We start from the raw sequence: 144,179 nt of genomic DNA, 5'->3' as shown, positions 1-144,179 counted from the left end.
TCTATGACGAAAAGTAAAAAAAAAACAAACTACCATTAAATTAAAATATAAAATTAAAAAAAAAAAATTATGACCGCTCGGACTTCATCCTACAAAAGGAAATTAAGGAAATTAAAATTGTTTAAATAAGTACATAACTCATACATTTCAAATGCTCAAGTTAATAACTAAAAAGATATAAAGATTGTTTCCTAATTAGGTCAATTTTTGAGTTTTGTGAGGGAATCTTGCAAAACAATAGAGTTTCTGCTGAAAAACTTGCGAAATGTTTGAGTTTGAACACGAATTAATTCCCAGAATCAATCTTTATCAAAAACAAATCGATCCACAATTTATCCACGATTTTTCAACCCACGTTCCACGTGTAATAGAAAACAGAAAATTTTCTTAGAAAAACACCAAAATTCCGAATGGATTGGCCGACATTTACAAAACAATCAAAAAACAATTTTTTTTATCAGTTTTAATAGCCTTATGATTGGTCTGTTTTACAGCTGGGAGTGCAATGTCGCTCCAATATCTTTTGATAATGGCTTTAATCATCTTGCAATTTTTTGTGCACCAGATGAACACGTAGGAGGTGATTTTTAAATTTTTATTGGGCAATTTACTCATTCCTAGGACAAATGAGACACCAGTGAACCGGTTCTAGGGCTGTCTGTCTCACATAACGGGATTTTGCTTTAGGTGCGAATAAAATGTTCGATTCTACTTTTTTACACACTTTCCTTTAAATTTATTACAGAAAAACTGAGAATCCTAAAAAAGCTGAACTTTTACACAACTAATTAAAATCAACACTGTCGGTTTAGAAACATTAGTAATTGCAATTATAATAATTAAAATAAATAAATTTTTAAAACCAAAGTTAATAACACTGCAATTTTAACACTTCTATGTAAACTGATTATTTTTTATTCCAAAATCAAAGCTGATACAAAAATTATTTAAAATTAAAAAAATATTTAATATAGAATTCGAGTATGCATATTTTATATTTTGATTTGTTAAATTTTTGCACTTTTACTAGACAAACACTTGTAAAAAACACAAAGACAAGGCAAAGATATTTTCACTGAATTTAGTTATTTTTCAGCCGCATATTTTCACTAATTTGTATGCAAAAGCGGTCGACACTTTTGACCTAGAAATTTCATATTCCATGCAAACAATCGTAGGTTTAAGTATTACCACAATGCTTTATTTTATTAAAAATTGTACACAATCAAGTCTTTACAGTTTACACCTCTTGCACGATTTGTTTTTGTTGCTTCTGAACCTTTAGAGCAATTCTCTAAGTGGAAAGTGACATTCTGAATAAAAAACTAATACACCAAGAGATTGAAAAGTTAAAAAAAATAAAAACTGGAATACAAAAAAAAACACGAAAAAACGGTGAGATTAAAATTCTGTAGACTGAAAGACTGATAAATTAAAAAACTATAGAACCGCCAAGTAAGAACGATGTAAGAACGTTAAGAAATTGAAAAACTAAAATTATAAGACAGTAAAACAAGGAAAAACTGAAAAATATAGGAAATGGATAAAAAATACACTGCCGTTCAAAAAATTCCGGATACCTACAAAATTTCTGTTGTAGTGCATGAAACATTAGGAAAACTTTTCTATTGTGTTTTACCAAGAAACAGCATCTTCACCGTGAGAAAACAAAATGAAACAACAAGAAGTTACCAAAACAAGAAAACATTTAAGAAATTAACATTAAAAAGAAACGTAAAAAAATACTAATTTAAAATTATTAACTGTGTTACGACCAAAAGTTCTTATTACGTCTATTAAACAACATGGCCTGCTTTGGGTGGGTGTGATAATCTATTCTTGAGCAATTTGAACATTCTTCCTCCAAGGCCACTCTTAAGTTATTTAACGTCTTCAGCAGGGGTTAGCTACGTACCACTCTTTTGCCAAGAAATTCCCAAACCAGCTCTACTGGATTCAAGTCGGAACTATTGACTGAGCACGAAAAACGTCGTGTATTAACGTGTTCCAATATCAGACAACAATGTATTTAGCCCAGTCAAATTAGACAAATCGGTAGAAAAAATTCCTAGAGAGTTTCTAAAAGCTTTCTTTACACTTATATCAAAAGTCCCCGAGGTTGGGGGCGAGCTCGAGGAGGGGGAAGGGGTTAAAGCAGTCTTTTTTTGCTTTTTTGCTTATATCTCGGAAACTGTTACGCCTATCAATTTTTATCTTCTTACCAAAATTAAAGCTAATAAAATATCGTACAAAAAGTTATATGCATTTTTCTTTTGGGACTAACCATAAGAGAGTTATAGAGCTGGAAAGAAGTAATCGTTTAAAAAAATGTGCTTTAAAAGAGAATGTCTTGTGATTTGAAAAACTGACAATAAACTAAATTTATTGGTTCCAACACTTTATTAGAGGAGAACGGAGGAGACCTAGAAGTCGCTAAAGTCTTCAGAGCTGTCTTAAGATGCTGCATTTTCGTCTTCGTCTTAAACATTGAAAACTGAATTACAGTCTTGTTCAGTAAAATATTAATAAATAGATGATTTAATATAGATGTTTTAAACAAATCTTATAATAAACTGTATGCATTCAGTCCAACAGTTCATTCTATCATATCTTCTGGGTCTTCTTCAGATGCTGAATTGTGGTCTTCAACTGGAGAGCCCGAGGGAAAAAAGTATTTTTTCCCTTATTTCCCACTATTAGCTTAGTTGGGAGACCCTTTACACACACTATTTCCTTATAAATACTTACAATACAGCGTGCTCAAAAACTGGCGCACCAACTCAAAGGAGTGTGGTAGAGAACTGGTTACATATAAAGGTAAAAATAGTAAAAAAATTCTTTGTAAAGTTATTGATAAATAACTAATTTTAGGTAAATGATATGTGGCAACGTTGTCTAACAGTCATGATCGCAATAGAATGTGAGCAACAATAAAAATAAATTATTATTGAAACGGTTTCCTAGGAAATAATTCCCAGTGTTGGCACATCTACACATTGTGATTTTTTGGATGAATTTTAATGTTTTTAAATTAAAAAAACTAAAATCTGATAGTAAATTTAAAAATAATTATTCATCGTTTTGTTACGGAACGATTACCTGCTATGAAACATAAAATCATAAAAAAATAATGAAAACTAAAGAAGTTAACACAATAAGTTTGTAGCTCTAGATTTTTTAAAATATAACTTTAGGAATTTTTTCAACATTTTTCTCGTAATCTGCACTTGCTTCACAATAGCGTACCACTGAGTTGGTGTGCCAGTTTTTGAGCACCCTGTATACTAAGGTTTAATTATACAGTGTTATGTAGACACCATACTTCAAAAGCTAGTAGTTCACTTACGGTTAGTCCTACAACAAAGAGGCTAAGACCATTTTGTAGGAAATTTTATCAACCTTAATTTTGGTTAGAACATAAAAATTGCTAGGAGTGACTGTTTCCGAGATACAAGCAAAAAAAACAAAAAAAGACAGCTTTAGGCTCCTCCCCCTCCTCGAGCTCGCCCCCCCTTCGGAGAAGGGGGAGATATATGTCTACCCAAGTGTAAAGAAAGCTTTTAAAAAAAATTTCATCTCTCTAGGAATTTTTTCCACCGATCGCCATATTTTTGTCTAATTTGACTGGGCTAGTTGGCGAGCATTATAATTCACAAAAAAATTATTTTCGACAGTGAATGGCGCCTAGGCAACCATATGTGATTCTACACATTCGAGGAAGTACCTACCTGCTGTTATTGTCAAGTCGGTGTGGGCTTCTAAAGATGTACCAGTCTAGATCTTTAAACTGCCACCTTACTGCTTTGGTAAATTCCTCTCTGGGTGATATGCAGCATTGACTGAATCTCTTACTTGGTCTTTGCCACACTTTTTCACGACGGTCTGATGTTGGACTAAATCTAGACTCTTCTGTGAAGAATACGTTCTTACATTGTTGTTGCCTCAACTCAAATAGGGTTGTGCAAATTTATACCCTAATCTTTGATAAGCTGCCGTTAATTTAGGATCTCCAGCTGGTCTTTTATTAAACGGACCTGTTTCCTTGAGTCTCCTTTAGACTATTGGAGGTGAAATTTTTACTTTACGAACGTCTGCTAATCGTCTAGCAAGGATAGTTGATGACGATCCACAATCTCAGAATACTGAAAAATCCAGAAAGCGGTCATCTGGAGTAGTTGTTGAGCTCCCACGACCAGATCCGGCTTTTTTGTGAATCCCTATGTTTTACAAAACTGTAGATGTATGTCCTGCACATTTCTTCACAGTATTATGGTGTTGTGCAATATATCCAACACTTCGGCCATCATTGTTTAAAGCAACAATTTTTACAGAAATTTCTGCTAGCATCCTACACAAATGAGTCAACTTGTTATCTGATAAGCAGTTTTGAATAACAAAACACAATTTAAACCAAAAATACGTGATAATTCAAATTATGTACCTTATCCCTAAGACAGGAAAACGATTTAATGCTGGTGTAGCCCCAAAAAGTATAATCATGAAAATTTTTTCTAAACCCCGTTAAGACACTCGTTAATTGACTGAGTAAAATTTACACAAAAAATAAATTAAGTACTTCAAATTTTAGAAAATTTAAGTGTACGGATTTTTTGGAGCGGCAGTGTATATATGAGGAAATTAAGAAACTAAAAAACTGAAATACTGAGAATAAACTTAAAAATGGTAATTAAAACACTAAAAAACCATGAGACTAAAAAACTGAAAGTCTGAAAACGTAAAAAGTAAGAAGTATTTTTGTTTTTGTTTGTTAAAGATCGTTAAATTGTATATAGTATATAAAAACATAACTCATACATAAGTTTCAAATGCCAGAGTTAATAACTAAAAGGATGTAGTTTTTGACCTAGTTTGGCACATTTTTCAATTTTTAGAGGAGTTCTAGCCAAACAATTGAGTTTTTGCTGAAAAACTTGCGAAATGTTTGAATTTGAACACAAACTAATTGCGTAATTCAATTTTTATCAAAATTAAATCAATCCACAATTTATTCACGATTTTTTATCCCAAGTGTAATACAAAACCTGAAATTTTTTAAGAAAAAAAGAAATTCCTGATGGTTTGGTCGACATTTATAAAATAATCAAGCAACAGTTTTTTGCTCAGTTTCAATCGCCTTATGATTCGTCCGTTTTACAGTTGGGAGTACAATCTCCCACCCGATATCCAATGACAAACACTTCAATCGTCTTGCAATTTTTTGTGCACCAGATAAACAAGAAAGAGGTGATTTTTATATTTTTATTGGTCAAATTACTCACTTCAGGAACAAATAAAACACTATCAAACAGGTTTTAGGGCCGGTCTTTCTCACAGAACGGGATTTCGCCTTAGGTGCGAGTTATAAGGTCGATTCTACTTATTTTTTGAAATAACTTCATTTTTTTTTGACAAAAAACACTATTTTTTAACATACTACACAAAAACTAAAAATCCTAGAATAGTAGGACTTTCACACAACTAATTAAAATATGTACAATAAGTGACTGAAAGAGTGATAATTAAAAAACAATGGAAGTCCAAAGTAGGAACATTAATATGACAAGATAGTAAAACCATGAAAAACTGAAAAGTTTACGAAATATGAAATATGGGAAAATTAAAATCAAAAAGCTGAAATACTGGAAACTTGAAAACAAAAAATCGTTAGAAGGAAAATAAAGTAACAATGAAATTGAAAATTTTGATGTAATGATTTTAAACTAAATACCACTAATAATTTTTTTTTTAAATATCTACCTAATTTTAAATTAGGAATTTATGAAAAATTAAAAGGGTGTCAAATATTTCTATTTTTACTAAAATAAATTTATTTCGAGTTTTAAGAAAAGCCCTTAAAAATTGCGTGTTAGAAAAGCTTCTTAAAATCCGGTCTGTATAAATAAATTAGGAAATGTTGCACTTTTCGACACTCATATAAATCCCTCAACAAATTTTACAAAATTTTGTGTTCATTAGCTCGCCAGGAAAACATATTTTTTCCTATCTTTTCTTAGCATAACTAGTCATTTCATCTCAAAAAATTCACTAGGTAAATTGAACATATTTTTAGCCTAATTTGCTAAATTATTAAAAAACACAAAAACAAAGCAAAGATAATGCCATTCTGAATTTAATAATTTTTAGTCCACATCTAATTTAACAAATTGGAAGTTTAGTTTTTTTGGATTATTCTTAAGAAAATTTTTCGTATGGTGATTGAAAAACGTGTAAATGCAAAAATTAAATAAATTTCAAGCCCACTTGGTTTGTTTTTGGCAATGATTGTCAAACTTGTTTGAAAAACCCAACTTTTGAGTGCCCTAATTCATTTATTCGATTTCCAACTGCAATTGCAGAATGAGTTTTCTGATTTTTTTTCTTTAAATTAAAAACAAAATTCGAATTGTGTCAAAGACACAAGCTTTGATCCGTTGTTTGACCTTTCGCAATTTTTCTTGTCCAAATTGCGTAAGAAATATTTACACTAATTTGTATGCAAAAGCGATCGACACTTTTGACCCAGAAATTTCATATTCCATGCAAACAATCGTAGGTTTAAGTGTTATCACAATGCTTTATTTTATTAAAAATTGCACACAATAGAGTCTTTACATTTTATACCTCTTGCACGATTTGTTTTTGTTGCTTTTCACCCTTTGGAGGTTTGTTGAAATAGTCCTCAATTTCGGACAACTTTTTTTGGTGGGTTTCGGGCAAAAACACATAGACGTAAACCGCGGCTATTAAAGTGACCCCTGCGAAGAAATACTGAACTCCATGAATACCCCCAAAGCCTTGATACATCACTGGATACAGCTGTAGAGACGCAAAGGTGAAAATACTGGCAAGACACGTGGAAATACTGTGCGCTACCCCTCTTATCTCCAGGGGGAACAATTCCGCGGTCATTGTGTAGGGAATTGGGACCAAACCGATCATTGAAGTGAACACGAAAAGTAGGAGGAAGAGGACAGGAAGCCACGTGAGTGTAGTGACACCGGTTTTGACCCAATGGGTGAAAAACCCGGAGAGGAAAATGCTGACAGACATCCCGAAACAACTCAAAATGACCAACGGTCTCCTGCCGTACGTTCGCAGGACGTAGGTGTTGACCATGCACATGACAAAGCGTACGATTCCGATGAAAATCGACGTGAGATAGGGATTCATCGTTGAACCCACCTCTTGAAAGAACGTGATCGAGTAAAACAGGAAGGTGAAAATCCCGGAAAATTGCTGGAACAGGAAGAGTCCAGTCAGGATCAAGAGCGGCTTATACCCTGTTGGTTTGCCCAACTGTTTGATCACTGGATATAATAGTAAAATAAAATAAATCAAACTACAATTTTTTGTTCAGTTATGAACGCCTTAATCGCTTAAACGCTTGCAATTCTTTGTGCACCAGATGAACAAGTGGATCTTTATTGGTTAAAGTACTCACTTCAGTAACACTATCAAACAGGTTTTAGGGCTGGTCTTTCTCGTAGAATGGGATTTCGCCTTAGGTGGGAATTATATGGTCGATTCTACGTAGTTTTTGAAATAATTTGATTTTTTTTAATTTATTACACATTAACTAAATATCCTAGAATAGAAGGACTTTCACACAACTAATTAAAATCTACACATTACAATAAATGAGAGAAAGTGTGATAATTAAACGACAATGGAAGTGCAAAGTAAGAACATTAATATGATAAAGCCATAAAAAACTGAAAAAATTAAGAATTAAATATGAAATATAGGAAAATTTAAAAACTAAAAAGCTGAAATACTGAACACCTGAGAAACAAAAAATCCTTAGGTGAAAAATAAAATAACTATGAAATGGAAAATTTTGATAAACCAAATACTACTAATAAAAAAATGAAAATAATATCAACCTAATTTCAAATAAGGAAGGTTAAACACAACTGTAGAATGTTTAAAACTCAACAATTCAATTAAAAAATTTCAGACAAATTGAAAGAGTGTCAGATATTTGCAATTTTAACAAAACAAAACAAAACAAAAATGATATTCAAAGGCAAATAATTCAATTGTCTTGCAATTTTTTGTGCAGCGGATAAACAAGTAGGAGGTGATTTTTATATTTTTATTGGTCAATTTACTCTTTCCTGGTACAAATGAGACACCAACGAACAGGTTTTAGGGCCGATCTTTCTTACAGAACGGGATTTCACTTAGATGCGAATAAAATGGTCGATTCTGCTTAGTTTTTGTTTTTTTTTGACAAAAACACACTTTTTTTAAATTTATCACACAAAAACTTAGAATCCTCGAAAAATAGAACTTTCACACAACTAATTAAATCTAAACTGTCGGAGTGGAAAAACTGATAATTACAATTATGATAATTAAAATAAATTTTTAAGATCAAAATTAACAATTGGCGAACACTGCAATTTTCACACTTCTACGTAAACAATTTTTTTATTCCAAAATGAAGGTTGATCCAAAAATTGTGCAAGATACAAAAATTGTTGAAAATTCAAAATAATTTAATATTTCGTTACTCTAATTAAGTATGTATATTTTTGAAAGTTAAAAGTTGAAAACTGACAAAGTAATTTTAACGCTGAGAAATTAAACATACAAAAAAACTAAAAAATACTAACACTGAAATTTTGAAAAACTTATCGACTGAGAAACTGAGTAACTGAAAAAACTATAGAACTGGAAAAGAAAAACACTAATAAATATACACTGATATAGGTAATAAGAGACTAAAAATCTAAAAAACTTAAAAACAACAATACAAAAAAAACTAAAAAATAGTAAGATTAAAATTCTGTGGATCTTTAAGTAACTGAAACAGTGATAATTAAAATCTATGAAACTCTAAAGTCAGAACATTAATAAGATAAGTTAGTAAAATCAAGAAAAACTGAAAAATTGAAGAATGGTGGAGAAATTATGAAACTAAAACGTTGAAATACTGGAAGCCTGAGAAACAAAAAATCTTTAGATGTAAAATAAAATAACTATAAAATTGAAAAACTTGTTGTAATGATTTTAAACTAAATACTAGTAAAAAAATTGAAAACAATATTTTAAATTAGGAAGGTTAAGCACAACTACAGGATATTTAAAACTCCATTAGAATACAAGAATTCAATTTAAGAGTTTAGGGAAAATAAAAAGGGTGTCAAATATTTCTATTTTTAACAAAATACATTTATTTCGAGTTTTAAGAAAAGTCCTTAAAAATTGCGTGTTGGAAAAGTTTTCTTAAGATCCGGTCTCTATGAATAAATTAGGAAATGTTGCACTTTTCGACACTCATATAAATCCCTCAACAAATTTTACAAAATTTTGTGTTCATTATCTCGTCAGAAAAACATATTTTTTCCTATCTTTTCCTAGCATAATTAGCTACTTCACCTCAAAAAAGTCACGGGGTAAATTGAAGATGTTTTTAGCCTAATTACTAAAAAACATAAGCAAAGATAATGCCATTTTGAATTTAATTATTTTTTGTCCACATCTAATTTAACAAATTTCAAGTTTGGTTTTTTCGGATTATTCTTAAGAAAATTTTTCGTCTAGTGATTGAAAAGCGTGTAAATGCAAAAAATTAAATAATTTTCAAGCCCAATTAATATCTTTTGGCAAGGATTATCAAACTTGTTTGAAAAAACTCGACTTTTGAGTGCGCTAATTCATTTATTGGATTTCCAACTGCAATTGCAGAATGAGGTTTTTTTTAACTAAATTCGAATTGTGTCAAAGACACAAGCTTTGATTCGTTGTTTGACCTTTTGCAAATTTTGCCCAAATTGCGTAATATATATTTACACTAATTCGTATGCAAAAGCGAACACCTTTGACCCAGAAATTGCATATTTCATGCAAACAATTGTAGGTTCAAATATTATCACAATGCTTTATTTTAATAAAAATTGTACACATTCAAGAGTTTACATTTTACACCTCTTGCACGATTTGTTTCTGTTGCTTTTCAGCCTTTGGAGGTTTGTTGAAATAGTCCTCAATTTCGGACAACTTCTTTTGGTGAGTTTCGGGCAAAAACACATAGACGTAAACCGCGGCTAATAAAGTGACCCCTGCGAAGAAATACTGGACTCCATGAATACCCCCAAAGCCTTGATACATCACTGGATACAGTTGTAGAGACGCAAAGGTGAAAATACTGGCAAGACACGTGGAAATACTGTGCGCTACCCCTCTTATCTCCAGGGGGAACAATTCCGCGGTCATTGTGTAGGGAATTGGGACCAAACCGATCATTGAAGTGAACACGAAAAGTAGGAGGAAAAGGACAGGAAGCCACGTGAGTGTAGTGACACCGGTTTTGACCCAATGGGTGAAAAACCCGGAGAGGAAAATGCTGACAGACATCCCGAAACAACTCAAAATGACCAACGGTCTCCTGCCGTACGTTCGCAGGACATAGGTGTTGACCATGCACATGACAAAGCGTACGATTCCGATGAAAATCGACGTGAGATAGGGATTCATCGTGGAACCCACCTCTTGAAAGAACGTGATCGAGTAAAACAGGAAGGTGAAAATCCCGGAAAATTGCTGGAACAGGAAAAGTCCAGTCAGGATCAAGAGCGGCTTATACCCTGTTGGTTTGCCCAACTCCTTAATCGTGTCCATTTTGCTCGTCTCGCTCTCCTTCAACTCGTGTTCCCTTTGGAGAAGCGAGAGCTGAACGAGTGATAACTGCACCGTTTGGTATTTGTTGATCCAAAGCAGTGATTTTTTCGCTTCTTCTATCCGGTTTTTCGACACGAGCCAGGCGGGACTTTCCGGGATGAAGAACACGAGGATGCACGGGATTACGATGAAGATGTTTGTGAAGCAGGCGACTTGTTTCCAGTCCAGGAAATAGCCCATGATGAAGGCTAGCACCATCCCGAGGGATGTTAAAGCTTGGGCAAAAAAAATTACATCGATTCCGGTCAAATAAACTGCCGCAGCAAGATTTGAATCAATGCCTGAGACAAAACCAACCAACGCACGGGAAAAAATACATCATTTTCTTCTGCATGTTATTGACAGAATTTATCTCGAAAACAAGCTAAATCGAGTGAAACAATGAATTACGGGCTTATTTGTTAAATTTTGTGTTAATTTTATCAAAATTTGTCGAAATACATCTAATGCTTAACTATTAAGAAATAGAAAAATAATAAACTGTCCTCCTAATGTGGTGATCTGTTGCTTGTTTTTAACAACTGATACGTTTACTTAAAAACCTTACGAACATCTCAAAATAATGCTGTTTTCAACGAAGTTAACTAAGTGAAACAAACAAAATGAATCTCTGATTAAAAACCAAACTAAATCGAGCGACACAAGATCAAATACAAAAATTAGATTTAATTTGGCGATTTTTCGGCCAGTTTTGGAGAAAGTTTACGTAAAAACTTAAAGAACAAAAAGAACTTATTTTGGCGAAATTGTAAGATTTTTTGGTTTGTTTTTAACAAAATCTTTCTTACCAACTTCGAAAAAACTTGCGAGTATTTGTTAAATTTGGCAAGGAATTCTCTAACTTTTCAACATTTATTTGAATGGGGAAAGTAACATTCTGAATAAAAAACCGATACACTAAGGGCCGGTTTACAGAACATTTTTATCGCTATTAAAATTTAATTCGAAATTAATTTGACATTTGTCAATGCATTTCATATGGCAACTTAATTCGAATTAATTTAATCTTGAATTAATTTTTAATTTTACTTTCTGTAAACCGGCTCTAAGAGACTGAGAAGCTAAAAAAAATAATAAAAACTGGAAAACGAAAAGAACAAAAAAAACGTTAAGATTAAAATTCTCTAGATGTAAGTGGCTGCTGAAAGAGTGATAAATTAAAAATCTATAGAACTGCAAAGTAGGATCGTTAAGAAATTGGAAAACTGAAGTTATAAGACAGTGAAACAACGAAAAAGCAATAAAATTTAGGAAATGAATATGAAATATGAGAAAATTTAGAAAGTAAGGAGCTGAAAAAATATGCTTGAAAACTGTGTGATTAAAACACTAAGAGCCGGTTTATAGAAATATAGTGTTAAAATTTAATAATTTAACAACGCGAATGGACCAATCAAATTTGGTCACGTGATTAGTTAATCACGCAGTTAATTGCAGATTAACTTAATGACACTGACCCTAAGAGTTTCTATGAAAAATGAAAAACTGGAAGTCTGAGAACGTAAAAAAATAAGAAGTTTGTTAAAAGTTGAATAACTTGAAAAATTTAAATGAAATACACTATTTTTTGTTTTTGCTTGTTAAAGATCGTTAAATTGAATATGGAATATAAAAACACAACTCATACATAAGTTTCAAACGCCCAAGTTAATAATTAAAAGGATGTAATTTTTGACATTGGTACATTTTTCAATTTTGAGAAGAATTCTTGCCAAACAATTGAGTTTTTGCTGAAAAACTTGCGAAATGTTTGAATTTGAACACAAACTAATTGCGTAAATCAATCTTTATCAAAATTAAATCAATCCACAATTTATTCACGATTTTTTATCCCAAGTGTAATAAAAAACCTGAATTTTTTTAAGAAAAAAAAGAAATTCCTGATGGTTTGGTCGACATTTATAAAATAATCAAAACACAATTTTTTGTCCTGTTATGAACGCCTTTTGATTGGTCTGTTTTACAGTTGGGAGTACAATAATCCCTGCGATATCCAATGACAAACGCTTCAATCGTCCTGCAATTTTTTGTGCACGAGATAAACGAGGAGGAGCGATTTTTAAATCTATTCGTAAAATTACTCACTCCAGGAACAAATAAAATACTATCAAATAGGTTTTAGGGCCGGTGTTACTCACAGAACGGGATTTCGTCTAAAGTGCGAATTATATGGTTGATTCTCCATAGTTTTTAAAAAAAATTGTTTTTTTTTTGACAAAAACATACTATTTTTTAACGTATTGCACAAAACTAAAAATCTTAGAATAGTAGGACTTTCACATAGCTAACTAAAATCTACATATTACAATAAGTGATGATAAAAAACAGTGGAACAGCAAAGTAAGAACATTAATTTGATAAGACAGTAAAACTGAAAAATTTACGGAATAAATATGTGATATGGGAAAATTAAAAAACTACAAAGCTGAAATACCGGAAACCTGAGAAACAAAAAATTTTTAGCTGGAGAACAAAATAATTATGAAATTGAAAATTTCATAAAAAAAGAAATATATTTACCTATATTTTACATTAGGAAGGTTAAACACAACTGTAGAATGTTTAAAAATCATTTAGAATACAACAAATTAATTTAGGAATTTAGGAAATTAAAATATTTCCATTTTTAACAAAACAAATTTAGGTATTTTGAGTTTTAAGAACAGCCCTTAAATTGCGTGTTAGAAAAGTTTCTTAAAATCAAATCTCTATGAATAAATTAGGAAATGTTGCACTTTTCGACATTTATTTAAATCCCTCAACGAATTTTACAAAACTTTGTGGTCATTAGCTTGTCAGGAAAACATCATTTTTCCTATCTTTTCCTAGCATAACTTATTTCATCTCAAAAAAGTCGCTCGAAAATAAGTAAATTGAACACATTTTTAGCTAAATTACCAAAAAACACAAAGACAAAGCAAAGATAATGCCATTTTTAATTCAGTTATTTGTTTCCACATCTATTTAACAAATTAGAATTTTGGGTTTTTCGGATTATTGTAACGAAAATTTTTCGTAGTGACTGGGTTTCGGATTGAAAAACATGTAAATGCAAAAATTAAATAATTTTCAAACCCTCTTGGTTTGTTTCTTGTAGTGATTACCAAACTTGTCTGAAAAAACCCAACTTTTGAGGGCGCTAATTCTTCGTTTATTCGATCTCCAAGTGCAATAGCAGAATGAGTTTTCCGATTTCGTGTCTAACTAAATTTTTCATCAAATCAATTTAATTTAAAAATTAATCTTTGATCCGTTGTTTAACCTTTTGCAATTTTTCTTGCCCAAATTGCGTAAGAAATATTTACACTAATTTGTATGCAAAAGCGAACACATTTGACCCAGAAATTTCATATTCCATGCAAACAATCGTAGGTTTAAGTGTTATCACAATGCTTTATTTTATTAAAAATTGTACACAATCGAGTCTTTTTACACCTCTTGCACGATTTGTTTTTGTTGCTTTTCACCCTTTGTAGGTTTGTTGAAATAGTCCTCAATTTCGGACAACTTCTTTTGGTGAGTTTCGGGCAAAAACACATAGACGTAAACCGCGGCTAATAAAGTGACCCCTGCGAAGAAATACTGGACTCCATGAATACCCCCAAAGCCTTGATACATCACTGGATACAGTTGTAGAGACGCAAAGGTGAAAATACTGGCAAGACACGTGGAAATACTGTGCGCTACCCCTCTTATCTCCAGGGGGAACAATTCCGCGGTCATTGTGTAGGGAATTGGGACCAAACCGATCATTGAAGTGAACACGAAAAGTAGGAGGAAGAGGACAGGAAGCCACGTGAGTGTAGTGACACCGGTTTTGACCCAATGGGTGAAAAACCCGGAGAGGAAAATGCTGACAGACATCCCGAAACAACTCAAAATGACCAACGGTCTCCTGCCGTACGTTCGCAGGACGTAGGTGTTGACCATGCACATGACAAAGCGTACGATTCCGATGAAAATCGACGTGAGATAGGGATTCATCGTTGAACCCACCTCTTGAAAGAACGTGATCGAGTAAAACAGGAAGGTGAAAATCCCGGAAAATTGCTGGAACAGGAAAAGTCCAGTCAGGATCAAGAGCGGCTTATAACCTGTTGGTTTGCCCAACTCCTTGATCGTGTCCATTTTGCTCGTCTCATTTCTGGATACAAATCAAACAAATCAAACTGCAATTTTTTGTTCAGTTATGAACGCCTTTAAATCGCTTAAACGCTTCAATCGTCTTGCAATTTTTTGTGCACCAGATGAACAAGTAGTAGGTGATTTTTTTTTCTTTATTGGTTAAAGTACTCACTTCAGTAACACTATCAAACAGGTTTTAGGGCTGGTCTTTCTCACAGAACGGGATTTCACTTAGATGCGAATAAAATGGTCGATTCTCCTTAGTTTTTGAAATAATTTGATTTTTTTTGACAAAATCACACAATTTTTTAATGTACTACACATAAATTAAAAATCCTAGAAAACTAGGACTAATTAAAATCTATACATTACAATAAGTGATTGAAAGAGTGATAAATGGAAGTGTAAAGTAAGAACATTAATGTGATAAAGTCACAAAAACTGAAAAATTTACTAAATAAATATGAAATATGGGGAAATTAAAAAACTAAAAAGCTGAAATACTGGAAACTTTAGAAACAAAAAATCTTTAGACGGAAAATAAAATAACTATGAAATTGAACATTTCGATAAACTAAATACTATTAATAAAAAAATTGAAAAAAGTATCTACCTAATTTTAAATAAGGGAGGTTAAACACAACTGTAGAATGTTTAAAACTCAACAATTAAATTTTGGAATTTATCAAAAATTAAGAGACTATCAAATATTTCTATTTTTAACAAAACAAATTTTTTCCGAAATTCAAAGGCAAACGCTTCAATCGTCTTGCAATTTTTTGTGCACCAGACAAACAAGTATAAGGTGAGTTTTATATTTTTGTTGGTCAATTTACTCATTTCTGGGACAAATGAGACACCAGTGAACCGGTTCTAGGCCCGGTCTTTCTCACAGAATGGGATTTCACTAGATGTCAATAAAATGGCCGATTCTGTTTAGTTTTTGTTTTTTTTTTACGAAAACAAACTTTTTTTTAAATTCATTACACAAAAACTTAGAATCCTCGAAAAATAGAACTTTCACACAACTAATTAAATCTAAATTGTCGGAGTGGAAAAATTAATAATTACAATTATGATAATTAAAATAAATTTTTAAGATCAAAATTAACAATTGGCGAACAGTGCAATTTTCACACTTCTACGTAAACAATTTTTTTATTCCAGAATGAAGGTTAATCCAAAAATTGTGTAAGATACAAAAATAGTTGAAAATACTCTAAGTAAGTATGTATATTTTCAAAAGTTAAAAGTTGAAAACTGACAAAGGAATTTTAACGCTGGGAAACTAAACATACAAAAAAACTGAAAACTGAAAACAAAGACTGAAATTTTGAAAAACTTATCGACTGAAAAACTGAGTAATTGAAAAAACTGTAGAACTGGAGAAGAAAAACACTAATAAATATACACTAAGAGACTGAGACTAAAAATCTAATATACTTAAAAACAACAATACAAAAGAAAACTAAAAAACAGTGAGATTAAAATTCTGTGGATCTTTAAGTAACTGAAACAGTGATAATAAAAATCTATGAAACTCTAAAGTCAGAATATTAATAAGATAAGATAGTAAAATCAGGAAAAACTGAAAAATTGAAGAACGGTGGAGAAATTAAGAAACTAAAAAGCTGAAATACTGGAAGCCTGAGAAACAAAAAATCTTTAGATGTAAAATAAAATAACTATGAAATTGAAAAACTTGTAATGATTTTAAACTAAATACTAATAAAAAAAAATTGAAACAAATATTTCAAATTAGGAAGGTTAAACACAACTACAAGATATTTAAAAAGAATTCAGTTTAAGAGTTTAGGAAAAATAAAAAGGGTGTCAAATATTTCCATTTTTACCAAAACAAATTTATTTATTATATTTTATTTTTATTTATTTGGAGTTTTAGAAAAGCCCTTAAAAATTGCGTGTTGGAAAACTTTCTTAAGATCCGGTCTCTGTGAATAAATTAGGAAATGTAGCAGTTTTCTACACTCACATAAATCCCTCAACAAATTTTACAAATTTTGTGTTCATTATCTCGTCAGGAAAACATATTTTTCCTATCTTTTCTTAGCATAACTAGCAATTTCATCTTAAAAAAGTCACTAGGTAAATTGAACATATTTTTAGCTTAATTTGCTATTACTCAAAAACACAAAAACAAAGCAAATAATAATGCCATTTTGTATTTTAATATTTTTTGTCCACCTCTACTTTAACAAATTGGAATTTTAAGTTTTTCGGATTATCCTTAAGAAAATGTTTTGTATTGATTGTAAATGCAAAAATTAAGTAATTTTCAAACCCACTTGATTTGTTTTTGCCAGTGATTACCAAACTTGTCTGAAAAAACCCAACTTTTGAGGGCGCTAATTCTCCATTAATTCGATTTCAAAGTGCAATAGCAGAATGAGTTTTCCGATTTCGTGTCTAACTAAATTTTTCATCAAATCAATTTAATTTAAAAAATATCCTTTGATCCGTTGTTTAACCTTTTGCAATTTTTCTTGCCCAAATTGCGTAAGAAATATTTACACTAATTTGTATGCAAAAGCGGTCGACACATTTGACCCAGAAATTTCATATTCCATGCAAACAATCGTAGGTTTAAGTGTTATCACAATGCTTTATTTTATTAAAAATTGTACACAATCGAGTCTTTTTACACCTCTTGCACGATTTGTTTTTGTTGCTTTTCAGCCTTTGGAGGTTTGTTGAAATAGTCCTCAATTTCGGACAACTTCTTTTGGTGAGTTTCGGGCAAAAACACATAGACGTAGAACGCGGCTATTAAAGTGACCCCTGCGAAGAAATACTGGACTCCATGAATACCCCCAAAGCCTTGATACATCACTGGATACAGCTGTAGAGACGCAAAGGTGAAAATACTGGCAAGACACGTGGAAATACTGTGCGCTACCCCTCTTATCTCCAGGGGGAACAATTCCGCGGTCATTGTGTAGGGAATTGGGACCAAACCGATCATTGAAGTGAACACGAAAAGTAGGAGGAAGAGGACAGGAAGCCACGTGAGTGTAGTGACACCGGTTTTGACCCAATGGGTGAAAAACCCGGAGAGGAAAATGCTGACAGACATCCCGAAACAACTCAAGATGACCAACGGTCTCCTGCCGTACGTTCGCAGGACGTAGGTGTTGACCATGCACATGACAAAGCGTACGATTCCGATGAAAATCGACGTGAGATAGGGATTCATCGTTGAACCCACCTCTTGAAAAAACGTGATCGAGTAAAACAGGAAGGTGAAAATCCCGGAAAATTGCTGGAACAGGAAAAGTCCAGTCAGGATCAGAAGCGGCTTATACCCTGTTGGTTTGCCCAACTCCTTGATCGTGTCCATTTTGCTCGTCTCGCTCTCCTTCAACTCGTGTTCCCTTTGGAGAAGCGAGAGCTGAACGAGTGACAACTGCACCGTTTGGTATTTGTTGATCCAAAGCAGTGATTTTTTCGCTTCTTCTATCCGGTTTTTCGACACGAGCCAGGCGGGACTTTCCGGGATGAAGAACACGAGGATGCACGGGATTACGATGAAGATGTTCGTGAACCAGGCGACTTGTTTCCAGTCCAGGAAATAGCCCATGATGAAGGCTAGCACCATCCCGAGGGAGGTTAAAGCTTGGGCGAAACAAATCAACGATCCTCGCATGTCCTTTCGGGCGATTTCGGTCAAATAAACCACCGCAGGACTCGAGCCGATGCTTGAGGCGAAACCAACCAACGCGCGTCCTGTTATCAGTAAAAGGACGTTGTCAGAAAGAGCGATCAGGACCCAGCCACTGATCGCAGGAATGGAGGCCATGGCGAGGGTCTTGAGGCGGCCGTATTGGTCCATGAGGAAGCCCACGATGAGGCTTCCCAGGGGGGTGCTCAAGGCGACAATGCTTGCTAAAAATTAATATTATTTTACAATAAAAAAAAATCTAATGGGTTGGTAATACCAATCCATGACGCCTCGCATTCGCTGACTTTAAATTCGGGGTGAGATTTGAGCTGGGGGAGGACTATGGCGGAGAATGCCAACGAGATTCCAATCGAGACATGGTAGGAAGTGACTAAAACAGCGGCTAGTAACTGCAAAAATCGGATTAAGGGTTGTTTGGAATTTTTTGGACGTACTTGTGGTGTGAGATTCTTGAAGTTGCGTTGTTCATATTTGCTGAGTGTGATAACGCTGCCTGAAATTTGTGAGTATTTTTGGTCGATTTTTTGTTGGGCGAGGATCTGGCTTGAGAGTCTTCGTGAGCTGGTGATGGATGAAAAATATTAGAACAACTCTCGGAAAAACTTAAAATTTCTGTTTCTCAGTTCGTACAATTAAAATAATAAATAGAAAATCTAAGCATTTTTTAAACTGGCAATTGTACAGGGTGCTGCATTTTGGATGTCCGAAACTAAGAGGTTGAGGGAAAAACGAGTGACACATTTTTGGATCCGGTTTTTGCGAAAATAATTTTGGAAAAAACCGCATCGACTTATAAACAAAAGTTGTTACTTTAGCGAAATCTTAAAAAAATCATATTTTTCTTATTATAAAACATACACATTTGAAACAAAGACACTTTTTTACAGAAAATAATGTTATCAACGATTTTTTTAGCTGTAACAACATAAAGTTTTATTTTTTTGAATAGAAATCATTGAAAACCTTATTTTTTCTTATTTGATATGTCTATTTGTGTAATATATTATTTTTAAATATTAAAAAAAACAACATTTCGCTTTTTCTTTGTACCGGGTTCGTCAAGTTTTACACTCAGGCACTTTACACCTCTTAGAAGAGAGAAAAAAATATGAAATAAATATTTTCCACTGCACTGATATCCAATCTCGCTAGGGGGAAAAACTATTTTTCTATTAATTTATTTGTTCAATAAAAAAGAAAAAAACCATTTGACCAAAAAATCACATTGGTTGTTTTTTACATCAATGGATCGGAAATGCGAAATAAAATTGTTCTGCAAAAATTTGACTTGAAAAAAATCGTTAGAATTTGATTAAAAGCTATTTTTATATTATTAATTGGCAATTTCAAACTAATTTATGAAGGACAAGATTGAGTAGTAATAAATCTTCGCTACAAAAGGACCCACTACCTACCTCAATAACAGTAATGACTGCAGAAATTTTACAACTAGCGGCACGGTCCCATCGGGCGGTTTTAAAGCCAGGACCGGAATAAGCACACTAACGTGTTAAAAATGTTTTTATAAAAATATTACCTCAGATGTTTAAATTGATGACTATTTTGGTCTAAGCACAAACGAATTCTTCGTTTACAATTCGCATGAACCCTTACCGCAAGATTTAAAGATTAACATTTGCAATAAACAGATAAAATAAATGGGAATCCGGGCCTGAAAAATTCTTACCAGCTGCCTCAACCTTCAGATTCAACAATGATCACGTGCCAATTTTACGACAAATGCAATAAATTTTTGAAAACCACCATCCTGATAGTGACCTTTTGTGGAAGTGATTTACAATTCTACCAAAATTCATGGGAAAAAAGCTGTTCCAATATCAAAACCCAAATTAAAAATCAACGACATATTTTTTCGCAAATTTAATTAGGCACTTTGATGCACTACCTCAAAATACAACTATAGACAAAAAATCGTTGACATTAGACTATAGTTAACTAAGCGAAAGTGAAAAAACACACCATACAAGTAAACATTTTAAAAATTGGTCAAAACGTTCTTCTATACAATAAAATTATATAGGTTTTTTCTAGAATTTTAGATACAGAATAAAGAGGTATAAAGTGCCTGAGTGTAAAACTTGACTAACCCATGAAAAAATTTAGTATTTTCAATTAAAACTATGAAAAATATATTACCCAACAAGTATTTATAATTTAATGGTTTTTTAAACACTAATGAATTCAAAAACAGCATAATAAATTATAGTAGTTAGATCAAATTTTTGCATTTAATAAAAATTGTTTGTTTTTAGTTTTAAAATGGCAAGCTTACATTGTCATTTTATTTTCTAATTAAACATGAAATGTTGGAAAAAGAAAAATCTTTTATTTTATTTTACAAAAAAATGTGAATCCAAACACCAAAATCAAACCTCATCTGTATTTCTAGTAATTTCTGTAATTTCTAGATTATTCACACTTTTTATGTGAAATAATTTTTCCATAGCCAACTTCTTTCAAATATTTTAACTATATTTTTTATCAAACATATATAAACATATGAAATTGTATTTATATTGTTTATAGTTCAGAAAAAATAAGCTTTTCGAAAATGTCATAGCCAACTATGATTAACATTTAGAAAAATACAACTTTATGTTACTACAGCTAAACGAATGATTAAAAATAATCGCTGATAACATTACTAAATTCTCTGTAAAAAAAGTGTCTGAATAATGCCTGTGTTTCAAATATGTACCTTTTATAATAAGGAAGATATGAATTTTTGCAAGAAAGATTTCGCAAAAATGCCTACTTTTGTTTATAATTCAAAAACAAAAGACTATAGTGAGATGCGGTTTTGAGCTACATTATTTTCTAAAAAAACGGTTCCAAGAATGTGTCACTCGTTTTTCTCTAAACTTCTAGTTGCTGAGATCCCCTATTCGGACATCTAAAATGCAACACCCTGTACACTTTTCGACATTTAGCGAACTTTTGTAAAGATAAAACGAAACAATACAAACTGTAATTTTGCACAAAAATGTAAACTGGCTCGTTTGGTAAACTTTTAAATTAATATTAATAAATTGTAATTAAGTTAACATTAATAAATACATACCTATAAATTTATTGCCATGAAAAATAATAAAATACTGTGTTCTTTACGCCGTATTTTTAACTCTGTTACCATAGAAAAAAAAATTCGCAAAATAACAGAGTTTTTACCTTGAAATAACGTAATTTTAACTTAATGATAGGTGATTTTTTTATCGCAGTGTTTCACAGAATAAGTTTCTCTTGTAAAACTAGATAAGCCACTCTAAACCAGTCAAAAGATCATTTATTTCTATCTACTTTACTGATTTTTTGATTAAAATTACTATCTCCTTAATAATATGAAAAATAAAAATACAGATATGACACATAAAATTAAAAAATGAAAAATAAAAATGTGAAAAACTGATCAAAAAAGCTAGAATAATATATAATATATATAATAATATAATATATATAATAATATTTCGACCTTCGATTTTTGTTTTAATAATTTTTTCTTAGTCGTTTATTTTTTCTATCTTACCTGTATCTTGCGTCTTTCCGTCATCCATACTTTTTGTACATTTTTCTCAAATACAGGGTGTATCAGAAATACGTGTGTTAATTTTAACAACAGAACTCGACAAATCAAATATCTTTTTTATTTTAAATTTTTCAATGAAAGTTTCGCAAATTTAATTAAAATTTGGAGACGATAACATAATGATACGTGTAAATTGACTTTGTTTCAATTGTGTATGTTTTATAATAAAGAAGATATATTAGCTGTTTCAAAACTATAAAAACGCCAACGTCGCATTTTCTCTCAAAATTAGCTGTTATAAATTATTCACGCACTTCAAGGAAATAATAGCTAAGGTAATTTATACTTTCAATGAGACATCTAATCATTAATAACTATTTTACAATTTTTACAATCTTATAAAAAAAATAATTTGGTAAAATGCGACGTTGGCGTTTTTGTAGTTTTGAAACAGCAAATACGCGCATGAATTTTGTTCTCTCAAAAATTCGGAGTTCTTAGGTTCGATCCCTTTCCCCATTAACTTTTTTTCATATTATTGGAGATTCTTGGCATTATTTCGTGTACAGGCTAGATTAGAAAAGATTGTGTTTTATGTATTAATTTTTTAAATATAATTGAAAATAAAATCAACTCAAGAGTTTAAATTTTCCAAATTAATTTCTTATTAAGTTAGATTAAGCATTATTGCAAGTAGCAACAATACGTCAAGTGAGAATTTGGAATGGACCTTCATTTTTTACGATAACGATTTGTTTATTTTTTTAATCCGGGTTTTTTATTTTTGTGGCCTCATTATTCGAGTCAAATTATTCGTAAATAGGAAATACGTACAAGACCCCAGATTCACCTGTTTTGCAACAATATTACGATTTCTTTATCTTTATAAACTTTAACCCGATAGCACCACAAAAATGTGTGTTTTTAATTCCCACACAAAGGATTTAATAAATTCAAATAAATTCCGATTTAATGTTAATTTCATAATTTTTCAAACTAGACAGGTTAATGTAGAAATTTTGACCTTAATGTTTGACCAGGCTTTGAGTCGGTTAAAACTAGATAAAAATGAGATTTTTGACTTTGTTATCTAAAGTGTCAGCCACTCAAATTAATCAGATGGAGACAATTCAAGAAAATCGAAAAACGGCATTGTTCAATACTTACTTGAGATTGTAGCAACTTCCACTGGAAAACAAAGTGGCGAATTAGGACAACACACGTGCGGTTCAAAATACATACCTAAGAGGGTCCATTTTACTAAATAACAATAAAAATCGGAGAGTTACTTATACTTACTTAAACTAACAACAACACTCGACCATAGACATTTTAACAAAATACGATAATTTGCAATAAGCACTTAGGTAATCGCAGATAAAGATTAAAGACCCACACTTTCTTCACTCCAACTCCAATCAGTCGAAAAATTCCGCTCAAAAACACAAATAAGATAAATCAAACATGCTTTATTAAATTATCAATCTCATTCTTGTCGCTAACAGGCGTCTCCTTTGTCTTCTGTCCGAGGTAAATGGTATTGTGTTTGAAGTAGTCTTCGATTTCGGACAACTTCTTCCGATGCGTCTCGGGCAGGAACACGAACGTGAAGAGCACAGCCCCCAGGGAGAGCCCAGCGAAGAACCACTGGACCCCAGCAGAGCCACCAAGCGCAACTTCCATACTTACGTAGTTTTGGACGGCAAAAAACATGATTAGGTTCACGATACTGGTGGAGATACTATGAGCCATACTCCGGATTTTCAGAGGGAACAGTTCGGCCGTCATGGTCCATGGTATGGTCAGCAGCCCCACCATGGAGGCCACCACGTAAAACAGCAGGAACACCACTGGGACCCAAGTCAAATCAGTGGTGCCTTCCTTGATCCAGGAAGTGAACAGGCCGGAAATTAGCATGGCCAGGGCCATCCCGGACCCGCTTATCATTATCAGGACTCGCCGGCTGAAACGCTTGAGCATCCAAGTGTTCAAGAGCGACATTATCAGCCTTATCACTCCGATCAAAATCGACGCTATGTAGGGGTTTACGTTGGTGCCGACGTTTTCGAAAAAACTGACCGAGTAGAAGAGGAAAATGTAAATCCCCGAGTATTGTTGGAAGAAGAAAAGTCCCGAAAGTATGAGGAGGGGTTTGTAACCCGTTGGTTTGAGGAACTCCCTAATGGTGCTGTCGCCCCCTTGAGCCTCACTCTTCTTCGTTTCATCTTCTTTGACCAAAAGATTGAGCGTCATTTCGGCGAAACTTTTCTGGTTATTGGGGCGTGGTTGGTACTTGTGGAGCCAATCTAGGGCTTTTTGGGCCTCTTGGACCCGCCCTTTGGACACGAGCCAAATGGGGCTCTCGGGTATTAAGAACAGGAGGAAAAAGGGAACGACTAGATAGATGTTACAAAGCCACGCTATCAGTCTCCAACTGATCAACCATCCCTTGAAATAGGCAATAACCATCCCTAGAGACACATAAGAGGGGCCCAAGGCAATCAAGGAGCCCCTCATGTCTTTACGCGCGATTTCGGTGATGTAAACCACGGCTGGACTTGTTGACAGGGCTGTAATTACAATTAATTTAAATAGTTGGTTTTTTTTGTAACTTACTGGAGGCAAGCCCGGAAAAAACCCTCCCAATTATAATCATGGGGACGCTCCGTGACGTGGCAATGAGCACCCAGCCGAGGAGCCCTGGCACCACTGATAGTTTCAAGACTGTAATGCGCCCCCATTTGTCCATCAAATAGCCGCTTAGAATCGAGCCAAAGGGGGCCACAAGTGCCAGAACACTTGCAATCCAAGACGTTTGTGTTTTGGTGACGGGAATATCATCACTGTTTTCCAATTGGGGGATTAAAACGGCCGAATATGCAAGAGCTATGCCCACAACGATGTGGTTTGACGTTGCAATGACTGCTGCAATAATCTACTAGAGTTAGTAATAGTTTGTCAAAAAACTCACTTGAGGTGAGAGGTTTTTTAAGTTGCGTTGCTCGTAATGACTCAGGGATTTTGTGCTAGCGGTTGAGTCGAGTCGGGTGTCCCGTTGGGCACTGCAAGCTCGTTTTTGAATGGGTTTAACTGGGGATAATTACCTTAAGTTGTAACTGCTGGCGCTGCAAAAAATTGTTATTTGTGTAAGTGATTGGTGGAATTTACCTTAAAGGGTCCATCACGGGTACTAGATTGAGGTATTTAATCACTTAAAGCATTGTTGATGTCAAGATTGTGTTATCAATTTGATTGTGATCAATTTGTATTCGAAATTGCCGCGCGAATGCAGGCAACACATTATACATGTCAATGACATAACCTCACTATTGCCAAACAATTTTTTTTTATGGATTCTGAGTCGATTAAGAAGGAAGTTCCCGCCGAGGATTACATCCTGATTGAGGATGAGGTCAAAGTTGAGGAAACGTGTGTCCAGGAGCCCCCGATAAGTGTCATAATTGAGGAGAGGCTCCCAGTGTGTTCTATGTGTAAATGTGGTTTTCAGAGGGGCACAAGTGTTAAGTTTTGGCACGAGTCTGATTTGTACAAGTGTAATAAATGTATTCTCCACTCGAGACTGAGTCAGGTTTTCAAATCGAAATTTTTCGCACCGAAGCGAAAACGGGGGAACTACCCGGGCACCAAACGTATTTTCAAAACGAATTATGATATTCGATTGATGTTAATTTTCAGGTAAAAAACAACCCATGTTAGAGGACGACAGTAGTAGGGACAGTGATGTTGTAATTGTTGAATCAGAGGAAGAAACAGTTAACAGGTTTTTTCAGTTTGAGTCATTTTATCTTTTTTTACTGCCTTTTTTTTTCAGTATTTTTGTTACCAAAGTTTTGTATGTTTGTTCAGTTTGTAAGGTTAAGTTTGAGAGGAGTGGCAAAGTGGGCTTGAAGGAGGCGTCTGATTGGTCCAAGTGTAACAAATGTATATTGCATGGCCGTCTCAATTCGATTATCACACCAGCAAGAAAACGAAAAAATCAAGTTAAATAATTTTATTGTAATATTTGTTATACAAAATCATAAAGTTGGACTTTAAATAAATCAAACAACATTAATTGTCTTAAAGCACGTATATACGTTCGTATATATCTTTACAAAAATATCAGCTTTGCCTTACAACTAATAATACTCAAGATTCAAACCTTCATTAACTTCTCTGATTGTTCGTTGTCCCTACCCTTATTCTTCACCGTTTCTGGGGCTTCTGTCCTAAATTAATCATATTGTGGTTGAAATACTCCTTAATTTCTGTCAACTTTTTCAAATCAGAGCGAAGAAAAACTGCACTCCGGCAGCCCCTTTAAACGAGGTCATTAGCATTTCATAGCATTAGACGGCCCCAAACATAAGAATGTTGGCACTACTGTACGCGATACTGTGAGCCACGCCCCTTATCTCAATCGGGAACAGTTCGGCTATCATCGTACATGGAATGGGTAAAAACCCCAACATTAACGCTATGACGTAAAGTAAAAGGAATGCCAGGGGGACCCATGTGGCGTCATCCACTTGGTGGAAAGCCCCGAAAAAACATGCACGTGGCCATTGTGAAGCCACTCAATAACGCAGTTTTAATTGAAAATCCAAAATTTTTTCATGGCCTACTATAAAGAAAAAGCGAAATGTTATATTTATTAAATATTACACAAATAGACATCAAATCAGAAAAAATAAGCTCTTTAAAAATATCATAGCCGCCTATAATTTCTATTTAAAAAAATACAACTTTATTTTATTAGTTTATTAGTTATTACTGCTAAACGATGGGTTAAAAAAATCGCTGATAACATTATTAAATTCTCTGGAAAAAGTGCTTGTATAATGCCTTTAATCCAAATGTGTATTTTTTATAATAAGAAAGATATTATTTTTTTAAGATTTCACTAAAATGTTAATTTTTGTTTATACGTCGAAAACAATGACGATAGAGAGATGCGGTTTTGACTAAAATTATTTTCTCAAAAAACGGACCTGAAAATGTGTCACTCGTTTTTCTCTAAACCTCTTAGTTTCGGAGATTCCCTATTCGGACATCCAAAATGCAGCACCCCGTACAGTCACTCAAAATGAAAATAACGCGTAAGTTTTGATTGAAGTTGGACATTTCATTTATCATCCTTTGAACTGATTGAGCATTTTTTTGAAAATGGTTGGTTGGGGCAAATGAGAAATAAAACAATTATTTTCAAATTCGGTGCGACGTGTCGACACGTTGAGATAAGACCAAAAAAATATATGTAATGTTTGCAAATTTAATTAATTATCAGTTTGTTGTCCAACAAACAAATATAGTAAAAGACGGATTCTTATTTTATTTTGTAACGTTATAAGAGTAAAAAATTTAAAAATCTTACTGTGGAGTTTGACCCAATTAGATGATTTTTCAGTTCGGTTAAGTGAAAAACCCCAAAAACGTGTTAAAAAACGTAGAACTAACACGTCTGTTTCATTCTTCATAAAGTTTATTGAATGGTCGTAGAAAAAGTATAGTACACAACTCGAAGTGTAAGTCACTTTGTCACTTACGTACTCGTGGAAATACTGCATTCGCCTAACGGCTCGTGCGCAACTTCTTCCACTCGTACGTAGATATATGTTACTTACAACTCTCGTTATGTAATATATATTACATACATTGCTTTCTAGGCGATAACATAAAATACTAACGTACTACAACTGTTGAATATTTTTTGAGGAGTATTTTTCTAGTCTCTGATCGTTTAGAAAATGGAAATCAGTAAGTAAATGGATTGCTGATATTACTTTTTTAATGTCTACAATTTTTGCTGTCCCGTGCGTTATCGCAAACATAACGCATGATATTCTTATTTCTTACGTTGTTAAACATAACAAAGAATTTTAAATTTCTACTGTCTAATTTTAATATTCTTATATTATTTAACAAACTAATTTGTTAATTGTTATGTTGGTTGGATAATACGAGAAAAACCAGTGGAGTGACATGTTAATTACGATATGTGTTTTGAGAATGTAATCATTTGATTTAATAAATTCATGTGTTATGTGTTATGCTGTACTACTACGCATAAACCCCCTTACATACATAACAAGTGGCGACGAGTCGGAAAAGAACAAAGTCGGGAGAGTCAAGGAAAAAAAAAGTGAGGTTAGGGTTTCCACGTGTTACAGGAAAATTCAAGGTATTTACACTAGAATCTGTACCAGCATTACGTACAAATTGTTTTACCGTCCACCCTACTTTTGGAAACACCTTCCGATCAGGGGTCTCCTGTCCTTTAGCTTTGATAGCCCTCTAAGCGCCTCCTTGTCCTGTCTAATTCCTTCTACAAATTGTTACGACTACGGCTTACGGAGATAATTTACATTCATAATTTACATTAAATAAAATGGCGGAATTACAACCAGTGCTAACGGCAATGACAGAAATTTTAAATCGAATTCACGACACACAAAGACAGTTACTTAATCAAACTCAAAATACGGCTTCTGTAAAAGAAAATTTACACCCTTACGACGAAAATTACGAAACGTTTGACTGTTACTTACAACGACTGGACAATCATTTAAAGTTAAAGAAAATGGATGACTCCACTGACGAGAGGGACAAAATGTGCGTACAAATTTTGATAAGCTGTTTAAGTCCGAAAATTTACCAAACCCTTACAAAATTAACAGCCCCGGATTTACCGAATACAAAAACTTACAGAGAACTGATAAAAGCATTAAAAGAACACTTAGCGCCTCAAGCTAGTGTGATTTCAGAACAACACAAGTTTTCCTTACGAGTTCAACATGAAGGGGAAACTATTGCGAATTACGTCGCGGAGTTGCGGAAAATGACTATAAATTGCGAATTCAAGTGCAGCCATTGCAATACGTCTACTATTAATACCCATTTACGCACGCAGTTCATAAGAGGAATTCGTGATACAGAAATAAGAGAACGACTGTTACAAGAAACATCAACTGTTACATTCGAAGATATAGTGCAAATTGCCCAATCAGTAGAAACTGCGAAAAAAGAATCAATGCAAATGCAACGGTCAGAATTGGAGGTAAATGCGGTCAGGAAAGACAAAAGTTTACGTACAAACGAACAGCGGAAGAAGAAACCGGAAAAATTACAAGAGATGTGGGGAAAATGTTTCCGTTGTGGAAAAACAAACCATAAGGCTGATTCGTGTTCAGCAAAAAAGCTCACTTGCAAACATTGTGGCAAACTGGGTCATTTGCAAGCGGTGTGTTTTAAAGCCAAGTCTCAAAATCAGAAACAAGTTACGAAAATTGAAGAGGAAGAAGGCGAATTTACAAATTTGTACAATATTGTTACAATAAATTCAGTAAGCGCACAGAAAATATTGTTGCCGATCAAATTAAATAATTCGAAATGCAAGATGGAACTTGATACAGGAGCAGCAGTCTCTACAATCTCTGAAAAGAAATTCAAATCGCTATGTCCAGGAGCAAAAATCAAATCTACAGAAGTCAAACTGAGGACATATTCCGGAGAAATTTTAAAACCGATAGGGTCGTGCAACGTTAATATTGAATATCAAGGCCAGCAAGCCCGAGGGGACATTTACATTTTGTCACAAGATGTGGATACAATTTTTGGTCGCGATTGGTTGAAAAATATTAAATTGGATTGGAATACTATACACCAAATAGACACGTTAAATTACAAAGATGAACTAAACCGCACTCTGGAGGAATTTAAGGATGTCGTATCAACAAAACTAGGAAGAATTCCCAATTACGAATACTCTTTTAAACTGGTTGAAGCAAATACACAACCAATTTTTCTGAAACCAAGAGCAGTTCCATATGCTCTAAGAGGAAAGGTGGAGAGCGAACTGGATAGGCTAGAGCAATTACAAATTATAGAAAAAGTGACTCATTCCACATGGGGTACTCCGATTGTCCCAGTAGTTAAGAAAGACGGTACTATTCGTCTTTGTGCGGATTACAAAACAACTTTAAATCGTGTAATCGAAGAGGACCGATATCCGATACCGAAAATAGAAGACATATTCAATAAAATGAGAGGTGGGAAATATTTTTGTACCTTGGATATTCAAAAGGCGTATTTACACATGCCAGTAGACGAAGAGTCAGCAATCATGCAAGCTATCAGTACACACAAAGGAGTGTACAAAGTAAAACGTTTAATGTTTGGGGTAAAAACGGCTCCAAATGCGTGGCAACGTTTTATGGACCAGATGTTACAAGACCTGGAAGGAGTGGTGTGTTTCTTCGATGACATTGCGGTACAAGGGAAGACACCCGACGAGCTTTTAGTTAGGCTGCGATGTGTATTACAAAGACTACGAGATTTCGATTTACATGTAAACAAGGATAAATGTCAATTCTTTAAAACAAATATTTCATTTTTGGGTCACAAAATCGATAAGAATGGATTACATACAACAAAGGAGAAAGTAGAAGCTGTTGTTAATAGTAAAAGACCCGAAAAGCTGTCAGAGTTACGAACTTTTCTTGGATTGGTCAATTACTACCAAAAATTTCTCCCGAACCTTTCGTCCAAATTACATCCACTATATCAACTTCTAAAGAAAAACGTTCCTTTCACTTGGAGTAAGGAATGTGAAAGGGCATTTCAAGAAATTAAAAATGATATTACAAGTACGAAAATACTGATACCCTTTAATGAAGACCTTCCGTTAATCCTAGCGACGGACGCATCTCCAACCGGATTAGGTGCAGTTTTATCACATCGAACTAGTGATGGAGCCGAAAGACCAATTGCTTTCGCATTAAGATCATTGAACAAATCGGAGAAAAATTACAGTCAAATTGATCGAGAGGCTTTAGCAATATATTGGGGCATAAGAAAATTTTTTCACTATTGTTACGGAAGGAAATTTACATTGGTAACCGATAATAAACCCTTAACGTCAATTTTACACCCACATAAGGATCTTCCGTCTACATCGGCAACGAGATTAATACACTATGCTACATATCTATCAGGATTTGACTACGACATTAAATTTAGGAAAACTGAAGAACACAGTAATGTCGATTATTTTTCAAGATCATCTTTACCAAGTACGACGGATAAAAGGGATGATGCAGCAATATTTCAAATAAGTCAGTTAGAATTCTTACCCATTACAAGGAAGCAGATAAAAAAAGAATCATTAAAATGTCCAGAAATTCGGAACATAATTCTAGCATTACAGACAGGGAAACCACTTCCGAAGAATTATCCGCAATCTGAGTTTTCGATTCAAGACGGATGTCTGTTTAAAGGTATTCGTGTGGCAATTCCAAAGTCATTACGCAAGTATATACTGGAAGAAATACATGCAGCTCACATAGGAATTGTTAAGATGAAAGCCCTAGCACGCAGTCACGTGTGGTAGCCGTTGATTGATCTCGATATTGAAAGAATAGCAAAAGAATGTTTGAGCTGCAGCCGATTTCGAAACAACCCACCGAAGACAAATTATCATCCATGGGATTACGCCATAGTTCCATGGCAGAGGATACATATCGACTACGCAGGACCATTTCTAAATACGTATTTTTTTATTATCGTTGATTCTTACACCAAATGGATTGAGGTATTTCCAACGTCGAATATGACCGCAAATACGACAATTAACATTCTTCGTGAAACATTTGCTCGTTTTGGATTACCATACACTGTAGTGTCAGACAATGGCAGTAACTTCATATCAAAAGAATGCGAAGACTTTCTTAAAATGAACGGAATCAAGCATAAACTGATTGCACCATATCATCCAGCCACTAACGGACAAGCAGAGAGATACGTTCAAACTGTAAAGAAAAGCTTACGTTCTATGCAGTGGGAAAGGGGAAATCTTCACCTTAAATTATCAAGATTTTTGATGCAAAACCGGAAGACACCAAACATAACTACAGGGGTTAGTCCGGCAGAACTCATATTTAAAAGAAACATTCGTACAAGAATTGATTTAGTCAAGCTGGAGTTATCGCCGGAGATGCAAGAAGCTAAATTGCCAGGGGACAAGAAAGATAGGTCGTTCGAAGAGAACGATACGGTTTTATGCAGACATTACGGAGACAAAAACCAAAAATGGAAATACGGGACGATTGTGACGAGGAACGGGAATTTGAATTACGAGGTGTGTGTGGATGGACGTATTCAACGGAGACACGTCGATCAATTGTTACCTTACAATGGACCAATTCCCTTTCAAGGAATTCCCGTGGATTCGGAAATTGACAATAAAGAACCGAACCAAGAACTTCCCACCGTTGAAACGGAAGAATTGCCCCGACCCATTTCGGAATCAACACCAGTTTTAGTTCCTGAACCGGAACAGCCGGTTATCGTCAAAAACCAGTGGAGTGACATGTTAATTACGATATGTGTTTTGAGAATGTAATCATTTGATTTAATAAATTCATGTGTTATGTGTTATGCTGTACTACTACGCATAAACCCCCTTACATACATAACATTAATGAAGACGAATCCGTTTAAAGCACGAACGAGCGATAGCAAGTGAGTGCCTTTAATAGTTGAGTTTATTAATCGCCCATTAACAAACGAGTTTATTACAATATTTTTTCGTTGACCGGAAACTCTTTTTTTGTGATAAAATTAGAAATTAATCACAAATCAAAACCATCGTTACGATAAAGATGAGACTTTATAAAATTTTTTCATCTTTAGTTTGTTCTCGAGGTAGACCATTTTAAATGGTCGCTTTTCATTCACCTTTCCACAAAGACTATCAGAAGAGAATAAGATTTTCACGTAAAAATCACGTTTGCTACAAAAACATAGTTACCATTGATGTATGATGTTAGTCCTCAGTGTTTTTTATGTGCATGAATACAACTGTCATACAAACGTCAAAATCCCCAAAACCGTTACTTAAAGAAAAAAAACGTCTTTTTTAAATAATGTAATTTATTAATATCGAAATTAATAAACGGTCAACAAAAAAGTCTTTAATAATTACAATCTGTCTAAATAAAATTTTTAGAGTTATTTTCACACACAAGATTTTTGTCCCACCCGTCATGGGTAAACAAATAGTTAATTAATCAGAAGTCGTTCCAAATTGCCTTGATCTTTAGTTTCGTGGTTTCAAAAGTTTCAACAACTGTTAGAATTAGTGTCTTTTAAATTAGCAGAATTTTAAACGATTGTTCAACATTAAAAATGTCAAGTCTTTTTTGTGTCCCGTCCGTTATCAATTTGTATTTTTTCCTGCTTGTATTTCAAATTTTACAACAAAAGTGGCTTTAAAAAAATTATGCAAAGTGTCCGATCCGTTAAAATGGAACAGCTGATTGAAAATAATTCACATTAAGATTTCACCCTTCATTTTTTATTAAAAATAAATTTTGTTACTAAGTAGAGGATGTGTGAAAAGTTTGCTATTTTTTTCTCCTAATTATTGAACGGTTCACTTTAAAAATATTGTAATATACAGTGATTGTTTATACCGGCGCACCGACAAAACAGCCCACCACTGAAATACAGGGTGATAAAAGATATTTATAAAGGTAATAGTATGGACTAAAATAAAAAATAAGTCTAAATGTTTGCAAAGTATTTAACAAACAATTAGGCCTGGTAGTGTTTCTTAGTATTGTTCACAAAAACATTATAGTCAACATTTACAGCCGGCTGTGAAAATGTACTTATAGTCTGCCCTAGTCTTTTGTTTATCATTTGTAACCACCATTAAATAATGAAGACATTTAATAAATGTTATTTTTAAATGTTTCAAACTTTTCAAACATTGTGAATAAGAACAAGTTATAAACGTCATTATCAAAATTATAAATTTTAGTCTTTATTTGATAACGTAATAGAATTGAATTTTCATTCAAGTAATTTTTTATCCGTTTGAAATTTTGCCTTACTTTTTGCTGTTTCAAAACTATGTAAATGCCAACGTACAAATTATTTTTTTAAATAAGATTAATAAAAATGTAAAATAGTTATTAATGATTAAAACTATAAATTAGGTAATTAGCTATTAATTTTTTGAAGTGCATAAATAATTTGTAACAAATAATTTTGAGAGGAACTGCGACGTTGACGTTTACATAGTTTAGAAACAGCTAATAGGAACAACTACAAATTTTTGTCTTTTTTTTAATTTATTTGTTTCCACCATTTAAAATTTAGAACAATTTTTTAGTCGGTTTATTGGTCGTATAATTTTTTATGCGACTAACGTCCCAACTGTGATTGGAATAAGCTGTTTTGTCGGGGGCTATTGTGTCGTGTCACCACGGTTTATACTACATAGATTATATTTTATGATAAAAATTTCAGGCAAAATATGATAATACTCTGTACAGGGTGCTGCATTTTCGATGTCTGAATAGGGGATCTCCGAAACTAAGAGTGACACATTTTCGGAACAGTTTTTTGAGGAAATAATTTTGTTCAAAACCGCATCCTGCTATCGTCTTTTGTTTTCGACTTATAAACAAAAGTTGACATTTTAATAATTTCCTTATTATAAAAGTTAAACATTTGAAACAAAGACATTACAAGACACTTTTTTACGTAGAATTTAATAATGTTATCAGCAATTTTTTTAATCAATCGTTTAGCTGTAATAACAAAGATGTATTTTTTAAATAGGAATCATAGTTGGCTATGACATTTACGAAAAGCTTATTTTTTCTGAACTGAAAACAATATAAATACCGTTTGATATTTTTATATACTTTTGATAAAAATTATACTTAAAATATTTGAAAGTAGTTGGCCATGGAAACATTTTTTCAGATAAAAGGTGTGAATAATTTACAGATTTTGTCAAAGGCTTTTAAAGTAAAAATATGAAATTATCAAAATAAGCTAAGTTAAAGTTATTTTCAATTAAACAAATTTACGAAAGTCGCAGATTTTAATTACATAAAAAAGGTGCAAAAAATTGAAAACGTTGTGTCACTACCATTTGATGACACTTTTTTATGATTTAGTGAAGTGCAATGGAGGTGACGTTGATAATGTTATGTAGTTTTTTTGGAATTTGGTTTTTTGGTGTTTGGATTGACATTTTTTTGTAAAATAAAATTTTATTGGCAAGTACAATTAATGAGATTATTCTTTTCTAACATTTCATGTTTAATTAGAAAATAGAATGACAATGTAAGCTTGCCATTTTAAATCTAAAAACAAATAATATTTATTAATTGCAAAAATTTTATCTAATAATTTATTTATTATACTGACTTTGAATTAATTAGTGCTAAAAAATCATTGAATTATAAATATTTGTTGGGTAATATATTTTTCATAGTTTTAATTGAATATCCAAAATTTTTTCTTGGTCCACTATAAAGAAAAATTAAGTTTTTTTAATATTTAAAAATAATGTATTACACAAATAGACATATCAAATCAGAAAAAAATAGGCTTCTAAAAAATATCACAGCCGCCTAAGGTTCCTATTAAAAAAATAAACTTTTTGTTATTACAGGTAAACGAATGATTAAAAAAATGCTAATAACATTATTAAATTCTCTGTAAAAAATGTCTTATAATGTCTTTGTTTCAAATGTTTAACTTTTATAATAAGGAAGATATGAATTTTTTAAGATTCCGCTAAAATGTCAACTTTTGTTTATAAGTCGAAAACAAAAGACGATAGCAGGACGCGGTTTTGATACTCGTTTTGTCTCTAAACCTCTTAGTTTCGAAGATCTCCTATTCGGACATCGAAAATGCATCACCCTGTACAATTGCAAAAAAGTCAGTTAGAACCTTACGGTTCCCAGGTCTCGGTTTATTATTGTCTTATTCGTTATCACAAACCTCAACCGCATCCTTCCCTTGTTTGTTATTCCCAAACTGGGATATAAACGCGCCACGGCTCGCAAACAATCAAACACTTCCACCATGTCCAAGAAGAACCTCCTCCTGCTGTTCGACCGCCCCCAGGAGCCCGTCTTCATCGGCAAAGGCTCGAAAAAAACCGTCTTCGACATCCCCAACGACTACCTCAACGACAAATACAAGCCGTTGGGCGTCTCCCTCAGCAACCGCTTCAAGCAGGACGCCGAGGAGACCGTCCCTGTGAAGAAGATCTCCGTTCCGCCACTTGGTGAAATCCTCGAACTGGAACGCGATGCCAACTTCTCGCTGTTTATTCCCAAACACCGGCGCATCGCCGGCCGCCTCATCGACATCTTCCTGGGGATGCGCAACGTGGACGACCTCCTCTCCGTGGCTGTGTACGCCCGCGACCGCGTCAACCCCTACCTCTTCAACTACGCCCTCTCCGTGGCCATCCTCCACCGGCAAGACACCCAGGACATCGACCTGCCCTCCTTCATCGAATCGTTCCCTGATAAGTACGTCGACTCCAAGGTGTTTGCCAAAGCGCGTGAAGAAGCCACGGTGGTGCCCGAAGGTTCGCGTACTCCCATCGAAATCCCGAGGGATTACACAGCGTCGGATTTGGAGGAAGAGCACCGACTGGCCTACTTCCGGGAAGATCTGGGGATCAACCTCCACCACTGGCATTGGCACCTGGTGTACCCTTTCGAAGCGGCGAGGGAAGTCGTGGCGAAGAATCGAAGAGGGGAGTTGTTTTATTACATGCACCAGCAGATCATCGCCAGGTACAACTTTGAACGGTTGTGTAATAAACTGAAGAGGGCAACGAGGTTTAATGATTTCAATGAGGCGATTAAAGAGGCGTATTTTCCCAAATTGGACAGTTTGGTGTCAAGTCGGGCTTGGCCCTCGCGTGTCGCTAACCAAAAACTGAGGGATTTGAACCGGGAGGTTGACCAGATTAAGCAAGACGTGGAAGACTTGAAGAGGTGGAGTGACCGGATTTATGCAGCAATTCATCAAGGGAGTGTCACTGATGTGAGTAAATACTATTATTAGTTAATTTTATTATCGTGAATTAAAACAAAAATGTTGGTCTAGTCTTAGCAAAAAAATCAGTTTTTGTGACACTGCATGATTATGACAAACAATAAAGCTCGGGGAACTGTTTCCAGGATAATTAAAAAAATTACCAGAAGGACACTTTGCACAAATTATTAAATGTTATTTTCAGTTTTTATGAACAGTAACAGTGAAGTAAATTTTTTTAGTAGAAACTTTGTACCAGTAAAACTATTTGCAACCTAAAATTAGAGCCACATATTTGTAAAATTGAAATACGAGCAGGAAAAAATACGGACGGGACACAGAAGAGACTTGACATTTTTATTGTTGAACAATCGTTGCTAATTTAAAAGGCATTTATTCTACCAATTATTTTTGAAGTAAAAGGTGGAACTTGCTGAAACTTTTGAAACCACCAAACTAAAGAACAAGGCAATATGTAACGACTTCTGATTAATTTACTTATTGTTTAACAGACGGGACAAAAAATATTGTGTTTAAAAATAGCTTTAAAAAATAACTTCAGACAGGTTTTACTTGTTAAAGACTTTAACAATATTAAAATTAGATAGTGCAAATCAAAAATTGTTGGTCTTGTTTAACGACATATACAGCTTTAGACAAAAGCATGGAACCAAGCGTTTTGTGCTTAAACTTTGTACCTTACAAAAAAACTAATTAGTACATTATCAACTATTTAAATTTGTGATCACTGATCATTCTTCAAAACCTTTTTTAACCTAAAAAATTTCGTATCTGCAGACAAATCTTTAACTATTTACTTGAGTTTCTGCTGCCTGGTAGTCAATAAACCTTAGGTTCGTTTTGGATTATTAAATTGTCTATATGAAAACATTCCTCATGTTTCGAATGCCCAAAGTAATAAAACTAATTTACTAAAAAAAATTAAAAAGATATAAAGATTTTTGACCTAATTTGGTACATTTTTAAGCTTTGTAAAGGGAATCTTGCGAAACAATTGAGTTTTTGCAGAAAAACTTGCGAAATGTTTGAGACGGAACACGAACTAATTGCGAGAGTCAATGTTTATCAAAAACAAATCTATCCACAATTTATCCACGATTTTTTAATTCAAATTAGTAAAAAAACGTGAAAGTTATAAATTAATGTAATAACAATTTTTTGCTCAGTTTTAATGGCCTTAAGATTAGTCTGTTTTATAGTTGGGAGTGCAATATCTCTCTGATGTCCAAAGACAAACTCTTCAATCGTCTTGCAATTTTTTGTGCACCAGATAAACGAGTTTGAAGTGATTTTTATATTTTTATTGGTTAATTTACTCATTCCTAGGACAAATGAGACACCAGTGAACCGGTTCTAGGGCCGGTCTTGCTCACAAAACGGGATTTTACTTATATGCGAATAAAAGGGTCGTTTCTGCTTATTTTTTGATTTTTTGACGAAAACACTTTTTTTAAATTTATTACACAAAAACTTAGAATCCTACAAAAATAGAACTTTCAAGATACAAATTTTGAAAGATACAAAAAATGTATAAAATCCAAATAGTTTAACATTTTTTTACTCTAATAGAGTACTGTCAGTTCACTTTCATAAAAACCATTGTGGTGGAATTGAACCTGTTACCATGACTACTCGAAAAATTCTCGAAACTAATTGAATCTAAACTGTCGCATTGGAAAAATTATTAACTACAGTTATGATAATTAAAATAAATTTAAAAATCAAAATTAACAATTGTCGAACACTGCAATTTTCACACTTCTACGTAAATATTTTTTTTATTCCAAAATAAAGGCTGATCCAAAAATTTTGCAAGATACAAAAATTGTTTAAAATTCACAATAATTTTATATTTTTTTCTTCTAATGTATGTTTTCAAAAATTAAAAGCTCGAAAACTGACAAAGGAAGTTCAACGCTGAGAAACTAACAATACAAAAAAATATTAAGACTGAAATTCTGAAAAACTTATCAAATGAAAAACTGAAAAACCATAGAACTGGAAAAGAAAAACTCTAATAAAAATATACTAAGAGACTAAAAAACTAAAGATCTTAGAAACTGCAATACAAAAAAACTAAAAAACAGTAAAATTAAAAATCTGTAGATCTTTAAGTGACTGAAAGAGTGATAATTAAAATCTATGAAACTGTAAAGTCAGAACATTAATAAGATAAGAAAGTAAAATCACGAAAAACTGAAAAATTGAGGAAATGAATAATATGAAATACTATGGTAGAGAAATTAAGAAACTAAAAAGCTGAAACACTGGAAGTCTGAGAAACAAAAAATCTTTAGATGTAAAATAAAATAACTATGAAATTGAAAAACTTGATGTAACGATTTTTAACTAAATACCAGTAAAAAAATTGAAAAAACACTCCTTTAGGATGCAAGAATTCAATTTAAGTGTTTAGGAAAAATAAAAAGGATGATAAATATTTCTGTTTTTAACAAAATATTTTTTTTAAGTTTAAGAAAATCCTTTAAAAATTGCGTGTTAAGAGAGTTTCCTAAAATACAGTCCCTTGCAAGCATTATACTTAAAAAAATTATAGTATAAGCATGATCTATTTTTTTATAAAAATCACCCACCATCTAGTCTTAGCAAAAACTCAGTTTTTGCAAAAAACGAGAAACATTGCATAATAAAATTATGATAAACAAAGCTCCATAAACTGTTTCAAGTTTCAAGAGTAATAAAAACAATTACTTCCCAAATTTCAAACAAGGGAATTTTACGGATAGAGCGTGGTAGTCCTGTTGGACAATACACCGTCGCCATTTTGATTGAAAAATGGCGCAATTTTCAAAATGAAAAATCGGCAGGAACGCGGCCGCAGCATCACCCTCACCGAAAACGAAGGCATCGACATCCTCGGCAACATGATCGAGTCCAGCATCCTCTCCCCCAACCGCACGTACTACGGCGACTTGCACAACATGGGCCACGTCTTCATCTCGTACATCCACGACCCCGACCATCGCCACTTGGAGTCCTTCGGGGTCATGGGCGACTCCGCCACGGCCATGCGGGACCCCATCTTCTACCGCTGGCACTCCTACATCGACGACATCTTCCAGGAGTACAAAGCCACCTTGCCTCGCTACACCGAAAACCAGCTCAATTACCCCGGAATTACCGTCAGTAACATCGAAGTCCAGTCACAGGGAAGCTCCAAAAATACGTTCAACACCTTCTGGCAACAGTCCGACGTTGATTTATCGCGCGGGATGGACTTCCAACCCCGAGGTTCCGTCTTTGTCCGCTTCACACACTTGCAACACCAACCTTTCACTTACAAAATCACTGTTAATAACCAGAGTAACGGAAATAGGAAAGGCACGTGTCGGATTTTCCTGGCACCCAAGACTGATGAAAGGGGGAATCCCTGGCTGTTCCGTGACCAGAAAATCATGTTCATTGAGTTGGATAAATTTACAGTTAACTGTAATACCGACACGGTCATGGCGTTTATTTTGAATGATTTTTTGTTGTTTTAGTGAAACAAGGCCAAAACACTATCACCAGGGCCTCAAGTCAGTCCTCAGTGACGATTCCGTTTGAGCGTACGTTCCGTAACCTGGATTTGAATCGTCCACAAGGCGGGGAAGAACTGGCGCAGTTTAATTTCTGTGGTTGCGGGTGGCCGCAACATATGCTTATTCCTAAGGGAACCCCCGAAGGAATGAAGTCGCAACTTTTCGTAATGATTTCGAATTATGACGACGATAAGATCGACCAAAGCACGGAAGGGGTTTGTAACGACGCTGGGAGTTATTGCGGGATTAAGGATAAGTTGTATCCGGATCGGAGGTCCATGGGTTATCCCTTTGACAGGATGCCCAGGAATGGAGTTGACACCCTTCAACAGTTCCTCACCCCGAATATGCGTGTCCAGGATGTCACTATCAAGTTTAGTGATAGGACCGTCAGGCCGAAACAACGCAATTAATTTACTGGATTATTGGATTTGAATAAATATTTTAAGCATTTCTATTTGTTTTTTATTAATTAGTTATCACACTTAAGTAACAATTTAGATTTGATGATGGTTGGGAAGAAAGCAATAGTTCTGCTAAACTATTTAATATTTTTGACATAACAACAGCTACAAGAGGGTCTTAAAAGCAAAAAACGCTGCTATTTTTTTTTTAATAGTATATATAATATACAAGTTTTATTTCTAATTCTTTTTCCAATAGAATGAGTTCCACAACTAAATCTCATAAAACGAGTGTAATACACTATTTTTTCTACTTTCTATTTTTGTTGTTTGGTTTTATTTAGTTTAACTTATCAAAATCTTATCAACTTAATTGTATGGCTACAGGGGCGTCATAGATTAGAAACCTAACGAAACCCCAGAGGAAAAACTGCAACGGGGTTAAATCTGGGCTTTATGCAGGCCAACTGCGATAAGTCGTCCCTTTTTAGGAAATTGTTTATTGATGAAAATGTGCTTCAACAAGAATGTCGGCGATTTCGAAAGTGCTCAGTATAAAGGACCTTCGGGTTCTTTTTTGCTCTGCTATAAAACTATAAACAAATGCATGTCTGCATACTCTTCAATGTAAATGATGGCTTCAAAGGCAAAACATAGAAGTTCTGTACAGAGAACGAAATTACAAAAATATAAACAACGCAGCTCTAATTCGGAAATAAAATTACCGTTGGGGGCGCCACTGAGCTAGGTCGAAAACAGTAACCATAAATGGCGGGAAAATGTTTATTCGGATATTTTAAGCGTTGTACGAATTTTGAGGCTTCACAATTATTGCATTGCCTATGCGGAATAATTATTGTATATTTGATGCAAGAAACTTATGTTGACAAGTGAGAGATGACGAGGAAAACACGAATAACGAATGACTGTTTGGTTCACTTTCTTTATTGGAAAATTATTACAAAGACATTGAAAAGCCTACCTTTTGGCATAATTTACGTTTAAATGTATCAGCAGTTGTTAATCTTTATTGTAGTTTTGTAGATTTACCGCAGCATTTCATGATTTTTTCAGTATAAAATTCTAACCTAAAATTCACACACTTCACTAATTTATTGGTTTCTTGAGCCAAACTTTGTGTTTGCTGTGATCCATTACTTATAATCTTTAATTAGACAACTGTTTGATAACACTTTGTAATCAAAATTTAAATATTTTTCACTTTTTATCCACTTTCAAGTTCCAACAATAAACACTTTATACCACGAAAAACTACAGAACCAAAGTCAACGCTAGTATTTACCACCACGTACTTTTAAAGGGATTCTTTCTATTGTAAGTAATTAACACTATACACGCAAAATTGTTGAACAATTCATTAAATGTCAGTTAAATGTGGAATTACGAAAATTTCTTTTCTGTTTTCGTCATAGTTCAAAAGTCATCACCAGAGGGCGTCTAGTTAATTTTATTTCTGAATAGCACAATGTATTTTCTTACAATAAATAAGTTTAATTCTTCGACACTGTCAAAATTTCGGATTTTTCTCCTGTGTAAGACAGTTTTGACAACTGTTTGGCATTTTTCAATACGAAACGTCAGATTATTTTTAATAGATTTTAAGCAATTTTAAGTCTTGTTGAGTCTAATTCGAAGAATAAAATGTTGTATTCAACTTGTTTTCGTGTAAATCGGTTCATTTATTTCACCTCGTGGATGTTAAACCTCTCGTTATCACTCGAGGTATAAAAAACCACTCGTGAAATAAAACGTCCGATTTACACTCAAACTCATTAAATAAATAACTATTATTAGAAACTTGTGGTTCAATTTCAGCTTGAACTTGATTAATTCTGATAAAAACCTGCGGAAATTATACAAATCGGTGAAAATATGCCACAAAAAATACAAATAATGATTTTGTCCTCACAAAAAGGATTTGTGAAGACAAACAACGCAATTAATTTTATAATGGATAAAATTAATGGACTTGACGCATTTTTATTATTTATTTAGTTATTTATTATTGTCACACGTGGTTTTTTGAAAATTTTACGTAATGTTGGTGGCCCGGCCAATTTCTAATGTGTTTCAGAAGTACCAACTGAGAAAACGTGGCGAAATCACAGTTGGCACACTTGTATTCAACCTCACTAGGAGAACCACCTTTAGAAAAATGAACACTACCAACATGACGCAACAAATCAGTCATAAAAAACGTCGCAAATTCACAATACTTGCACCTGTAGTCACTTTTAAGCACACTAGAACACGAAAATGGTACAATTTCAGGTTGCACTTGCACATTACTTGGAATAATAAGAAGCTGCGGAATTATACAAATAGGTTGCACATAACCTACAAGCACGCAGTTAATGATTATTGATTAAAAAAGGTTTGTGCGTACTAAGTGGTACACCTCCGTGATCTTCAAGTTTGGCGGTTGTTCCCTCATGTCTGGGGGTTGGAAATGCGGGTAGATACCCCGATATTACGTCTGCCGCCTCTTTAAATACTCTGTGATAGGTGGGTTCGGATATTCGGGTGGCTGCCAACACTCTTTGCCTGTAATTTGTCAACGGTATTAACGGTAGTCCAGTCTTTTGGTACACTGCCGCTTCATTTTTCATAAATTCGGTCACTCTTGCGATTATTTCACGCGCTTGAGAGTGGATTATTTTGCCCTTTTGGCCGTAGGTTTTCGGTTGACTGTCGGACATCTTGAAGCCACGCCCCGTTATGTTCTCGTCTCCGACGTGTCTCCGTGTACGAGGTTAGGCAACACAATAAACTGGTGACTCTTAGGAACCTCCAAAATAGCTAAGGACTTTAAAATTTTGTATACGATCTAAATCGACCATTTTGAGATCAATTATAAGTATTTTTTTATCCACAGCCAGTCAATTATCTATAGCATACAACGTGTCTCAGCTAAGACTTTCGAGCTTAATATCTCCGTTATTTGCCAACGGGTTGTGATGAAATTTTGAATGCACATATTTTAGGAGGTGGTCTTTCAATTAGGGGCAAAAAATGACCTCAAGTTAAAAAATGGAATTTTTAAACACATTTCTTTTATTTAAAAATAAGCCAAATTACTGTTGGATCATTAAACTCCGAAAAATAAATGGCCACACAAAAAATTAACCAGACCGCTCGGCTGATCCAAGAAAAAAATTAAATTTTGTTGCTAAGAACTTAATCCAAATTTTGATAGTAATTTTTTTCAAAATTTTTCCAGTGACCTACACATGTTTCTCAACAACGTACCACTGAGTTGGTGCGCAAGGTTCTGAGCAGCCTGTGTTTTCTGGCTGTGGATAAAACGTTGTATTGGATACATGTGTTTTATCCGCTTAATTAAACGCTCGAACTTCTTTTCCGCGTTTAAACCTTTGCGCGGATAAAACACATTGTAAGATCCTTATACGGGGTGTCTCAGCCAAGACTTTTGAGCTTAATATCTCAGTTATTTGTGTTATTTAGTTATTTTAGGAGGTGGCCTTTTAAAGGGGCAAAAAATAACCTCAAGTAAAAAAATGTAATTTTACAACACTTTTTTTATTTAAAATTAAGCCAAATTACCATTGGATCATTAAACCCCGAAAAATAGATGGCCACACAAAAAATTAACCAAATCGCTTGGCTGATGTACGTAAAAAATTAGATTTTGCGAGTTTAAGAAGCGTAAGTCCATTTTTTACGAAAATGAGATAATGTCTTCAAAAATATTAATATGTTAATAGTATTATGAAGGACTACCTTCATTAAGATGTTCGCAAGATGTTCTGTTTTAATATTCTTCCAAATAGTTGCAAATTATTATCTTTATATTTAAGTGATCGACAACAAAGTGTCAACTTTAAAAATACTGTGTCTGAGAGTCTCTCTGTTGAGTTGGTGTCCCTCAAGGATCTGTCTTGGATCCTTTACTTTTCTTAATATACGTTAATATTTTTCCGTATTGCTTAAAAAAAACAAAGTGACATTATTTGCGGATGATACGTTATTACTTAACAGTGGTGAGACCTTGGACACAGCTACAGAAAACAGTGATGAAGAGAAATTGTTGGCCGGCAAATGGTTTTCTTTGAATCAACTGGGCTTGAATACAACAAAAACAGTTGTTATGTTGTTTACCTTAAAAAACTGCAGTAAACTTGATGAAAGTTTCAAAAAGTCAACTAATATTTTAGGTATCACTATACAGGGTGTTAACGGTCTAGGAGTCGAAACTTTACCTTGTATTAAAAGAGTGTAGAAATAGGGTAACTCCGAGAAAGAACTCAGAGAATTGTTATTTTTAAGAATGTTATTCAACTCCGAAGTATTGGTACAAGTTTTGAGGGTCACTGGAATAATTTCTCTGTTAGAATAAAATGTAAATGAATGTTGTAACCACGACAGTGAAAAACGTCAGTTCATAGTTTTGACACTGTCATCAATTCATTTGGCTTTACTTTAGTTTTGATCAAAATCCGATGGTCCTTTGTTTTGACACTGTCATCATTTCATTTGGCTTTACTTTAGTTTTGATCAAAATCCGATAGTCCTTTGTTTGATCACTTCAGCCTAAATCATTTAAAGCCAGTTTGGTTTGTGTTTGTGGAGGTTAAAAAAATTTTAAGCTCTAGCAATATTAGAAGTTGAAAAGTTTCCAAAAGAATCACCCTGTACACATCACTTAGAAAATCCCGAATTAAGGTAATAACAGCCAAGGAAACGTTGTAAATGATTATTTATTATCATCATCAGTTTATTTGGTACAGTGTATGATACATGAAAGATAGATAACAATCAAGCCGCGAAATATATACCAACCAGTGGCCTTGATATGTGCCCAGTTCACAACCTGTCAACGCACTCTTGAACCAAATCCAGTTGACAAGATATCATAAAGCTGCATAAAGAGAATTATATACAATAGGGAACCAGAGGCGACCCGAGCCGAGCCATAGCGACCCGAACCGAACCGAAAAATACAAAATAATACTACCGATCGGGTCACGTGACACGTCCCGAGCCAAAGAGGGTGTCAACATCGATATTTATATCTATTTTTTATATCTTACACAATAGAATTTTTATTGTTTGTACAAAACGAAAAAACGCGTAATAAGTGCCAATACCGGAACGTGCCGGAGCGTCGCGACGCCGCCGAGACGTCGCCGGTTGTGCGTGTAAAGAAGAAGGCACAACAAACGATGATTTGTTGTCAAATGTGAGAAGACACTCAAAACTTTATTAGGAACAACAATTCGGTGGTGGACACGAAATCTGACATTTGAGAAACAAATCATGACGACATCAAGGGGAGAAATGACAGTTGTGCCAATTTGTTTTTTTTTTCTTAAAGAGCTGTTTTTGAAACCAACGTGGAAGAAATAATTAACAATTCTAAGCTAAATCACAACAGTCTTACTTGTACGAACGAAAACGAAACAATCACCGCACTGACAGACTTGGCTGCTGGTTGTGTTGAAACTACGGAGGGCTATAACTTAGGAGACGAAACGAGATACAAAATCGCACTAAAGTTTTCATAAAAAACACAACAAATGTGAAAATTTGTGCTTCGTCCTGTATTTTTCATGACGCTGGGAATACGGTTAAGGCTAAAGGGGACGACAGGGTATACAGGATACAATTAAATATTAGAAAAACTATTCATCAAAACTTATTGAAATTTGGTGTATGCTTAAGAGTATATAAATTGTATCGTTTCAGATGTTTATTAAATTTCTATCTCCATTTGTTCTTCGGATACAAGGCTAACTTGATTTAAAAATTGAATATATTTGAGAAGAGCATTTTTTTTCTGAGTTCTATGGTGTAACACATGCGTACCTTAATCAAAACTTAAACAAAATTTCGAAAATTTTTAAAAATGTAAAATTTTGTTAGCCTTAGAAATGTTGGTTTTATCTATCGTTAGCTCATTAACCAAAAAATAAGTAAAAGTTAAAAATAAATGTTAAAATAACACTTTTAACTGAAAAAGAACACGTTTTAATTAAGAAATTTTAAACACGAAATACTTGATTTTTATGCTACAAAAGATGTCTCCATGATAAACCAACATGACAATTTTTTTTCGCTCAGATTTATTTAAATGTACCATTATTAAAGTAATTATTGCACCAAAGCTTAATTTTTGGCTAATATACAAGTGACAGATGTCTCTAATAACAGTATTTTCAAAGCTAAGTTAGTTTCACTATCCTAAAAAATTTTTGAATTTTTATTTTTTTACCTTTTAATAAAAGCAAAGAGTATTATTAAAAAAATGCTCTTTTAAAAATGATTAAATTTGACCCTTGGTGCCATTTAAAAAAAAACAAATTGGCCTTGTATTTTAAAAATAAATGACGATAAAAATTTGAAAAAGCTCTCAGATGATAGAATTTAAACACTTTTAACTGTTTCCCGTATTTCAAGGTTTTCTGTTTAACCGTTCTGAAAATGGAGATTTGTCGCCCTACCGTCGTTTAAAAAAAATATAAAATATATATTTTTTTTCAAAAATAATTCAAAAAAGAAAAAAGGTTACGTTGCCTCAAATTTAATGAAGATTCTATGATTAAACGTTTTTTAGCTTCCGAAAGAAGTAAATGGTTAAAAAGATAATAGAAAAATAAATTCCGCGCCATATTGCGGCTTAGAAACACACTAAAATATTCTTTACCCTTAAAGAAAGTTAAATTATATCTGAACTGTAGAAGATAAAAACATGGTGTTGCGAACTTTTTGATAGGAAATTTAATTCTTTACATAATATTCCTTACGCTTTTATTGTATCTTCAACTGTATTCCTAGCGTTTTGATAAATATGCGACGATGCGCAAAAAATTATCGCTTAGAATTATGAATTTGCGTTCCAACTTATATTTTTGCAAACGTTGCGAATACTGTTGAGAATACAAAAAAAGTATAAGGAACAAAGTTGTAGAGAATTAAATTTTGTACAAAAAAGTCCGCACGCGATATTTCTATCTGCGATGGTTTAGGTATGACTTTACTTTGCAATACTTGACCACCGGTAAAATGAAGCAAATCCGTCGCTTGAGCGTTTTTGAACGACTTTGGGGCCTAAGTAGTTGAAGATAAAGATATGGTCCCTCGGACTTTTTTGTAGAAAATTTAATTCTCTACAACTTTCTTCCTAACATTTTTCTTGCATCTGTAACCGTATTCGCAGCGTTTTTTAAAATATGGGGCAAAGTGCAAATTTTTAAAAATTGAAATTTTTTTAAATTATAATTTAATACTCTAACTGCCTGTGTCTTTTTTTGTTTGCCGTTATACTAATGCAACCATTTTTTCAATTCATTGCTCTGAAAACTTAGACGGTATTGGAACAACAGCGCTCTCTAGGCGACATTGACGGGACTATCAATCACGGGAACGTTTTATTTGTGCATCGTTTCGTATCCTAGCTTTTAGATATCCGTAGTGGCTACCAAGTCGCGAATAATAAGTCGAGTATTTGTCAACAATAGCAAGCAAATTCAACAATCGAATGATAATACAGTAACAACTAGTAATGATATTGGTCACTTTTGTACTTCGTACGTTAAATATATGATAATACTGAATGATTATTTGCAGCTTACATAGATTTGTATCTTAAGATATGAATAAATGAGTGTAAAATCGAAACGACATCACATAAGCTGCTCCGCAATTTGAACACTTTAGCGATATTATAACATTTGAGCGTCGACGTGACGCAACCCGGTTCCAAAAACAGCCAAAAAATCAAACCAAAACAATAAAGAACCAAACGATATTATTTGCCACCGAGTCCGAACTTCATAAAAATGAGTTCTTTCCCTTTGGAGAGAATATCACCACCGGGCGCCGTGATCTCGTTCAATTTTTGCATAAGATTGGGCCCTTGTTGTTGTTGTTGCTGCTGTTGTTGTTGCTGTTGTTGTTGGCCCATCATCACGTTGGGCACCACCTGGGGCACGCCTTTATGCTGAAGTCGCGATTGATTTTGCGCAGAGAAGGGCTGTTGTTGGCCGCTGAACGCTTGCGGTTGCTGTTGTTGTTGCTGTTGACCGAAAATGCCGCCAAGTGGGCCTGAGGACGTGGTGTTGGGTTGGGTGAGAGGTTGTTGTTGCTGTTGCTGGTTACCACCTAGCCTCATGCCTCTCCCCCTCCCCTAGAAAGGCACAAAAGCGGCACTTATTCATTGGTCAAAAACTGAATGACGCGTGCTAGGGCACTACTGCACACTAAAACTACGATTTGATTTTTTTAGGAAAGACGATGATTGTTAAGGGGGAGAATTCTTGTGTTTCAAATTGTAACTGTCCACAAGTCATTTGCTATCACATACAGGGTGTCCTAGCGAGTAGGTAAAGTCCATTATTCACTTCTAAAGTTTGGTAAAGTAATAATTTTATTTTCCTTAGCCGTAGATACTAACCCTCTGCCTCACGTAAAATAATTTTCAAATATAAAGGTGTTTCTAAAATGAGCTATAATACAAACTTATGTTTTTTTAAATGGAACAGCCTATCTTTTTTGCATTTTTTGATGTAGTTTTTAAAACTAACGATTTACGCTTATTTTAAAAATGTATTACTCAAAAACTGAGACTTCTAAAAAAGTGGGACTTTCACCACTTTAAATTAAAATGTTCAAATTTTAAGAATGTATTTTTTCTTAGCTCACTTTGATTAAGAAAATAAAAATTAAGAAAATTAAGAAGTTTGTTAAAAGGTAAATTACTTAAAAATGTTAAACGGAACACCCTATATTTTATTTTTGCACCTAAGACTTTTAAATTTTCTATCTAATAACAATAACAGTTAAGTGTCTCTTGCTAAATACTTAAAAGATATTTAACTTTAAACATTAAAAATATCATTAAAAATTATTAAGTATTGTTTCAGTGGTCGAAAAGTGAAATTTTCAGCTAATAATAACTTTAAGATTACACTTAGGCCATTATCCGTCACTTTTTACAGTAAAATAATTAAAATTTTAATATTTATGGCAAATTTTTAAATCCCCGTATAAACTCCATAAATGATGGAGTTGCTATGGTTATGGATTGGTTTACTATGGTAACGACAATGCTCATGAATTATCTGCATTGTTGCTGAAATTAAATTTTAAACTCAAATATCTTTTTAATTATTAACTTTAGGCATTTGAAACTTTATGTTTTTAGATAGACAATTTAATAATCTTTGAGAAGCAAAAACAAAAAATAGAGCGTTCGATTTAACTTTTTCAAGTTATTCAACTTTTAACAATCGTCTCAAATTATTTACGTTCCTCATTGCATTGCACCAATCAATTGATACAGAACTTAAGTTTGAATTCTGCTCTTTAAAGTGGTGAAAGTCCGACTTTCCTAGGAGTCTGAGTTTCTGAGTTACACATTTTTAAAAAGAGCTTGTTTTTGTTAAAAAAGTTAAAACATTTCAGAAACTAAGAAAAATCAACCAAATCAAAAATCAAAATCATTAGTTTTAAAAGCTACGTCTAAAAATGTTAAAAATTAAAATTTAAAAAAACCTAAGTTTGTATTGTAGCTGATTTCCGAAACCCTGTATATTTAAAAATAATTTTAGGTGAGGCTTGGGATTAGTATTCATGGGTTAGGAAGAAAAAGTTATTACTTTTTTAACATTTAATGAACTTTACCAACTCGTTGGGACACTTTGTATAACATGAGATTGAAATTATACCAAATTAGAGCAAGCCTTGGAAGTCAAGTGTAACTTTAGCCACGTCTGATGCTGTATAAGACAACATTATCTCAAAAGTGCGGCCGTAAATAAATGGCTAAAATGGCTAAAAGTGTAAATAAATGGCTAAAATGTGGCTAAAGTGTAAATAAACGGCTAAAATATGAATAAAATTACGCAGGCACAGCTTGCTCTAATACAGAATATTTTTGATCTCATGGTGTATTTGATGTACTCTATTAGCTATACATATTTTCTATTAGCTCTATTTAAATCTATAAAAACGTCAACGTCGCATTTTTTCTCAAAATTATCTTTTATAAATTATTCATGCACTTTAAAAAAAATAATACTAATGTAATTTATAGTTTCAATGAGAGATGAATGATTTATGATTTCAAAGTGTATCAAAAAAAAAAATAAATAACGTAAAGTATTCGTGGATAACTGGTCTCTAAAGACCTCAATATCCACTTATTCTTTAATCCTTTTAGATTTTTACCGGTTTTTATTGTAATTTAAAATTTTCGGTAAACAACTGATACGAGAGGGGCAGATTGTAGTTTTTCTGCTCCGTATATTTTTTTGCGGGCATTTAAATTTTTTTAAGATAAATGTAAAACTTTCAAGCAAATTATACGTATTTAAAAAAAATATTGGCATACCATTTTGTTTCTATACGCCTTCTAGAATCATAGGCTTCTTGAATTTAAATTTTTGCCCATAAATATTGATTGTTTATAGGTACAGTAACTACAATGTGAGTCTGTCAAAAATAGGTATGTTTTATAGTATCCTCAAAAATTGTTTCAGAATTTTTCTACATTTTCTTCTAATTAAAATTAACTAAATGGTAAAAAAATATTATTTCTTACATCAAGTAATTAAAAAAAAAACTTGCTTACATGTTGGTTTATGAAAAAAGTATGTTACGAGTAAAAAAGTGTCGCTAACCCCAACATTTAATTAATTAAACAAAACTAATTTTGAGACTAGCAACAAGTTTCTTACGAATTTTTTGCTCAATACACCATTTAATATGCATCGATTTAGAATAACACTAGAAATTACAAAAGTCCAGTTTGTGAATGTTAATATTTATTATTAATATTTTTAATTACGTAATTAATTTTAATTATGAGGAATTGTAAAATAAAAGTAAAATGTATAGCAAAAAAATAAGTAAGAATTTAATACCATTAATTGATTTCTGTGTGAATACTAGTTTTTAAAATATAGTAAAAATATTTTTAGGAGGCTCACCTTGTATATTACACAGAATGAGAAACCAATTTCACTTTGCTTTTTTTTCCGAACGAGCTCACAAGTTCATTATTATCCAAATTTCGGTTTAGTGTTGATTTTGAATATGTTTCTATTAATTTTAACTCAAAAACGATCGTAGACGACCGATACACAATCGAATTTAATTCATTATGTTTCATTTTGAGACTTATAGCAAAAAAATGCATTTCAAGTGATCAAGAAAATAAGCAAAGCATGTTTAGGGTATTTGTGTAAATTAGCTGTTCCAAAATTATAAAAACGCCAACGTCGCATTTTCTCTCAAAATTAACTGTTATAAAATATTCATGCACTTTAAAATCTTAATAGCTAACGTAATTTATACAATGTGTTCAAAAATGGTCGTTTATCAAGTCACCTGTGAAATTTGAACGTAATGTGCCGCTTAGTTTAAATTGTAAATGCCGTCAGAGTGACAGTTCCGTCAAAATAGTGTAAAAAGGCTTCGAAACTAAAATAAGAGAACACACAAAAACAAAAATTACGTAAATATAAAACACAAATCAAAACAAACATTACATTTAAAACAACTAAAAATGCAAAAAATGTGTAAGAGTTTATTCAATGATTTGACAGAGATGACAGTACTGAAACTAAATAATCATTTGAAGAAAGCGGCACACTGAATTTAAATTCCATAGTCGACTTGATGAACAACCGATTTTGAACTAACATTGTCAAAAATGACTGAATTTTGGCATTAAAGATATGTAAGATGAAGAATATTGAACAAATTATTAATAATAATAATATTTCTATGAATCTTCGTCCTCAAAGTTTATTAATGTTAAAGTGACAACTATGTAAATTTTAGAGAAAAAAATGTACGCTCATGTATTTCATTATCTTAACCAAGTGGGTGCATTTCAAGAGTCTTTTATGTCACTGTCAGTTCGCCACCAGATATGGAACAACCTCTACTTTCAATGAGAGATTTAACCATTGATAACAATTTCACAATTTTGTCAACTTTATTTAAAAAAATAATTTGGTAAAATGCGACGTTGGCGTTTTTATAGTTTTGAAACAGCTAATAGTTGTTATTTCGGGTATGTCAAAAGTCGCAGACAGGCTCTTAAGACTAGCTAGATAGAGCTATACAGAACACTATTGTCGATAAAAAAATCACGAAACCTTTTATTTGACTGAAATCAAAAACAAAAAATGGCAACGTCGAACAAGTACACCTATATTTAAACGTTTAGAAAAATATTAACCAAATGTATTACCATGGTAACATTACTAAAAATGTTGCCAAATGTCGCTGCAGTTTTTCCTACGGTTCTTTTTGATAAATTACATAATAAATCAAGTAAACAGGCTTTAAATCATTAAAGACAAAGTTAGCAGGTCTGATTTTCCTACAGTTCCACATTAAAATTGAGCTCAAAAATATTAACCAAACTAAATTTCATCAAATTTAATTTACAAATTACAATGTGTTCAAAAATGGTCGTTCATCAAGTCACGTGTGAAATTTGAACGTAATGTGCCGCTTAGTTTAAAGTATAAATGCCGTCAGAGTGACAGATCCGTCAAAATAATGCAAAAAGGCTTCGATTCTAAAATAAGAAAATACACAACAAAAATCACGGAAATATAAAACACAAATCAAAACAAACCCCACATTTGAAACAACTTTGCAATGCAACAACAATGCAAAAAAATGAGTAAAAAGTTAATTCAATGATTTGACAGAGATGACAGTACTGAAACTACAATAATCATCTGAACAAAGCGGGACATTGAATTTAGATTCTATAGTTGACTTGACGAACAACCATTTTTGAACACATTGTAGGTATTTCTTGCAACCTTTACTAGGTGCTGTATCTTAAATAAGGAGAAATGATTTTTTTTATTTTTTTAGCGGTCAATAAGGCCACTAGTATCCGCAGCTTTAGACACACCCAATACATACGTATCATATGATATTTAATTTTTAATCAAAAATTGACAACGACCAAGTCTCAACATTTGAAGGTTTCTTTATTTTATTTTAAAGTTTTATTTTATTTTAAGTAGTTAGGATTTTTCTTGAACTTGTTTTTGCTAGCACCCCTTTTTAGTTGGTGCCAATAGGCTACAGCCTAGGTCGTCTAATGAGTAATACGGTCCTGTCCCCAGGGAATATGAATGTGCGACACTGAATTGAAGCGAGCGAGCAACAGAAGGATCGCTGATATCATAGTAGGCCGGTACCGCAAGTTCGTTTTAAGAGTTTTGCTAGTTAACGATTATCAATTTAACAAGTTAAAACAAAAGCCACTTTTTCTCTAAGAGCCCACTACAGGGCCAAAAGTATTTCATTGATGAAGAGAAATAGTGTTCAAAAAACACCTTTCTTTTCAGTTTTTTTTCTGGATTAAATAAAGCACTGATACCATTTTAAAACACTTTGTGCCTTACAGCCCGAGTAGAAGAATGTACCCTGTAAATAACTTTCAAAAACTTTACTTACAACGGCTGTGAAACAACAAGGAAAACGGCTAAAATTTAGCGTGGGTATTCTCCCCCTTAATGGGCGATTAAGTCTCGCATACAAACCGTCTATTTTACTCTGATTCTCCTTCATGCACCTATCCCTGCCTGACACATGTAAAGCGTATCAACAACATTAATCGAACACCGTGTATGTATGTTTTGTTTTCATGCAACGCCGCGTTTCTAGCCTCTAACAACACCGAAAAATGGAAGAAAAAACTGAACAGTCAGCAACACAACACTCGTTTTTTTTCACGAAACAGAGACAGCTGTATACTATTTAATGAAAGATGGAGAGAGACAGAGAGAGAGCGAGTATTGGCGTAAATACCTGATTGTGCTCGGTGAAGACTTGTGTATTCGGTGTCGCAGTGTTGATAGCATTGTCTAACTGAGAGGGTAACACAGGGCAGGCATCTAGCAACAGACAACACACAGTACAGTCAGACGCTGCCTCACAACACAAAAAGACTCGTCATTTGATCGCTTTGATTCATTGGAACATGTTTGACAATAAGTCACCTCAATCCCTCTCTGGTTTGGGTACAGTTATCACCAATTGAAAGTGACAAGTGTACGATATATTATTATCAAACATGCGCACTGATACGATCATCATCATGCATTTTGATTGGATGAGGACGAGTCTTGTTGTGTCAAAAACCAGCTGAGAGAGAAAGAGATAGAGCTAGCGATTGGCATACATCGTTAGTGCAAACCGAACATTGAAAAACAGTTAAAGCTTCCGGTTTATTTCTTGCGACCACAAAAAAAAAACAACACGAAGAAATAAACCGAGGTTACATCACACGCTTGCGGACACCGAAAAGACAATTTGAAGGGAGATACACGGTGAGTCGGTTTGAGCCACTCACCCTGTATGTTAAATGGGTGATTCTTTTAGGGCCTACATTAGAAAATTTTTAACTTCTAATGTAGCTAGAGCTTTAAAATTTTATATACAATCCAAATCGATGATTCAACTAAATTATTTTTAAAATGTAAAACTTCCGGATCAATGAGAAATTGGCGCCAACATTGAAATTTTAAATAGCAACCATATTTTTATTGTATTTTCTAATTTGTCTTTTCACAAATGTTACTATTTGCAGGGGTTTATATAAAATATCACAGCTTTTAACCCTTTAACATAAGTGAATAATTTTTTTGCATTTGATAACCTAAGGTTTGAAGGGTCTTCTGAAATCTTCAGTATTGTCAAATGTCAAATTGCAAGGTTACTATGATTTTTTGAAAATGTTTAAAAAATGATTATAACACAGGTTATTCAAATAGAATGAACCTGTTTTTTCAATGGCAATCAAAAGAACATCGACTATTATGGAGACTTTTATCTACATCGATATCTTTCTTTTACAATTTTTGAAATAATCTCAAAAAACAGAATTTTAGCTCATTACTTTCATTTTTAATCTAGTAAACTTTCCAAAATACGATAAAACTGTACTATTAATTCGGTTTCTCGACCATTTTCATTCAGGACTGACTAAGTTATGTAACTTTACATAATTCACTAAGTTACAATAAATAGTTCACGAATGGGTTATTAAACCACGAGTGAAAACGAGTGATTTATCATCCGTGAGGTAAGATGAATGAACTGATTTACACGAAAACGAGTTGAATACAACATTTTATTCTTCGAATTAGACTCAACAAGGCTTAAAATTGCTTTAAATCTGTTAAAACAATTTTTGAGATTTTTTCAAAAAATTAGAAATTTTTTTTATCTTTATGATATATTTTTTTATATATACTAATGTGACTCATTACATTACTAATTTAATTATTACGTGACACTAAATAAATTTTACTCATCAAGAATTAATAAAATAAATAAAAAAAGAAAGAGTAAAAAACTCCTTTTACTATTTTATAACATGAAATTGAAAATGAACTAAATTAAAGCAGGCTGTGCCTGCGGAATTATAGCCGAATGACAAAAATTGACGTACAGATAAGAATTAAAAAATTATTTTTCAAAAATTGAATCCTTGCTTAATCAAAAAGCCTACATTGTAGAATGCCATGTTCGAACATTTAAAAAAATAAATGGGCAGTAAAAATACTCATTTGGTAAATGCTTGGCTGAATTTCGGGAGAAATTTCTCAAAGAATTTTTTTTCGAGACACTTGTTTCCTCGACTATTTTTTGCAACACAAGGTTTTGAAAAAAAAATGTGGCTAAAGTTACACTTCACTTTCAAGGCTTCCTCTAATTCAGTTTAGTACATTTGCGATGTCATGGTAGTTACCTACCGTACATTTACCGATAAGTTTTTCAAAAATTAAAATAAACTTTTGCACTATTCAAGTGAACAAAAATCGTGTGGACATACAAAAATGTAAGAATTAAAGTTAGCTAAATGTCACATTTTAGGGGGTATTGTAAAAATGTAGTTATTTATCAAAAAAAAATATTTTTTTTGGATAAGCTTAATTTTTTTGAATAGCGAACTACCATGAAACAATTTTTTTTTGGTCAAGACTGTAAACTAGGGGTTACAACTACCTCATTTAAATTTAGTTTTTGTGGAAAGACATTTTCATACTGGGTTTTCGTTTGAGAAGAAAAAGTGCACAACATAAAATCAAAATAAAATTTGATTTTTAAGATATGTTTATATTATTTGTAGCCTTATATCTTTCACTAATTATTATTTTTTGACGGCAAGTTTTTACCTTAAACAGTTTAAACAATAAGAAAAATAAATGTTTCCATATCTTTTGTTCCGTCGGTATACACAGGTTGTACCTAAGTGAAAAAATGAAGCTTGGCCTCACTTGCTAAGAATCTTTGAATGCTCTAAATAATTGTTCCAAACGAACGAAAACTGACTTTGATTAATTTTACATTTTGCTTTATTTAGTTCAATATACGCCGTGCCTTGTAAGTTTTATTTTTTAAGCTAAATTTAAATAAACATAAGTGTTCAGGTGGCCAATATGTAGAAAGATACTATGAAATTGTAAGAATAACATAATAGGGTTAGGTATGACAAATTTTTCGGCATCTATCAATAAATTCATGTCAAACCGCCGAAACCAACGATTTAATTTAGAATTTCAGCGGCTTTTTTATACGTTTAGCGATAATGCCGCCGGATGACGGTCTTTTTAGTATAAATTATGAGTCCCGCCGACGGTTGTTTAGCCAGTGCCTTTAAAAAACAGAGTTATAACAGTTTTTTATAACCAATTTTAAAAAAATCATAGTAGCCTTAAACTTTTGAAAATTCTCGAAGGCTCTTTGAACCTTCGGTTATCGAATGCAAAAAAATATTCACTTATTGCAAAGGGTTCCAAGGCTGTGATATTTTAAATAAAAAATTGACCTATGTCCAAAACTATAAGTATCAACAACTTTTAAAAATTGTACTCAGTGTGAGAAGGTGAATTCAAAAAAGCAATAAAAATTTATGGTTACTATTTAAAATTTCAAAATTGGCGCTAATTTGTCGTAGTTTCCGAAGTTCGGCCATTTTGAAAGTAAATTTGTTGAACTCAGAATAGTCGATTTAACTCGTATACAAAATTTTAAACCTCTTGCTGTATTAGAAGTTAAAAAGTTTGTAATGTAGACTTTAAAAAAATCACCCTGTATATATAAAAAGGGGGAGTGTTGCTTGGTTTGTGTTCTCTGTTCTGTCCACCTGAAAACATGTAAGGGGGGGCACAAGTGTGTGATGATCAAAATCCGGGGCCCGAACGCCATCCCTTCGCACTTTTACCTTTATTCCTTTGCCGCAATTGGTTCTCTCGTGGTGGTGGGGGCGGTCCTCTCGCTCCCGGTCCAATCCCACGTCCGCGTTGGCCACGCCCCATTGAGCCACTCCCCGCTTGCGACGTCTGCCCAACTCCGTATTGTTCAGGCGCTTCGGTGAGAAAATTCGACGGGACTAGACCTCTGACCCCATCAATCTCACCCATATAGAACCCATCGTCGTCCATCTCCCCATACACGTTGATGATTTGGCCCGTGGTGAAGCTCAATTCCACCTGCAGTTGGGACAAACTTTGGGGTAGAGCTTTTGGTTGCGTTAGCCCCTCCCAAAACCCCGCCCCTTTCATTTATAAGCGTCTCACCTCGGCATCCACATTCGGACTCAACTCCTGGGGGTCGTAGTCATACAACGCCACCATTCTCTTGACCGGCATGTTGGCGTAGATGTCGCCCCAGCGGTCACGGTTCTGGTTACCCTCCACTTCCATGACCATATTATGGGGCACATAACCTTTCCGCCCCTTGCATTCGCCCCAATAGAACCCATCAGCGTCCTTGTCCCCGAACACTTTAATCGTATCACCTTCGGAAAAGGGAAGTTCTTCGTCACAAGCGTCCGGATTGGGTGACATTGTGGCGGGGTCGTAATCAAAGAGGGCGACGAAATAACGCGCCCGTTTCTGGGGATTGGGCGGGTTTGGGTTGTTAGGACCCGCCCTTGCCCCGCCTTGCATCACGCCCGAACGCATGTTCTGCATTCCGCCACGAGGATTCGACTGGCCTGGAAACAAAGGCGGGATTAAGGGCGGAGCTTGATTAGAAACGCAAATTATTGGGCATGCGCGACTACAACTTACCTATCGGCGTGTGGGGGTGTGTCCTGTGTTAAGTGTTTGGGTAAACCGCATAAAAAATCGGTGTACAAAATTGAAGAAATCAGGGAAAATCCGGGGAAATCAGAAATTTTAATTAAGCCAGGCAAAAAAACGATAAAGAGCATAATCAGTATAACTATTTTTAGGATACAAAACATAAGTAATTTTTTTAACTGCATTTTTGAAATATTCATAAAAAATTAGGGTACCCTTGTTTTTTTGTTTTAATAGGTTTTCAGTACGTAGTAGGCCGAGCTACTCCCATTTCAACTGATTTAGGTTAATTTTTGTATTTTTCATATTGTTTATGCTGTGTTTGCATATTGTCATCACATAATTGCTTAAACACGCCACTAAAAACACGTGAACGTGAACGTTGTACAATGTGTTCAAAAATGGCTGTTCACCAAGTCACCTATGAAATTTGAAAAAAGTGTGCCGCTTAGTTTAAATTGTGAATGCCGTCTATGTGGCAAATCCGTCAAAATGGTACAAAAATCTTTGCCAAAAAATGCAAAAAAGTGAGCAAAAAGTTAAATCAATAATTTGACAGGGATGACTCAGAAAGTACAGTTAGTATTATTTCTATTTGGACAAAGCGGCACATTGAAATTGAATTCCATAGTCGACTTGATGAACAACCATTTTTGAACATTTTGTTTGAACATGAACATAACCTGACTTTTAATTTGTGCTTGCATCTAGGATACGCGTTATTTTGTCACGTCAGGTTAGTGAACCAGTCAAAAAGCCAGTGGGCGGTTCTCAGCCAGTGACGTCATGATGACTTAAAATTTATGTTTTAGGAACTCTTGCAAATTTTTGGGTATAGATCTCGTAGAAATTGTGTTATTTTTCTCAGAGGTTTAATTAGGTATAAAATAAACAAAATCTACGATTTGCTGGACGAGCTTTTATTAAAATATGTATACAGGGTAATTTTTTTAGAGTCTACATTAAAATCTTTTCAACTTCTAATATAGCTAGAGCTTTAAAATTTTATATACGATCCAAATCTGAGTTTCTGAGTTTAAATAAATTATTTTCAAAATGTATGAACTTCCGGGACGATGAGAAATTAGCGCCAACCTTCAAATTTTAAATAGTAATCTCACATTTTTATTCATTTTTTAATTCGTCGTCTCAAACGGAGTAAAACTTACTGTCATAGTTTTAGACATATACCAATATTTTTGTTAAATTTTTTATTTGCAGGGGTTGATTCAAAATAACACAGCCTTTGGACCCTTTGCGATAAGTTTTTTGCATTTGATAACCGAAGGTTCGAAAAGCGTTTTAGAATTTCAAAATTATCAGTTGTCAAAACTCAAAGCTCGTATGATTTTTTTCAAAATGGTTATCAAAAAACGGCTATAACCCCGTTTATTTCAAATGAAACGACCTTATTTTCTTAACAGCAATCGATATTTATGGTGACTTTTATCAACACATCCTATACCTATCTCTTAAAATTTTTCTAAATGTCATAAAACATTTTGGACAGTATTCAACTTTCTTATTTCAAACTGCGACCCATTTTTTTGGAAAATATTAGTTTTTTTGGTATTTGTAATAAACAGACTGTTCCGTCTAAACCCCACACAAGAAGTATTGGGAACTCTAATAATGATAGTCATTTGAAAATTTATGTACAACCACAATTCGTTAGATCCTGTACAATGAAAATATTTTCAACGAGGGACACTTCCGGTTGTACTGGAAGTCCTTATTAACATTCTTATTTTAAATGTTTTTTACTGCATTTTTGAACTACTCGAGTAGAAGTAGATTAGAAGCCTTCAAGCTTTTTCTGCGTCTAATTTTTTCTAATCTAAAATCCAAAAATATTGGCAATATTTTCTTTTATTTTAAATAATTTGGAGATATTTTAAGGAAATTAAAGAAAATCCTGGAAAACTCAAAGGAAATCTGGTGTACAGTTTGGGTTGCGGTTTACCCCTTCGTTTTGTTTTATAGTTTTTACCTTGTTGGTAATACTGTTGCTGTTGCTGTTGTTGTTGCTGTTGTGTCGGTTGTTGTTGCTGTTGTTCTCTTTGTTGTTGTCCTTGTCTAAACTGTCTTTGTTGATGGTATTGTCTTTGGTTTCTTCGATCCAACATTTCGTCTTCCGATAAATTAACTTCGTATGATTCTTTTGTAATTTCTGCAATGGAGCGTTGTGCTATTGTTTAGAAATAAGCGCGTCTAAGCGAATTAGTTTTTTTGGATTTGACACCAAATTCTACCGTAGCCAACTCTATATCAAAGCTTCTAATACAACATGCCAATCAATAATAATTATATTAAAATGAAAAAAATTTCCTCAATCACTACTCTAACCTTAAAAAATGAACAAAAATCGTTACCAATTGACGGAATACCCGACTGCTGTCGATGGGAGTTGCTACTGGGGAAGATCTCCTTGTCACTCAGATTCTCATCGGGTTCTATGATCTGTCCTTGTTGTTGCTGGCGGGGCATTTGTTGTCGAATGTGGGCGGGCATTACGGCCGAATGCGGTTGTTGGCGCGCCTTAACCCCGCCCCGTAGCACGCTCATTGGTATGGGCGTGGGCACGGAATCCGCCGATTGGCTATCTCGAGCTTTGGTCCGTACAGTCACGTGTTTCGGATTCAAGCCTAGCAATTTGCTGATATCGATGAGGGCGTGGTCACCGGTCGGACTATCAACATCTGTCACTTTTTTCCCATCGGCATAAACCGCATATCCGGTTATTGTGGACCCCGGGTGGTGGGGGGTGAGAATGGGGTGCCACGTGACAAGCAAAGTACCATCCTGGGGCCCCGGTTCGACCATGATGTCGCTCGGGGGGTCCGGCAGCCCCTTCGGTAGCGTTCGGAAGTCGGTGTGTGCGGCTGCCGGCATCGGCAAATCCTCGGCTAAGTTCGCCACGTTTTGGGCGGAGCGATGGTGCTTCGCCCGCACGGTGACGCGATATTGCGTGTTGGGGGCCAGGCCTGTGATGGTGTGTCGGTAAACCCCCGGCTTGACAGTTCGTACTTCCACATTGTTGACACATACGACGTGTTGGTGGTTCGAGTTGGCTGGTAGCCAACTGATGACAGCCGATGTTGAGGTTATGTTAGAGGCTCGGACTGCGCTGGGGCCCAATTGGTGGGTGTCTCGACCAATTATCATGGTACACGCGGCGTCACGTGACGTGCGCCGATTGGTTGTCACGGAGCGGACGCTGATACGATGCGGCTACAAACGAAATAATTGTTTTACATTTTATACAGAGTGTCTCATTTAAGACTATAGAGCTTAATATCTCAGTTACTTGTCAACGGATTGTTATGAAATTTCGAATGCACATATTTTAGGAGGTGGTCTTTCAATTAGGAGCTCAAGTTAAAGAATGTAATTTTAAAATGTATCTTTTATTAAATTTAAGCCAAACTACCATTGGATTATTATTATTACTATTATTATTATGAATTAATTGTATAACAGCTAAAAGTCAGTTACTATACAATATACGTCAATTAGCAGCAGATTAACTACAGAACAGAAAAGTAGCATCCCTAATTTGCTCAACATTAGTTGTATGAATATCTATTTATGGTGAAATGTCATTGAATAGTGATGTCATTACATAAACTGGAGATTTTTTAATAAGTTTGAATTAACCTTTGGAACAGCAAATGTTGATTTAAGTCTAGTATTAGATGGTACACGAAAATTTATTTTGGATAACATAGCGCTGTCATTAATAAAACATTTACGAATTTAACTAAATAAATTAATGCTGAAGAAATTCTTCTTGTATCTAAGTTATCCACTAGAAAACTCTCTTCCAGCTCTTTAAAAAAAAATCTCCCCTGTTTGGGTATCTACCACAAGATTTAAAATATAAATATTAAAAAAAAATTTTTGCACCGTAACTAAAAAAAATTTTTAATAATTATAAATAGGTACCAGATCAAAATCGTTACAAGTACGAATGATAAATTCCACTGTTCGAAGACTTTTATTGCATATATTATTAACATGCGTTTCAAAGGTTAATCGCTGGTCAAAAGTAACTCCAAGATCTTTTACACACTGCGTTCTCTCAATAATATAATCATTATTATAATAATCAAATATTATTGGTTGACTCTTTCTTGTAATTGTAATTGTAAGTGACAGACAGCCATCAATGTTGGTAATAGAACTAAAAATTTTTGCATCATCAGCAAACAAAAGTTTGGTACAGTTTGGTCTAGGCGAAAATAAACAACGTGAAAAGCAGAGGGCTGTGATTGGAACCCTGCGGAACAACAGAGGATGGAACATACGAATGAGAGTGCACATGATTGATCACTCCTTTGAAGTTCTATTGCTTAAGTACGATTCAAAAAACTTAACAAGATGAAAAGATAATCTTATATTATTTAACTTGTAAAGCAATAATTGATGATCAAGCTATCGAATGCCTTTTCAAAATTTGTGTATATTACATCAACTTGACCAGACTTATCTAAGATGTTGTTGAAAATTACAAGAACTGAAACTGTTGATCTGCCTGTAAAGAAACCATACTAATGAAAATTAATACAATTATTTACAATAGTTTTATGAATAATTTGATATATTACCATATCAAAAACTTTAGCAAAATTCCATAATGCAGCAAGAGATCGATAGTTTTTAACATCAGTCAAGTCTCCTTTCTTTGGAATAGGTATTACTTTCTTTGGTTTCTTTCCACTTTTCGGGAAAAACTGAAGATTGTAAAGATAAATTAAAAAGATTGCACAATGGAGTAGCAAATACGGTAGAACAATCTTTTACAAAAAACGAGGAAATACCGTCCACTCCTGGTTGTCCAATTATTTTGTAAATTTTTTGTTGCCTCTAGAATTTCATTTTCAGAAATTTTAAAAGTAGAAATTGAGCTGCTAATTTCCGTTTCCATTGTTATGTACTCCGCTCCTCGATGTTGCTTGAAAGGATACCACTAAAGTGATTTCTAAAATTCAAAAATTTACGATTCGTATTTAAAACGGTGTAATACTACAATTTTTCTTTGATTTAAAAAATGACCAAAATTCTTTACTGTTCTTAGAGAGAGCAACCTGAATGTAATCAATAAAGGATTTATAATCTTTATTTAATGGTGTTTTTACTTCTTTTCTGTACTGAACAAACACTTTAAAATAATACTCATTTTTGTAATTTTTATACTTTCTCCTAGACATCTCTTCTAACTTAATTAAATGTTTAAGATCTTGTAAAAACCATTTAAGATATTTGTGTGCCTTATTACCTGTTAGGTAATAAACGGGAACCCACTTTTCAAAAATATTGTATAATTTATTATAGTATGCCCCAAAAGCCTGAATAGTTATACAAAAAATTTCTATTTGGATTTAAAAGATTGTTATATAAATTTACAAAATCAACTTTTTTGAAGTTAAAGCATTTACAGGTTTGTCACGTTTTATCTTGCAGAAACGATTAGATTTTAAATTAATATTTATATTTAAATCTTAAAAAATAGATGGCCACACAAAAAAAAATAACCAAATCGCTTGGCTAATCCAAGGAAAAAATTAGATTTTGTTGTTAAAAAGTATTTGAGCAGTCATTTTTTGAAACAATTGATAAAGCATTGCTAAGCAGCTTTTTGGACACCACTGAAAAAACTGTCAAAAGTGTGCGCGCTGTTAGAAAAGTAAAATAGTATTAATTTTCAAGTTCAAAGGTCTAGAATTTTTTAGTTGTTATTCAGTCTTTTAGTCCTTTTTGAAGGAATTAAAGCATCCAGTACAAGTACGTTTGTGCGAGTAGGTGTGACCAAAATTCAGTGGTTGTGCGCATTTGTTTCATAGCAAACTACCCCTAGAAGTAATCTTTTAGTTATATAACGTTATATAACCGCAATACACAAATCTAACCATTAGTTATGTTAGACTCAGTTTATATAACGGTTATCTGACTGTGGTTATGTTTAGTGTCTATAACCATGATTATATTACGATTAGATAACCGTTATGTTTCTTAAGCAATATGGCCCAAGCTAGATTTAGGTTATATATCAGTGTTTTAATCATGGTTATGTCTAACGTATATAGCAAAGGTTATGTGATGGTTATATAACTGCTGTGTATGTAATGCAATATAGCGTATGCTAGATTCAATTTATATATCGGTGATCTAAGCATGGTTATGTTACAGTTATATTTAATATTCGCCGGCATTTTATAATAATAATTACAAAGCAAAATAAGTGACCTAAGAAATTTTTGGTTACATGGTTAAAAATTATCTACTTTGTTGGTCGTAAAATGCATTCAACAGTGATTTTTGTTTTTTCTTTACTTCTACGTATTGCAACTACGTGAACAGTCATCTATATTTATTGTTTATCATGTAAGTAGAGTACAATTTGAATTTATACTTAATTGAAAGCTGAAAAAGCTTTCCTAAATGTATTTTAGATTTGACCACAAAAAAATGAATTTGTCAAAACCAAAGCAAATTATTCTAAGAATGAATGTTTTCTCACTTTCTACCTGCCGATCCTTTAATCCTACAATGTTAAGCTGGGTTCGGAAAATTTGTCCAAAGCTGAGAAAACAGTGAACAATACCTTTTTGAAAATAGTGATACTTTAATTCCTGATCACTGAAATTTGTTAACAGTTTGAGAAACTCTTGTTCTTTGGAGGAAAATGATAACACAAAAACACTGACTACGTTAGAAGCTTTGCCGTAAGATGGCATTTCATCTTTCCTATTACTTCTACAGCATCTTCGGTCTTAACATAAGTAGTTTTATGTTAGAGTTCTGGTCATTGAACTCATCCGCTCCCGCCTCCTCCAGCTCACCCAGGAGCGGCACATCGTCCCCGACGAACAATTCGGCTTTCGGTCGAATCACTCAACAACTGATCAGTTACTACGAGTCGTAGAGCACTCTTCCCTCAGTATCGAGCGCAAGCAAGTTACTGGTGTAGTGTTTCTCGACGTGGCAAAAGCATTCGATGCGGTTTGGCATGATGGGCTTATTTATAAGCTCCATCAGACTGGCATTCCGCTCGCAATGGTTCAAATGATCAGATCGTTTCTCGATGGACGCCGTTTCCAGGTGAGAATCAATAACTCTGTTTCAGATCCCCAGGACCTGGAAGCCGGAGACTCAGGGCTCCGTTCTTTCACCCCTTCTTTACTCCATTTTCACCCACGACATCCCAAAAACTGACCGTACGACACTGGCAATATACGCAGATGTCACAGCGATTCTCACCAGATCGAAGCAACCCTACATGGCTACCCGCTACTTGCAGGAGGAACGCATCGAAAACTGGTGTCGCAGGTGCTCATAAACGTCAACCCTGACAAAAGCCGAGCGCTTTTGTTGGCACGACGTAGAGTCAGCCCTGATGAGTTTGTTCGAATGTTCAACGCGGATATTCCCTGGTCTGACCAGGTCAAATATCTCGGGGTCATTCTGGACAAAAAACTCTCCTTCGGCCCACATCTTGACTACGCACTCGCGAAGGGCAAGATGGCCACGGGAATGCTGAGATCTCTCGTATGTCGGCGGAGCGCGTTGTCAATTGACAATAAGCTCTTGTTGTACAAATCAGTTATCCGACCTACCATGACTTATGCTTCTGTGGCTTGGGCGTTCGCGCCCTGTAAGACTCGAATGCATAAGTTACAAACCTTCCAAAACAAATTTCTCCGTCAAGGATTCAACGCCCCGTGGTTTGTTCGCAACAACCAATTGCACCGAGAGGCGAAGATGCCGACGATGGAGGAATTCTTCCGTGAGACCGCCGAGCGAGCCTTTTCGAAGGCGGAAGCCCACCCGAACCCCCTGGTCCGAGAGGCCGTTGACTACGACGAAAACGGTCCGTCCAGATGCAAGAGGCCAAGGATGGCTCTCTTGTGATCGAAAATGCCTTCTCACTCAGATCTTCCGAATCTAGTAAGCATCAAATGTCATTGCCACATTTATCTGTCGCAGCTCTTTTCAGATTCCATCAAATGGATCACTTCGGGGGAATCCCCGGAGCGCCCTCTTCTTTCTTCTGGCGCCATGCAAACCGGCATGGCTGCCCAGCGTGCGTTCAGGGATGAAGGACCAATGGTTCCGATTCCTAAGGTGACGCGAGGGGTTTTAGTGGGTATTGTCGGCTTGCACATTTACCGACCGAGTCCCACATAACCAGACTTAGTCTGGTATGCGTAAAAGCATTTCCCCTCTCCAAAAAAAAAATGGTCATTTTTTTTTCTTGCAGAAGTCGTTCATAAAAATTCTTTTGGAATTTTTCAACAAGGAATCAACAAAACACTGAACCACAGATTAGAGGTGACTGAACAATTTTTATGTGCACTAGTGATGCTGTGCACTCCAGAGGCTGGATAGAAGCACCAATTTATTTGTCCTAAATATTTAAAATTTTAATTTGTATTAAAATCTACTGAGTGTGTTTAAATAAACTTTAGGCAAAAGTTATATAAGGGCAATATAATGGTTAGATCACTAAGCATAACCGAAATATAACCACGCGTAGATAAAGGTTAAATAAAGACATATCCGCAATATAACCGAGATATAAGAGGAGTTATATAACCGCAACATAACCTCGCGTAGATAACGGTTAGCTAACTAACAGTTAGCTTATAAAAGCGTCACATTTGGGAATTGGCGGTTATATTGGAAGGTTTCATCTCGGTTATACAAGTGTGCTACTAGAGACGCTTTTGCATTTGTATCCACATTTAATAGTCTTTTAAGGATGACTTTTTTCTTACGGCTTTTTTTATTACCGACGAATTTTTAATTTAAGTCTTAAATGATTTAGCATTTTAAAAAGGTATGTAAAAGTTATGACTTAAGTTGTTGCATGAATTGGATTTTAATCTTTACTTTCTAAAATATCTGCATTTTAAATTTCATAAAAATCCGTTGACAATAATATCTGAGATATGAAGCTCGAAAGTTTTAGTATTTTTTGTGTTTTTCTTTACCCGGTTGCTTTCGACGCCCTCGACGAGGGCGCGCGTCCGCTCCGTGGCCTTGATGGTGGTCTTGAGGACGCCGTCGACGTAAACATGGTAGCTTTCGATGTGGTTGCCGGGACCGACGTCCGGCGCCGTCCAACTGATCAAGACGCTCTTGTTGAGTTGGCGTTCGAGGGTGAGTTGGCGTGGTGCCGGCACTAACACGGAGAAGAATAGGTCAGCTGTAGATCATTCTGTGTCAGTTCTAAAAGCTAAATTGTGCAAGGGTTACCCAGTCCTCAAGGTAATTAGCCAGCTCGTGACGGAGATGACGACGATGAAGACAAACATCGAGAGAAGAAGAGGAGCAAAGTTGAAGAAGTTGGAGAGATAAGGAGCAAGAGAGAGAGGAGAAGTGCGATTTTTAGCTGTTAAAACATGCACCTAAAACTACGAATTTTGGACTAATTTTACTAATTCGCAACAACTTTTTTTAACTACGACTAAGGTCTATTCTGTTCATTCCAGTTAAAGAATAGATTAAAGAATTATATCATCAATGGCAACTCGTGAAGGATTAATTGTTCGTTGTTTGAGCAATATCACAGTTTTCTAATTTTTTTTTGTACATTTATGTGCGACAAAACGTACTTTTCAATCTGTTTAAACTCGTATTTTCTTGAACTAGCAAATTTATAAATTGGAAAAACTAAAGAAAAATACAAGTATTTCAGCAAATTTTCATTCATCGTTGTCTGAAAATAATGAGGAAAATTTAAGAGAGAAATACCTTCTATTTTTTAAAAAATAGAGTTTTAGCGGACGAATCGCATAATTTGTGATGAGTCCGCTAAAATATTTTGTGAAAGTGTTGCATACAAACTTTTTTTTTGTTTTCATTCTATAGTGACCATCTGTATAAACTCAAAAGAAACGTACTCAACAAGAATACGGGCAATTTTTTCTAACCAATCGAGTGTTTAACGATTGGAACGCTTTACCAAGTACTGTAGTCAATTTAAATGCTTTTTTAAATGATTCTCATCTAGTTCACTTTGAAATTGGTTTACATGTAAATAAATGTGCCGCTCTACTCAAATCTGTCAGTTGTGAAATTCAATTAATTTCTTTAAAAAATTTCCTTAAAATGCAATTAAATTGTTACAGTGTGCAAGAAAACACTTTTATTATCGAAGCTTATTTCCGAATTCGAGACTTAATAAGTGGAGAATCATAATATTTGATGTCTAAATGCCTATCATTAATTCTATGAAGCGGCATTTTCTGATTTTACATGAGAAATTCATAGACGACTAGATGAGAATCATTTAAAAACACATTGTATATCTATAATATCTCTATATACAGGATGTCCCAGCGTGTTGGTAAAGTCCATTATTCACATTTAAATGTTAGAAAATCAAAAATTTTTTCCTCAGACGTAGATACTAACCCCTTCTGACTCGCCTAAAATTATTTTCAAATATTCAGGGTTTTTCGAAATCAGTGTTATACTCGAAAGTAAAAGTTTTTGGAAATTGCAGATTCTGAAAGTAGACACAAAATGATGTCTAGTAATATCGGTCTGAGTTATTTTAAATCGGTACTTTTTTAGTAATAATAGAAAATTTGCGCTGTGACGTAAGCAGTGTCTCGACTGATGATTCGTCAGTCTATGGCTGCATACAATTAACGCTACGACCTACGTTTAGGCTGGTAAACGTCCAATACAAACGTCAAAACCGTGCGTTGTCGATTGTGTGCTAATATTTTGCAGGAGTTTGTGTTTTGGTAAAATGACTGCTCCTGCAGCACATCTGAAGTCGTATGTAAAGCAACAGAGGCAGAAATAAAGAAAAAACGTACGTCTTTCAAGCTATCTTTGTTGGCAAGTTTTCTATCTCTGTGACTGGCTGATTCAAAAAGGAACAATGCTGACGTCGGGCCAGGAATTTTCATCTTTTCAATTATTTTTCTCAAAAACGGTAGAGCTTCGATTATAAAATAAAAAAATATGAGTCGCCTATTTTGTTGTTGGCTATCCTTATAAAAACTTTCATTTTATAGTATAACACTCCATACAAACCTATGTTTTATAAATGGAACACCCTATATTTTTTGCATTTTTGGATGCAGCTTTTATTACTAATAATTTTGACATAAATTTTTATTGATCGATTTTGTTTTAGAAATATTTTAATTTTTCTAACAAAAACACGCTTTTTTTAAAGTTTATTACTCAAAAACTAAGATACCTGGAAAAGTGGAACTTTTACCACTTTAAAGATTTTTTTAGCTCACTACAATCAAGAAAATAAAAAAATTAAAAGGTTTGTTAAAAGTTGAAAAACTTGAAAATTATAAATGAACCACCCTCTTTTTGATTTTCGCATCCTAAAGACTTTTAAATTGTCTATCTAAAAACAATAATAGTTCAGTATCTGTTGCTGATTACTCAAAAGATATTTAACTTTAAACAATAAAAAAATCATTAAAAACTATTAGCTAACATTTCAGTAGTCAAACATTGATATTTTAAGCTAATAATAACTTTAATGTTACCCTTAGGCCATTATTAGTCATTTTTCACAGTGAAATAATTGAAATTTTGTTTACTTCATAATTTTATCCCAATGGCGTGCCGTAGAATTTTTATTAAAATTCAAACACGTTTAATTCATAAATAAAAATAAAATGGAAATTTTCCAAATCAGCTTTATAGTCCTTCAATTCCAAGGAGTTACGCCTTGTAATATGTGAAGTGAATTCAATTTCACCCTGTATTAGAGAAAGAAAACTTTTGTTATGTACAGGGTGACCCAGGGGTGTGTAATGATTTTATGGTCCACCAACTTTTTTTTATTAAACATAGGGTGCTGTATACAGTGTGGTGAACCAAAACTATATTTTTTTAAATGTAACACCCTATATATTTTGGCACAATTAGATTCCACACAAAAAATAATGTTACTTTGTATAAATTATTATAGATTTATCTCTTTTCGTTTCGGAATTATTCAACTTTTGTTATAAAAAGACCAATTTTTGAAGAATTACTACAAAGTAGTCAATGAATATTTTCCGACAAATTTGCCACAGAAAAACTCAGAATACCTTGCAGTTTTAGAAAATAGTCGCCTTTTCCTTGAAACACGCAGATAATGTACAGGTGTGCCAAAACGCAAACAGTTGAATAACTCATTTTTTTCAAATGGAACACGCATCGATAACATTTTGTGTAAGCTTTCTAATGGTATAGGGTTTGCATAGTAAATTTAAAAAATTTTTGGAGATTTAAAAAAAAATATTTTATTACAAGAAAATTTGTTTATCCTTAAATTTGTTAAGTCAAATGGTAAATTATTTTTTGATATGTACTTATGTGACTAATTACATTAATAGTTTAATTATTTCTTGATACATAAATGAATTTTACTCATCAAGAATTAATAACAAAATAAATCAAAGAAAGAAAAAATTTTTTTGAAGACTTTAAGAAACATACCTAATTTGCTATACAAACCGCATATCGTTAGAAAACTTATGTAAAATGCTATCGATACGTTTAAAAAAATACATAGTATTCCATTTGAAAAAAATTAGTAATTCAACTTTTTGCGTTTTGGCATACCCTGTACCTCCGTGTTTCAAGTAAAAGTCGACTATTTACTAAAACTGCAGAATATTTTAAATTTTTCTGTTGCAAATTTATCGGAAAATAATTATGGGTGACTTCGCAGTGATTAAAAAAAAGCTCTTTTTTATAACAAAAAGTTGAAGTGTATGTACCACCCTGTATACAACACCCTGTGTATAATAAAAATATTTTTAATTTGTAGACATTAAGTCGATCTATCGGATAATTTAAACGGGGAATGGCAATATTTCAAGTAACAAACAAGTTATAGATCTTGGGTGACCCTGTATGTTCCGTTATGTTACCCCCATTTGATAATATGATAAAGAAAAATGAATAATTTAACAAATGTTTGCCCATTTTTATGAGACAAGACGAGGTTTTTAATCTATTATTTTATTCTTTCTTGAAATAGGAATTTTGTAAAAAAAATTAAAGACAACAACTATATTAATAGATTTTTGCTTATTTTTAAAAAATCTGAGGGAAAAGGGCAGTCTTAATAAACACTTTTAACCACTTTTCGGTTATTTTATGAAGCAATAACAAGGAAAATATTAAGTGTGAAAAATCAGCGCAAAAATGTGTATTTTTTCACCCTTCACAAGCCGCCTCAAAACTAGCAAAACACTAAAATTAATTTCCAAGGCCATCAAATTTTTGACTTCACTTTTGATGCCTCGGACGCACCCATCGAGACACCCAAGTCACGTGATTCAGTTGTCTCGACGCTAAATTAAATGCAATCACTAATAATAACTTTATACCTAGACTCTACCCTAAGCAAAAAATTTAAAAAAATTGCATTTAACTTCGAGCTGACTAGGTTTACCTCTGGCTCTATGGGCCCAACCAACGCCTAAACCAACACCATGCCAAGCCTACCTTGCTCACCTTCAGGCCCCCCATCGTCTTCTTGCGTCTCGGACATTTCGGCCATTTCGTTCAGACGTTGCACATCAGCTGCGAAATTCTCCTGATTGATTTCCTCCTCTCGCAAAGTGCTCAACACGGCCTGGTGGAACTCCAACAGGTCGTCACCGATGAGCCGCTGAACGAAGTTCGAAGGGACTAGACCACGACGTCCGTCGAGGAGCTCCGCGTCCAGGTAGCCCCCAGGTCCCACAGGCTCCCCCCACACTAGGAGGTAATCGCCAGCTTGGATATTGAGCTCCTCTTCGGCGTCGGGCTCCGGCTCGTAGGAAAATCTAGCACAAAAGTATCACTTTGATCGTACATTTGATTGTAATCAAGTATCGGATTTTAATTTGAGTGACCAACTAGAAAAATGTGCCTTTGAAAGTTGTTGTCTAGTCTCCTTCATTAATTTGCGTTATAAATAGAATTTAATCAGTGGTGGGTGATGTGTAGGTGGTGCTAATAGCAGTTGGAAGGGTTTCTGAGCGAGATAATTTGACTTACAGTGGAGTTCGGTTATAACGAACTCCGAAAATGCAACAAAATCAGTTGGAGATATTCGAAGTTCGCTATAAGCGGTAAATTAGAAAAAAAAATTTTAGCAGTTATTTTTACTTTACATATGAAATAAGATGAAATAAAGAAGTATGTATTGCATATACAGGCTGTTCCGTCTCAACCCCACATTAAAAGTATTGGGAGTTCTAATAATGATAGTCCTCTGAAATATTGTGCACAACCATAATCTTTTAGGTCCTGCTCAATGAAAATATTTTCAAGATGGTTAGAAGGAAAGCTATATTTTTTAATGCGTTTTTGAATTACTAGAGTTATTATTTTAAGGTAGTTTTCATAAGCTTGCACTATACCTAAATTTAGCCGTTTTTGAAATGTTTATGATTTTTAAATTTGAAAAAATGTGAGAAATTAAAGTTTTTTAAACCAACATTCAATGAATTTATTTTGTCTTTAGGGGATGGATAAAACAAATTTGAACAGAGTTTATTGTTTAAGTTTAATCAGAAATATTTTTATCACAAACTATGTAAAATAGCTGTGGTTAGTATGAAATTTCCTACAATCACAAAAAAAACAACATAACTTGAAAATTAGCACAGGTAGGTATAGGGAATACTAATAGAGATCGACACAGAACAAAATTCTCCTCCATCTAGTAAAATAAAAATTGGCACATCCTATTTGAAAAAATTATGTTATGGGTACTTGAAATTGTCCACACTTAACCTTAAAATTTTTGGGTTTATTAACTTCATTTTCAGTTTTGAACACACTGAAGGACAGATATAGGACTTCATTTTTAAAATATGATTTCGAAATCTCTAAAACTAAGCGAGTTACCGTTTTTTTAAGCGACAGGTGCAAATCTAAAAATTTTCAAAAAAATCCTAAATATCTCAAAAACGGTTAAACTTAGGTATAGGGAAAGCTGATAAAAACTCGCTTAAAGTAACTCAACTAATCCAAAAACGCAGTGAAAAACATAGCTCTCCCTTTAAAATACGAGAGTTGATAGCGACTTCCGGTATAACTGGAAATGCTGCCATCTAGAAAATAAATTCATTGAGCAGAACACAATGGATTATGACTAATTACTAAAATTCATATGAATATCTTTACTTTCAATACTTCTAATGTGGGGTTCAGACGGAACATTCTGTATATATACATTGTATAAAAGAAATCTTTTGGGAAACACTAATATGTACAGAGTGTCCGTTTTTTGAGCTGAACAATTATCTGCAAGAAAATTTGATGTGTAATTTTTAGTTTTTGAAAAAAACGAAAATTTGTAGTTTCCTTTTTTATTTTTTTAGCGAAAACCAAAAGAACTAGACGTTTTCAATTAAGACGTTCTTCAAGCATTTTTTTAAAGGAATCTCCTATTGTATTTTTCAAGACGTTCTTGATGTCAGAGTTACAACACTCAACTTTGGTTTTTATAATGAGAGTCATATTCGCTTTCTGTATTTTTGAAAAATGTTTTTATTCCTGATTCCAATGATGTATCACATTCTTACATCCTGATCAGAATGGAGAAAAAAAGCATTTTTGCAAAGAGTGCTTTGGAAAAAACGTCAACAATTTTGCTTCTAAGCAAACTTTTTAGATTTTGGAGATTTAACTGAATTTAAATTTTAAATTTTTGCCAAGCTTATTTATTTAAAAACTAAACGACATGATAAGCTAAAATTTTATTTTTGCAAAACAAAAGAAGACAAAGTTATAAAAATTCTGCTCGCATATTTAATATAACTGTCAAAATTTAGTTTGTTAAACAACATCTTTGACGTTTTTGCCAAAGCAATCTTGGCAAAAACGCCTTTTTTAAATTTTATTCAGCATGTAAGATTCGATCATATCATGTGATACATCACTGTAATCAGGAACAAAAATACTTTTCAAAAATACAAATGTCAAATGTTATATTTTACAAAATATTCGTTTTTATTAATGTTTATTTTTTTAACAAAACAAACGAAATTTTCGTCAATAAGATGCAAAAAACACTAAAGCAGTTTGTTTCTAATAACATGACTCAGTTTTTTTGATAATAATTTACTTCTATCGATTTCATAGCAATCATCGTTTGAAAATTATTTCTTTACTTTTTTACGAGATGTCGCTTTGAAATATGGCAATGGCACGTATGACTTTTTCACTAGCTGTAATAATTGCGGTTTTCTCTTTTGATTCATTTATTTATTTTTTCAATTTGATTTCTCATGTTTCTAGGGCCTAGTCACCCTAATGCGTTTGGTATCGATGGAAAGCCCTTTTGATTATGTATCTTTTAGAGAAAAAAACAATGTTCTACGGCTTATACCTTCCGAGGAAATTGCTGCTTGATACACGGGGTGTCCGATTTTCGAGCTACACCATAGGGATCTCAGTTATTATAAGAGATACAAGTTCGGTTAAATTTAGGTAAAATTGTGCTTTTTTATGCTGAACAATTATCTAACAGAACATTTGAAGAGTCATTTCTAGTTTTTGAATTATTAAGAAAAATCTATATTTTGAAATTTTCGTTTTTGAAATCAAAAGAACTAGACGTTTTTTAATGGACATTCTTTAGGCAACTTCTTGTTGGATTTTATTTTTTTATTTTTATTTTTATATAAACTTTATATTCTCACCTGAGGATGACCACTTTGTGGTTGAAACGCGTAGTGTTTCAAATAAAGGTTCGGTGTGTCGGGTTTTTTAAACTTTGTTTTATTTATTCTTTAGGTACTTTTTTACAGAAAATCTAAATCTCGCATTGCCTTTTTCAATGCGTTCTTGATGTCAAAGTTACGACACTCAACTTTGGTTTGTTTTATGGACGCCATATTTGACATTTGTATTTTTGAACAGTCTTTTTGTTCCTATGTATCGCATGATATGATCGAATCTTTCCTGCTGTTTAAAATTAAGAAACAAGCGTTTTTGCAAAGTGTGCTTTGGAAAAAACGTCAAAAATATTGTCTAAGAAACTAGGTTTTTACAGTTCTATTAAATATGCGAGCAGAATTTTTTATAACTTTGTCCTGTCTTGTCTTGTTTTGCAAAGAATAAACTTCTAACTTGTCACGTCGATTAGTTTTTGAATAAGTATCTTGTCAAAACTGTAAATCTTCTAGATGCAAATTCAATCAAACTTTTAAAATCTAGTTTGTCTAGTCAAAATCTAGTCAACAAAAATGTTGACGTTTTTTTCAAAGCACTCTTTGCAAAAATGCTTTTTCTCTCTATTTTGATCAGCATGTAAGATTCGATCATATCATGTGATACATCACTGTAAACAGGAACAAAAACACTTTTCAAAAATACACTGCGCACAAAAATTATCGCAACACGGGTGATTTTCTTGAATAATTTAGAAACAAAAAAATATTTTATTGATTTTTGAAGTACAATACGAGTAGAAATAAAACGCAAAAAATGTTTGCAAAAAAAATTGTTTTTAAGGACAAAAATTAATTTTTATCAAAAATTGTAATTTTTATAGGAACTACACCTTAACATTAATACCGTGTATTATCACCTCTAGTTCGAATAACAGCTTCCAATGTTCTAGAAATGCTTGCTATGAGGTCAACAACATAATTTTGAACTAATTTTTACCAAGACAGACATGCAGAGAGGCATTTTACAGTTCTTGTAGAGACCAAAATTCATTTCCCTGCTTTAGCATGCCTCGCTGAGGGTGATTCCAAAGATAATCAATAAGATTAAGATCAGGACTTTTTTCAGACCACTACAATGTTCTTAAATTGACCTCTTACAGGTACTGTTGTATAATTCTAGCTACGTGAGGTCAGTTACTATCGGGCATTTTCGTGAATAAACAAGAAATTATGCCCGACAAAAGAGCCATAGGGTACCACATAAGGTTCAAAAATGTCCTCAATATATCGGGCAAGTGTTAGACAAGCACCACGTAGAGACACCAACCCTGTGTGATCTCAGACAGACATTCCCTCAAAATCATAATTTTTTACCTCCACCAAAAAGAGTGTGATGGCGAAAGTTACAATGAGAATAATGTTTCTCGGAGCGTCTGTAGACTCTGGTAATGATCTATCAGATGTGTTGATCAAAACTGAAAGTATTACGTTACTCCAATAATTCAAATTCCAGTGAATATGATCACGAAAAAATTCATGTGTTGCGATAATTTTTGTGCGCAGTGTACAAAAAGCGAATATAGCTTCCATTATAAAAACTAAACTTAGTGTTGTAACTCTGATACCAAGAGCGCCTTGGAAAAGGTAATGACAGGTCTAAATTTTTTGTAAAAAAGTGCCTGAAGAATATCGTACTTAAAAATGTATAGTTCTTTTATAACTCATCAAATTTTCTTTCAGTTAATTGTTTAGCATGAAAATGCACAATCTTGCCCTAATTTAAACGACCTCGTATCTCTTAGAATAACGGAGATCCCCGTGATGGGGATTATAAAAAATGTAAAAATTTTGCAGATTTTTCTTGACGAAGATATTACAGAATTTCATTTGCTCAAATGACACCACCTATTAGTCATGTAAACTTTGAAAAAAGTAGTCAAAAGACGCAAACCTAGTTGATATTACGTTTTTTGACGAAATTTTTGAAGTGAAGATTGCACCCCCTATATCTCAAAAAGTAGTAAAAGCTCAGACAAAGCAAGTTGATTTATTTTGGCTTCCCTTAAGCTCTATTATCAAAAAATATTTGCACATCTAGCAAATTCACTCTGTAATTATGTTTAAAAACACACGTTCTTAATGTTTTTAGTTAATAATCTGTTCATCAGTTCATCTGTTCAATAATCTGTTCATCAGTTAACGCTTCTCTGGCCGTTTTCTCCTTAAAAACATCAATATATTCCTTAAAATTCGGTGAAAAGTTTGTTATAAACAGAATATTGCGTCACATTTTAAGTTGAATTTAGTTCGTTATAACCGGACTCCACTGTATTTTTAATCAAATCGGCGAAAATTGGTGGATGCGCCGGGCTAGTGGCTTACCTGGCGATGTAGACGGAACACCTGCCCTTGCCAGGTATGTCCAACATGTCAACTTGTCCTTCGCTTTGGTTATGTCCATTTAAGTAGTTCCTCTCCGTCGTGTGCAATCCGCTCCAATCGGAATCGATTCCATCCGTCAACATTCTCGACCTCGTGTCGGTGATTCCGCTTAGTGTTGTTGTACCTAAACCCCACGTGGGTGGATGTGGGGTGACAGGGGTTGCGACACGTCGTGTTCCTACAAGAAGATGATTTCCATGCTAATTGTGCCAGAAAAAAACTCAACATCATCAGGGAGAATTTGTGATAAGGACTTCCCCATGTTATCGGCTTCTCGAGGCCGAATCGATAACTACTAGACGTGATGCGTGAATGTTTAAAGGGAGACGTCTAGACGGAAAATTTTCAAGGATGGTTTTTAGAAAAATTACTACACATATTTTTTATTATGAACTTGAAAATCACATTGCAAAATTATTACCTCTAACTTTTCAAAGAAGGACTTGAAATTTTAAGTAAAAATAAAGAAAGGACTTATGTATTTGTTTCAATAAAACTTTTGGAATAATAGAAAGAAAATCTCACAAGTTTAACGTCCTCCAAAAATTTAAATTTATAGAGTTGGAAAAAGAGAGTTATGCAACGTTTCGTTTTATTACATAAGACATCATCAGGCTGAAGAACAATTAATAAATAACATAGATAATTAAAAAAAAATCTTATTAGTAACATTAAATTAAACATGTGGTCGATGCCATTTACATTTTAATTATGTCATCTGTAAAAATTTATTGTATTTAATGTTACTTATATGATTTTTTTGAAATTGTCGATGTTTTTTATTAATTTGTTCTTCAGCCTGATGATGTCTTATGTAATAAGACGAAACGTTGCATAACTCTCTTTTGGTTTCATTTAAGGTCCTTCCCTAGTAATTTTCCAACTTTACCGGGTGCTCAAAAACCGACCCACCAACTCAATGGTGTATGGTAGAGAATTGCTTACATAAAGGTAAAAATAGTAAAAAAATTCCTTGTTAAAGTTATTGTTATTGATAACTAACGAATTTTAAATAAATGATATGTGGCAACGTTGTCTAACAGTTGTGATCACAATAGAATTTGATCAACAATTAAAATAAATTATTTTTTAAATTGGAAATAATTGCCAGTGTTGGCACATCTACAAACTGTGATTCTTTAATGATTTTTAATTTTTTTTTAATTTAAAAAATTGTTACAGTCAGAAAGTAAATTTAGAAACAATTATTTACCATTAAGTTAGGGAACGATTACTTGGTGTGAAACATAAAAACCTTAAAAAATAATGAAAACTGGAAATTAACAAAATAAGTTTGTAGCTCCAGATTTTTTTAAATATGAATGCTTTTCAACAACTTTTTGTTTTTGAGTAGCCTTTATAGATACAAAGAAAATTTGTGTTGGAAAAATTGAAACTCAAAAGAAGTATGTAAGTACTTTATTTAGTAAAACGATGGATGTTGTAAGTTAAGTTTAAGTAAAAGAAATCACCTTAAGGTTGAACTACACTTAGAACGTCCGAAAAGGAGCAGCTGATCAAGCAAGCGCGTGAACGCAAAATTTGGAATTCAATTTTTATGCAGAGTAATAAACAAAATGCTTTCTTTACAAGTGGATGTTGTTTCTAAATTGGGTCATTATCTCACAAGTCATTTTAAGTATTTGTAACCGGGTTTAAACTGATTAAAAAGTTGATTAATTTATTTTTTTATTAAATACAATGGGTTTTTAAATGATTCTCATCTAGTCGTCTGCGAGTTGCTTATGTAAAATCAAAAAATGCCGCTTCGTAGAACTAATGATAGGCATTTAGACACCGAATATTACCGTTCTCCATTTATTAAGTCTCAAATTCGGAAATTAGCTTTGATAATAAAAATGCTTTCTTGCACATTAACAATTTAGTTGTATTTTAACGCAATTTTTTAAAGGAATTAATTGAATGTCACAACTGACAGATATGACATTTATTGACAGAGGATTCAAGTGAGTAGAGCGGCACAAATGTTTTTACATGTAAACCAGTTTCAAAGTTAACTAGATGAGAATGATTTAAAAACACATTGTAGTATATTATACAGCGTTTGGCAAAAGTATGGAACCAAGCATTTTGTGCCTTAACTATGTGCCTTAAAAAAACAATTAGTGATAATATTTCTAGAATAAAATTTTTCGAAATTCCTTTTAGTTTTCGAGTTATTAATTTTTTTTTTCAAAAGGCACACCACCGCGGCGATTTTTTTTTTTGTAAAAGAAGACCATGCTCTCGAAATTACTTCTAATTCAATAATATTGTATTTAAACCGGTGGTTCTTTGAAAATAAATTATTAAAGTTGTATTGCGAGCTCATTACGAAGGTTTTTCGAACTAGTCGAAGGGGTTATTGTATCCATGGATGTTCATATTTGCGAAAAATTTGACAAATCAAATTATTCGAATAAAAACATCCATTACCATGTCTTCGGTCGAATTCGGAAAACCATAATGAGCTTGGAACGCAAATTAAATAATTTATTTGAAAAACCACTGGTTCAAAATAGTTATTTATTCGACGAGTTTGAGTGTAAATCGGACGCTTTATTTCACGAGTGGTTTTTAAAGGTTGAGTGATAACGAGAGGTTTATTGTCCACGAGGTGAAATAAATGAACCGATTTACACGAAAACAAGTTGAATATAAAAGTTTATTCTTCAAATTAGACTCAACAAGGTTTAAAATTGCTTTAAATATGTTAAAAACAATCTGATGTTTCGTATTGAGAAATACCAAACTGTTGTCAAAACTTTCTTACACAGGAAAATTTTGCCAGTGTTAAAAAATATCCAAAATTATTGAATTAGAAGTAACTTTTAAAGCATAATCTTTTACAAAAAAATCGTGCTGTAGTAGAATAACTCGAAAACTAGCAGGAATTTCGAAATTTATTCTTGAAAAATAATCACATTTTTTAAATACATGATGATGTACTAAATAGTTTTTTCGTAAGAAACATAGTTTAGGCACAAAACGGAACAATAGTTTCATACTTTTGCCTAACGCTGTATAATACAGGTGCTCAAAAACTGACGCACCAACTCAGTGGTACGTTGTTGAGAAGCATGTGCAGATTACGGAAAAAATCTTGAAAACTTTCTAAAGTCGTATTTTAAATAATCTGCAGCTACAAACTTATTGTGTTAACTTCTTCAGTTTTTATTATTTTTTAATGTTTTCATGTTTCACACCAAGTAATGGTTCTCTAACAAAACGATGAATAATTATTTTTAAATTTACTATCAGTCTTTAGCAGCTTTTTGAATTTAAAAAATCAAAATTCAGCAAAAAAATCACGGTCTGTAGATGTGCCAACACTGGGAATTATTTCCTAGGAAACCGTTTCAAAAATAATTTATTTTTATTGTTGCTCAATTCTATTGCGATCACGACTGTTAGACAACGTTGCCACATATCATTTATTTAAAATTCGTTATTTATCAATAACTTATTTATTTTTTTATTATTTTTACCTTTATATGTAAATAATTCTTTTCCACATCCCATTGAGTTGGTGCGCCGATTTTTGAGCACCCGGTATACAGCCTGTATCAGAATTCACTCCCCACCGGAAATGTAGGTACAGTTTAGGCATTTCTGAAGCTAAACTTCCTTTACAAAAAAACTCTTTGCATTTGGAAGATAAGAACGTTTGAAAAGATCTAATCACAAAAGGCCTTGCTCTGGAGGACTAGGGGAACAAAACACGTTGCTAGGAAAACAAAAAATAGGTAGAACGGACAATAAAAGTTGGCACTTGAATTATTTTTCATTCCTTAGTAACGCATCTGCTGTATGTACTACACTTGGGAGAGAGCTTCTGGGATTGGTCATTTTGAGACCTCTATATCTTACAAACTAAGAATAAAAGACCTACTTTTTTGCATTTTTGCCATCTCTATTGCTGTTACCACTAGCACCTTTCCGGTGGGGAGTGAGTTCTGGTACACGCTGTAGAGTGACTAAAGTGTATCATTTAATCCCGCGAGTGGAAGGATTCCCACTCAAGAGATTTAGTCCCTTAAGTCCCGAGGTATATACGCTATTTTTTGCACTTCCAAAGTATTTATTTTTTATGTACAATAATACGAAATTTGTTCGTGTCAATGTGACAAATTTGTATCAAATTATCTAGAAGCCTTGCTATCCGAAAACAGTAAACAGCGGTAGCCATATTTGAAAAAATTTGTACAAAAGGGTAATAAACATGTACGACGAATTTGATCTAAAAAAAGCCGCTGAAGAGGCAAGAAAACATACTGCCTTTCAAATCTTCCAAACACATTTATAAGAGCCGGTTTACAGAACGTTTTAATCGCAATTAAAATTTAATTCGCGATTAACTTGGCGTTTGTCAACGCAAATAAGTAACAACTTTATGTATTGCAATTAAAAATGTAATTAAAAAATAAGTAACTGTAGCAAAACCGCTCCCATTATTACTCAACAGGTAAAATTTTGCAACAGATAAAGGACACACAGGAAGATAATCCTTTTTATTAATGGACCACTTCCCGACAAAGCTACTTTGAACGGAATATGGGGAAAATGAATCTTCTAAATTAAAAATTTAAATGAAAAGATTTGTCCATGACAATCACATTTTTTAAATTCTTTGGTGATAATAATAGATAACGAATTACAAAAAAGTCCACTCAGTTCACAATTAATTGCTATTGTGTTTCCAAAAAAAAACAGCTTAGAACGGTAGAACAGTTGTAATGAAATTTACTTAAGTATTTATTTTGTTATAATGCACTTTATCAGATCATTAAATTCTTGTTTGAAATTATCTCAAAATAATTTTTATAGTTTAAGTACTAAATAATTAAAATTACATTTCTGTTAGAACGATAAAGCATCAAATTATTCCTTACCCACTTTACACAATTTCTGATTAATTCAGGCGGTTTATAAAACCTTTAATTACAATCAAATTTTAATTCGTGATTAATTTGATTTTTGTCAATGCAAAGTAGATGGTAACTTACTTTGAATGAATTTAACGTTGAATTAAATTTATCTAATTTTCTTCATACCGACTCTAATTATATCAATTTACGATTTTAAATTTAAAAGATTTATTGCTCTGGTTTGCTACCCAGCCCGATTTTAGGGGTGATATTTTTAAAATCGTGACTGTACACATAGGTTGGATAAGATTTTTTAAAATAACTTATTTTTTTCTCAGTTCTTCCCTAATAAAACGTTGAATAATTATTTTTAAATTTACTAACACAGTAACAGTTTTTTAAATTAAAAAAAATTAAAATTCATCAAAAAATTGCAATTTGTAGATGTGCCAACAGTGGGAATTATCTACTAGGAAACAGTTTCAAAAATAATTTATAACTATTGTTGATGAAATTCTATTGCCATCACGATTGTTAAGCAATGTTGTCCCATATTATTTATTTAAAATTCATAACTAACCTTAACAAATATTTTTTTACTATTTTTAGCTTTATATGTAAGCAATTCTCTCCCCGCATCAATGAGTTGGTGCGCCAGTTTTTGAACACCCGGTATATGTTGAGCTCTGTTAAAATTAAGGCACGTATTTCTGATACACCCTGTATACATTTAAGGACCTAATTTTTCTTCTCGTTTCAGTAAATAAAAATTAAAGTTTTAGGTTTTGATGAAACCCATCAGATCCTTTAAAGTAAAATTTAAGATTTTTGAGTATTTGCCAGCTTTAGACTCATCTAAAGTTTTTGTGTAACAAATTTAAGTTCGCTTTATTCGATTTATTTGACAAAATTTAACTTACCCAGCTCGACTTCATCCAGCGGCTTCAGTTTGATCGCCATGGGTCCACTCAAGGCCAAACTGTTAAACTGCGAACTCAATGGATTCGAAAACGTAACATTATTACTATACGTTGTAGTAACAGGATTATAAGGTAGACTAAACTGCGTTAAGGTATTCGTAACCGAATTGGTAAACGTCGGATTATTGAAAGAAGTGGGCAATGCCGTTGGGTTATTGGAGACCAAAGGATTAGAAAACGTAGTATTCGACATGGTACTAGTCGCATAATTAGGTGGTACTATCGAAGTACCCAACCCAGTGGACACCAACGAGGTACCCATAACATTTGCACCCATCGACGAGGTCAAATTCTGATGCCCGATTGCACCTCCAAGTACTGAAGTCTGACCCAGCGTGGTACCCATCCCGTGATGGGTCATGGTGGTGCCCATCATGGGCTTGTTGGTATAGGTGTGATGTAGGGTGTTGTATTGTGTGGTGGGGTTGAAATTCACCGGATTGGAGGTGATGTAGGGAGAGATGTTGGTCGTACCTGGTTGGTAGGAGTTGTGTCCGAGGGAGGTGGTGGGGTATATACTGGGCGTGGTGTGGGACATGGTGATGGGCGAAATGGGCGGGCTGCATTCGCCCAAGGCGTGGCTACTGGCGCTAGTCGCCAGACCGCCTCCTGAAACAAACCCAACGATTGGTGGGAGTCGCGAAGGGCGGGGCGTTAAATGCATGCTACTGCTCCTACAGTTCGCATAAAAAACCTGACCTGTGCTTTTTAAACGGACTGCAGTCACGTGGCCCAACAAACAAATGAACAGAAAACATCTACTTGGACTTACCCAGCGTTGTGGATCGACTATGGTCTAACTCAGCTAATATTCGATTATCTTGCTCTATTTTAGCCATAATTCTTTCTATTTCAGTACCTTTATTTGGCCAATTTTGGCCGGCGGTGGATAGTGGGCCACTACTGCCGCCTCCCACCGTCCTGCCTCTTTGTGATGCTGCCAATTCTAATTGCAGTTCTTCGCACCTAGAGGAGGAGTCATGAACACGTGACCCGTACAACGGACGACGATTCGTATACCTGACCGTTTCTAGAGCTACTTTTTTTTCTAGTTCTCTAACTCTAGATTGTCGGGCTTCGAGCGTTTCGGCGCCGCAGCCGCGTAAGGCCGCCAAGGCTTCGCTGTGCTGACGCTCCAGCTCCGACCTTCGCGCCTCAGCGGCACGCAGTTGCATTTCCAGATCCATTAACCTTTAACAACGCAAAAGCTATAGGTTTAACACTCGACTTCGGCTCGCGCGCTAACTGTTTCGGGATTTTCACTTTCAAAAATGGCTTAAGGTTGCTTCCTTCATTCGACCACTTTGAGTTCAACTACATTATTTTCAAAATAGCTGAACTTGTAGAACAAGCAGAAACTGGCGCCAACTTTAAAACTTTAAATAGTAACCACCTATTTTCCTTGCATTTTTGAATTCGCCCTTTGAAACTGACTAAAATATTCCATGCGATTTTCTAAAATTTTCATCTAGTTATCCATGGCAGTTACGTTACCTGGTGTCCATTACAGAAATAATATTCCAAGATATTTTTTTATGTTCTTTAGTAAGCATTTGGACATATTGACAGATAAAGATAAAACGATGCTGAAGTTATTTACGCAATTCGTTTCACTGCTGACGAAACTGTCATAGATAACTAGATCAAAATTTTTGAAACTTGCGTGGTACCTTAGTTTGTTAGTACTTATCTGTCATAGTTTTGACGTATATAAATTTATGCAAATTGTTATTTGCAGAGGATCATTCAAAATATCACAGCCTCTGAACCCTTTACAATAAGTGGACAATTCTTAATAACCAAAATTTCAAGGGGTCATGTCTTTAGGTTTGTCAAATTCTAAGACTACTATGATTTTTTGTGAATGACGATCAAAAAAATGATTATAAATAGGTTTTTCAAATGGAATGACGCCGTGTTTTCAATCGCAATGAAAAGAACATCATTTTTTATAGAGGCTTTTCTCAACATCTTTTATATCTGTCTCTTACAGTTTTTGAAATAATAGCAAAAAATGGAATTCTAGCTCATTCTTTTCATTTTTAACTTACAAAAAAATACGACAAAGTTGTGGTGTTAATTAAAAGAAATGTTCGATTTGTTTATAATTTTCATTCAAGAAGTTAAAAATTTGATGGCAAACTATATAATTCACTAAGTTATATACAGGGATTATAACTTTTTTACTATTTGAAATATTGCCTATTGCCATGCCGTTTTCACTTTTAGATAGATCAATTTAAAGTTCACAAATATTTTTTTTTAATTGTACACAGGGTATTGAATACGGGGTGGTGAACTAAAGTTACATGTTTTAAATGAAACACCCTATATAATTTTGCATAATTGGATTCCACGCAAAAAAAATTATGTAACTTTATACAAACTATTATGGGTCTACTCTTTTCGTTTTGGAATTATTCAACTTTTCGTTATAAAAAAGGCCAATTTTTGAAAACTCACTGCAAAGTCGCCTATAAATATTTTCCAAAAAATTTACAACAGAAAAACTTAGAATACCCTGTAGTTTTAGTCAAAGCCAGTAGATATACTAAAGTAGCGACACGGACCTTGACAGGGCAACAATAACGATTATATACTCTAGAGAGGGCGCAACTATCGAAATTCGACATATACCGCATTATTTACATAAAATGCCTAGCCTTGAAAAGCCTTAGTAAGTGCGTTTTGTCTCTGTTTCTACGTTTAATCTTCACTAAATGAAATTGCTAAAGGGGATGCTCTAAAGAGATATTCGTTAAAGGTCACATTAGATGATAGATTTAAATCAAGAATGTATTTAAACAGGCAGTTTAGTTTTCCAAGGCTCGACATTTTTTGTAATAACGCTGTAATTTTAAAGGTTCGTCAAATTGTCAGTAATTTTGAACATACGTCAAAACTGTCAAGATTCTCTCATTTTGAAAAATTGGTAAAGAGTACAGTGATTCTGGTGTTCATCTGTAGTTTTACTGTGGTTATTGGTTATGAACAGATTCCATGGAACTTTCAAACCTGTGCTTCAATCACGTAAATAATAAATCGACACCAAAAACATTAAACAAAGGAGCCTCCAGACTGTTCAAAGTCGTCTACATTACGAAACACGTCTGTGTGAGAATACTAGAAACTCATTCAAACAAAATTTGTTTAAGAAATGTAAAGTGGTAGGTATCAGCTTGAAAGAGAAATTTCTAAGATACCAAATTTTCATTAAGTATTTCAGGTAGATTTAAACAATACTTCCTTGAAAATTCATTCTAAATTATTAGATTCCGCCCTAATGGGAAAGAATTTAAGACCGCTCTGCTTACACTGACCTTCGTTTCAGAAAATTTAATGCATCTAAATCTGGGAATTGTAGCGCATCGAAGTTTGGTGGACTTTTTATAGCCACTTATTTACAGCAACTATGTTATACAAAATTTCAATAATAAAGAGAAATTCAGGTTGTATTATTTCTATTTCTTAGGTAATATCGAGGTGTAAACCGTACCCCAAATTTTGTACACCTGTGATTTAATCATGATTCCTTCTGATTTTTCCCTAAATTTTTAAAGTGATTTCCTTAAAATTTCTTGATTTTGTACACTGATTTCCTCTGCGGTTTACCTCTCGGGTAATATTGAAAACACTTACTTTTCTTATTGCGAAAGATGTCTTGGTTTCATAGCAGTTGTTAATAGTGTTGAGGGAAAAAATTAAATTTGATTAAAAAAAAAATAAATCGACCAATTTAAAATCCTGGAGTAATTAAATACGATAACCTGTAAAAACACTTAGGGAGCAGTTTATTAAAATTAGAAATGTAGGTAACAAAATTTTTTGAGTTCAACAACTATTATTTAAAAACGTGTTGTTGGCTTTTTCGTTAAATATAAAGTTCAAATTCCTTTAAGAAATGAATTCACTATTGAAGCGCCTTCCTCGAAATGTCCATAAGAGGTGCTGTATTCTGCGCATTCTAAAAGCCTTTCTCATTGCAATGTTCAGTTGAATTTAGGGAGATCTGATTTACTTTACGTGAGTGAAGCACAGGTTTGAAGGTTTCATGGTATCTGTACACATAAACAGTAATAACCAGGGTGAAATTATAGACGATCACCGAATTTATTGTTCTGATTCACCAATTTTTCAAACGTGAGAAAATCTTGACATTTTTGACGTACGTTTTTGAATTTTGATGGTGGAGCCATCTGTAGAGTGTATAATCGTTATTGTTGCCCTGTCAAGGTCCGTGTCGCTACTTTAGTATATCTACTGGCTTTGGTTTTAGTAATAGTCGACTTTTACTTAAAACACGCAGGTGTGCCAAAACGCAAAAAGTTGAGTAACTCATTTTTTTTCAAATGGAACACCATATATTTTTTACACGTATCGATAGCATTTTTCATAAGCTTTCTAATGATATGCGGTTTGCATAACAAATTTGAAGTATTTCTTAAAGTGTTTAAAAATAATATTTTTTTTACTTATTTTATTATTAGTTCTTGATGAGCAAAATTCATTTATGTATCAAATAATAATTAGATTACTAATGTAATTAGTCACATTAGTACATACCAAAAAATAAATTACCATTTGACTTATTTTAGGATTCTAGGATAACAAATTTTCTTGTAATAAAATGATTTTTTTCGAAAAATTTTGAAAAATATTTTAAATTTGCTATACCGTCAGAAAGCTTATCAAAAATGCTATCAATACATAAAAAAAACAATGAGTTATTCCACTTTTAGCGTTTTGGCACACTCTGTATATTATCAGCTTGCTTTAACTAAAAGTCATGTATTTGCTAAAACTACAAGGTATTCTAAATTTTTTTGTTGCAAAATTTGCCGGACTTTGGATTGATTTTTCAAAAATTGGTCTTTTCATAACGAAAAGTTCAGTAATTCCAAAAACGGATAAAGATAGACCATAATAGTTACATTATTTTTTGCGTAGATTCCAATTATGCAAAAATATCTAGGGTGTACCATTTAGAAAAATATAACTTTGGTTCACCATCCTGTCCATAATAAAAATATTTTTAGTTTGTGGATTTTAGGTCTATCTATCGGAAAATAAAAACAGCATAGCAATATTTCAATTACCAAAAAATAGACCGATTACACCCCCTGGGCCACGTTGATAAAATTGATATGTTGATAAAATTCACCATAAATTTCGATTACCGTTAAGAAATTATGGTCCTTCCCTTTGAAAAAACTGTTTTTTGAAAACCATTTTGAAAAAAAATCTTACTAGCCTTGAATTTTGGCAATTGACAATTTTGAAAATTCTAAAAGACTTCACAAAATTTTTCAAAGTGTGGACTTCATACTTTATGCATGAGTACTTTTAAAAACTAGAAATTCTTAAAGTCATTGGCAACTTAAAAAACAACTTTATTTTAAATGATAGTACTGCAAGTGCTTACCGTTCTTCTGTATCTGCTCTCTAACTCAAGTTATTTCGAATTAAAGTTGGAGTTATGACGTTGTAACCGCCTATTGAGCATTTGGTCCAATTGTAAGATGTTTTTAAGGCAAAATTTAGAACAGAAATTAGTCAAAAAAGTAGTTAATTTTTGATTTTGTGAAAAATGTGTGAAAAATGTTCAAATATCTGTGAAGTTTTTGACGATTGAGAAGGTTGAGTGATGAAAGGCGGTTGTGACGTCACGATTTCTTTCTTTCGAAGCGATTATTTCACTTATTTCTCCAGGAAATTTTGAAAAAAACCTACTGGCATGGAACGAGCGATATTTTAAATTTCCGTTAAAAAATAGAACTGGCAAAATAAGTTGCCAATGCCTTTAACAAAGATTAGCTAGGTAAGTGTCCAAAATGAGTACATAAAAATGATTATAAATTCGACGGATTAATATTTAATATCTAATATTTTTGACTTTTGTACCCGTTGAAATATTTGATTACAGGATGAGTCTGCTAAGGAATGTTAAAAAATTGCGCTAACTACAGAAAAATTAGATTTATTTATTGTGTATTCAAAGTTTTAAAAAGTATATAAATGGCAGTAAAATCTAAAAAAAATTGCATTATTGTGTTTGTCATTGGATATTGAGTTGATGCACTTCTGACAATAAATCAGGACAATCAAAAATCGTTCAAAAAGTTAGCAAAAAACTGGTGTTTCACTAATTTATTATTTTAAATATCCGCTGATATTTGCCTAATTAACTGTCATGTCGCTATTTTAACGTTCCAATTAAAAAATTGCCACAGTGCAGAATTGTCTAAAAATAAAAATTGGAAATTTAATTTTAATGAATTATTACTTTTTGATATTTGATTTTGCGAATTATCATTAGCACAGAGCTTGCAAAAAGTGGAAAAAGCTGCAAGAATCTGTCGAAGCCTCTCAAGCACTAATCTAATAGATAACTCTTTATCACTCTTAAATTGCTACAACACATGTATCGATTCATGTAATAATAAACCACTTTTAAGCCCATCGCTGATAAAATAGTGTGAAAATAATGTAAAAATCTGGTCGATCAAAAGCCCGTCTTTATTCCGATCCATCAGAACCGACGAACGCCTCTGGAATTTTAATAAGTCGAAAAAATCGACCCACCCTTAATCACACATTAAACCCATCATTACTCCCTTCGAACTAACCATACACAAAAATTTCACATAATTACTTGTCACGCGATTCGTATCGATTTTAAAATTATTTATGCGTTCCGGGGGAATTTCCAAAAAGCTAACCGTCGTCCGCGCTCACCCTTCGCAACGCTTTTGCACCCCTAAAAAGGGGCTAAACTGGGTAATTCCCCCTCGTTTTGCAATTTTTGGAAAATTCCATTTCCAAATTAGCCCGAGAGCGCGACGTAGTCAACAAGGGCAATTTAAATAGGGATTTTCCCGAAGGGTTTAGAAGCAAAAAAATGTGACTAAAACTCACCCCGATTTTTTTAGATGTTTTTAGTGAAAATTTAAGGACGGAGACACTGAACTAGCTACAAATGGCGGCATCACTATATAGGTCACTATTGAATCAATCTGCGCGCGTCTTGCAATTGATTTTGGGGGACCGGAGCAGTGACGTCACGCCGGGGGCGGCGGCATCTGCCGACAAATCTCCGATTTGATTTGATTTTAATAATGGCCAAACATGTACAAAATTTCAGAAATTTTCGTTTTCGAAGTATAGGGCTGGCACCAATCTTGGCACACCCTGTATACTAGGAAACGTTACTCAAAAAAAAATAAGTTTTACTAGTTTTTTTAATATATCGTTTACAATACAAGTAAATAAAAGCAAAAAAAAATGTTCCATAAAGAAAATCAAATCATTGAATTTTTAAATGAGTCTGGTGCCATCTTCCAGTTAGTTTTATAGTAAGTGACAAATTACAGGTCGCTACAGTTTGAGTCTGTCTAGAGATAAAAATGTCACAAGGTTAGGATATAAAACGACGTACCAATAAAACGTTCCCGTTCTCGGTAGTTCCGTTAATGTCGCCAGAGAGCGCAGTTGTTCCATTACCGTCTTAGTTTTCCGAACCATGAATTTGAAAAAATGGACGGTAGCAAACCAAAAAAAAACAAAATTCAGGCAAATAGTGCAATAAATCCTCAATAGTAATACATAAACATAATGCGAAAATCTTATCATAAACTATCTCAATGTCATTAAAATTGCAACACCAAGGACATAGAATTTTTTTATGAAACTTGGCACAAATGGTCGACGTTTAACGAGTCATAATTGATTAAACTTTGAACCATTTTAATTACTTAATAAAATACCAAAGGTCCTTTTAACTCTTATTTATTATTTTTGATAATGTTAGAGCTGTTTCAACCTCAGACACAAATACATAACAGATGGCGTAACGGCCGAAACATAATGAAAAAAATTCTATAAGAGTTAAAAGGACCTTTGGTATTTTATTAATAACTAGCAGTTGGCCACGGCATGTCTACAACCATTTATAAACACAGAAAAACAATGCAAAACTTAGTATAACAAAAAGTAGAAACACATCAGTTTATTGTGAACTTTAAAACCGTGATCCAATGCAAACCCGAGTAAATTTTGCTTTTTTTTTCATAATTGCAAACATACTCATTCCCTGTTTAACCCTCTTGTGGATGTAATTTTCAAAAAGGTCCATATGCCAATTCTCTTGAATATAACTTCAAAAAATGAAGGAGTTTTGCATTTAATTCCATTAGGGGTGGAGTTTCTAAAAATGGTGTAATATACGCCTCTTCCTTTTTAACTGAATATCTAAGATATTAATTGATATGTATAACTTCAACAATAAAGTTTTTTTATATTTACCGAGTGCTCAAAAACCGGCGTACCAACTCAATGGTGTGTGGTAGAGAATTGCTTCTATATGAAGGTAAAAATAGTAAAAAAATTCCTTGCATTAGAGTTATTGATAAATAACGAATTTTAAATAAATGATATGTGGCAACGTTGTCGGACAGTCGTGATTGCAATAGAATTTCATCAACAATAAAAATAAATTATTTTTGAAACGGTTTCCTAGGAAATAATTCCCAGTGTTGACACATCTACAAACTGATTTTTTGATGAATTTTTTTTTTTAATTCAAAAAACTGCTAAAGTCTGATAGTAAATTTAAAAATCACTATTCATCATTGTGTATGGGATCGATTGCTTAGTGTGAAACATAAAAACATTAACAAATAATGAGAACTGAAGAAGTTAACAAAATAAGATTGTAGCTCCATATTTTTTTAAATATGACTTTAGAAATTTTTTCAAAATTTTTCCCGTAATCTACACATGCTTTTCGACAACGTATCAGTGAGTTGGTGCGCCAGTTTTTGAGCACCCTGTATAACTTGAACAATGAAGGATTTTTTTTTAATTCCCTTGGAGTAGAATTTTCAACAATCCTGAAACACGCGTTTTTTTATTTTTAGATGAACCCTCAAATACCAATTTTCTCGGTTATAACTTGGAAAATGGCACATTTTTATATTCAACCCTCTTAGAAGTGAAATTTCCAAAATCCAGAAACACGTCTTTTTGCATTTTTAGTCGAAAGATCAAATACCATTTTTCATGAATATAGCTTCAAAAATTACGATGTTTTATGTTTATCCCTGTTTGAGGGTGTAATTTCTAAAAATAATAAAATACTTGTTTCTTTATTTTTCACCGAATGGCTAAATACCAATTTTTATAAATATAATTTCAAAAATGATGGATGTTTATATGTATTTAACCCCTTTAGGGGTAGAAAGTCCAAATGTACTTAAACACACGTTTTTCATCTTTAACCAAAAGTTTAAGTACCAATTGCATGGAAAAAAATTAAAAATTATGGATTTTTATACAAATTCCAACCCCTGTTCAACCCCCTTGACGTTAGTATTTCCAACTAAAACACGTGTTTCTTCACTTTTCACTGAAAGCCCCAATACAAAGTTTAATTAATGTAAATTCAAAAGTTACAAATTTTTATTCAAGATTTATTACCCCCTTGGGGTTGATTTTTCGAAAATTCTGAAACACATCATCCTTCTTTTTTAACCGAAAGCCCAAATACTAATTTTCATGAATAAAACTAAATATGACGGATTTTTATTCAAACTTTAACACCCCATTTAACCCTTTAGAGGGTGATTTTTCAAAAATCCTTTTTTAGTAGCCGTTTAGGCTGTGCGTTGATAGGTCAATCAGTCAGGACAATACAGAGCTTTTATTTTAAAAGGAGCCAGTCTCAATAACTTTTCACATTGAGAAAATAAATCTATCAAATTTTTTCTCGAATTGTTTTTTAGTTAAAGATTTTATATTTCAAATTTTTAATCCTAGTAGCCTTTGATTTGAAGCCAATTCAATTTAAATAAAAAAATTGTTGACGAGTGTTGTAACCAGAGATTTTAAAACCAATATTAGTTAAATTTTGGGTTTCAGCACATAGTCGCGAGCCACCATTGCTTTAAAATTTTAAATGGCACTTCCTACTTTTTGAAACATTTTGGAAAGGTAATTTTTTTATACACGTCTCGTGTAATGCGTAACACTCAAAGCAAACGTAGTACTTCGTAAATTTTTATACACCTTTTCTATAATACTGGTTGCATTACTTTTAAATTGATCGTAGTATTTCGCGGTTTTACGCAATTTTCACACGTACTAATGCGCAATTAGGCCTGGAGACGACAAAACCAAAGAGAAGAGAAAACATACCTTAAAAAAAATCCTAAATGGTCGTTTTCGGATTATGGCAATAATTTAATTATAAGACAAATTTTTGCCCAATGTGTGGGTTCAATGGTCGCCAATCAGAAGTGAAGTACGACTTCGAACTCAACCACTGGCCAAAAATTTTCCTTGTCCTTCAATTATTACCATAATCCGAAAATGACCATTTTGAACTTTATTTGTGTTTTTTTAAGTCTGCTTCCCCTTCTGCGTTGTCCCGAGTCTTTTCTAATCATTAATTAATAACATCGTATAATGGTACTTGGATTACTATATTACAATTTCTCTAAATGAAAAAACTTCTATTCGTAGCCCAAAAATTAAGCTTCTTTAAAATTTGTTTAATTGTTGATAATTTCTTTTTTGTCGAGTTCTAGGCATATTCTCATTTTCATAACACGTAAAACTAAACGAATTGAAAAAAACACTGCAAAAATTGTCACAAAAGCAAAAAATTTGAAGAACTACACTTGCTGGTAAGAGAGCATAAGTGTTAAAAATTCCTTTACTTCTTGTTTAAAATCGTTAAAATTTTAATTATTTATTCCCAGCTAATAATCTAACACTTGTGCCAAGTTTCGTCAAAAAATTCAAATTCCGTCTTGGTGTTGCAATTTTTATGACACTGAGTATACTATCATGCATTGTTTTTAGCCTAAAACACCTTAGTGAAATGTTGATGGTAACGAAGATACAATAACTTCATTTGTTTTGAAATTTTGTAAGCTTACCCTTTTCAGATAAAAAAATCAAAGGACCACTGACGTAATCAATAAAACTGTTATAATTGTTATCTAATTAGTCGGAGAGGCTCACTAATACAATAATAACAATCTCACAGATTTAATGCATTTGTATGGGCAATACTGTCAGCACAAATTTTTGCTTTTAAATAATTTTTGTCTCATGTTTCTTATAAACATTTTAGGTGTTAGTGTTTCCGTCTGTTAACGTTTCTGCATTTTTCCAAGTAATTAATGAATTGGTTTAACTTACTCTTAATTTAAAAGATTTGGCGCCAAGACTATATATAACGCTGGAAGCGTCCTCATCTTCACTCTCCTTACGATTTTGTATCTTGTTACGTCTCCTAACTTATAATACTCCGAAGTGTAAAGCTTAAAAATGTTTCGACACTGTAAATTACAGTTTGCTGTAATGTTCGTTGGTTTTGCATATTTCTACTAAATCGATCAAAATGGTGCAGAAACTAAATAGTTATTAATTATTATTCGGAAATAAAATTAACTAGACGCCCTCTGGTGATGACTTTTAAACTATGTCGAAAACAGTAACGAAACTTTCGTAATTCCATCTTTAATTCCATTTAATGAATTGTTTAACAGTTTTGGGTACATAGTGTTAATTATACCCCACTTCAGTTAATAGTAGAATTGTAACAGCGCATTTAAATTTTTCGGAGTGAAAAATAAAGCACAAATTAAGAGTTTCTGTAAAAGAAAAATCCGTGTTAAACTATAGTCCGGGACATTTCTATATGAGATACGTCATACCGCATACCTTGACGCGAGACTATATAGAGCACAAAAACTAGATAAGAGCTCAAATTTAGGGAACTTGGCTGTTTGATGTGTTTGACAGATGACAAATGTAAACAATAATAAAAATTTAAATATTTCTTTATTGTAGTAAAGTACAGCAAAATGTACCAACTAGAACACTTAAAAACAAATGGAGAAACTTTCAAATGCTTTGAAGTACCGTTGCTGGAGTACTGTTGAGGTTATGTTTGACCTTGGTATGACTGTCAGGTTTAAAGTTGAAATTTGCATTAAAAAGGCCATAAAAGCCTCGAAGTGACTTTTAGGGTAGTCATCGTCATGTTCCAATTGCATGCCCCCTCTCTGCCACATCAGTAAAATTTGCCAAAGTTTTAAAAGTTTTAAAAAACGACTTTAAACAACAAAAAAGGCCCTATTTTCATTAACAATGAGACATATCTCGCTGCATGCGGCACGACATAGGCCTCATAGACCAATCTCATTGTGAATGGTTTTCGCTGAGATCACTTTGAGAGGGTTTCACTGAGACTGACGTTGGCGGAAGGCTGAAACCTGCGTCGCGACAAGTCTTTGCACCAACATTCGAAAACGCTGTCAATGGCTTAAAATTATGAAACTGTGTCAGTTTTTTTGTGTCTTTTGGGATTAGTCTTTGAGTCCTGTTGCGCCGCATGTAGCGAAGCAGATCTCATTGTGAATGGGTTCTTTAAGAAACAGTTTCAATGTACATACACCACAAGACATACACTGAGACGGCCTCATGCCTCATATCATCGCTTGTAATTGACAGCGTTTTATAGAATGATTTGGAATCATAATGCAGAGATTGTTGCGAGACAGGCAGGCAGGTCTCAAGCCTACTGCAGAAGTCGCTCTCAGTGAGTCCATGTCTTAGAGATGCAAGACCAATTTAGACCATTTACAGTGAGATTGGTGCCCGAGACCTATGTCATGCAGGAAGCCAAACTTCATCGTGAATGGACCCTTTTCAATGGGGGTGTGCTTTTTGAATAAATTTGAAATGGCCTTTTTGAAAAAAGCAGTTGTCTCTCTTTTATTCATCTATTCAACACGTTTGTATTCGATGCACTTACACCAATTTCATTATCAGTGTCTTGATTATCAGGCAAGGGCAAAGTGGAATTGGAGGCAACCCAGAAATAAAAACACTTTAATTTCCTTTATTAGTAAGCTATATATTTTATAAAAGACGACTACTCTCAGATAGAGACGTACAAAAATGTAAACAAGAGTAAAAGTTGGTTTTTCGCAATATTTCACACTATTCTTCCACACGTCCACAGTAAAATCAGAAAGCGCTTGTTGTTATAAAGCCCTTATTATGTTTTTCGACGATGGCTGAGACTTTGTGACGTATTTGTTAAACGTAAGTTTTCAAATACCCCATGCCAGTGCAACGGAGTTATATTAACAATTTTATGGGATTATTTTTAACTTTACACCCATTCTGCTTGAAACAAGAGTCGCTACCAGGAAATAACAACGAAAAAAGTGGACCCAAAAGGCTTCAGCTACAAATTATAAACACTATCTGTGATTTTTTTAATATTTTTTTTAATAATTAATTAATAAATGTCGTGAACTTACTTTGAAGTAAACAGTGAGCTCCATCTATAACTCATAATTACTTGAACCGCAATTCCCATCATCAAAATGTGCAAAACTGCGATAAGTGAGGTTATGCAGGTATGCACTTTGTTTTCCAGTTTTTCACACAAAATATATCACAAATTACGCAAATCATACAACCAGCGACAGTCAGTACTGTCAGTACGTCACAGCAGCTTTCTCCAGCACAATCACTGACTGCAATTCTGTGTTGTGCCATTCCCGTCTCATCATACAATCTATAATTGTTATATGACAAGTAATGTTTCTACCTTCAAAAATACTTGCGTAAATATTTTATTATCCTGTTAGTACACACTTTTAAAGCAGCCACTGGTTATATAGATTAAAATTATAACATTTCCTTCCTATTTCCTTTGTTATTGTGTTATTGTTTACATCAGTCAGCTGTTTACTGTCATTTTCTAATGCTACCAATTTAAAAAATGTCCCTGTTATTAAAGCTCAAGGACCATAGAATGAGAGAGAGAACATTTTTTGTTCACATAGACGCTGAATATACGTATAAATGTCAGAAAATTCAAATTTTTTATGTCCAAATAGAAATGTCCCGGACTGTATATCCCAGCAACACGTTTTGAGCTAAAAAAAATCCACCAGAAACTCTCAATTTGTGCTCCATTTCACTAAAAAAAATTCAAACGCACTGTTGCAAAATTCTACTATGAACTGAAATGGCATATATTTACATTAGAGACAATCCCTTTAAAAGTATGTGGTGGTAAATAAAGCTTTGACTTTGGTTTTTCGTGGTATAAAGTGTTTACTGTTGGAATTTGAAAGTGGATAAAAAGTGAAAAAGTTTTAAATTTTGATTACAAAGTGTTATTAAAGATTATAAGCAATGGGTCACAGCGAATACAGCGAAACCAATAAATTAGTGAAGTCTGTGAATTTTTGGTTAGAATTTTTCCACTGAAAAAATCATGAAAAACTTCGATAAATCTACAAAACTACAATTAAGATTAACAACTGCTGATACATTTAAGCATAAATTGTTCCAAAAGGTAGGCTTTTCAATGTCTTTAAAATTATTTTCCAATTAAGGAAATGAACCAGTCATTCGTTATTTGTGTTTTCCTCGTCATCTCTAATTTATCAACATTCGTTTATTGCACCAAAAATACAATAGTCATTTCGCAGAGGCTATGCAATAATTGTGAAGCCTCAAAATTCGTACAACGCTCAAAATATTAGAATAAACATTTTCCCGCCATTTATGGTTACTGTTTTCGACCTAGCTCAGGGGCGCCCCCAACGGTAATTTTACTTCCGGATTATATTTCAGACAAGGACTAGGAATATGGGAATAATGAAACAGTCAGATACAAATAAAACCAAAGTGACTTTATTTGCGAAAATCATACAACTGTTAACTGCTTTTCTGCTTTTTTTTGACAATACTTACTTCTGCACCAACATGGTGCACTGAAAATATTCACAGCTCTACAGATTTTTTAACTGAGTTGACCATCTATTAAAAAATATTCTGCACAGCTTTAAATATTCAATCGCTTAATCTATAAAAAATTTAAATAATTTTGATCTTATACAAAAAAAAACAAAAAAAAATTGAATCATTGTTATTTTTGAGAAACACGTAGTATCGAAAAATGTTTCAGGTGCCAAAGATTGCATCGCACGTGATGAAAAAACACAAATTTTTTATTTAAGGCACCTTTCAAGTAGGATCGTCCCCATATCTTACAAATCAATAATCGCAACAGGGACGATTTTTTTTCATTGCTGAAAACAAATGAAATAATACGATGACCTGCTTATGGAATGAATGAATGTTCGAGTAGAAATGCCTCAACAACACAACGTACAACAAATAATAAAAAACAACAAAATTTTGAAACAACAAAAAAATAACCGGACTACAGACGACTGAAGCAATGAATGAGACGTCATGAGGGACCATGTCAATATCCAAGCTTAGGGATAAATGGGTCGCTTACTGTACCATACGCCTATATTCTGTCACACGCTGTACACTCTCACACAATTAATAATAATAAATAGTCGCTTTGAAAAAAATTTTTTGAAGCTTGGTATATTAACAGTCAATTAAATGGGTGAAGAAAATATGAAAAAAAAATTGATTGTTTTACCATGGTTTTTAATAAAGTTGGTAAAATTGCACCACAGTGTCACCAACACGATAAAGCAACTGATTAAATTTTTTACTTGTCATAGATATTAATTACCTAAAAGTAAAAAAAGATTAATTTTGACTCCGTCTGTAACAATCACTCGTAGGTAGGGTATTACCAACCGAAAAAAAACAAAAAAAACTAACGTTTGCGGGAGTAGGGAGTGGGTGGGATTAGGGACCAATGAAAATTACCTAGAACACAACACGTGGATTACCGCTAAGGGGCCGGCCCATGCTGTTGCGCTTGTGGGTGTTGTGGGGGGAGCATAACCGGAATGGGATGTTGCGGAGGCGGGGCTTGCTGCAGGTACTGCATATTTTGCATCATGTGCGGCTGGGTATGAAGTATGGAACACATGAGAGGCTGAAACTGCGGATGACTTTGCGGAGGCGGGGCTTGATACTGTTGGGGCGGCGGCTGGGGGCCCTGGCCCGGTGTGTATTGGGGCGGTTGGGCCGGCGAGGGCGTATTCGATGGATTGGGTGGGAGGTATTGGATTTGGGGCGGGGTTTCGTACATCCGAAGGGTGTGCATTTGATGATATCCTTGCGGATTCATGCCCGGTGGATAGACGAATTGTTGAATGGGCGGAGCTAGGAGTGGTTGACCTGTTGCCGCAGCGACTTGCATTTGACTGGTGACGTCCGTACGCATTTGGCTCATCGGAACTGAAATTAATTGGTTTGATTAGTTGAGGGGCGTGGTTTGTGGGTGGAGACTTACTTTTACGGACGCGGCTACCTTGTGGCGGGGGCTGGTATTGGGGTTGACTTGTCATCATGTAGCCAACCGGCATCATGACAGGCATGTGGGGTTGGCCTACGGGACCGCTCACTGTTGCAGGGATGTATGGGCTGTGAGAGGGGGTTTGGGGGGTGTGGGGGCGGCTCGCTGACGGCGTGCTTGGAGAACTGAAAATAAATATTAAAAATTAACAACATACATACATAATTTTTCTAAATAATTGTAACCTTAGACACAATTTTTCAAAAAAATCTCTACAGACCAAAGAAAAACGTAACACTTAATTCCTTGTATTAAAATATACAGCCATTCAAGACAATTAAAAGTATTTTAAGGGAATCTTAAAAAAAATGTATAGACTTTCAAAGAAACTAAAAAATTACACAGAAAAATAGCATAAACGATTTTCGAAACTTATAATTTGCAAGATTGGTTCCCAATAAGGAAATTGTCAAGTTTGCAGCAATTATTTTTCGAAATAATTAACTGCAAAAATCCCTTGAAGACACTAAGAGAATAACAGCTGTTATTGTTATTATATACAACAATACCAGGATACATTTTCTGCAATAAAAAAAAGCATAAAAAATTCTAATGCAAAATACTCGAGTCTAAAGATTTATTAGTCATAGTATTAATAATTAGTTTGTATTGTTTTAATTTACAAATATAAAAAAATTTTTTTGCTGAGCTTTTTCCCGATTAAAAATAACACACGTATTTCTCATACACCATGTTTAAGCAGAAGAGTCGCCACCTAAAACGAGCAGAAGAATATTGTTATCAGAACTTATAATTCTTTTATACTTTTTCGACTGAACTGTTCTTAATAAAAATAAAACATGACAAAACAGTCTGACAATAAACTACTCACAAACTGCTGCCCTATTATCACCTATCTACGTTATGTAGAATTTTTATAAGAATTTTGAAAAATATACTTACTTTCTAATATACTAACTGAATTAAACTATAAAATCAAGTGGGTAAATTATTGCAAAGTGCAATTTATTAAAACCCAAAACGTCAATTAATCTAAGAAATAAAAGCATTGCACACAACTTTTTTTTTGATTTGCTTATAAAAAGACTCTTAAAGCTTGTCACCACTAGTTAAAGAAATAAAGTCCAAACACTGAATTGGCGCAACAAAAATTTGTATTTGGACAAAAATTTTTAAAAATGACTCATTTGAAATAAAATATACCGAAATGAGAAAAAAACTTGCATATTAGTATCAATGGTTGTCATAAGTTGTTACTTAAAAACTTAAAGTAGGTTGAAATTATATTTTTTACTTTCTTCTTTGTTTTGTATTTTTTACGGGTATTTCTTTATTAGGTACCTTGTTTATTAATATGTACTACTTTTAGTGTTGTCGTTGTAGTTACTATTCATTCTTCACATTAATTTTTTTGATAAGTTTCGGTTATTTATTTCTACCACAACCTCTGGTAGTGACTTGTTTTGACAATTATTGTTGTCAACAAATTTTTCGTATGAGCATTTATGGATTTATTTTGTTAGTAGCATATTTTATTCAAAATTTGAACTCATAAACGCAGGCTCAGTAAAGTTCTATGATTTTTTCACTAGTATTTATTAAGTAACAAATAGTATAGCTAATAGTTTAAAACAGTTGCAATTTGTCAAGTAATTCTATTATTAAAAATACGAAAAAATTTTTCAGAATTGATTTTCAGGTCCATGTTTTTATAACTCGATCCTTTTTCTCTACGTTCTTTTTTTAAAGGTGGTAATTAAAAAGGTTTTCCAACAATAACAAAGTAAAGAGGTTTTGACTAATAATTCCGGAGTTACTGCCCAATAAGCACTCGATGTAACAAAAAAAAATGAAATTTTAAATTTTGTGAATGTGTTATTTTTCTAAGTTTCAATAATATCTGTTTCAACTAAAATTTAACAGTTTCTAAACAGTTGAACGCTCATATCACCACCTCTCCAAAAGACAGAATTTTGGTGTTGGATACTGTTATTTAATTTAACAGTTTTCCCTCTGTAAAGATGACAATTAAACTTTTTATCCATTTATTCCTAAAAATTTTTTTCAGCTTCACGTAAGACCCCTAGTTTGTTAATTATGCAGATCAATTTTTGTTTTTCGTTTACTTAATTATAATTTGATTTAAATTCGAGTTGTTTGTTTAATTAAAAAAATATATCCCAGAACATTTTTTTGGGAGCTGGAGGTAGAGATTATGGGTCGTATGAATAAAGTGAAGTAAATGCTTCTACTTGTAATAGTAAAAGATAGGCGAATTTTATATTTTATAAGAGAGAAAGAGATAAAACTATAGTAAAAGCTTTTGCTACATTTTATTCATGCTACCCAATAATTAGTTACGTGCTCTCAATCCTCTGTACTTTTGTCTTTTGTCTTATTATACAGGGTGAGTCACGTTCTAAAATTATTTTGTCCTATACAGTGTTCCATTTTTACAGTGCATACACATACATACAATGCACATTGCGGATAAAATTTTAAATACAATTCATCATTTTTTTTAATAAATGGCTTTTCTTTAGTGTCGTTGGAAAAATAGTGTACAAAACTCGATGGCAAGTGTCTGTCGTCTGCTCGTGAGCTTTAGGCACTCGGCTGGCGCCTCGTGCGTCAAGATTCTCACTCGTACGAAATCACTCACTTTTCACACTCTTTATGTAATATACTATTGCACTTCCCCTTCCAAGACAAATTACCATTTTCTCTTTTATTTTAAACAAGTGACCAATGTGCGTTGTGAATATACAGAGAATTCACAAAAAAGAAAAAAAAACTAAATAAAAAAGAGAAAAAGAAACATGATGAGAAGACGAAGAAAAAATCTACACAGAACAAATTTAATTCGATTTGTTGGAATAATGACGAATAATATGTGATATTACTAACATATTGAACTGATTTTATTTTTAATTTCAGTAGGGTTAGAAGAAGAAGCTTTGTTATAAATTGTAGCGGAAGTAGATGCCAATTTACTTACCGTGGCTGGAACGGTTTAGCCGCCGGATTGAGCACAAACTCCTTCGCATTCGGATTCAATGTACTCTTCTTGAACGTATTCGTCACCTTCTCCACCGGATCTTGCTGTTGTTGTTGCTGCTGTTGCTGTTGTGGCGATATACTCTGTTGAGGCGGCGTCGGTTGTTGTGGCGGCGGCTGTTGTGGTTGTGGTGGCTGTGGTGGTGGCGGTTGTTTAACTTGTTGCTGCGCCGCCGCCATCTGTTCCATAGGCACTTGTCCTTGTAGATTCGGTGGTTGTGGTGGTGGTTGTTGTTCATTAGGCGGCACTGGTGGCGGCAACTTGAAATCCTGAGCAAACGAATGCAAATCCTTCATTGCATCATCTCGTTGATGTTGCGGAGGCGGCGGTGGCGGCGCTTGTTGCTGATTATTTCCTGGATACGGACCTCGAGGACCCCTCGGCTTCGCCTCGCCATTCATCTGTGCCTTAATATTTTGTAGATTATATTACAAGAATAAAAAAAATTATACAGGAAGTTCTGTCTAAATACAACATTTAGGACCGGTTTATAGAAACGTCATTAATTTAATTCGCAATTAATTGCGTGATTAACTGATCACGTGACCAAATTAAACAAATGTGATTGCTCCACTCGCAATGTTAACTTTAACGAATTAAATTTTAACAATGCTTTCTATAAACCGGCCCTAAGAGTATTGGGAATTCTAATAATCATCTGAAATCTGAAAATTTATACAGGGTGATTCCACGAGTAATAATGAGCCTGAATGAGCATTTCATAGATTACGTGAATAGTAAAATATTTGGTTTCAATTAATTAGACATAGAGATCGTATTTTCATTTTTGACAAATTTAGATCAGTCATATTAACACTACTCCAGTTTTAGAATTTTATTCAGTCAAACGTAAATAAATTGATTTACATTCATAATGTTCAAACTTAATCTAAAAGGAACAGTTTCCATATCATACATCAATTCTTCTTAAGAATGATCCTCTCGCACTAGCAAGTGTTTTAAACGATATATTCGCACACTCTTAAACAATTCTTTTTTCTAAATGTTTCCGATCAACAATAGGTGCACTATAAAACCTTTTCTTAAGCAATCCCCACACGAAATAATCAAAAAGCGTCATATTGGGACTTCTAGAGAGCCAAGGATACACGAAACTCCTTCCTATCCATCTATTTTCATTAACAACTGCAGCTTCATTTCCAGCTGATGTTGCTACTCTTCTTTAATTTCTTTTAATTTGAGGCCATTTTTCCCGCAGTTTATTTTTAACGTGTTTAAAAACTGTATCACTTAGAGCCCGTTTAGTTTGATATTATACGTCTATAAACGTGCAGCCTACGAAGCATTTTTCAAACATTCTCCATAAGTGAGAACTATTGCTAAACATTTTAGTACAAAAGTTTTTTTACTAAATTCAATTACAAATTCAGCAAGCTTTGATACTAACTTCTTAAATTAATGTTGAAGTGCTGTATGGTCACTATGTTTAATGTATTAAGCCAAGTATTTTACTATCCACGTTATCTATGAAATGTATTAGCTGTTTCAAAACTATAAAAACGCCAACGTATCATTTTACCAAATTATGTTTTTAAATAAGATTGATAAAATTGGAAAATTATTAGTAAGTAGATCTCTCATTGAAAGTACAAATTACATTAGCCATTATTTTGCTGAAGTGCACGAATAATTTGTAACAACTAATTTTGAGAGAAAATGCGACGTTGGTGTTTTTATAGTTTTGAAACTGCTAATAATGTTGGTTGCTTCAAAAATTTTTTCAGGCTCATTATTACTCGTGGACCAGTCTGTATACAACCATAATTCGTTAGACCCTGGACAATAACAATATTTTCAACATAGCGGCACTTCCGTGTATCAACTTTCTTGTTTTAAATGGAAAGCTAGTTTTTTACTGCATTTTTAGATTACTTGAGTTATATTACGGGAGTTTTTTATCAACTTTTTCTATACCTAAATTTAGTCGTTTTTGAAATATTTGTGAATAAAGTAACGAAGGACAATTTATTCACCACACTACAATTCAGAAACAATAACTTCTAAATTCTAAAACTGTCAGACAGCTTCACAATACGGCTATTTATTTACGAATACAAATTCTATCGTAAATAAAAAGCTGCAGTACCATCTCACGGAGAATGAGGAACCGCCACACATTTAATGTCCAAATTATAAAAAAAGTATTGGTTATAATTTCAAATAAGAGAGTAGAATAAAGCTCAAAATGTACTATAACATTTAGAAAAATTTTAAAAGCAGCATATGATACTACATTAAAAGCCATTTAATTATCCTTTATAATTATTGAAATCGAGCCGTAAGTAAAACTTTCACACCGCCTGCCTTTTTTTAAATCACCCTGTAAATTAAATTTAAAACGCATTGAAATTGATTTAAAAACAATTCCAACGAATATTTTTTACTAATTAATAATTGACGAGAAATAATTTTGAAAAAAATAGAATAATCTAAAGGAAATAAAAGAAAATCCTACGAAAGTTTTTGGAAAATTTTTGTATTTGCATCTTTTGACTTTAAAAATCGGTAACTCTCTCGTTTTTATAAATCTTGACATTCTTTCTGGCTTATTTGAAAAGGAAGGTTTAGATACTTTCTTTATTATTTTCAAATTTGTAAAAAAAGTTAGCAAAACCCCAAATTTTTAAGATTCAATTTGAAAAACTTTAAACACCCATAACTCAGAATTTTCAAATAAAATACCACAATTTTTATTTCATCTAAACTTTTTGTTGGAATTGAGAAAGTCATTGGAAATAGCTCTTTTTCGTATAGGTTGCCATGGAATCTATTCATTGAAAGCAAAATTTTGAACATAACTCAGCGTTTATTTAATGAAAAATGTTTCATTGACAAACTGTGCAAAAATATCTGTGAATTTACGATTTACGGCAATGCCAAAAACAACCAACATAACTTGAAAGTTATCACAGATAGGTATAAGGAATGCTAATACAGATTGTAGCAAAATTAAATGTTCTCCCAATTTGAAAAAATGAACTTATAGTAGAATTTGTCCAAAAATAACGTTAAAATTTTGACGTTTGTAAACTTTTTTTTTACAATTTTGAACACAGTGAAGGATAGATAGATATAAGCTTTCTTATTGGATTGTCCAAAAACCATTTCTAAAACCCTAAGGCTCGGTATATCAGTTGATGGTTAGTTAAACTTAAAATATTCTGATTATCAATTTATTTGTGGTTTGGCGTATTTCAGTGCTTGGTTAAGATTTTCGCAAGGTTAAAAAATTTACCGAAGGGAATGTGTTGGGTTACCAACTTCTTTCAGGGTTAGTCATACTCATGCGCAGTGTCTTTGATTTTCTAACTTAATTTTTTCCGGGATGAAAGTGAAACTGAAAGATGCAAATCGAAGAATTTTTAAAATCCTAAATATTTAAAAAACGGCTAAATTTAGGTATAAGAAAAGCTGATAAAAATCCCCTTGAAATAACTCAAAAAATACAAAAACGCAGTAAAAAACATTTTTCCGTTAAAAAAAATATATAAAAACAAGAAAGTTGTTAGCGACTTCCGTATAACCAAAAATGCCGACATATTGAAAATATTTTCGTTCAATAGAGACCAAAGAGTTATGGCTGTACACCAATTTTCAGAAAAATATCAGCTAGTAACAGCTAGTATATTAACTTACCCTATTCTGGTTCAACGGCGGCCGCATGGGTTGGTTGTACCCATGCGGGGGCGTATGCGACGGCCGTCCATGATTGGGCATTTGATGCATGGGCGGGGGCATGTGCATTGCGTGGACGTTGTTTGGGTAGGGCATCGGAGGCGGAGCGTTGCCTTTGGGGGAGGGGCCTTGTGTGGAGGAAGGTGGTGGCGTACTTCGCACCAATTTTCCCGAATTTTGATTCTTTCGTTTCGCCGGCGGAATATACTTATCGTTAGGTTCTTGATTCGGCCGAACAACGGCAGCAAACGCCGCCTCTTCATCGCCGTTTTCGAGCTCAAGGCGTGCCTTATACTGCGGTTGATTCTCGATTTCGTTGGCGATTTGTGCCGCTTTTGCTTCGGCCTCGCGATAATCGGCCGTATCGGCACTCCGTAACGGCACAGTGTAGCCCTTCAACGATTGGTCAAAAGTACTAGTAACGCCGTATTCTTGCTCATTTTTCCGAAACATATCATTGGCGTCCCAACCGTTTGCGTTCTCCAGCTCTAAGGGGATGTTGTCGCCGCCGTTGATCCCCGAAGAGGGTTCCCACGGTTCGAGTTCTTTCTCTTCCTTATTCGAATTGCCATTAAGACGGGCTGAAATAGCCGTGTCTGTTTGAAACGTGTCCTTTGTGGGGTACTCCAAGTCAACATCGCGTGCTTCCATCGTTGATATGTCGCCCGATTTAAAAATTAACTTATCGACGAAACTATCCGCCAATAGGGTTTGAGTTGGGCTGTTTGGATTGTCGACTTTTGCAGCCACCTCGAGGACGACATCGAAGTTGCTCGAAAATGTCTTGAACACGCCTTAAAATCACACATTTTAATTTAATTTTTTTAATAGACGCCCAAAAAAATTATTACCTTCCCATACTACACCGGAAGCCGTTTTTATACGAACAACATTTCCGATTTGTAGAGTCGCAGAATGCATAAAATGTGCATTATTGTAAACACCTTCTGCTATTACAGATCTAGCCCTCTGGGTCCTGGAAAAGTGTAAAATTAACTACAGTGGTGTCCGGTCATAACGAACTCAGAAAATGCAACAAAATCACTTCGTTATATCCGAGGTTCGCTATAAGCGGTAAATAAAAAAAAAGTGTCTTTTTAGGAATTATTTTTACTTCACATATTTACATATGAAATAAGAGAAAATAAAGAAGTATCTATTGTAAAAAAAAACATGAATTTTTGCGAAACAGTAATATCTATTAGCTGCTTCAAAATGATAAAAACGCCATGGCCGCGTTTTACCAATTTTTTTTTAAATAAGATTGATAAAATTGTTATTAATGACTAGATCTTACATTGAAAGTATAAATTACATTAGCTATGACTTTTTTCAAGAGCAAGAATAATTTATAACAGCTAACTTTGAGAAAAAATGTGACGTTGGCGTTTTTATAGTTTTGAAACAGCTAATACACAATGTGAATTTTATGGTTGTGCAAATATTGTTAAGAGGTGATAGTAGAGCTCAAAAGTGAAAATAGTGAACAATAACTCAACCTGCTATATTCGAATATTTTACAGGGTGACTTAAAAGTACCGGACAATCTTTGGGATGCTGATGAAGGACATCAAACTGAATTAAAAGTTCCTATGACAAAACATTTTTTGAGCCTTTTTTTACGAGATATAGATATAGAAACGACATCTCTTGCAACATTAAACAAAAACCAGTTAAAAAAAACAACAATTAATGTCTTATGTATAAAACAATTAAAAAACTTAAATTAAATTCAACATCATACGAAACAAAAGAGCAAAAATCAATACCGTTGCTAAGGAAAACAAATTAAAAAATATACCAAAATTAAGTTACTTGAGAAAAAGATCTGACTTCATTTTTGTGCTTAACTGAACGTCTTTTATCATCTTACGAGAGTTTGTCCATCACTTTTGTATCACCCTGTAGTTTCAGAGATATAGTTTTGGTCGGCAAATAAACTTGGCATCAACAAAAATTTTAACAAATCTGATCTCTGAGTTAAAACTGAGTTGAAATTAGCAAAAAAAGCCACAGAAAAACAATAGTCCTGCCATAAAAAATACAGGGTGTGTTTTTCGAGCTCCACCATGGGGATCTCAGTTATTATCAGAGATACGAGGTCGGTTAAATTAGGCCAAAGTTGCGTGTTTTTATGCTGAATAATTATCTAAAAGAAAATTTGATGTAATTTTTAGTTTTTGAATTATTGAAAAAAAAAACAAATTGTTAATTTTCATTTTTATTTTTTCAAGCGAAAACCAAAAGAACTAAACGTTTTTAAGTAGGACGTTCTTCTAGCACTTTTCTACAAGGCATCTAAATATGTCATTGCTTTTTCCAAGGCGCTCTTGATATCAGAGCGTTTAATTGAATTTAGTGTTGGAAGATTCACAATTTCACATTTCCTCTAAGCTTACTTATTTAAACGACATGATAAGCTAGAAATTTATTTATTTAAAACAAAACAAGACAAAATCATAAAAATTATGCTCGCATATTTATTAGATCTGTCAAAATTTAGTTTGTTAAACAACATTTTTGACTTTTTTTTTAAAGCACTCTTTGCAAAAAACGCTTTTTTCTTAATTTTAATTAACTTGTAAGATTTGATCATATCATGTGGTACATCACTGCAATCAGGAAGAAATACTTTTCAAAAATACAAATGTCAAATAAGAAAAACCAAAGTTGACTGTTGTAACTCTGACATCAAGAGCGCCTTGGACAAGACAATGACAAGTTTAGATGTTTTGTAAAACGTGCCTGAAGAATGTCGTGCTTAAAAACGTATAGTTCTTTTAATTTTAGCTTAAAAAAATAAAAACAAAAATTTCAAAATTTTGATTTTTCCCAATAATTCAAAAACTAAAAATAACTCATCAAATTTTCTTTGAGATAATTGTTCAGCATAAAAATGCGCAACTTAGTCCTGATTTAACCAAACTTGTATCTCTTATAATACCTGAGGTCCCCATGGTGGAGCTCGAATAACGGACACCTTATCTTTAAAACAGTAAAAAAAATTGCATTATTATTTTTTAGCAAAGATACCACCGAATTTCATTTCCTATTAACTATTAATCATGTAAACTTTAGACAAAATGTACTCAAAAGACGCAATCCTAGTTAATATTACGTGTTTTGTCAAATTTTTGCTGCTTTGTTATTATCAACACCAAAATATTCATCAAAGTTCGTTATAAACGAAAAATTGCACCACATTTTAAGTCAAATCTACTTCGTTACCGTTACCGGAAGTTCGTTATAACCCGTCTCCACTGTAGTCTATTGGCAACTTAGAACGGAAAAAGTGTGATGCGTGTGACCATTCGAATTGTTAGAAAAAAGCCAAGATTTATTGTAATTGTAGCACATTGATTAGGTCGCTTTATCTCTATTTACTTCAATTGTAAATAGTCGAAAACCTGTTTGCAACACGGGGTCAGACGGACGATTATCACGTAAGAAGTATCACCATAATGAATGAATGCAATAAAAAAACGACATGAAAAAGCCTTCACGAGTGTTGTGAAAATAAATAAATAAATAAATAAAAAAGATATGCAGTGATAAAACGCTTCAAACAAATGATAATTTCGGTTTAATTTAGTGCAGTCAGATAGTTGGCTTTGTTAAAATTGTTAAAGTTTTGTTAAATGTTGCTTAAATTAACGTATATTTGAATTTGCTTTTCAATGTTGCCAAGAGGTTTGATAAAAACAAGTAAAACAAAATTTGTTTTTCTGTTTGCCTCATTAAGTCTTATTAACTTATTAAGTTTTGACAAAAATTCAATTTGATTGAACTGAAGTGTGAACTGTCAACTACGGATGATGTTTAAATTTCCCGCTATATCACAGAAGAATAATTTCAAAATTACCCCCCAGAGAACGCCAGTATTAGTTTTCACAAATTATAATTACTAAAAACATATCTTTTGTACAATTAAATGATAAATAACCATGTGTCCGTACTTTTCGTCATTAATTTTAAAAATTACGCATCAACAAAAAATATAAATATAAAAACTGTAACAAAATAAAAAATGTTGCTAGTGTTCTATTTAAAAAAATGTCCCATATACAGGATGATTCAAAAGTGACAAACTCTCATATAGTGTTGAAAGACGTTCAATTAAGCACAAAAATAAAGTAAGATTTTTTTTCAAACAATTTTTAATTTGTTTTCCTTAGCAACGGTATCGATTTTTGCTCTTTTGTTTCCTATGATATCGAATTTAATTTATTGTCGAATTAGCAAGTTTTTTAATAGTTTTGTACATCATAAGAAATTAATTGTTGTTTTTTTTTTTCAACAGGTATTTGTTTGATGTTGCAAAAGCTGTCGTTTCCGCTAAAGTTAAAAAAATTAGATCTGAAGCACCAAAAACATAACTCAAAATTTAACTTCAAAGAGCTCGTGAAAAAAGGCTTTGTCATAGGAACTTTTAATTCAGTTTGATGTTCTTTATCAGTACTCGAAAGATTGTCCGGTGCTTTTGAATCAGACACCTGTATAAATAGATCATTTAAATTACAAATTCCTGTATCTTTTTACTATAACATAATCAAATTTCGTCTTAACTTACTGTTAAGTCCAAAAATCTTGTTAAATATTTATTTAATAATTATAAGTATTATCGGTTCACATTCATAAAAACCACTTCCTAGTGTAAATTGTTTATATTTTGCCTGTGTAAGTCGGTCTCTAAATGAGCGCAAATGTTTCTAGTAATTTCTAGTGAGAAATTTGTCAGAATTGACAGTGTCTACAAAAATAGGTTAGAAGCTCTGAAAGTTTTTAAAGTCTGCTAATTATTCACTTAAATCAAATTTGTGAAGTTGTGAAAATGGTTCAAAATCAGGGTATTAAGACTAATATTTTGTTTTAATAAAAAATAACCAATTTATTTCAGTTCTTTACTGCGCTTGTACCAGGTGTCAAATTTTGAAAGCGAATTAGTACTGCCAATCGGTACACTAAAAAAACTGTAAGCACGGGCGTACCAACCTAACAACTCTACAGCTGGTTGTTATCCATATGAAAATATAGCATGTCGAAAATTTTTTTAAGATTTTGTAAGTTTTGTACGACATCCTTAACTAGATATTTTTAAAAAATCCGGAAATAAATCTCTTTAACGCTAGAAAAAGTTTTTTGATCTATGCTGACTTAGACTAGACACGCTATGATAAATTTCTTTTTTCCCAAAGAAACTTGATAATTTATTAGTTTTACGAAGAATTACTCAAAATTATTATCTCAGTATCTGACTACTTGATTATCAAAAATCAAACTGTCCATTGATTAAAATTTGTTCTTGAAATTGTTTGTTTTGCTAACTTTTCCAGCTTGCTATCAGTGACAAATAATGAAAACATTCATGTCTTATTACTTTCACGTCCAACTTTTGGAACCTCCTTGTATATTAACAGTCATAACCTCAAAGCAATAAATGCCAAAATGACAGTTGACAATTCCGTCAAGTGCAACAACCCTGCATAAAACAAAACATAAAACACCAAATTGGAGATTCGTAAAAAATTAATGAGGTCAATACCTCTGTTTTGGTCTTTAATTCGGCAATTATGTGAAACTAGTTGTTAGGGCATTGAACCTTGAAAAAAGTAAAAGCATTTTTCGCCATCTTAGGGGCTTTTAAGACCACCATAAGCAAAAAAATTGTCAAAAATCGCCAAACACCACATGATTGTCAAATGTCAAACAATATTGTCAAAATTGTCAATTTTCAACGTGTTTCGGGAAACGTCCCATTTTTGATGGATTGCGCTGCGTGGACAGCCCCCTATACTAACCTCAGCGGCCCTCCCCTGTTTTTCCTCTTGTTGTTCATCTCACCGTTACCGTGATGGCCGGTATGGTCCTTATTTCTCGTCGGTACCGGAATTTTGGAGTCGTTGAAAGTACAACTGCTCGAAAAAAAATATTCACGCGGTACGTTCGCGGCCCTCTAACAAAGCAGGCAGCTCCAAAGACACCTAGAAGCGCACAAAATGGCTCAGTGACGTAATCACTGCCACTGTCGATTTTACCTCTTCACATTCGTGGCAGACGGTACCGTAGGCGGTGGCGTCCTCCTCGACACACTTCGTTCGAGACCTGGTGCTTGGATGGGTGCTTTAAAAAACCGATTCCTGTGATAACAAACAATTATAACACAGCATTTGCACAAAGTGTTGTCTGTCAGAGTGACATGGACAAACTGCGCATGCGCACAACACACTTCGGTCATTGCTTCTTTCCTCTAGTTTGGTTTATGGCGGCAAAATTGGGATCAATAAATAAGGGCCTGCGCCACAAGGGACAACTACCTGTTGGTGGTGGCCTAGTTTACGGAGATTTCACCAAAGGGCTTTTTGCACGAGAAGGTGAGTTTTGATGTGTGTGGGTGCATATGCAATCGAGAGGGTACTGACTTATTGCCAACCTGACAGAAATAATTAACATATTTTGATTTTGAAATAAACTAATAATTAATTAATAAAAATGCGCCCCAGATGTTTTGCATTCCTATTTACTTGTACAAAATAAATTAACAAAAATCAGAATCTTAAAGCTCTAAACCCTCTGGGAATTGGTGCATACAATCTTTTTTTGATATTTGTGTTTTTTATAAGTGTAAGCTGTTTCAAAACTATGAAAACGCCAACGTTGCATTTTACCAATTTATTTTTTTTATATTAAATATTAAAATTGTTATTAATGCTTAGATCTCTCATTGAAAGTATAAATTACATTAGCTATTATTTTTTTATAATTCATAACAGCTAATTTTGAGAGAAAATGCGACACTGGCGTTTTTATGGATTTAAAACAGAAAATAAATGTAGTTCCAAGAAACATTCTTTATTGAAAAAATTGGCTAGACATTTTTTATTAAACAAAATGTTTATTAATGGAGTTGACACGAATTTATGATATCGGTGCAATGTATTGAAAATTAAAAAAAATATTTCATAAGTAATTCAAAAATCTGCGCCAACGTCGCATTTTCTCTCAAAATTAGCTGTTACAAAAAATTATTGCACTCCATGTCACATTTAAATTTTTTGCTGTATCATATTTTTGTAATTACAGTATTTTTTTTTTTTAATAAACAATGGAGTGTTATACTCAAAAGTAAAAGTTTTTGGAAATTGCAGATTCTGAAAGTAGACACACAATGATGTCCAGTAATGTTGGTCTGAGGTTTTTTAAATCGGTACTTTTTTAGTAATAATCGAAAATTTGCGCTCTGACGTAAGCAATGTCTCGACTAATGATTCGTCAGTCTTTCGCGGCATACAATTAACGCTACGACCTACGTTTGGGTTGGTAAACGTCAAATACAAATGTCAAAACCGTGCGTTGTCGATTATGACTGTGTTGTGTGCTAATATTTGGCAGGAGTATGTGTTTTGGTAAAATGACTGCTCCTGCAGCACATTTGAAGTCGTATGTAAAACAACGGAGGCAGAGATAAAGAATAGACATACGTCTTTTAAGCTATCTTTGTTGGCAAGTTTTCTATCTCTAGTTCTGTGACTGGCTCATTCAAAAAGGAACATTGCTGAACAGGCCAGGAATTTTCACCTTTTCAATTATTTTTCTCCAAAACGGTTGAGCTTTGGTTAAAATAAAAAAATATGGGTCGCCTATTTTGTTGTTGGCTATCCATATAAAAATTTAAATTTTTTAGTATAACTCCATTGTCAGTGTCAAAATAAAGAAAAATAACACGCTGTATCACCCTAAAACATTCAAATACAGACCAGGCTGTGTCATGATTTTCCCCTAAACGACTTTTGATAAAGAGTCAGTCTTGAAATGTAAATAGCAATAAATACGTGTTTTCATATTAAAACCAATTTAATAATAGCAAATAAAATCAGAACTATTTAAAGTCGGAATCACAAAAGTCCCGTCCTCAGAATCATCTGAATCCGCCGACAATTGTATAATAATTGGAGGTATGTCTTCAAGTGGGGAATTGCCCATTAATTTTGCCCAGTCCTCCCGAATTAATTTTTCGCAGTGTTGAACACTATTATTCCACATTGCAGGTGTAAATTTTGAAATCGTTTCGAGCCACAGAAGTTTAACTTTTTGTATCTTTGATTCAGCAGAAGTAAATGTAAATCTTTTGCCCTCGCCGTTAACAAGTTTTGGAACACCCCATTGGGATCAGATTCATTAATCCACATGCGCACTTTGTTTCCATTTTCATATATCCAGGTTTCATCCACGAACACGAATATATAATTATTTGATTCTAAATATTGCAGGTATCTTCTGATAAAACGAATTCTTTTCGTGATTATATGAGGTTGCTCGATAAGGACTTTTCGATTATTGAACTTTCTGTAACAGTATCCCATTGACTTCATTATTTTGTACAATTTAGACATACTGCAGATGAATTCACACTCTTCAACAGCGTATTTGTGCAAGTCATGTAAAGTAAAATGTTGTTTATTAGGATGGAATGAATGTATCTGTCGACCCAATTCCTCTTTAATGTAGTAAAATGCTGGGTTCGTTTTATAATTTACTTTTGGCCTCCCTTTTTTCTTTGGAGCTTCTACACACTTTGAGGCTTTAAAGTGGTCCAGAATTTTGAAAGCAACCGTGTGATGAATCTAAAAAGTATTGAATATGAGAAAAGTTTTAAAATTTTGCAAAGAATCCCAACATCGATCATGCGCGTAACTTTTTCACAAATTTCCTTCTTTCTCAGCTCCGCATTTTGATTTGTGATTTCTTCGCTGTACCTTACAATTGCCAATTTTTCTCTTTGTGTTAATGAGAGACCCGTTCCTTTTTTGCGCGAAGCCATTTTAAAGAATTGCAGGTAAGAAAAATAATCCAATTTCAAATGTGACGCGCGTTGTTGCTAACTTTGATTTTTAAATTTACTATGAACACCAATACCAACATGACGGCAGTTTGACAATTGTTTATTAAAAAAAAAACTTTATAAAATATTCATGCACTTCAAAAAACTAAAAACTAATGGAGTTTACACTTTCAATGAGAGATCTAATTATTAATAACTATTTTATAATTTTATCAATCTTATTAAAAAAAAAATAGTTCGGTAAAATGCGACGGTGGCATTTTTATAGCTTTGAAACAGCTAATACAGTCCTGAGATATTTTGGATTTTTAATTGTTCTAAATTCTTAGTTATAAAGCAAAAATTAAATTGAAAGTAGACAATTTTTAATATCTCTCTCTTCGAATGCGTAGCTAGCTGGCTATGTCACCCCCCCCCACATATATTTTATTTTTTTAATAAATACTATATAAGCTGAGTTAACAAATGTTTTTTAATTATTAATAATACGAGTGCGAAAACACAAGCTTAAAGTTTGGGGGCCGTTGTTATGCAACGAACGTATGCGAGTTGCAACCTTGACACCCGAGAACTTTAAGCATTTTCGTATGAGTGTAATTCAATTTCAATTTTTTTTTGTTAGAACATTTTAATTTAATAAAACACGTTGCTATGGGAAGCGTGTTTTAGAATAGTAAAAACATCTTGCTACCGGCAACATGTTTTAAAATCGTGTATATAATCTACGATTCGGATATTAAAAAGAAAGCTTAAAACGTTACCAACAAAAAAATAAGATTAGAAGTCTTTTTAATGCACATTTATTTATAAATTAATAAAATTATTTATTTCTAATGTGTTTGTGTCCATTTTGTTTAATTTGAGTATAAGGGAAGGTATACTTATTTGATGTTTCTTAGGATATCACTCAAAAAAACACAATTTTCTGGCAACGTTTCGAATTTTATTTAATCTTCTTTAACCCGTTTTTAAAAAACGAGTGACAGCCTGAAGAAAATTAAATTAAAATCGAAACGTCGCCAGAATATTGTATTTTTTGAGTAATAGTCCAAAAAATACCAAAGACCTTTCCTTACATTAAAAATAAATTTTTACCACTTAATAAATAATACTCGTCATTAATCCGATTCGTCCGCTAAAATTCTAATTTGCGGACTTGTTAGATAAATAACTATTTTATCATTTTTTCTTAATATTTTTTTGTAAGAAGCTCCAAAGCTACAGTTGAAATATTATTTACAAATCCTTTCTTATTATGCAAAACGAAGTATTGGTAATTTGCGTAAATCTTGAATCAATTATTTCAGGTAATATGGCAATCATACTTAATCATACTTAATAATACAATACGTTTTTGTTTAAATATGAGGATTTAAATTCCAACTATTCAATCTTTTTTTTTAATTTAATTCTAAGTATTTAATCAGTTTTTATTCTATGGCAGTTTTAATATCTGTGTTTCTTGCGCTAAGTAGACATGGTCTGGTGTTGTACCTATTTTTGTTTCCTTATCGACTAAAAAGCCGCATGAATCTACCTTTAAACCTGCGGATTTGCTCAAGCTTCTCTGCTTTTTCTTTTTTTTTACACGATGTAACATCTTTTACAGCGTTTGCTGTATTGGTTGAACGTTTCATTTTAATAGTTCTTCCGAAATTACCAGCCGTTAATCTATTATTTGTTTCTTTATCCCACTGCTCATTATTACATTGAGCAATTGTTAAAACAGGAATTTTTAAAATAATTAACATAAACAATCAAATAATTCAAAAACTCATTTTTTATTTTTTCAGATATTTCCCTTGGCATATTTATTATATAATTAGTCGCATCATAATCCATCCAAATCAGCATTTTGAAAACGTTTTTTTTTTTGTAATTTGTCGTATTAACGCACTCAAAGTAAAGTGCGATGTCATAATAGTCATTATTTAACGGAACATTTTACGAAAATTTTTAGATTGGCAAGAAGCAAATTCGGTACCGTATTTTTGCGAATTTCACAAATTTCAGGGGGCATTCAAGCAACATTACCTCCATTGTCATCCGAACTCTTGTTTTTAGACAAAACTTTGGATGAACCAAAATTTTACTACAATTTTTCACTTTCAAAATTGAGATATTGTCAACTGTCACAAAAATCCCTAAATCGGCCAAAATAATATTTTTTGTTTAAAAACAGCAAAAAGGGGGCAAATTACAAAAAATAGTATACAAAACTCGTTCCATAAGACCTTGAAGCACTCGTTAACGCCACTCGTTTTTGAAACTTGTTTTTTAACATACTATTATTTAATTTCGTAGCTTAAAGTTCTTTGGATTTTAATAAGCGATGTGAAAACTTTGTGGTCTAAATGCCACTACTCCCAGATATTTTCTCCATAATTTTAAATACAACTTTGTTTTTGTATTGACATTTACGATTGCAGCAAAGCATCTTCCGTAATAAGAACCGCGTTCTAAAAATTTTTTAATAACTGAATTAAATGACTCGACAGAATTATTATCGACATCAAACAATAGACTTGAAGATAAATTTGTAACTCGTTTTAATGCCTGCTTGAACAACTCAAATAAGGAAGTATTTAAAAAGTCAGAATATGCAAGGGCACTTTGAATAATTAATCGATTACCAAAAATATGTGCAAGTCCATTTAAAATATAATTTTTTAAGTTTTCAGCTTTTGGATACAAAGTACAGTTTTCGTTTTTTCTGTATTTTATCGCTGAAACAATAGCGCTTCTAACTACAAATTGTTGCCTCAAAATGCATAGTATACAGGCTGTTCCGTCTAAACCCCACAATAGAATTATTGGTAGTTCTAATAATGATAGTCATCACAACCATAATCTCTTAGGTCATGCTCAATAAAAATATTTTCAAGATGGTGCCACTTCCGGTTATACCCATGTTATACCGGAAGTTGTTATCAACTTCCTTATTTTAAATGAACGCTATATTTTTTAATGCGTTTTTGGATTACTAGAGTTATTTTAAGGAAGTTTTCATAAGCTATACCTGTACTTAAATTTAGCCATTTATGAAATATTTAGGGTTTTTTTATTTTTTTTTAAATTCGCTCCTTCCAGTTCAAAAATCGATAACTCTGCAATTTTTTATAATTTGGAAATATTTTTTAGCTCATCTGAAAAAGGAAACCTAGCTCTTTCCTTTGGTGTTTTCAATTGCCTAAAAACAAATATCAAACCTTTAATGTTTAAAGTTAAGTTTAAGTTTTAAAGTTTGGTTAAGTTTTTAAAGTCAAGTCTGTAGAACTTCAAGCACCCATAACCAAAATTTTTCAAATTAAAGACACAAGTTTTATTTCATTAAACCGTAGAGAATTTAATTTTGCATCGACCTATGTTAGCATTCTCTATACTTATGTTTAATAGTTTTCAAGTTACAATAACTTTTGCTGGGATTGAGAAATTCATTAGTCATAGGCTTTTTCTTATAGGTTGATCATAGGTATAGGGAATACTAAACAGATCGATGTAAAACAAAGTTCTCCTCCATCTAGTAAAACAAAAATGAAGACATCCCATTTGAAAAAATTAAGTTATGGGTACTTGAACTTAACCTTAAAATTTTTGGATTTATTGACTTCATTTTCAATTTTGAATACACTGAAGAACAGACATAGGCCTTCTTTTCTAATTCTCCAAATATGATTTCGAAATCTCTGAAATTAAGCGAGTTACTGATTTTTTAAGCGACATGTGCAAATCCAAAAATCTTCAAAAATCTTAAATATCTCAAAAACGGTTAAACTTGGGTATAGGGAAAGCTGACAAAAACTCTTTTAAAATAACCCAATTAATCCAAAAACGCAGTGAAAAAAATAGCTTTAAATTTAAAATAAGTAAGTTAATTCCGGTATAACCGGAAGTGCTGCCATCTTGAAAATATTTTCATTGAGTAGAACTTAACGAATTATAACTGAGCACCAACTTTTACATAATATGTTTATTAGAACTTTCAATACTTCTAATGTGTGGTTTAGACGGAACAGCTTGTATAAGAGACACCTACTAGAAAAAAAGTCATGGTGACCAGTGTATTTTTCAATAAAATAATTAGGCCCATACGATCATGCATTACGAATTTTTATCACCATCTTATATGAGGTTTTAAAATCTTACGTTAAGAATTTTTTTTAATTTCGCGCTAAAGTTAAATATCTCATTTGCTTAGATGACCAGGAACTCCTCCTACTCCTTCAAACAATTCAACGACGAAATCACCGACTTGTACAAGTCCCTCAAAGACAACAACTACACCGACGATGAGATTCGCAAGATTTTCGCGCCTTTGGCCCCCAAAACCCCAAACAAACTTTCAACAGCCCTTATCCTCACTTCACTAGCCACTTTGGCCCTTCTGTACTTCGCCACTTACTTTGAAACCATCTCGTGGCACTTATCAGCCCTTGGACGCATTTTCCTTATTAAATTGCTGCCACTTTGGGACTGGACTAGCCTAAAAAACGAAAAATGCCTCATCTGGAAACCATCAACCACAACAACCCCCGAAATAACCAACTTCAACTGCGCTTTATGCGAAAGCATCCAAGTTGTTGACGTTTACGACGAAATCTCGCAAGAAACTTTGAAAAATCGTTACTTGGACGTGGACGTTCCAGTGATAATCAGGCAAAGTTGGCCCAAAATGGCCGACTTTTTCGAAACACTTGTCAAAACCGCTGCCATTGCTGACTCACACCCTTGCAGTTTGGCAACAAACATTTACAACGGAGTGACGAGTGTTAAAAACTTGGTTTCGAAGACGCAACTGTTCGATAGATTTTTTCTCCATTTTCAAAATTGCGAATTTGGCGCCGTTAAGCAATTTCGGGGGTTTACCCCACGCCCGGCGTTTCTCCCACCTGAACTATCACCGGTGCAATATAATTGGCTGTTGTGGAGTCGGGATTACAACATGAGTCAGTTTAAAGCCATCGGGTTGGTCGATAAAGTGGCAGTGGTGGGGCAAATTGCCGGCGCAAATTTCATACGATTGGTTCCACGGGGGAATTGCGAAGGGGAGTGCCCCCAAATTGGCGTTAAACTACAGGAGGGGGAGTCGATTGTTTTGGCGGGATTATGGAATTTGGAGTATCGGTCAGAGGTGGGGGAAAATCTCGCCGCCATTTTGGAAATGCATTAGTATCATGTAATATGTGGGAATAATAAAAGACAAATACAGCATATACAATTATTTATTTATCGACACAAATCTACAACACCCTAGTAGGGACTTTGACTGGCAATATCACAGTTAAACAACCTAAGAACAAAAAAACTCTAAACGCTATCCCTCTTGTGCATCTTCAAGTGCCTCGTGAGATGCGCCTTATTCCTGGCATTATACGAACACACCATACATTTGAAAATCCCGCCATCCTCCTCTTTGACATGTCTCAGCTTGTGCGTATTGAGCGCATCCACCCATTTGGTCTTAAACGGACACTCCTGACATCTATACTTAAAAGACTCCTCTCCGTCATTATGTACATTAATATGCCGTGTTAGTTTTTTCTTCTTGGTGTGTTCGTAGAGACAAAACGGGCATTTGTACGCCTTATTGGCATTACGATGTGACAACATGTGGCTCCTTAGACACTTCTTGCGCGTCGTTTCAAACGCACAAACTGTACATTTGTGTGATTCCCCGAACTCATCGCCCGGCAGCGCCGCCATATGTTTACTCAAACTCGACTTGCGACGCGTCTCGAACGGACATTCGGGACACTTGTATGTGTTTATCTCGTCTTTACTTTTATGGCTCAGGGAATGTTTGAACAATGAGCGTTTCTCTTTGGTTTTGTATGGACATTCGGGACACTTGTATTTGTAAAAATCATCCGAGGTTTTATGCACGAGCATGTGCGATGTGAGACTATAGCTCAATTTGGTCTGGTAGCTACATTCGGGACACTTGTATATCAAAGCGTCCGAACTGTGGTTATGTATCAAGAGAAGATGGCGCTGGAGGCCATCTTTGCGTTTCGTGGCAAAGTCACATTCGGGACACTTGTGCATTGTGCTCGAATTATGAATCAGACTGTGTTTGCGCAAGTAATGCTTACGTTTAGTTTCATATGAACATTCGCTACAGTGGTAGATGGGGGTTTCGTCACGTGACTTGTGAAGAAGGAGGTGTTCCGAAAGACTTTTGCGATATTTACTTCGGAAGGTACAGTTATTGCAAACGTACTTCTTCTCAGAGTCACCGTATGGCAATTTGCGACGGGTGTTGTGACGGTAGACCGGTTTTTGGTTCCTAAAATGTAGTAGCACTTTTGGACCAGCTTATACACACTGGTGTATAAGTGGTTGCATAACATTTTTTTACAATTAACGATAATTGATAAGAAAAAAAATAAGTCGTCAAGTCTCACACATGAACACGACACAAAATAAAGACTAGTCACATTTCCTGTGCAAAAAATGGCTAAATCTAGCTGATGTGTAGTTGGCTGCATACCATATTACTTTACTTACGGTTGCGTTTTGGTCTCCAAATTCTCCACTTTTGGTTTAACATCTTCATAATCATTTAAATCGCGATTTTGGGCTTCAGGTTCAAGTCGCGAACACTTGTACGAATAGTAAAAGTCTTCAAGATATAATCTACGTTTTTGGCCTTTGTTAATTTTGTTTAATAACTCAATGGCACTGCTTGATTTTGTTGACATTTTTTTCATACCAGTACAGTGTCAGTTTGTGGTGATTTTCCAACCATTAGATAGCGAAATTGAGCTAAATTTGGCTCAGAATGATGTAAATAAACACAACCTTATTTTAAAGCTTCTGACATTTTGCAGGGTTAGTTGTAAAATACGACAAACGCGAAGTACGATGAATGCGAATTTGGTTATAGAGACTGATAATAATTTTGGCGGCAGAGTAGCTAAATGATGAAATTGTCCGTGTTTTTTAAATTCACAAAACTAGGTGTTTGGTTGGTTGCGCTTCCATTACATAACAACACCAAGTTGTTCAGAAAGATGGTTTCGGTTGGTAGCAGTTGAACGGTTTGCAACACTGTACCCAATTAAGAATTGAATTCGGAAAGTCATTTGGATCATTTTGTTTATTTCTTTATAATTCTTTTTCCTATTTTATTGAGTTAATTGGAATTTTTTGATGACACTTAAATTATTGGTTGCACCAGTTGACGTCTTTGTTCACCTCCACATTAGCATATATTTTATTTATGCATTTATTTTCCTAATGTAAACAAATTAAAATTCATAAGACAACAGTTTGATTTTAAAACTTGTACATCATTAGGTGCAATTAGTTGCTGATATTTAAAGTTTCCTCGAAATGGGTTCGACGACTCTACGAAAAAATATTTACTGCGTTTTGTGGTTTACTGGAGAATAAAAAATACATAATTTTGAATCCCTCAAGAGAAACAATAAAGTCTAGTGGTCGGGGCTTAAAAAACTAACCAAACAATGACCTTTCATATTCTTAATCAAAATTTCATGGTACAGTCACTTTATGTGTCATCACTTGGAACACAGACTGTACTCAATGTCGTGTTACCCACCGTTGGCAGAATTGTCACAAGTTTTATGTCTGAATACCTTCCAGTTACATAATTTCGGAAATGATAAATATTTGGGCTAATGCTAGACAAGAATGTAGGTTGGCACGTCTGGTTGCATTATTTTCCGGTCAGTGCTGCCAAATAAACAAATTAATGATTTTCACTTGTTTTACATTAAGCAAAATACCAAAATCCTAATCAGTGTTGCAAAAATAAGCGCAACACATTATATAACAGAATAAATCATATAATTATAGCAGACACGAAAATAAATCAAAAGGAGTGTCATTTTTATATTTCGCAAGCATCGCAAACCACAAAATTATTCCTAATTTGTAGTTCGTTGTTTGCAAAAAATTAAAAAAAAACAATAATTATACGTAGTATTTTTCCATACCAGAAGTTTTCTGGTTTCTAAGCAAAAAATTGACTGAAATCAATCATTTTCTTCTAAATCGTTGCATAAATCGTTCTTTTGAACAAAAACAAGGCTTTTTCCGTTTGTTTTATGAAAGTTTTCTCGTTTTTGCGCTAAAAATTGTCTGCAAATTGATGCTTCTGGTCGGAATAAGTCGTTATCAGTCACTTCTTATAAAGTGATCTAGTTTTTAAGCAAGATTAACCATTTTCTTCTAAACTGGGGCATAAACCATTTACTACACGAAAGTTTTAATCGGTTTATATGTTCATAAGCAGCCTCTTGTTGGCAAAAAAACTATTGTAGTATTTTTTCATACCAACTGGGTAAACAAATTTTCTTTGAAAGCCTCTTGTGGCAAAAAATTATCTTTGGATTGATAGTCCGCCATCTTCGCCAACGATGCGATCGTGTTCCCGTAAATAAAAGAATGGCCGCTACTAAACCAAGGTAACTTTGTTAAAAACTAAAATTGCATAATTTCAGCAATTTTTAAGGATAATCCCAATTCCTTGCACATCACACCAACACAAAGAGTCCCAAACCAACATCGAAGACAGCCTTAAAGTATTTCTCTCAACAGACATGGAGTAAGTAAAAATTTTGGTTATTGTTACGTCATTACCGCCGACTAGATTTAAGGTCAAGAAAGAGAAATGGCGCGACCTGGCCAAACAATTAAAAATCGCCGTTTTCGTGGGCATCTGGATCGTGTGCAGTTGTGCCCTAATGACCAAAAACGTCAAAGTTCAGCACATGCACCAGTTGAGCATTTCAAGTGGCGAAACGAAAAGTAAGTTTAGTTTTGAATTTGGCGCCAGAGTTTTTGTTGGCACACGTGTCCAGGTTTTTTGATTTTCGAGGAGCCGCAAAATACGCACTTTCGGGTCACTCTGGAAGGTGCCCTTCTTCCGTCGTGTTACGAGAACTTGTCGGTGAATTTTCTGAACGTTTGGGTGCAGTTGGTAGTCCTGAAGCAGCCGTCCCGGAAACTAAAACCCAGCAATGTTCTTCTCGTCCAGGTAAAGCCCCGAAAAGTGCATCATGACCTCACAAATTCAGTTTAGAACGTTTCGGACCTTTGGGAAGTGGCTCTGGTGCCGGAAAAGCTGATTGATGTGGTTCCGGCAGTGACGCATGAGAAGACGTTTCATTTGAATTCGATCAAAGTTGGCGATTTTAATAATAGTTTATTGGAGGTTCGGTTTAGTACCAATATGAAGACAAATTTTCCTCTATCGCTAGGTTATAACCTTGAACCGATTAACACCGACTTGGGGATTATTTACGCAGGGTTGGTACTAATTGGTTTGTATATCGCCATAATTTTCGAGCTTGTCCACCGGACGTTGGCAGCCATGCTTGCGAGCACTATGTCGGTTGCGATATTGGCAGTACTGAATGCCAGGCCTACTTTGGCCGAAATTGTCTCATGGATCGACATTGAGACGCTTTTACTCCTCTTTTCAATGATGACACTTGTGACAATTTTAAGTGAAACAGGGATTTTTGATTATATGTCAGTCCTGGCATATAAGGTAAACTCAGTCAGGTGTACCAACTCACCAATTTTTCGGACCAGATTACAGGTGGGAAAATTTGGCCGTTGATCAATACTTTGTGTCTAACGACGGCGATTTTTTCCTGTTTTTTGGATAATGTCACAACGACTTTACTCACTACGCCTGTCACTGTCAAGTATGACGTTTCAAAACCGTAATTTTATATTTCAAGTTGGTAATTGCAGATTGTGTGAAGTTATGAAACTAAACCCTGTTCCCGTACTTATGTATATGTTGATTTTTGCAAATATAGGGGGCGCTATCACCCCGATCGGTGATCCCCCCAATGTCATTATTGCATCAAATGCTGATGTCATCAGATCGGTAAGTAAAAAGAAAGACTAACGAACTTACAGATAAACACTTGAATGGATAATAACAACAAAAAACCAAAACAAAAATGTTTTTATTGTTAGGAATTTCCCAAAGTGCATTATTATAATTTCAAATCAGATTAGGTGTTGTCAGACTGACGTAAGAAGCGCAAAAAATTCCAAATTTATGTACAGGCGGGTTCACATCAGTGGCAAAATGTCAGCTTATACAAAACAATAAAAAAAAATGTGACAACTGATCTTTCCTACACGCATATTTACGTCATTAAATTTGTTTTTAACTGTACTAGTTGTGTCGAGTTTGCGATAATGACACTGAAAAACTTGTGTAAAAATTACTAACCTTTTATATCTTAACGACTGTTATGACATAAATTGCAACAGTTCTTTTTTGTGAAAATTAGTGCTTCAAAAAACAAAATGTGTAGAATTATCGGTGTTATGACATATCCGTCAGTTTATCTTAGATAAAAAGACAATTCAAGATTCGATTTGTTGTTTTCTGTACTTAACTCAGTCAGAAAATGCCTCATTTTGTGAAAAAAGTGGTAAATTCAAAATTTAAAAATTAGTAAATACAGACTGATCAAGAAAAGAAAAAAAGTCTGCTAGCAACAGATTTGCAATTTGCGTACTCCATTGGTATTCTTTAAAATTTACATCCAGTGTTGCCAACTGTCTCAGTATTTTTGGATCTGTCTGTATATTAAAAAAGGCGGTAAATTTAAAAAGTGACAAGTTAACTGAATGTTAATTTTCCTATTTTCTTAAATGATTTTATTTATACTTCACAGAACGAATTTGAAAATAGTTGTTTATTTTTTGCAATTTTGGACAAAAAATAATTGAACCACACCTTCAAAAATCATACAGTGTGGAATTTTTAACTGAATAAAATTCATAACTTGGATATAGGCAATTTTTTTTACAAATTCCAGAAACAGGTCGCTTTTTGTTTTTGCTTGCCTCTCATTTGGTGGATATGCTTTTTGTTTATCTGCTGTCAAAACTGCACAGCCACCTACAACTTTTTTTTAAATGTAACGGTATGTCGTGTGACACCTTAAATGAAAGAGCATTATAAAAGTAGTACAACGCACTATTTGTTTTCTAAACATTGTCAACGCTCAAGTGATTAAAAAATTAAAGCAGTGTGGATTTATTAATTAAAATAACTTGGATGGATATAAGCGATTTTTGTAAAAAATCCTGAAACAGGTCGTTTTTTTATTTTCTTTGAACATCACATGGTGCATGCGGTTTCTGTTTATCCATTTCTAAAAATGCCCAGCCACCTCTAACTTTTTTTTTTCAAATTAAACGGTAAGTCAAGTTTCACCTCATATGAAAGAGCACTTTGCAAGGAATACAACGCACTCTTTGTTTTCTAAATATTTCCAAAGCCTACTCAATCAAAAATTGAAAACCAATTTTTATATACTGAAATTAGGCAAATCACACTAGAAATGTTGCAAAATGTTAGGAAGTCATGCTATTATTATTATATTATTTCCCAGGAGAGGAACGGTGCTCTTTTTGAATAATTGCATTAAATAACGTTCAACTTTTAAAATTGGTTTTTATTTTTTTATCACATAGGCTTTGAAAAAATTCAAAAAACAAATAGTGCGTTGTAATGCTTGCGAAAAGGGCTTTCATACGAGGTGTCACTTGACATACCATTACATTTGAAAAAAAAAGTTAGAGGTGGCTGTGCATTTCTGACAACAAAAACCATATGCACCAAATAGTAGGCGAGCAAAAACAAAAATTGACCTGTTTCTGGAATTTTCACCAAAATCGCCTAAATCAAGGTTATGAATTTTATTCCACTTAAAAATTCCACGCTGTATAAACGGCCTTTTTATAAAAAAAATCATAATTATTCAAAAATTTAACGGAAAACATTGAATAGTAGAGTTAGTTCATTCTAAATTTAAATTGTTTGTGTTGAAAATGCGGGAAATTCGAATATTTAATTCAGACTTAACGGCGGGAAATTTGAATTTATGCGAAGCAAATTTTAAACAAAATAATAGCGCATTTATAAAATTTCGATGTAAAATTAAAGATAATTTAGAAACTGATAAGTCTGTCAACTACTAACTTTCAAAACTTTGAATTTCTGACGTATATTTCAGTTATTTGAATCAGAAAAAGCTGGAAATTTGAATGTGTGCCTAAGCAAAGAATAATAATTTACAACGTGCGTTAAAATATAATAACAGTAATTAAAAATCCCGTTTCTGATGTGTTTACCCTTTTGGAATCCCCGAATGTCGAATTATGTTATTGACACTAATCTGTCCAGCCTCTCAAGGCGCCCGCCCGGATTGTCTTGAGGTTGCTGTGGTGCTTTCCCGGAATTAAACTCAATGCTGCCAACCTGGCTGTGATCAATAAAAATTTTGTGGCATTTTTGCGCAATTTAATTGCAAAAGTGTCGAAAAGAAGCCCAAACCATATGGTCCGCACTTGACCAATAGTGAAATTAATTATTATATAACAGAGCGTAGAAACAACCGGTTCGTTCATGCGTTAGATGTCAGATAGAGGGAAAAAAACACAGATTTAATGCGCGCCGCGCCGTATAATTGAAATTATGCTAAAATGTGTAACAAGTAAACAAATATTTCTATAATTATTGCGTCACGCCACTTTTTTCTTTTCTATTTTTATACAATGTTTCTTGTTAGGGTATTAATTTTGGGACTTTTACTCTGCATATGGGAGTGGGGTCCATAATTGCCTTCTTGGTCGTTTATGCACAGCTGAGGTACAGCCATCGGGACCTTAAGCTCTTCAAATATGCGGAACCCACCGAAGTACAAGGTAAGTTCGGGAAAATGAATATTCATTTAAATTTATTGCCAAAACTTTTGTGAGCGGCCATATTTAGGTTAATTTTTGTGGCCACAAATCGTTCATCAAACGCGAAATTTTGGAAAAAAAAGTAATAACAAACGTAAATTTTATAATTTCTCAAATAAGAAATTGGAAATACAAAAACTTGGAATAAAGGTTAAGGCCCTTTCATTTTTATTTACCTAGTTTTGTTAAAATCTGATAATGAATAACAAAATTTTGGCTTGTAGTATGATTTAACGACCACCTGGTATAGTGTCAAATAAGTTCATAATTATTATACTCTAAGGGCCGGTTTATACAGGCTGTTCCGTTTAAACCCCACATTAGAAGTATTGGTAGTTCTAATGATAGTCGTTTGAAAATTTGTATTCAACCATAATCTCTTAGGTCCTGCTTAATAAAAATATTTTCAAGATGGTGACACTTCCGGTTGTACCGGAAGTCGCTGTCAACTTGCTTATTTTAAACGGAAAGCTAGCTTTTTTAATGCGTTTTTGGATTACTAGAGTTATTTTATACCTATACTTATGTTTAATAATTTGAAGTTACAATAACTTTTTGTTGGGATTGAGAAATTCATTAAACATAGGCCTTTTCTCATAGGTTGCTATGGAAATGAGAGAAAAAATGTGAGAAATTAAAGTTTTTTAAATCACCATTCAATGAATTTATTTTGTTTTCACGGAATGGATAACATAATTTTGAACAAAGTTTATCGTTTAAGTTTCATCAGAAATATTTTTATGACAAACTATGCAAAAATAGCTGCGGGTAAAAAAATTTTCTACAATGTCAGAAAAAACAACATAACTTCAAAATTATCAGAGATAGGTCTAGGGAATGCTAACACAGATCGATGCAGAAAAAAATTGTCCTTTATCTCGTAAAATAAAAACTGGGACATGATATTTGAAAAAAATTAAGTTATGGGTACTTGAAGTTGTTCAAACTTAACCTTAAAATTTTTTGGTTTATTAACTTTATTTTCAATTTTGAATACATTGAAGAACATATATAGGTCTTCTTTTTTAATTCTCCAAATATGATTTCGAAATCTCTAAAACTAAGGGAGTTACCGATTTTTTAAGTGCTAGATGCAAATCCAAAAATTTTCAAAAAATCCTAAATATCTCAAAAACGGTTAAACTTAGGTTTAGGAAAATCTGATAAAAACTTCCTTAAAATAACCAACTAATCCAAAAACTCAGTGAAAAACATAGCTTTCCATTTAAAATAAGAAAGATAATACCGACTTCCGGTATAACCGAAAGTGATACCATCTTGAAAATATTTTCATTGAGCAGAACTCCACGGATTATGACATGGATTACGAATTAACTTTCAGATAATTATCTTTATTATAACTTTCAAAATTTCTAATCTGGGGTTTAGACGGAACGGGCTGTAGAAAGCTTCATTAAATTTTAATTCGTTGTTAAAAGTTAACAACGCGAATAGACCAATCAAATTCATTCAATTTGGTTATGTGATCAATTAATCACGCATTTAAATGCAGATTAAATTAATGACACTTATAACATATAAACCGGTCCTAAATGTTTAAATTAACAAAAAAGAGGCGATTTTGAGACAAAAATTTGCAGTTTTTTGGGTATCTTGTGATAAAGAGAAGAAACATTTTCGTACTTGTAACAAACGTCTAAAAATAATAATAAAAAAAATTTCTACTAGACGTTTGTTACTCTTTGGTACTAAACTCATAATTAGCAAAAAGCACCTTTTTGAAGCAAGAAAATTGTAAATTTTTCATAAATTATATCTTGAAGTTCTAAATTCTGAATTATATTGTTTCGTGTTAGCTTCCGTACTCAACCACTCTAAGAAGCTTTTGATCATTTTGTTGCCACTTTTCTTCCCGTGATTTTTAAATTCGCAAAAATGACGTATTAAAGCCATTGAGTTTTTTTTAAAATATTGTCCTGATATAAACTTCATTTTTTAAATCAATTGTCAGTGTAAAAAATTTTGAATTTATAATGGAACCCCGTCACATAGCCAACGAAACCTGGACGACTAATTTTAAATTTTAAATTTTAAATTTTAAATGGAGTTACCAACGTTGAAACAATTTGACAATTGATTTTAATTTCGAATGGACGATACTAAAGTTTGAATAATACACAGTGTCCCACGAACGAGTGCATATACAAGTGGTCCAGCTCAGCTCCCGTCTTCTGTAGCTCAGTTAGTATTTAAATTGTAGATTTGATATTTTGTAAATATTATTTATAGTCTAGGACACATTTTAGGAAAATATTTTTTATTATACATAGTGTCCCAAAAAAGTATGACGTGATAATAATGATTTTTTAATGGCATGCTATTATTTTTTAGTGCTTATTAGGGTGCCTTTCTAGCTTCTTACATGTCTCTAAAGTTTCTTTGGTGTTGTGTAGGTCATAACAATTTGCTGCCAGTTTTCTACTCGTAATTTTTAAATTAGCAAAAAATTGAATTCTTTAAAACCACGTCATGATACCTATATTTAAAGTTTGAATCACCCTGTGTGGTGAATGATATACAACTTTTTAAGACTTCAAGCATTTTTGCTATTTTTTATAGTGAAGATTAGTGAAAAACCTATTTTGACTCTAAAATTACGAAAGATTTTGTTCACTTTCAGTTGGTTCATAAACGAGAGAACAATCAGTCTTTTTTGAAAAAGTAGACCAAAACAATTTTCATACTACCACTTTTTACTATTAACTTTTAATTTGCAAATAACACCTTCATGAAGTAAAAAATTTATGAATTTTTCAAAATTGTGATTTGAAATGACTTGTAAAATAACTGCCATACTTAAATATTATGTCAGTTTTTAGTATTTCTTTTTTACAAAATGTGGCTTATTTTGTTATCACTTTGTAATCGCAGTTTCTAAATTAGCAAGCAATGACCTTTTAAAGCAATGAAAATAAAATCAACTTTTTTTTCAATACTTGAAGGCATTTTTCAGAGTGGGAATTAGAAAAAAAGTTTTTGTGAAATGAACAACAGCTTTCATTCAGAAATTTCGCAAGACTTTGAGAACAATTTTCATTCTCTTTCTAAAGCAAAAACAATATTTTTAATCTATGACGTGAAATAAGTACATACTATAAAGTTATTAGTGTTTTTTGAGTTTTTGAACATTTACGTATTATTAACAAAACTGGAGTTTTGAAGCGCAAAAACTGGGTATTTTTAAATCTTGTCGTGATGTACTAAAATTTGAATCATTCTGTATAATGAATGATAACATTTTTTTAAGACTTCAAGTAATTTTGGTATTTTGCTCAAGAAAAGCTAGCAACTATCTCTATTCAAAAACTACCAGAAATTGTGATTTTAAGCCTTTTTAAAAGCTTTTATTTAACTTACTCTGTTGTCTGTCTGTCTGTTTTCATATTGTCGGAGCCAAATTTGAAAAGGTTCCAGTTGGTCCAATAATTTAAAATTTTGTATACTTATTTAATGTGGATGACAATGCAATCCTATGTAGTTAAATACCCCCTAAGGGGGTTAAATGGGATTTTGAAGTTTCAGGTTATGTTTACAAAAGGGTTCTCGATTTGTACATACTGTAACTTATACCGACATAGACGGTATGTTGGTTATTTGAAAGTCACGGTAGAGCACAGTGTAATAAATTACTTCATTTACTTAATATAGAAAAAAAAAATACATAAAAAAATGTTTAAAAAAATGCTTTTATTTAAAAGATTTACTGAATAGACCCCAACAATTTCCATACCCGAACTTTTTAAAATTTACTTTTATTTTGCAAAAAAACAACTTCTTAAATCAAGGAAAAGAATTCGAAATCATGGTACTAATGTTTTTCAATCACAATTTTTAAATTAGCAAAAAATGACAATCAGATCCCGAATCATTATCTTGTTTAGTAAACGTAATTTTTGGCATTTTTCGTTATTCAAATTATGAAAAATACACAATTTCTCAGAACTTCGTCGTGAAATAGCCGTTTGGAAACGTGCTGCAGCTTCTTTGAGTAGCTATAGCAAGGATGAAGACACGGTAAAAGAGTCCCTCTTACGTCGAAGTACGACTCTTTTGGGCAAACTTAAATTAACTGCCAACATAACAAGTTCAAACATCGAAAATTACACCACAAACTTGAAAGATTTGCAACGCCAGGTGCCACCACACCACTAACCTGACCAGATCTAAACCCTCTTTCATTCTAGTACCCGATAAGAAACAAAGTACTATTAATCAAATCCGGAATAACGCTAAGTTTGGTCATTTGTGTCTTCTTCTTACACTCAATCCCAGCTATGAGTAAGTATAGTTTGGTAATAGTACTACCAGTACTAGCTTGTGCTAGGTATACTAGGGCTAGGCTGGACGGCACTGCTCGGCACCTTACTCTTACTTCTTTTATATGACAAGGAGGACATTGAGGGGATTTTAGGCCGAGTTGAGTGGTCCACACTACTATTTTTCGCATCGTTGTTCATCCTGATGGAGGTACAGTCGAATAAAATGAAAATGACGCTTTAATAAACCAGCCCTTGCTATGACATAGTTTTAAAATAAATTTCTTTAGGACCCGGTTTGCCGAAAGCGAAACAAAAATTTAATTCAACAGGCACTGGTTTATTGAGGCGTCATTTTCACTTTGTGTGACTGTACTAGTGCTAGAGCTGCAGCTAGAACTAACGATCGGTTTTAGGCCTTGTCCAGGTTAGGTTTAATTGATTGGGTGGGCAAACAAACGCAAACTGTGATCATGTCAGTTGATCAAGACTCACGATTGACAGTTGCCATAGTTTTGATTTTGTGGGTTTCGGGGATTGCCTCAGCTTTTGTCGACAATCTCCCCCTGACTACTATGATGATCCGAATCGCTACAAACTTGGCCAATGATCAAGAACTACAATTACCGTTACAACCGCTGATTTGGGCCCTATCTTTTGGAGCTTGTCTTGGAGGTATTATTTTTTTTCTAGGTTTTTTTGGTTTTAAATGTTTGCAGGTAATGGTAGTTTGTTTGGTTCGTCTTCGAATATTGTGTGTGCCGGAGTGGCCGAACAACATGGCTACAGATTTACGTTTCTGCAATTTACAAAGTAATAAATAAATTTTTGAATTTTTTTTGGTAATTTTGTTTTTTAGGGTTGGCCTCCCTGTCACAATCACAAGCATGGCGGTTATCACTGTTTATTTAATTGTGTGTCATGTGGTGTTTTGTTGGCACTGAATCGTGTTTTTCAATCACTCTGTATCTTGTTAACATTTATTATTGTTATAAATTTCTAATATAAAAATGTAATTATTGTCAACAGTGATGGACTTTATTAACCTTGATCCCAGGTAGTTAATTACGAGGTTCTTCGCTTTGTTTCTAATTATGTATCATAATGTTTTTGAAAAGTACATGCCAGGGGCGGATCTAGAGCTTAATTTTGGAGGAGGCCCTTCCAAAATTTTTTTCGGTCATATCAAATGTTTTCATGCTAATTTTACAAAAAAAAATTATAAATAACAAATGCCGCTTATAAAGTAAATTAAAAACAAAAAGATAAAAATTAAAAAAAAATCAATAAATTAAGAAAATAACTAAACGTTATTGAGAGTATTATACAGATATTTTTTGTAGTTTTATTTTTTCGTTCTGGCTTTATATTAGAAGAAATGATGGTTTTTTGTTTACTTTTCTGTGTTTAGGTATCATAAGAGGGGCGGATCCAGAAATTAATTTTAGGGGAAGGCCTTTCCAAAAATGTTTAGAATGGCAAAGGTTAAGCTATTAAATGCAAATTTTGCTGTCGATATGTTAAAATATTTAAATAAATTAGTACACAATATAATCCCAAAAAAATTATGATTCAAAAAAATATTACAATGCAAATTTAGGTATATTTTTTTAAATAAATTACTCTGTATTTTATGCATTTTTGGAGATACATATTAGCTGTTTCAAAACTATAAAATCGCCAACGTCGCATTTTACCGAATTATTTTCTTAAATAAGATTGACAACACTGTAAAATACTATAAATTACATTAACTATTATTTCCTTGGAGTGCGGGAATAATTTATAACAGCAAATTTTGAGAGAAAATGCGACGTTGACGTTTTTACAGTTCTGAAACAGTTAATAGCTGTTAATCATTATGTTTTTTTACAAGTAAATTTTGCTAAGTTTTAAAATAATTAAATCTCATTGCAAAAACACTCTTTTTAAAAATCAATAAAAAAGTATAACAGGGAATGTTTACGTACAGTTGTTTAACTAAGTTGTAAGTTTAAAAAATTCCTGGACGTAAAAAGAACTTCTAAACATAAAATACGACTTTTCGAGAATCTTCCTGCAACACTTTTTTTAAGTAATCTTAATTTCTTTTTTAATTTAATAATAAATGTGCATTAAAAAGATTTAAGTATTATTATGTACAAAATATTTGGTCATTAGACTTTTATATAATTCATTGAAAATTGAAATTGCCCGTGGCTATCATATTATAATAAATGTTTTCGAGCTAGTTTTACAAAAAAATTACAAAAAACAGTTGCCGCTTATAAAATAAATAAAGAACAAAAAGATAATTATAAAAAATAAAACAAAAAAAACAAATATAAAAGAAAATGAAATAATAATGTTATAAAAGTTATTGAGAGAATGACAGAGAATTTTATTTTTCCGATCGTGCTTTATTTTAAAGAAAAATATTTTTTTGTTTTTTTTGTGTTTAGATGTCATATCAGAGGCGGATCCAGAAATTAATTTTAGAGCTAGGCCCTAAATTTTTGAATGGCAAAAGTAAAGCCATATTGAATAAAACTGTTGCTATACGTACGTTAAAATATTTAAATAAGTTTACACAAAATTTAAGCCCATAAAATTTATTGAAAAAATGTTACAATGCAAATTTAGGTATATTTTTTTAAATAAATCACTTTATATTTTGTACGTTTTTAGACGTACGTAGCTGTTAATCATAATGTTTTTTACTAGTTATTTTAGTAGTTTTTGAAATGATTGAATTTCATTGACAAAAACGCTCTTTTTTTTAAATAAAAGAAAAAAACTACAACAGGTTATGTTTACCTTCAATTAATAATAGTTTATTTATAAATTTAATATAATTTATTAATAAATATGCATTAAAAGGACTTCTAATGTTATTATGTAAAAAACATTTGGTCATTAGACTTTTGTATTATTTATTAAAAAATTAAAGTTTGGAGAAGATCGTGGCCCCCTGGAACGCCCCCCTCTGATTTGCCCTATTTGTCGTATTAAATGTCTTTCTGCAAATTTAACAAAACAATATAAAAACAATTGCCTCTTATTATCACATCAATCAAGAACAAAAAAAAGTACAAAAAAATGAAAAATAAACCAAAAAATCAATCCTTGCTTTATTTTAGAAGGGGTGATGTTTTTTGTTTATTTCTCTATTTAGGCGTCATAACAAGTAAGCCAACCTAATAATTAAAATTAAAAGAAGGAAATCTTAAAAGATTCTGATACTTTTCCCACAGTTGTACAAATTATCTCAGTTCTATAGATTTTATTATTTGTTTGATTATCTTATCAATGGAAAACGCATTCATTTGTTTTGTTTTCAATTCGAAAGATGCAGTGGGTAAGTCGTCTTAATTATAATTAATTAATTATTGAGCCTGATTTATATAATTTTTTCGAAATTTTACTCTCTTATAATAAAAATAATTTAATTAAAAATAATTATTCAATAAAATTAAAAATACTAACTAATAATTAATCGTCATTCTTAATGGTTACTTTTTCACTTTTGCTCAACTAGTTATAATTATAATAAGAGAAACTTATTTTGTGACATATTTTCTTGTGCCTCTTGTTTACTCTTAAAAGTCTTTCAGACGATCACGTCAATACAAATAATTTCCTATAAACTTATTAGCATCCAATTAGACGATTCACGCATCCATTTATTGTTGTTTATATTTTTTTGTAAATACTACACTTACACCTAGGTTTTTCCATCTCAATTACTACTCTATAAATAATATTTGCATTTTTTTTGTTATGGGTCATATGAGTGTCATTTGATATTTTTAAACCTGGATAAAATCATAAAATCGCAATTAGATTTTTAACAGTTACGTCAGTACTTAAAATTTTCATACGTCAACCGGATTTGCCACATTTTTGAGTGATTAATTCGCGTGTTAGATTGGATAATTTGTAAATGGAATTGTTTATTATAGAAAAATTATTACCGAGTAAGCGATAACACTTAACTCAAACTTGAATATTAATTATTTTCCATTAAGTGGAGTAATTAAATGACTAAGACACTGTCTTCCGACTCAAAAATAAATTATTTTCATTTATTTCCGGCCGAATTTCTAATTAATTTTTTGACCACAGTTTACGTAATTACAGTCGAGGAAGACGTAATTCGTCAACCGAAACTAATCAAAGTGATCAGTGATCAGTTTTGATTATTATTGTCCGAAAGCTCGCATCAGAATTAAATTTTGGCGATAAAATTCCTCCCTAAATGCGTCACAACCTAAAAAACGAACCCGTTGTAGTTCGACAACGCCTCTTTTTTCCTTTAAAAAAGGAAATAAATTAACGGATGTCAAAATTTGAAATTCCTGTGGTTCGTGACGTTAGCCACCTTAATGTATGCAATTTTTTCTAATCCAGTGCTCCAGGGGAAATGGGAATCCCATATCGTTCGCTAATTATTATCCCACCAAAAACAAAGTTTTTTCAATCCAAACACGAAATGATACGTTCGAGTTTAAAGTAATTAATCGAATTTAATTGTAATTAACTTGGCCTTCTACTAGATTTGCGATTAATTACAAGACACATGAAAGGAGTGCACTGTGACGGACAAATATTTGAAGAAATCGTGGAAAATCGTGACTTATTAACATGGTTTTGCATTTTTATTAGAATAAAGAGAATAGGTTACGTACGTCCTGTCATTAAGTTTTATTGTGTTTGCTTTGCATTTTTCAAAAGTGTGTTGATTTTCATTTTTATGTGACCTTGGCAGTGTAGAAAATGAGACTCTTGCGAAATGGTGAAAATTAAACAAACTTTTCTTTTAATATAAGATTTCTCTTCGATTTTTGTTTTGTTTCTGATGATTACCTAAACAGGGTGGCCCAGCTCAGCTCCCGTCTTCAGTAATTTAATTATTAATTGAACTTTTGATATTTCTGAGTATACAGAGTGAGCCAAAAAAAGGATGACGTCAACATATTTTTTTAATGACGTGCTATACCTTTTCACCTTCTTGCATGTCCCTAAAGTTTTTTTAATAGGTTTAGAGTTTACTGTTAAAAAAAGAAAAACCAAAAAAAAACGGTTTTACGACCCGACCCCTCTATTAGTTTTAAAAATTAATAAAAAATAGAAATGGTGCTTTCTAAATGACACTATTAGTACGTACGTCTTGAATAAGATTTTTTACAATTTATTTTCAAAATTCTTAAACTTCAGAGCTTTTTATTTTGCTTATTTCAAGTGGTAACCATTGCTCATTTTTATATTATTCAATGCAGAATTAAAATAGCAAAATTTTTTCATTTTCCATCCATAATATAGTTTGTTCAAAAACAAAATTGTTGGCGTTTTTTCCAAAGCAATCTTCGCTTTTTTCTCCATTTTGATCAGCATGTAAGATTCAACCATATCATGTGATACATCGTTGTAATCAAAAAAACAGAAAGCGAATATTTCCGCCAAGCTTACTTATTTAAAAATAAAATAAATAAATATATATATGCGTATGATGGAAATGCCATTACCCAAGTGCCAGAGTTTTTATGATAAGCTAGAATTTTGTTCTTCGCAAAACAAAACAAGACAAGGTTATAAAAATTCTGCTCGCATATTTAACAGAACTGTCAAAACTTAGTTTGTTAAACAATATTTTTGACGTTTTTTTGCAAAGCACTCTTGGCAAAAACGACTTTTTCTTAATTTTAATCAGCAGGTAAGATTCGATCATATCATGTGATACATCACTGTAATCAGGAACAAAAATACTTCTTAAAAATACAAATGTCAATTATGGCGTCCCTAAGAAAAACCAAAGTTAAGGGTTGTAACTCTGATATCAAGAATGCCTTGAAAAATACGATGAGAGATTTAGAGTTTTTGTAAAATAGTGTCTGAAAAACGTCCTAGATAAAAATTTCTAATTCTTTTAGATTTCGTTAGAAAAATTTAAAAAGAAAATTACAAATTTTCGTTTTTTTCAAATAATTCAAAAACTAAACACGACAAATCAAATTTTCTTTCAGATAATTGTTCAGCATGGCAATGTGCAACTTACCTTAAATTAACCGACATCATATCTTTTATAATAATAACTGAGATTGTGAAGCTTGAAAAACGCACATCCTGTGTAGAGTGTTCCAAAATAGATTATTTTTTGTGTTGAATGCCTTTTTAGCTTCTCACATGTCCCTAAAGTTTTTTTTTTCAAATCGGTTCAAGAATTACTGTAAAAAATAAAAACAAAAAAATAGTTTTAAAAATAAATAAAAAATAGAAACAGTGCTTTTTGATGATATTACTATACTCATTTTCAAAATAAAAGATATCGCGATAGGCCATGACTGTGTAAAACAACCTTTACTTTTGTAACTATAAGTGATAAAGTTACGTTTACGTTTGATTGTCAAAATTCAAAACGACAAACAAATTTTGGGGTTATTTTTAAAAAAGCAATCTCACAGTGCTTGAAGAACTCTAAAACTTTATAAAACGCTTTAATTTTCAAATTAAATAATCTACTACAATAACACACAACACAAAAGTGACAAATCTTTGGACAGATTTGACACATTTAGTTGGAAAACAAATACCAACTATTAATATGTGAAGATACTAAAACAGTACAACCAACTTAAATTCAAATTTCCACAGCCTACTGGCATATCATTTAATTTGAAAAAGAGTGTAGGTACGTCTTGAACATGATCTAACAGACTTATTAATAAAGTTCATCTTAAGTATTTATTATTTTATTTGCTAATAACTCCGTTAGGGATTACGTTAAGGTTGTTATATAAAAAATGTTCGTTTTTAGATTTGGCATCGAGTGATATAAAAATAAACAGGAATTGTCTTTTGAAATAAGCGAAATAAAATGCTTCAAAATTTAAAAAGATTGGGAATAAATTCAAAACACCCTATAGTAATCCAGATCAACCAAATGAATTAATAAGTATATTAGACCTTGTTCAAAACGTTCGTACTAATAATGTCGTCAAAAAAGTACTGTTTCTATTTTTTATTAACTTTTAAAACTAAGAGCCGGTTTACAGAACATTTTAATTGCAATCTCAAATCTTAATTTCACTTTCTGTAGGGTCGGTTTATAGAAAGCGAAATTAAGATGTAATTCAAAATTAAACTAATTCGAATTAAATTGCCATTTAAAATGCATTGACAAATGTCAAGTTAATCGCGATTAAAATTTAAATGCAATTAAAATGTTCTATAAACCGGCTCTGTGGAGGTGTAAGACTGACTTTTTTTTTGTTTTTATTTTGTTTTAAGAGTAATTCCTGAACCGATTTAAAAAAAAAACTTTAAGGACATGTAAGACGCTAAAAAGTAAAAAGGTATTCTTCTAATGAGCACAAAAAATAATAGCATGCATTAAAAATAATAATATGACATCATTAATTTTTTGCGACACACTGTGTAATCAAAAATATTTTCCTAAAACGTATCCTAGAGTATTTATAACGTCTACAAAATATTAAAAGCCCAACCTTATTAATAACTGAGCTACAGAAAACGAAAGCTGAGCTGGACTTCCCTGTAGTATAAAGGATTTTCCGTCTAAATCCCACATTAGAAATATTGAAAGTTCTAATAAAGATTTATCTGAAAGTTGGTATTCTAAAAAAAACTAAAAATGACACATCAAATTTTCTTGCAGATAATTGTTCAGCTCGAAAAACGGACACCCTGTACATATTAGTGTTTCCCAAAGGATTTCTTTTTTACAATGTATAGGTACTATATATACAGAGTGTTTGCTTTGAACTCCACATTAGAAGTATTGATAGTTCTAATAAAGATATTTATATAAATTTTGGTACTCAGTCATAATCCGTTGGGTTCTGCTCAATGAAAATATTTTCAGGATGGCTATTGCTATTAAGTTTCTTATTTTAAACAGAAGCTATATTTTGTACTGCATTTTTGAATTAGTTGAGTTATTTTAAGGCCGTTTTAATCAGTTTTTCTTATACCTAAGTTCAACCGTTTTTGAGATATTTAAGATTTTTTGAAAATTTTTGGATTTTCACCTGTCACTTAAAAAGTCGGTAACTCGCTTAGTTTTAGAGATTTCAAAATCATATTTGGAAAATTGAAAAAAAAGGCCTATATCTGTTCTTCAATATGTTCAAGATAGAAAATAAAATTAACAAACCCAAAAATTTTAAGGTTAAGTTTGGACCATTTCAAGTAATCATAACTTAATTTTTTCAAATAGGATGTCCCAATTTTTATTTTACTAGATGAAGGAGAATTTTTTTCTGCATCGATCTGTATTAGTATTCCCTATACCTAAATATGATAATTTTCAAGTTATGTTGGTTTTTTATCATTGTAGGAAATTTCTGATCAAACTGAAACGATAAACTCTGTTTAGAATTGTGTTATCCATCTCGGAAAAATGAAATAAATACATTGAATGTTGATTTAAAGAACTTTAATTTCTCACAATTTTTCATTAATTTCGATGGCAAAGTATGTGAATAGACCTATGGCTAATGAATTTTTCAATCCCAACAAAAAGTTATTCTAACTTGAAAACTATTAAACATAAGTATAGGGAATGTTAATACAGATCGATGCAGAATTAAATTCTTTATGATTTAATGAAATAAAAATGAAATAAAAAATATTAAAAACTCTAAATATTTCGTAAACGGTAAGATTTGGGTATTGAGAAAGCTTATTTATGGTTGTACACAAATTTTCAGATGAGGGGTTAAGACGGAACAGCCTGTATGTTAAATAATGACAGCATGTAACAGAAATGTAAATTTCAGCACAATTTTTTCAAATGAGCACCATTTAAATGCAATTTTAAATTTGTATCTAAATTGTCTAAAAACTTTTGGCAGCCTTTCATATTAAGTCTAATTTTTAAAAATTTTATGATTTGTTTTTGTGTTTAATAAACGCGCACGAACTCGAAAGTGATTGCAATAATTCAATCGATTTGTTTTAAAAATATCCAAAGAGAAAACATTGTCAACAAAGAAACACAAACAAAGTGTGATTTCGTGATAAACAGTGAAAGGTTTTTGCACTGTTTTTATACCAAGTTTATCACAATTGAAAATAAATTATAGTTTACGACTTATTGGAATGTTTGTTTTTACTCTTTTAATTTTTTTATTTTTATGTTTTTTTGACGTCAGTGATTTTTTGCCATTTTACGATTCGTCCAACCTTGTGATTTACGACTTGACTCTCGTTTGAAAAAATCAAATTTTGGCGCGTAATTCAAACTTGCGACACACTAATGAGGCCACAAAGCAATAAATAGCAAAAACGCATACAGATAATTATTCCGGGAAGGTGCATCGGCCATGGACATTTCTTCTGACGTGGAAACTTTTCAGTAATATTTTTCCAATCAAACAAACGCAGAAATGTCAATCGACAAGATCGTCATCGTAAATAACACAGTAATTACGCAAACACAATGAAACTGACACAAAATTATGCTTTTTTCCAACAAATGAACAATTAAAGCAAATCGTCGCTAATGAGCCAGATTAGGAGAAAAAAATTAATCAGGAAAATGGTCGAAAATCTTTAATTGTTCAAGTGACGCAAAAAGACTAAAAAAAAAGTTGTTTACTCCTTCTCTTTGCCCGCATTTTGCGCAAATTTTGACCACCAAGTCGTTGATCCTTTTTAGAGTGTCTTGAGAGTGCTTGAGACAAGCAAGACCTGGTAAGAACCTAATTTTTGAAAAAACTGTCCAAAATCACGTAGTCGTGCGTGCCCCAAAGTGTATCAAAATCTGGTCACGTTTTGATTGTGATTGAATTGCAGTCCACGTTACGCACCCGATTTGTGCACTATTGAAAGGTGACGGTCAAGGTGTGCTAACGAAGCAGTTTATTTTTCGATCGATTCAAAATGATATAAGATTTGGGAAAAAAAGTGAAAGAAATTATCCCGTGTTATGCAAAAGTTTACACGTGTTTGGATGACTTCCTTTTCGAATTTTTCCACACTGTTGACATGACTCGTATTACCGTAGGTTTTGGTCCAAATGCGGAATTTTTGGCGGAAATGTTATTTTGCGTGACGCGTGAACTGGAAAAAACGATTGTTAAATACGGCTATTAAAGGCGAATCTTCGTGGTATTGTAACTAGCAGAATGACAATTTAAGTAGAGGTAAATTGGGAAAAAAATCGCAAGAAACTAAATTTATGAACAACAAACTCAAACTCCAAATAAACTTCTAGGAAAGTTAATTTTTCTTAGGAAATTTAAGATTATACTAATTAATCACCTAATTAATAATTTAATCATTTCCTTAACTAATTAGTATTAGAATTGCTTCAACTACGTAAAAATTAATTAATTAATTACTAATTACTAATTTCCTTACTGATTGCTGTAAGATTTTTTATGTGGCTTTGGATGGCACTAAAATTAATTCAATTATAAATTATAGTTCTTGAATTAATTTCTTTGTGAAAAAATTCACTATAATTAAGAAACAATTAATTCACACGAAAATAGTTAATTTCCAAGGTGGAGTAAAAAAGCTCCAATAATTTCAAATTCTAATTAATTCAAAACGAATTGATTACGTGTAAAACAACTTTTAAATAATTATCAAGATTAACTTGAGGAAATGAAACGTAAACAAATGTAAAAAACAAAGACAAACAAAAACCAAATTTTACTGATTAATTTAGATGTAAATTCTAATTAAAGGAAAAATCAATCACTAATGTCTTAAAAAATCGTGCAAAATAAGACCGAAAATTAAGTAAAAAAAAGTAAAAAAACTAAGAGAAATTAATTAAGTCATTAGTAAACTGTTAATAATTTAACGTGGTAGAGTATAATAAATCGTAATTAATATTTAATTTTACTCTAATTAATCAGAGAAAGTTAAATTTTGAAAAATTAAATACTAGAAGCAAAGATAAATGATAAGGTTGCAGTTAATTAAATGATTTATTTATATGCGAAACGAATAAAATACAAAAATGTTATTCTAATTAATTAAGAAATCAATTACTACAATGTTCTTTATAAAAATCGTCTAAAAATAAGATCTTTAGTTAAAATTTTAATTAATATGTTGGTGGCTTTGCAGCACCAAAATTTATTGAGTAAAAAAATATAAAAAAATTATAAGAAATTAATTAATTTACTCGAAAACAGTTAATTTAACGTGGTAGAGCGTAATTTTAATTTTTAATTACATTCTAATTATTAATTAATTAAGGAAAGTTAAACGAAATTGAATTACTGTAGAAGCAAAAAGTGTTAACAAAGTTAACAATGGAAAAAACGAATTATGATTTAGTAATGTTTTCAAAATTGAAAACTGATTACCAGTAATAAAATTAATG

General features: G+C 33.0%; 12 protein-coding genes and 2 long non-coding RNA genes across 26 annotated transcripts; 5 read left to right on the top strand and 9 right to left on the bottom strand.

Moving 5' to 3' along the window:
• Window positions 1-6,615: 6,615 nt before the first annotated feature.
• On the bottom strand, window positions 6,616-9,459 carry LOC659862 (facilitated trehalose transporter Tret1). The gene is made up of 2 exons (XM_064358495.1): window positions 9,432-9,459; window positions 6,616-7,307 (listed from the first exon to the last, which is right to left on the bottom strand). Exons 1-2 carry the CDS (start codon window positions 9,457-9,459, stop codon window positions 6,616-6,618), a joined length of 720 nt encoding a protein of 239 aa, XP_064214565.1.
• Window positions 9,460-9,881: 422 nt separating this feature from the next.
• On the bottom strand, window positions 9,882-10,899 carry LOC135266885 (facilitated trehalose transporter Tret1-like). The gene has a single exon (XM_064358317.1). The coding sequence runs from the start codon at window positions 10,882-10,884 to the stop codon at window positions 9,928-9,930; it is 957 nt and encodes a 318-aa protein (XP_064214387.1). The 5' UTR covers window positions 10,885-10,899; the 3' UTR covers window positions 9,882-9,927.
• Window positions 10,900-14,059: 3,160 nt separating this feature from the next.
• On the bottom strand, window positions 14,060-23,431 carry LOC659990 (facilitated trehalose transporter Tret1). Its single transcript, XM_966254.4, has 5 exons — window positions 23,298-23,431; window positions 23,223-23,243; window positions 18,946-19,072; window positions 18,768-18,900; window positions 14,060-18,714 (listed from the first exon to the last, which is right to left on the bottom strand). The coding sequence occupies exons 1-5, from the start codon at window positions 23,309-23,311 to the stop codon at window positions 17,471-17,473; spliced, it is 1,539 nt and encodes a 512-aa protein (XP_971347.1). The 5' UTR covers window positions 23,312-23,431; the 3' UTR covers window positions 14,060-17,470.
• On the bottom strand, window positions 14,116-14,814 carry LOC103313476 (facilitated trehalose transporter Tret1). Its single transcript, XM_008196817.2, has one exon. The coding sequence runs from the start codon at window positions 14,812-14,814 to the stop codon at window positions 14,116-14,118; it is 699 nt and encodes a 232-aa protein (XP_008195039.1).
• A 78-nt stretch (window positions 23,432-23,509) lies between the features above and the next one.
• LOC660051 (facilitated trehalose transporter Tret1) lies at window positions 23,510-25,335 on the bottom strand. The gene is made up of 5 exons (XM_966313.4): window positions 25,224-25,335; window positions 25,160-25,180; window positions 25,027-25,117; window positions 24,672-24,990; window positions 23,510-24,625 (listed from the first exon to the last, which is right to left on the bottom strand). Exons 1-5 carry the CDS (start codon window positions 25,235-25,237, stop codon window positions 23,514-23,516), a joined length of 1,557 nt encoding a protein of 518 aa, XP_971406.1. The 5' UTR covers window positions 25,238-25,335; the 3' UTR covers window positions 23,510-23,513.
• Window positions 25,336-25,404: 69 nt separating this feature from the next.
• Window positions 25,405-26,144, top strand: LOC103313477 (uncharacterized). The gene is made up of 3 exons (XM_008196818.3): window positions 25,405-25,705; window positions 25,752-25,836; window positions 25,888-26,144. The coding sequence occupies exons 1-3, from the start codon at window positions 25,405-25,407 to the stop codon at window positions 26,063-26,065; spliced, it is 564 nt and encodes a 187-aa protein (XP_008195040.1). The 3' UTR covers window positions 26,066-26,144.
• Window positions 26,145-35,932: 9,788 nt separating this feature from the next.
• Tyr2 (pro-phenol oxidase subunit 2) lies at window positions 35,933-40,928 on the top strand. Its single transcript, NM_001039433.1, is given in 3 exon segments — window positions 35,933-36,923; window positions 39,764-40,385; window positions 40,439-40,928. Coding segments are annotated over 3 exon segments (2,052 nt in total). The 5' UTR covers window positions 35,933-35,945; the 3' UTR covers window positions 40,891-40,928.
• A 4,674-nt stretch (window positions 40,929-45,602) lies between these two features.
• Rbp (RIM-binding protein) lies at window positions 45,603-90,972 on the bottom strand. Of its 9 annotated transcripts, none has more exons than XM_008196820.3 (13): window positions 90,849-90,972; window positions 84,954-85,124; window positions 84,706-84,899; window positions 83,874-84,542; window positions 78,026-78,263; window positions 72,480-72,802; window positions 67,985-68,199; window positions 61,364-62,222; window positions 60,982-61,179; window positions 58,485-58,903; window positions 58,130-58,397; window positions 54,709-54,794; window positions 45,603-49,048 (listed from the first exon to the last, which is right to left on the bottom strand). In XM_008196820.3, the coding sequence occupies exons 2-13, from the start codon at window positions 85,118-85,120 to the stop codon at window positions 48,671-48,673; spliced, it is 4,014 nt and encodes a 1,337-aa protein (XP_008195042.1). In that variant the 5' UTR covers window positions 85,121-85,124; window positions 90,849-90,972; the 3' UTR covers window positions 45,603-48,670. The 9 variants fall into 9 exon arrangements, with proteins under 9 accessions (XP_008195042.1, XP_015836625.1, XP_064214389.1 ...); XM_015981139.2 differs by having other exon boundaries at window positions 60,982-61,161; XM_064358319.1 differs by having other exon boundaries at window positions 67,985-68,175.
• A 4,645-nt stretch (window positions 90,973-95,617) lies between these two features.
• On the top strand, window positions 95,618-97,179 carry LOC135266987 (uncharacterized). Its single transcript, XR_010335216.1, has 2 exons — window positions 95,618-96,540; window positions 96,588-97,179. It is a non-coding gene; the product is annotated as an uncharacterized LOC135266987 (long non-coding RNA).
• Window positions 96,878-97,876, bottom strand: LOC135266986 (uncharacterized). 2 transcript variants are annotated; one of them, XR_010335214.1, is made up of 3 exons: window positions 97,580-97,876; window positions 97,271-97,530; window positions 96,878-97,194 (listed from the first exon to the last, which is right to left on the bottom strand). It is a non-coding gene; the product is annotated as an uncharacterized LOC135266986 (long non-coding RNA). The 2 variants fall into 2 exon arrangements; XR_010335215.1 differs by having other exon boundaries at window positions 97,611-97,876.
• A 762-nt stretch (window positions 97,877-98,638) lies between these two features.
• On the bottom strand, window positions 98,639-112,906 carry LOC660366 (ataxin-2 homolog). 2 transcript variants are annotated; one of them, XM_064358246.1, is made up of 6 exons: window positions 112,771-112,906; window positions 107,824-107,948; window positions 106,934-107,766; window positions 103,217-103,683; window positions 100,195-100,382; window positions 98,639-100,139 (listed from the first exon to the last, which is right to left on the bottom strand). In XM_064358246.1, exons 1-6 carry the CDS (start codon window positions 112,806-112,808, stop codon window positions 99,688-99,690), a joined length of 2,103 nt encoding a protein of 700 aa, XP_064214316.1. In that variant the 5' UTR covers window positions 112,809-112,906; the 3' UTR covers window positions 98,639-99,687. The 2 variants fall into 2 exon arrangements, with proteins under 2 accessions (XP_064214316.1, XP_064214317.1); XM_064358247.1 differs by having other exon boundaries at window positions 103,217-103,677.
• A 296-nt stretch (window positions 112,907-113,202) lies between these two features.
• LOC103313479 (uncharacterized protein) lies at window positions 113,203-121,029 on the top strand. 2 transcript variants are annotated; one of them, XM_064358248.1, is made up of 2 exons: window positions 113,203-113,343; window positions 120,010-121,029. In XM_064358248.1, exon 2 carries the CDS (start codon window positions 120,010-120,012, stop codon window positions 120,979-120,981), a length of 972 nt encoding a protein of 323 aa, XP_064214318.1. In that variant the 5' UTR covers window positions 113,203-113,343; the 3' UTR covers window positions 120,982-121,029. The 2 variants fall into 2 exon arrangements, with proteins under 2 accessions (XP_064214318.1, XP_064214319.1); XM_064358249.1 differs by lacking the exon at window positions 113,203-113,343 and adding an exon at window positions 115,603-115,805.
• On the bottom strand, window positions 121,018-122,674 carry LOC660489 (zinc finger protein 675). Its single transcript, XM_966717.3, has 2 exons — window positions 122,319-122,674; window positions 121,018-122,097 (listed from the first exon to the last, which is right to left on the bottom strand). Exons 1-2 carry the CDS (start codon window positions 122,519-122,521, stop codon window positions 121,119-121,121), a joined length of 1,182 nt encoding a protein of 393 aa, XP_971810.2. The 5' UTR covers window positions 122,522-122,674; the 3' UTR covers window positions 121,018-121,118.
• A 1,417-nt stretch (window positions 122,675-124,091) lies between these two features.
• Window positions 124,092-133,864, top strand: LOC660548 (P protein). 2 transcript variants are annotated; one of them, XM_015981095.2, is made up of 14 exons: window positions 124,092-124,243; window positions 124,291-124,383; window positions 124,429-124,586; window positions 124,640-124,815; window positions 124,861-125,331; window positions 125,376-125,491; window positions 125,541-125,679; window positions 128,387-128,522; window positions 132,523-132,716; window positions 132,767-132,860; window positions 132,907-133,049; window positions 133,255-133,513; window positions 133,568-133,651; window positions 133,698-133,864. In XM_015981095.2, the coding sequence occupies exons 1-14, from the start codon at window positions 124,224-124,226 to the stop codon at window positions 133,748-133,750; spliced, it is 2,136 nt and encodes a 711-aa protein (XP_015836581.1). In that variant the 5' UTR covers window positions 124,092-124,223; the 3' UTR covers window positions 133,751-133,864. The 2 variants fall into 2 exon arrangements, with proteins under 2 accessions (XP_015836581.1, XP_008194982.2); XM_008196760.3 differs by having other exon boundaries at window positions 124,093-124,243; window positions 133,558-133,651.
• The last annotated feature ends 10,315 nt before the right edge of the window (window positions 133,865-144,179 follow it).

This window comes from Tribolium castaneum, chromosome 8 (genome assembly GCF_031307605.1).
Source record: "Tribolium castaneum strain GA2 chromosome 8, icTriCast1.1, whole genome shotgun sequence".
NCBI lineage: Eukaryota > Metazoa > Arthropoda > Insecta > Coleoptera > Tenebrionidae > Tribolium > Tribolium castaneum.
This window is presented reverse-complemented; position numbering and strand designations above follow the sequence as displayed.

Bases quoted from the DNA above. Each gene is read 5' to 3' on its own strand.
- LOC659862 (XM_064358495.1), bottom strand. From the start codon at position 9,459: ATGGCATTATCTTTGCTTATGTTTTTTA. The intron at 7,308-9,431 runs GTAATTAGGCTA...TATTATATCCAG, and splicing joins ATCTTTGCTTATGTTTTTTA to TGATCAAACAGTTGGGCAAA.
- LOC135266885 (XM_064358317.1), bottom strand. From the start codon at position 10,884: ATGGTGCTAGCCTTCATCATGGGCTATTTCCTGGACTGGAAACAAGTC.
- LOC103313476 (XM_008196817.2), bottom strand. From the start codon at position 14,814: ATGGACACGATCAAGGAGTTGGGCAAACCAACAGGTTATAAGCCGCTC.
- LOC659990 (XM_966254.4), bottom strand. The intron at 19,073-23,222 runs GTAAGTATTGAA...ATCCATCACCAG, and splicing joins GGAAGTTGCTACAATCTCAA to CTCACGAAGACTCTCAAGCC. The intron at 18,715-18,767 runs GTATTACCAACC...ATTAATTTTTAG, and splicing joins ATGCGAGGCGTCATGGATTG to CAAGCATTGTCGCCTTGAGC.
- LOC660051 (XM_966313.4), bottom strand. The intron at 24,991-25,026 runs GTGAGTTTTTTG...TAACTCTAGTAG, and splicing joins TAAAAAACCTCTCACCTCAA to ATTATTGCAGCAGTCATTGC. The intron at 24,626-24,671 runs GTAAGTTACAAA...TTGTAATTACAG, and splicing joins TTTTTCCGGGCTTGCCTCCA to CCCTGTCAACAAGTCCAGCC.
- LOC103313477 (XM_008196818.3), top strand. From the start codon at position 25,405: ATGGATTCTGAGTCGATTAAGAAGGAAGTTCCCGCCGAGGATTACATC. The intron at 25,706-25,751 runs GTATTTTCAAAA...GTTAATTTTCAG, and splicing joins GAACTACCCGGGCACCAAAC to GTAAAAAACAACCCATGTTA. The intron at 25,837-25,887 runs GTTTTTTCAGTT...TTTTTTTTTCAG, and splicing joins GAGGAAGAAACAGTTAACAG to TATTTTTGTTACCAAAGTTT.
- Rbp (XM_008196820.3), bottom strand. From the start codon at position 85,120: ATGGATCTGGAAATGCAACTGCGTGCCGCTGAGGCGCGAAGGTCGGAG. The intron at 72,803-78,025 runs GTAAGCCACTAG...CTTTTGTGCTAG, and splicing joins TGTTCCGTCTACATCGCCAG to ATTTTCCTACGAGCCGGAGC. The intron at 62,223-67,984 runs GTAAAGAAAAAC...TTTCGTTTGTAG, and splicing joins AGGGCGTCGAAAGCAACCGG to CCGCATCGTATCAGCGTCCG.
- LOC660366 (XM_064358246.1), bottom strand. From the start codon at position 112,808: ATGAACAACAAGAGGAAAAACAGGGGAGGGCCGCTGAG. The intron at 107,767-107,823 runs GTAATAATTTTT...TGTGATTTTAAG, and splicing joins TTCCGGTGTAGTATGGGAAG to GCGTGTTCAAGACATTTTCG. The intron at 103,684-106,933 runs GTAAGTTAATAT...CAAAATATTAAG, and splicing joins CGCCGTTGAACCAGAATAGG to GCACAGATGAATGGCGAGGC.
- LOC103313479 (XM_064358248.1), top strand. From the start codon at position 120,010: ATGACCAGGAACTCCTCCTACTCCTTCAAACAATTCAACGACGAAATC.
- LOC660489 (XM_966717.3), bottom strand. From the start codon at position 122,521: ATGAAAAAAATGTCAACAAAATCAAGCAGTGCCATTGAGTTATTAAAC. The intron at 122,098-122,318 runs GTAAGTAAAGTA...ACTACATTTTAG, and splicing joins TTGGAGACCAAAACGCAACC to GAACCAAAAACCGGTCTACC.
- LOC660548 (XM_008196760.3), top strand. From the start codon at position 124,224: ATGGCCGCTACTAAACCAAG. The intron at 133,050-133,254 runs GTACAGTCGAAT...GATCGGTTTTAG, and splicing joins CGTTGTTCATCCTGATGGAG to GCCTTGTCCAGGTTAGGTTT. The intron at 133,652-133,697 runs GTAATAAATAAA...TTTGTTTTTTAG, and splicing joins ACGTTTCTGCAATTTACAAA to GGTTGGCCTCCCTGTCACAA.